The sequence below is a fragment of the Lithobates pipiens genome, unplaced genomic scaffold, assembly GCF_037356315.1.
Source record: "Lithobates pipiens isolate NorthernLeopardFrog02 unplaced genomic scaffold, aLitPip1_a1.2 Scaffold_10, whole genome shotgun sequence".
Lineage (NCBI taxonomy): Eukaryota > Metazoa > Chordata > Amphibia > Anura > Ranidae > Lithobates > Lithobates pipiens.
In genome coordinates this window covers 108,139,830-108,261,725 of record NW_027507686.1, presented here as the reverse complement: position 1 = coordinate 108,261,725, position 121,896 = coordinate 108,139,830, and the positions used below count along the sequence as shown (strand labels likewise).

Genomic DNA, 121,896 nt, shown 5'->3' with positions numbered 1-121,896 from the left:
TGGTGACGGCAGGGGAGCAATGTGTGTGCAGCAGAACAACCTCCGCACAACAGCCAACGTAGCTCCCACTACGGTGTGATCTCTGGGGTCTTTTGGTAGGGAGGACAGGGGCCACGGGGAGGTCAATAGGGGAATGGATCCATCCTCAATCTCCATCTCCACCCACTGCTTGTGTGGGCCATTACAATGCCAATCAACGACTCTCGCTAGCAGAGTCGCTCTGTAGTATTGTCTCAGATCTGGGAGACCCAGACCCCCCTTGTCCTTTGGTCTGGCAAGCAATTGCAAAAGGGCTCTGGGCGGTTTTCGCGCCCAAATAAAGTCCCAGAGCAGCACCTGCAGTTGTCTGAAAAAAATTGGGGGTAACCGGATCGGTAATGTCTGGAACATGTATAAGATCCGTGGGAGGGCCGTCATTTTGAATGCATTACAGCGTCCGAACCAGGTCAGTGTTAAAGCATGCCAGTTTCCCAAATCAGATCTCAGTCTATTCAGGAGAGGGACAAAATTAAGCGGGTACAATTGCGCCAAATCCGCTGCGATGTCAACGCCCAGGTAACGTATAGATTTTTCAGCTCAGTAGAATGGAAAAGTGGAGCGTAGCCTCTTGGCCTCACCATCCGGGACCGATATATTCAATACAGCCGACGGTGCAATTGATTTTATAGTTTGATAGGCTGCCGTATCGCCGGAGAGCCGCGAGTATATTGGGAAGCGAAATGTGTGGATTGGAGACGAAAAAAATTAGATCGTCAGTGTACGCCGCAATTTTGTGGTGTGCCGAGGGTTTGGATATGCCAGTAATATTCGGGTCATTCTGAACGTGACACATAAGTGGTTCCAGTGTCAGAATAAAAATTAGGGGAGACAGAGGGCACCCCTGCCTCGTCCCATTAGTGATGGGGAAAGAGTCCGAGCACTCTGAAAGCACCCAATCTCGTCTGATCTTGGAGGCTAAGAAGAGTCAGGCCTGGTTAGTACCTGGATGGGAGACCACCTGGGAATACCAGTTATTGTAGGCTTCTTTTTATGTTGTTGGCGTTGATTCGTATTTTTTTTTTTTCGCTTGTTTGCCAAGGTGACCATCTTGGCATTTGTCAAGAGGGTTGAGAGTGCCACTTTGGGGGGTCTGAGTGATACCTAGTGCGCTGTACTGGAAGGGCTTGACATTCCCGCATATGTGTCCCCTCCCCCTGGTTGCGCCCCTCGTCCCCCCCTCTTGCTCCCACCTACTCTTTGCCGACATTGCCTTCTGCAGCTTTCGGGGACCCTGGATGACTTATTTATTGAGCCTATTGGTACGAGACACTGCTTCCCTCCAGGGTGACTCTGGACCCCCCTGGAGGATTTACCCCTTACTGTTTGGGCGGTCCCAGCCTCCCTCTGGATGCTCTACACAGCCCCCGATGGCGATGCAGGAGAGACACTAATTGGCGGGCCCCAGGACTGCTGCTCGGGTGAAGTCTCCCGTTGGATGGAGGGATGGTGGCCCCAGCCCCTTGCCTGCCGGATTTTCCATGCACCGACCAGGGCTGCTCCTCTTTCATCTTGATGTGGTGACCATGGAGGGGAGGAGTTGAAATTTATGGGGTCCGGGTGTTTGCTGGTGGGAGTGCGCTAAAGGACTTGACATTTCCGCACTTTTGTCCCCTCTCCCCTGTTTCCCCCCTCCCTTCCCCCCCTTCCCACCCTTCCCTTATCTATTTTCCCTCCCCCTTTCCCCCCTTCCCCTCCCCCTTTCCCCCCTTCCCTGCCCCTTTTCCCCCCGGGGCGTGGATGGGAGAGAGGGGGTAAGGAGAGGACAATCTGCCAAAGGGAGAAATGCATTTGTTCGGGGACTGCATGTACTTTAGGGGTATGGGACGGGGGGTGGTGGATCTCATTCTGTGATGCCTTTTCTATTGTGACGGGCTCCCTCGTGCATGCCTACATTTAGGGCGAGTTGAGGAGACCCCTCAGTGCTGACAGTTATATGCTCTACCTCTGTTTTGGTTATACTATTGTTTTTTGGTTCTATGATGTTACTGATTGTCTTTTATTTGCATACCGGTATCAGACGTGACATTTACCACTGCCGGGACTGGGGGGACTAGGATTCGGGGGCTCCCTCTCCGACCTGTCTACCCACCAACCCAAGTAGGACAGCGCTTTAAACCCAGTGTACATCTGGTAAGCGCTTTAGCATAATTGTGCTGTTTTAGTATACCCTTCCTGTACTGTTGAGTGCGGACAACCCTGGGGTTGAGGTGCCCGGCCTCTTTATCCCTTTACCTTTCCTTCCATTTGCCCTTCCTTTCTCCCCCTTAGGTCCCGCCATGCATTACCTACCCAAAACCTACCTTGGTTCAACTTTCTTTGCTTTTCTCTGACGTCCCCCTCCCTGAGGAGCGATGGCAGACTCAGTCAAGGTCACCTCTCTAAACGTTAAGGGACTGAACTCCCCTGAAAAATGGTGGATCCTCCTGTGAGAACTGAAGACTTCCTGTACTGATGTGGCCTTTATACAAGAAACACATTTTAAAAATACTAGCCTCCCCTTTCTATGGTCGAGATCCTTCCCTAAGGTCTACCACTCTACTAACCCCTCCTCTATGACCAAGGGAGTCTCCATTCTGATCTCTAGCAGGCTCCCCTGGTTTCTCCAGGATTCTCTGGTGGACCCTGGGGGCCGATATCTTTTTCTTAGGGGCCACATTGGAGAGCGCCTTCTTACATTTGCCACTGTGTACGCTCCCAATGATCACCAAGACACGTTCCTTTAGAACTACCCTGCACAGATTATGTGACTTTCGAGAGGGCCAGTTGATATTAGGTGGGGACTTTAATGTCCCCTTTCGCCATCGGTTGACACTTCTGCCTCTTGCTCCTCGCTCCTCATTTCCTCTAGAAAGCGGATTACTAAGTGTTTACTGAATGACCAATTAGTTGATGTCTGGCGTCTGCAACACTCTGGGGAAAGGGACTACTCTTTTTGCTCTTCCCCTCACAAATCATACTTGAGGATAGACTTCTTCTTGATTCCACATGACCAACTGCACTTGGTGAGCTCTTCCTCCATCGGCCATATTACTTGGTCCGACCACGCTCCTGTAGCCCTTACCTACACCCTCTCTAGGAACCCCTCACCTAGGTCTCTATTCTGGCACCTTAATGAGAGCCTCCTCCAGATACCGGAAGTTTTAGCAGATGTGACCAGGGAATTGGACCTTTATTTCCAAGAAAACTAAACGCAGGAGTGTGAGCCGGGGATAATTTGGGAGGCTCACAAGTCAGTACTCCGCAGGGTACTTATCAGGCACGGGGCGCGCATCAAACGAACACGGAAGGAACAGCTTGCTAATCTGTTTCGTGAACTTGCCTCTGTGGAAGCGAAACATAAACATACCCCCTCACGGACCTTAGAGATTGAATTGGGGACACTCCGTACCCATATTGCTGACCTACTCCTTTATAAAGCGAAAGCGGCACTCCAGTTTTGTCGTAAACTGACGTAGGAGTCAGGGGACAAATGCGGAAAAATCTTAGCCAGGTCGGTAAAGGAGTTGAAATCTGGCTCTTATTTACCACAGTTGATAGATGAGAATGGCCAGAGGGCCTCTACCCCAACCCAAATAGCCGAAGTCTTTGAAAAATGTTACTCTGATCTCTACAACCTGCCCGATTCAGGGTCTAGACAGGACAATATAGACAGATATGTAACCGGTTCTGGTCTACCAACCCTCTCATCAGAATCACGGGAGTACTTGGAGGACCCGATCACACTGGAAGAAGTCCAGACGGCCGTGGGACCTTCGAAGGTGGGTAAGGCTCCAGGCCCTGACGGATATACCGCACAATACTTTAAGACCTTCCTCCCTATTCTCGGCCCGCGCTTGGTGAATTTATTTAATACTCTGAGCTCGAATGGGGATTTTCCTGAGGATACCCTTAGAGCCCACATCTCGTTGATACCTAAGGAGGGCAAAGACCCGGGCCTATGTGGGAGCTACAGACCCATTTCCCTCCTAAATTCGGTCCTAAAACTATTCTCTAAAATCCTCGCCACGTGATTGGCACATCACTTGCAGTCCCTTATACATATTGACCAGTTAGGTTTTATTCCCACCAGGGAAGATAGGGACAACACCATTAAGGTGCTTACCCTGATCCATAAAGCAAAGTCATCTGGGACCCCTTGTCTTTTCATGAGTACTGATGCCGAGAAGGCTTTTGATCGGGTCAAATGGACATTAATGTTCTCGGTCCTTCGCCATATAGGTCTGAGTGAACGGATGCTGGCATGGATAAGTAAGATATACTCACGCCCTTCAGCTCAAGTCAAAGCGAATGGGGTTCTCTCATCTCCCCTTGACATCGGGAATGGGACCAGACAGGGTTGCCCCCTGTCGCCCCTATTATTCGCACTGTCATTGGAAACCTTTCTCTCCACAATTCGACAAAACTCAGACATAACGGGACTCCAAATGGGTACTATTGAGTGCAAGATATCTGCCTACGCGGATGACATGCTGTTCTCGCTTCGGGAATTCCAGATATACGGGATACTTCTTGAGATCAAAGGCCATGGGGGTTGCAGTCCCCCCGCAAACGTTAATAGACTTGCAGTCCAATTTTCGATTTAAATGGACCCATACAGCCCTTAAGTACTTAGGTACTTACATTCCACCGGACATCGTGCGTACGTTTATGTTGAACTTCCCCCCACCCCTTGTCACTAAGATCCGCAGTTTGCTTCACGGGTGGCATTCTGGCCTCCATTCCTGGTTCAGGAGATGCAATCTCATTAAAATGAACATACTCCCTAAATTTACTTATCTTTTCCAAGCTCTCCCGATCCAGATTCCAGTCCTGTTTTTTAAGCAAGCTCAATCCTTGCTCACTCAATTTAACTGGGCCCACAAAAATCCCAGACTTAAGCGGTCACAGCTGACATTGTCTAAACAACAGGGAGGGTTGGTTCTCCCTGACTTGCGACGCTACTACCTGGCCTCCCATCTGGGGCGTGTATTGGACTGGAATCGAAACAAACTTTCTAAGCTCACTCCCGAATTCCGCTAAGAAGCGCCATGTGGTGCTATAAGTATTTACCCACAGAATTTATGTCACATCCCACTATAGGGGCTTAGTTGAAAGTCAGTCACCTGATCGCTACCCAAAACACACTCACGTCTTTGACTTCCCCCCTATTCCCTATACGTGGCCATCCAACCTTTGAACTGGGGACCCACTTAGAAATTCCAACCTAGACAATGCGTCTAAATTCGTCATTGATGGAAAATGGCCTTCTTTCTCAACCCTAACAGATCCGACAGGGCTTTTCCAACTGCCTTTTTGGAGAGCATCGCAACGACATAATTTTCTCCATTCCATCCCCAATCCTCAAACGTTCGCCCGCCCTCAGACGGAGTTTGAGACTCTATGCAGGAGCGAAGGCCCTTTGGCCCACATTCTCTCTCAAACAGATTACCCACACTTAACCTGTCTGTCCAACTGGGAAAAGGACCTTAATTGCTCATTTTCTCCAGCACAGAGACAACGCATTATCACTTTGGCTCTCAAAATGTCGCTGTGCACGAAGATACAGGAGACAAATTTTAAACTTCTCACCAGGTGGTATTTGACACCATCAAAGCTGCAGAAATGTTTCCCCTCTTCCTCGAACATATGCTGGAGGTGTGGAGAAGAAGAGGGCACGTTGCTGCACATTTTTTGGTCCTGCCCCAGCTTGGTGGACTTCTGGACAGAGATCCGATGCATAACACAAAAATTCACAGACTTCTCCATCCAGGAAGAGGCTGCATTCTTTCTCTTGCACCATTCACAGATTCCCATTAAGAAGTACAAAAAAATCAATTTTACGGCATGTGATAAATGCGGCGAAATCCTGCATCCCTCTCTATTGGAAAAAATGTTCCCCCCCTTTCATTACACACTGGCTTAGGAAAATAGAGGACATTAAAAAAAATGGAGGACTTGATCCTCACATCACAAGGTAAACAAGAATTTTTTAAACAAACCTGAGACATCTGGAATACCTTTATATTCTCGCTGGAAGGATGTCGCCTGCTATCGCCTTAGTGCTCTGAGCTTTCCTTGACTGGCCCCTTGGACAGTGGCTGCCATCGTGTCTCGTCCCCTCTTCTCCTTTTCTGATCTTTCAACCCTTCTCTTTTCTGCCTTCCTCCCCTATCTCTCACCCCCTCCACCCCATCTCTCTCTTTTGGAAAGAGTGGAAAATTGGGAATGACGGCCCCACACCCCCCCTCTGGATGCATTATGCCGGAGGGACCTGGGGTTTGTGTGACCCTGGATCTTGGTACAGTACTTTATCCGTGCCTCGAATCATTGTGATTGATGGAAGGCAGACTCACAGTTGCGAATATACCTGTATCAAGTATTGTTCAGCTGCTTTTTGCTCTGTATTTCTCTGTTGCATTATGTACTCGGGGGACCGTCTTCCCCTATTTGGAGAAAAAATTATATTTGAACAAAAAAAGAAGCCTACGACACCTGGTATTCCCAGGCGGTCTCCCATCCAGGCATTAACCAGGCCCAACCCTGCTTAGCCTCCAAGATCAGATGAGATGGAACAGATTCAGGGTGATGTGGCCATAGCCAATATCTTCAGGCACTCTTAACTCTCAACAAGCGGAAAAAAATAGGTCAACGGCAACAACATAAAAAGAAGCCTACGGCATCTGGAAATCCCAGGCGGTCTCCCATCCAGGTGCTAAACTGGTCCCAACGCTGCTTAGCCTCTGAGATCAGATAAGATTGGGCTCTTTCAGGGTGGTGTGGCCGTAGGAGATTTCTTCAGGCACTCTCAACCTTGACTAACGCCAATATGGTCACCTTGGGAAACAAACAAAAAAATCAAGTCAACGCCAACAACATGAGAAGAAGTCTACAGCACCTAGTATTCCCAGGTGGTCTCCCATCCAGGTATTAACAAGGCCCGACCCTGTTTAGTCTCTGAGATCAGACGAGATCTGGTGCTTTCAGGGTTATGTGGCCATAGGCAAGCTTTTCAGGCACTCTCAACCCTCTTGACAAACACCAAGATGGTCACCTTGGTAAACAAACAAAAAAAAAAAACAATTCAACGCCAACAACATAAAAAGAAGCCTTCAGCACCTAGTATTCCCAGGTGGTCTCCAATCCAGGTACTAGCAAGGCCCGACCCTGTTTAGCCTCTGAGATCAGAGGAGATCGGGCGCTTTCAGGCTTATGTGCCCATAGGCAATCTCTTTGGGCACTCTCAACCCTCTTGACAAATGCCAAGGTAGTCACCTTGGGAAACAAGCGGGAAAAAAAACAGGTCAATGTCAACAACATAAAAAGAAGACTACGGCACCTGGTATTCCAAAGCCATCTCCCATCCAGGGACTAACTAGGCCCAACTCTTCTTAGCCTCAGAGATGAGAAGAGATAGGGCTCTTTCAGGGTGATGCTGCTGTAAGCGAACTCTTTGGGCACTCTCAACCCTCTTGACAAATGCCAAGATGGTCACCTTGGGAAATAAGCGAAAAAAAAAAAAAACGAATCAATGCCAACAACATAAAAAGAAGCCTACAATAACTTGTATTCCCAGGTGGTCTCCCATCCAGGTACTAACCAGGCCTGACTCTTCTTAGCCTCCAAGATCAGACGAGATTGGGTGCTTTCAGAGTGCTCGGACTCTTTCCCCATCACTAATGGGATGAGGCAGGGGTGCCCTCTGTCTCCCCTAATTTTTATTCTGACACTGGAACCACTTATGTGTCACGTTCGGAATGACCCGAATATTACTGGTATATCCAAAATTGCGGCGTAGGCTGACAATCTAATTTTTTTCGTCTCCAATCCACACATTTCGCTTCCCAATATACTCGCGGCTCTCCGGCGATACGGCAGCCTATCAAACTATAAAATCAATTGCACCGTCGGCTGTATTGAATATATCGGTCCCGGATGGTGAGGCCAAGAGGCTACGCTCCGCTTTTCCATTCTACTGAGCTGAAAAATCTATACGTTACCTGGGCGTTGACATCGCAGCGGATTTGGCGCAATTGTACCCGCTTAATTTTGTCCCTCTCCTGAATAGACTGAAATCTGATTTGGGAAACTGGCATGCTTTAACACTGACCTGGTTCGGGCGCTGTAATGCATTCAAAATGACGGCCCTCCCGCGGATCTTATACTTGTTCCAGACATTACCGATCCGGTTACCCCCAATTTTTTTCAGACAACTGCAGGTGCTGCTCCAGGACTTTATTTGGGCGCGCAAACCGCCCAGAGCCCGTTTGCAATTGCTTGCCAGACCAAAGGACAAGGAGGGTCTGGGTCTCCCAGATCTGAGACAATACTACAGAGCAACTCTGCTAGCGAGAGTCGTTGATTGGCATTGTAATGGCCCACACAAGCAGTGGATGGAGATGGAGATTGAGGATGGATCCATTCCCCTATTGACCTCCCCGTGGCTCCTGTCCTCCCTACCAAAAGACCTCAGAGATCACCCCGTAGTGGGAGCTACGTTGGCTGTTGTGCGGAGGTTGTTCCGCTGCACACACATTGCTCCTCTGCCGTCACCAATGACTCCGGTTATAGGTAATCCAGACTTCCCACCGGATTTACCAACAAGAAACTGCGACAGTTGACAGTGGTGGGGAAACAGCGTCTGGGAGAGGTGTGGCCCTCGGGAGGGCTCCTGACCACGCAAACTGTCGCTGAGCTTTCTAACCCTCCGCTTGACTTGTTTAGTGCTTATCAACTTTGTCACTTTCTTCTGGCCATACAAAGGGCCCCCTACACTCCTAGAGACCTGACGCCCTATGAATCCATCTGTCACAAAAAGGAACCTGTGCGACACACCCTCTCCCTCCTGTACAACCTATTAAGTAGTCAGGAGGAGGAGTCGACCCACCATTTATCCACAAATGGGAGAGGGACTTTGGCATCACATTTACCCCACAACAGATAGGGAAGATCCTGACATTAGTACATAAAGCTTCCATCGCAAACCAATATCAAGAATCAGGATACAAGATAGTCTCATGCTGGTATAGAGTCCCATACCTTATGAATAAAATGAATAGATCGATCCCGGATGTTTGTTGGAGGTGCAATTCAGATACTGGGACCATGGGACACATTTTCTGGGCATGCCCGGCCTTGAGGAACTTTTGGGTGGAGGTGACTGGGACGATAAAAACTCTCAGAAATGTAGATATCGCAGACAACCCAGCAGCGTGCCTTCTACACTTGACCGAACAGCCTGTTCGAAAATACAAAAAAACCCTCACGATGCAACTCCTGAATGCCGCCCGGGCCTGCATTCCCACACTGTGGAGGCAGCCTCAGCCCCCATCCAAGGTGCTGTGGTATTCCAAAGTCAATCATATTCTCTGGATGAAAGAATTGACCGTCACCCTTCACAACACTGAAGAGGCATTTAGTGTTACATGGAGGCCCTGGAGGTATTTTACTGGTACTTGAGACTACATTCGGGAGGTGAGCAGCGCCCCTGTCCCAGAAAAAGACTGAACATCTAACGTTTACCTACGTAGGCCATGTCTGCCCTGGGTGGCATTCCCCCCCTCCCTTTTTGTCTTTATTTTTCTATTTTTCCCCGCCGCCACCCCCCCCCCCTCCTCTCTCTCCGTCTTTGCACTCTCTTCTTCCCCCGTCCTCCTTTTTGACTATGCCTTGTCTCCTTACTAGCCTTTGGGACCCAGAAGAACCCCAGGGTTCTGGACACGACCGGCTCATATTTTACTCTGGTTCACATAGGTCATGATAAACTGGCTCGCTGTGGTCCCAGTTGTTCTCCATGATTACATTTGTCCGAACGGAGCTGCATTAGTTATACTGTACTACATGTCCGAGGTGGGGTTTCTCTCTTTTCTGCATGAAACTGTAGGACTCCCCTCTGAGAACCCAGAGTTATTTGGCTGCCTATTTTTTGTTACCATGTAATTGTGACCCTGGGTCATGCTGTATGGTTGACTGTTATATTTGTGTTGTTCTACTTATACTTAATAAAAGAATAAAACAAAAAATAAAAAATAAGTCAATGCCAACAACTTAAAAAAAAAGCCTATGGCATCGAGAAATCCCAGGCGGTCTCCCATCCAGGTGCTAACCAGGTCCCAACCCTGCTTAGCCTCTGAGATCAAATGAGATTTGGCTCTTTCAGGGTGATGCAGCCATAGTAGATTTTTTCAGGCACGCTCAACCCTCTTGACAAACGCCAAGATGGTCACCTTGGGAAACAAACAAAAAAAAACAAGTCAACGCCAACAACATAAAAAGAAGCCTACCGCACCTAGTATTTCCAGGCGGTCTCCCATCCAGGTATTAACAAGGCGCGACCCTTTCTAGCCTCTGAGATCAGCGGAGATTGGGCGCTTTCAGGGTGATGTGCCCATAGGCAATCTCTTTGGGCACTCTCATCCCTCTTGAAAAATGCCAAGATAGTCACCCTGGGAAACAAGCGAAAAAAAACAGGTCAACGCCAACAACATAAAAAGAAGAATACGGCACATGGTATTCCAAGGCCGTCTCCCATTCAAGTACTAACTAGGCCCAACCCTTCTTAGCCTCTGAGATCAGAAGAGATAGGGTGCTTTCAGGGTGATGCGGCTGTAAGCGATCTCTTTAGGCACTCTCAACCCTCTTGACAAATGCCAAGATGATCACTTTGGGAAACAAGCGAAAAAAACAGGTCAACACCAACAACATAAAAATAAGCCTGCGGCATCTGGAAAACCCAGGCGGTCTCCCATCCAGGTACAAACCAGGCCCAACCCTGCTTAGCCTCTGAGACCAAACGAGATTGGGCGCTTTCAGGGTGTTGTGCTCGTAGGCAATTTCTTTGTGCACTCTCAACCCTCTTGACACATGCCAAGATGGTCACCTTGGGAAACAAGGGAAAATAAAACAGGTCAACGCCGACAACATAATGAGAAGCCTACGGCACCTGGTATTCCCAAGCTGTCTCCCATCCAGGTACTAACCAGGCCCATCGCTGCTTAGCCTCCGAGATCAGATGAGATTGGGCTCTTTCAGGGTGATTTGGCCGTAGGCACTCTCTTTGGGCACTCTGAAGCCTCTTGACAAAGGCCAAGATGGTCACCTTGGGAAACAAGCTAAAAAAACCAGGTCAAAGCCAACAACATAAAAAGAAGAATACATCATCCAGAATTCCCAGGCGATCTCCCAATCAAGACACTAACCAGACCAGATCCTTCTATGGCACCTGGTCTTCCCAGGCAGTCTCCCATCCAGGTACTAACCAGGCCTGACGCTGCTTAGCCTCTGAAATGAGATGAGATCGGGTGCTTTCAGGTTGATGTGGCCGTAAGCGTTCTCTTCAAGACACGCCCAACCCTCTTGACAAACGCCAAGATGGTCGCCTTGAGAAACAAGCAAAAAAAACAGGTCAAAGCCAACAACATAAAAAGAAGCCTATGGGCTTACAGCGGACCCCAAAAGATGGGACCCACTAGCTCTGTCATGGTTCGGACGCTGTAATGTGTTGAAGATGAACGCGATGCCACGACTTCTGTATCTACTACAAGCCTTACCTATCAAAATACCCCAGACTTTCTTTAATGCGGTTCGCTCAATCTTTATCAAGTTCCTCTGGTGCGGAAAACATATGCGTATTGGTAGGGCAATGCTATTGCGACCGAAATTGCGGGGAGGTATTGGCTTCCCGGACCCTGCTCTATATTACACAGCGACGCACATGACACCGGTGGTTGACTGGTGCCGGTGTTCTGCCATATACTGTTCGGCCATGATATAGTGTCTGCGCCGTACTGCAGACGAAGCTTCGGAAAATCTCCGAAGCTGAACGGCGCCTGTGCGGTGAGTGGAGGTGGTAGCCCCACCATCCAAGCGGACATAGGGTTGTGAATATTAGAGGGCCCCTCGCAGGCGAGCTTCGCTCACCACGCTTCGGGCTCGGCCTTGCTGCGCTCTGCTCTTTTATATTCTTACTCTATGTCCACTTGGATAGTGGGGATAGAACCTGGACTCAGTGCGCAGGCGCCGTTCATGCTCTGCAATTTTCGGAATCTGTGTTGCTGTGTACTGCGCATGCGCAGTACACAGCGGACACTATCCGATGGGGGACCATATGTGATAAGACACCGGCATGGGGAACTGAAGCTATGAGTCAAGCTATCGCAGGAGATGGCGCGGGTTCCACTTCCTGGTCTGCCTTGGGCGGGGAGGCCATTGGAGCCCTGTGTGACTACTCACCCGTTAATTGGCCCCTCGCTCGCCGAGATGGATAGTTTTTTTCACCTTTCCCACCTGACTAACTTCCCTTCTCCTATGACCCCAATCATCGGACATCCTAGATATCCTCCGGGCCTGTCTGACCAGGCCTTTACCAGGCAAGCCCCGAAAGGGCTTCTGAGAGCAGCCCTATTTCTTGGACCCACGGGCTTGATTCCCATGGGGACCATACTACTAGAGAAAGTACCTGTTGCATTGGATAGCTGGAGAGCTAGACAGCTAATCCATTTCCTCGGATCACTACCTAACCATTCGTTCTTCTCTAGACAATTCCACCCCTTCGAGGAACTTTGCCTGGATGATGGCCCAATTCGTGGTTCCCTCTCTAGGTCCTACCAAATCCTGACAGACGCACAATCCTCCACGGATCCACCCTTCCTAGCTAAATGGAAAAGGGACTTACAGACTACATTCTCCAAACCACAGAAGGACAGAATACTCTTTTTCGCCCATAAGTCGTCACCCTGCAGTAAATATCAGAAGATCTCATATAAGCTGATCACACGCTGGTATCGTACACCGGTGGTGTTGGCCAAAATATTCCCCGGTCAATCTGACCGCTGCTGTCGCTGTGGGCAACAGGCTGGCACCATTCTCCACATTTTCTGGGAATGCCCTAAATTACAAACATTCTGGCAGCCTGTCCTGAGACTCATCCACAAGTTCACAGACATTTCCTTAGCCAATGATCCCGCAGCAGTTCTTCTCAATCTAACTCCTATGTCGAGAAAGCGTTATCATAAGTCCTTACTTAAACATCTCCTCAATGCAGCTAGGGCCTGCATCCCAAGTCAGTGGAAAGAGCAATCTGCTCCAATGGTGACCCAGTGGTTCGCAAGGGTAAATGATATTGAACGAATGGAAGACCTGACTGCCACAATGAGGGATAAAATGGAGGAGCATGGGAACAGATGGTTCTACTGGACCCAGTTTAGCTTTTCGGAAGAATACCTCCGCGAGACACAGTAAGCTCATGGTGATCGTTGGAGATCGCTGTTGCAAACGTTGGACAGCTGATGAGCTAGTGAGCCGAGGGCGTCTCTTGCTCCCTGGGAGGGGACCCCATCCTATCCACTCTACCCACGACACCCCCTTACCCCTTCTTTTCCTTTTCTGCCATTTCCTTCCCCAATCTTCTCTTTCCCCTTCTCCCTCCTTTCAGTTCTACTATTTCCCTTCTTAACTCAAAAAAGGGAAAAGAAAATGGTATGTTCCGACCCCATTTGACTACTACACAATACTCTTCCCCTATCTATGGATATCTAAACTCTTCGAGGGTAGCACGGCTAGTATCAATAATATTTTAAGTGGTAGAGGATCCCAACGAGATGGAGCTTTAATCTCATCTTGATATGACCGCAAAGCTGTACACGTGCTATTCTCCTCGGACTTCTTACCATTGGCTCTGATATCCATGCAATATGATCGTTTGTTTGTAACTATTTGTATCACACATTCTGTGTAGTTGCCTTTGCATTGTGTGTCGCATACTACTAAATAAAAAAAAAAAAGAAGCCTATGGCACCTGGTAATCCCAGGCGGTCTCCCATCCAGGTAATAACCAGGCCTGACACTGTTTAGCATCCGAGATCAGACGAGATTGGGGGCTTTCAGGGTGATGGGGCCGTAGGTGTTCTCTTCGGACACTCTCAACGCTCTTCACAAACGCCAAGATGGTCACCTTGGGAAACAAGTGAAAAAAAAAACAGGTCAAGGCCAACAACATAAAAAGAAGCCTACAGCACCTAGTATTCCCAGGTGGTCTCCAATCCAGGTACTAGCAAGCCCCAACCCTGTTTAGCTTCTGAGATCAGAGGAGATCGGGTGCTTTCAGGGTTATGTGCCCATAGGCAATCTCTTTGGGCATTCTCAACCCTCTTGACAAATGCCAAGATAGTCACCTTGAGATACAAGCGAAAAAAAACAGGTCAATGTCAACAACATAAAAAGAAGAATACGGCACCTGGTATTCCAACGCCATCTCCCATCCAGGTACTAACTAGGCCCAACCCTTCTTAGCCTCAGAGAAGAGAAGAGATAGGGCTCTTTCAGGGTGATGCTGCTGTAAGTGATCTCTTTGGGCACTCTCAACCCTCTTGACAAATGCCAAGATGGTCACCATGGGAAACAAGCAAAAAAAAAAACAGGTCAAGGCCAACAACATAAAAAGAAGCCTACAGCACCTAGTATTCCCAGGTGGTCTCCAATCCAGGTACTAGCAAGGCCCAACCCTGTTTAGCTTCTGAGATCAGAGAAGATTGGGCGCTTTCAGGGTTATGTGCCCATAGGTAATCTCTTTGGGCATTCTCAACCCTCTTGACAAATGCCAAGATAGTCACCTTGAGATACAAGCGAAAAAAAACAGGTCAATGTCAACAACATAAAAAGAAGAATACGGCACCGGGTATTCCAACGCCATCTCCCATCCAGGTACTAACTAGGCCCAACCCTTCTTAGCCTCAGAGAAGAGAAGAGATAGGGCTCTTTCAGGGTGATGCTGCTGTAAGCGATCTCTTTGGGCACTCTCAACCCTCTTGACCAATGCCAAGATGGTCACCTTGGGAAACAAGCAAAAAAAAAAAACGAATCAACGCCAACAACATAAAAAGAAGCCTACGGGGCGTGACTGGAAGTCGACCCGGATGGCAGCCTAATCCTCTCGCTCTCCCTCCAGCCTCCGCTCTACTGCACCTACGGGGATAATCCAGCCCCATCCGATGGGGAAATCCAGGGCCACAAGGTCCTCCAGCTCCAGGGGACCTCCCGCTACCCCGTTGGGCACCGCCACGGACCTCCGGTCCTTCTTTTTAACGACGGAGGTCCCGACCGACAGACCTCCCAAAATGGCGCCGGCGGCCGCAACCGCGCCGTCGCGGGCTCCTTCTCCGGCCCGCAGGGCCCATCCGAGCCACCAGCACGGACCGGGGGATCGAGGGACACCGCGGCAGACATCCCCGGCCCCGGAGGCCTCCGGTGCGGTGAGTCGATCCCCGGTCCCGCCCGCCTCTGAGGCCGTCCAGGTAGGCCTGCGGCCTACCACGCCATCCACGCCACCACCAGGGCACACGACCAGGCCCCTCCTGGGATCCTCTCTATCCCCATGCTGCTCGGCACCACAGTCCCCCCCCGCCCGCCTGCAGCTCTGGACGCCAGCGGGGGGGTCCCGTGCAAGACCGGACGTATTAGGGAGGGGGGTGGACTAGGCCTGGGGCCCTCTGGAAGTAGGTCCCCCCTTCCTCCGGACACTCAGTGCTCTCTGGCTCTGCCTAGGATGCTCCGGACGCCCCCAGACACCTGTGCTGTATCCGAGGGGTCCCCCCTCTCTTTTGCTGCTGAGGACTTCCCTGCCCTCCCCCCCCCCCGAGGAGCCACTATCCTGGGCGTACCGGGGGCCCGGGGGAATGGACGGACCCCTGCTGAACCCTGTCTCGGGGTCGCCCCCTTCTAAGACTCAGAAAATGGGCCCCTCGGGGCCCCCCTCCCCCCACGCGGCCGCAGGGGACAACCAGGGGTGTCAGCATACCCTGGGGGACCCGTAGCCCTTCCTCCCCAGGATGACAGGGGATGACACCGGCCACCTCTCTTGGACGGGGGTGTGGGATTCTCCCCCTGAGCATGCTCCCTCCTCCTGCACTGCTGGACCCGTGGACCCTAGACCACTGTCGCCACGTCATCGCATGGATCGGGACGATCCGGGAGACTTAACCACGCCACCACTGCACCCTCAATGGCAGTTATACTTACAAGCGATCCCTACCAAAGAGGATTTTAAACAATTGATTGAAGATGTCAAATCCACGTGTCGGGCGGAAATACAAATGCTCCACTCTGGCCTTAAGCACCTTGCGGACCGGGTGGAGATGGCTGAGGAGGAGATACAAGAGGCCAAGATAGCGGTTCACAAGACCCAAACGCAAGGGGCTGAACACCATCTGTTCCTGAGAGATATGCAGCGTCATGTGGAGGACTTGGATAACAGGGGGCGCCGGCATAACATCAGAGTGCGAGGGGTCCCGGAGTCTGAGGGCCCGGAGGACGCTCAGATTATCTTGCAGGAATTATTTAACACTCTCCTTGGAGAACCCCCCACTAAATTTATTGAGATGGACAGAGCTCATAGGGCCCTACGCCCAAAAATGCTAACTCTGGCCCCAGGGACATTATCTGTAGAGTCAACTCGTTCCACCTTAAAGAGGATATCCTGAGACAAGCCCGTTTAGTCCGTGAGGTGACTTTCCGGAACCACCCAGTGCAACTTTTTCCGGACCTCTCCTGGATTACGCTGCAAAAACGTAGACTTCTCCAACCCTTGCTCCGTACCCTGCAAGACGCCCAGATCCCTTACCAATGGGGTTTCCCATTTAGCCTCACTGCCAAACATCAGGGCAAATCGGCCTCTCTGCGGTATCCTGAAGATCTGCCGACTTTCAGTGAAGATCTGGGCATCCGCCCCCCCGGATCCCCGATTGGGACCTTATCGCTACTCAACCCACACCTCCGACGCTGTGGCAGAAGGTTCCTTCACGCCAATGACCCAGAAACCAGGAAACGCAAAACAAGTCTAAGCGACAGGGCCCTGGCTGAAGATCCCGGCCCTTCCTTTTTTCCAAATGACTCTTTTCTTCTTTCATCGATGCCTGGTTGGCCCTCTGCGACCTATTGACGGTGGAGATGAAGTTCCGCAGCGTCCTTGACCGCTCAGCGGCTTAGTGCTCGAACGTTGTATTGCCCTGGTTCCAGTTGCACTCATTACCCCTTCCCCTTTGGTGCCTTATCAACAAATTTCTGCACTTAGGCTGATGGTTGGGAGACTCGGGAGAGTGGGTTCCTCCTTGCTCTCACGACCCTCCCCCTACCCTTTTTTTTGGGTTGTTTTTTTTTAGTGATTTTTCTCCTGTTCAAGTTCTTACACAATTTACACTCCTCTATTCATCCTTAGGGCCTGAATGAGGAGACCTGGACTCCTATGCGGCCGCCGGGCCCACGCCTCGCGCGCTGGGTCGGGTGGCCCCCTGGGAATCCGTGCAGACCAGGATGACCTTTTTACCCGGGGTCGAATATTGCCCTATGTTTGGTCCAATTATGGGCCCATGTTTTCTTTGCGATACCTTTCTTGTTGTTCTAACGTTTTTCTCCCTTCTCTCTCTTTCTATCTCCCCCTCTCTTCTCTCCTCTGTCATCATTCCGCTGTCTGCAGGGACTGGAAACATAGTAGCCGGGCCCTACGACTGGAACACGTCTGCTCCTGGCTCCTGGCGGTCCCTCTTGGACGTTGCGACCGGGTAAGATTTATTAGACACAGACCGCACTCCTACCCCCCCCCCCCCAGACTTGACTGATGGCTAAGATTCTATACATGAATGTCCATGGCCTAAATTCAAACCGGAAACGGCATCTGGCACTAAGGGAGTTTAAACAGTCGGGGGCAGATATTGTCCTGGTTCAGGAGACGCATTTTGACAGGGGGGGATCTTTTGCCTTCGCCTCCAGGAGCTTCCCGCTTGCGTATCAATCCTCGGGGTCCCATAAGAGAGCAGGGGTGGCTATCCTGATCCGACAAGGAGCACCATTTACTTATACTGATCATTACAGCGATCCCCGGGGGGGCTTCCTGATACTTAAGGGTACGTGGCAGTCACGACTGATTACCCTGTGTACGCTATACGCTCCTAATGTCCATCAGCATAGCTTCCTCTCCAGGGTTTTTGCACGTTTATTTAAAGAGGACCACGGCTATCTGGTGGTGGGGGGAGACTTTAATTTGGCTCACTCGGCCACGGCTGATCGTCAGATGGCGCCCACCCGCGTGCCCTCGCCCAGAGCCCTCCGGGAATCGAGGCTTTTTCGGCAGCTTACTCGCCGTTATGCACTGTTTGACGCCTGGCGTGCTCTCCGTCCTGGGGATCGGCTGTACACATACTACTCAGCCCCCCACCATATGCACTCTCGTATTGATTATTTCTTTACCAATAATGCTACGCTGAGAGCGACGCGTGGCGCGTCTATCCTGCCGATCTCCTGGTCGGACCATGCCCCGATCTTACTCACCCTGGACTTAGGCCCCCCGGTAACTCGGCCATATAACTGGAAGCTGAACACTTTCCTTCTGCAGCACCTTCCCTCCCAATCGGAATTAGCCTCGACCCTGCGCCACTATTTTGTTGAGAATTTGACCCCAGACGTCCCCCTCCCCACTGTGTGGGAAGCCCACAAGGCGGTAATACGTGGTAGATGCATTGCGCTTTCCTCGGCCTTGAAGCGGGATGTCGCGGCCACCAAGCTAAACACCGAGAAGGAACTTAGACAGTTAGAACAGAAACTGCAGGCCTCACCGACAGTGCCACTCCTTAGGAAAATTGACAATTTGCGCATTGGCGCTTGCAGACCTGGCGCTTCGCTGGGTTGAGAAAGCTCTGCTGAGGATCAAACAGATGTACTATGATAGGGGCAATAAGGCAAACTCCCTCTTAGCTAGGAAGCTCAAAGACAAAACTCTTCTCTCCGCCCCGCACCAGATCAAAACTAAAACTAAAGCGGTTGTTTCCCACCCCAAAGACATAGTTGATACGTTTGCAGGCTTTTATGCGGAGCTCTATAATAGTCCTGACATCCCTAGTAACCCTGTGTCGGTGGAGATTTCGCAGCGTATACAGCAGTACCTGTCCGACAGCGCCATCCCCAATATTAGTGAATCAGACTTGCTCATTTTGAACATGCCCATCACGGAGGAAGAAGTGGAACGGACAATTAAATCCCTCCCCGCACATAAATCCCCGGGTCCGGACGGTCTGCCCTACGAATACTATAAGGCATTTTCCCCCTCTCTTGAGTAGCCTCTTTAACGCTTTTCTACAGAATACACCCGTCCCCTCGGATATGCAACGCTCCTTCCTTACCTTAATCCCCAAGCCAGATAAGGACCCCAGCCTTTGCGCGAATTATAGACCCATTGCGCTGTTGAACGCAGACCTGAAAATTCTTACTAAATTGTTATCTCTGCGCCTTAACAGGGTCCTACCCTCCCTGATCCACAAGGACCAAGTGGGTTTTGTCCCCCTCCGCCAAGCAGGGGATAACACCCGGAAGGTAATAGACCTGGTCGACGTGGCGAACAGGGAGGGAGTGTCGTCCTTGCTCCTAAGTTTGGACGCAGAAAAGGCATTTGATAGATTGGGGTGGCCCTTCCTGTTCACCACGCTGACCCACATAGGGATGGAGGGACCTTTTTTGCGGGCCATACAACATCTTTACTCCAACCCATCTTTTCAAGTGAAGACCCCCTTTGCCACCTCTTCGCCCTTTTCCATCTCCAACGGTACGCGTCAGGGATGCCCGCTGTCACCCTTGCTATTCGCCCTCTGTATCGAACCCCTGGCGGCGTCCATTAGGCGGAACCAAGCTATTAGAAGGGTTCCGGTGCGAGGCCAGGAATTTAAGATTTCGCTATTTGCGGACGACGTAATTATTACCCTTACCCAACCCAGGATATCCCTGGCCAACCTGCATATGGAATTAGATCGTTACAGTGCACTATCGGGCTACAAACTTAACGCGTCGAAGTCAGAAGCCCTTCCAATTAACATCCCACTGCCGGAGGTGGACCATCTACGATCTAACTTTCCCTACCACTGGAAGTCCACTTCCCTTCGGTACCTGGGGGTATACATCACCCCAACCTATACCTCCCTCTATCAGGCAAACTATCTATCCCTTTATGGAGATATTAGGCGTCTGCTTTTACAATGGCGGAAACACCAAATTTCTCTTCTTGGTAGGATAGCCTCTGTGAAAATGGCAATCCTCCCCGAAACTCCTCTATCTTTTTCAGACCCTCCCCATTCCCATACCCTCTTCCCACCTGAAAAAATTGCAAAGGGACCTACTTCGATTCACTTGGAACTATAAAAGGCACAGAATACCTCGCTCGGTCATGACCGCCTCCCGATCGGATGGGGGGTTAGCGTTCCCGGATCTAGTCAGGTACTATCAGGCTGCCCAACTCCGCGCGGTCGCTTCTTGGTTTACCCAGAGGTCTCACAACCGCTGGTCGGAAATTGAATCCCGGTGGTTGGCCCCTATACACCCTAACAGTATGCTCTGGAGTGCAGCGGCATTGGTTCCCCAGTCCCAACTGTTGGGCCCCATGTCCCATCTGCAGAGCCTATGGCGTAGGTCCTCCAAGGCATTTGGCCTGGCCTCGGATAAATCGCTCCTGACCTCTTTTATATCCAACCCTCAAGTGCCAGATAGCCTATCCCACCAGATGCAACACCCTTGGTCCTCCCGGAACCTCTTCCATCTGAGATCTCTGGTGGACCCCAGATCTAGGAGACTACTGACTTACACTGAACTCCAATCTCGGTTTGACCTCCCCCGGCAGAGCTTCTATAGTTATTTACAAATCCGTCACTTTGCCCAGACCATTGCATCAGACCTCCGTTTCTCCCCGCCTACCTCATTTGAAATAGTTGTTTCAGCAGGTACGGCACAGAGAGGGATGATCTCAGATATTTATAAAATACTTAACGCCTTTCCTATGGGTCTTAAAGGCAAACATGCATATATGCTTAAATGGGAGGAACCTCTGGGTGAAGTGTTCACGGAGGAGCAATGGCAGGTGATTTGGTCACAGGCATCCAAGAGCTCCATGTGTACGCTCTACCAGGAGAATGCATACAAAATTTTATTCTTCTGGTACATGACCCCGGATGTCCTACACGCTATTTACCCTTCTACAACAGACCGGTGCTGGCGCTGTGTGGAGCATAAGGGCACCCTCCTGCACATATACTGGCAATGCCCCCGTATAGTCCCCTTCTGGACAGAAGTCCGTACTCTCCTGGCCAGTGTCCTGGACCAACCCCTGGACTTGAACCCCAAGCACTTTTTATTGGGAGTCCCTTTCCCCAAACTGTCCAGATCCCTACAGAAACTATCCCGACATATCCTGACCGCAGCGCGGTGTCTTGTTGCACTTCATTGGAAAAGGACGCACCCCCCTACCCCGGACGCATTATACGCTCGAATTAGAGACGTGGAGCTTATGGAGAGGATGACCGCCAGGATACAGGACCGGCTGGAAGCGCATGACGTGGTTTGGAATCCCTGGACTCTTAAGGGCGATCGACCCTGACAGGCAAGCGGAATATTTCGGATGACTACCCACCTCTATTCCCTCCTTTTCCTCCCTACCTTTCTTTCTACCCTTTTTGGTATCCCCCTCTTTTCGCCCCCCTTCTTCTTTTTCTTTTTCCCTTTTTTATCCTCTCTTATTTCTATCTTTCTTCCAAACCCCCCCAATGGAGGGTGTTTGACTGGGTTAATTTTTAATACAAGTATCTTACACTTTTAGTCGATACCTGTATCCTCGGAATGCCACTCTTCACTGGCTGTAGAGTTTTGAGGACTAGTTTATTATTGGTTGGACTTTATCCCTGACTTACATATGTTGCAGAACATACTGCCTGTGGATAGCTCTGCCTGGCCTGGTTTGTACCTACTCCAAGTGGCTATATTCTGTAGGCCGATAAGCTCTTATTGTATGTTCCCTTTTTTCTCCTTTGGCTCCGCCACTGCTGTATTGAAGTGAATGATATGTAATGTTTCATCTTATAATAATAAAAAAGTTATTTGAAAAAAAAAAAAGAAGCCTACAATAACTGGTATTCCCAGGTGGTCTCCCATCCAGGTACTAACTAGGCCCGACTTTTCTTAGCCTCCAAGATCAGACGAGATTGGGTGCTTTCAGAGTGATGTGGCCATAGGCAATCTCTTCAGGCACTCTCAACCCTCTTGACAACCACAAAGATGGTCACTTTGGGAAACAAGCGAAAAAAAAACAGGTCAACGCCAACAACATAAAAAGAAGTCTATGACACCTGGGATTCCCAGGCGGTCTCCCATCCAGGTACTAACAAGGCCCGACTCTTCTTAGCCTCCAACATCAAACGAGATCGGGTGCTTTCAGGGTGATGTGCCCGTAGGCAATCTCTTCAGGCACTTTCAACCCTCTTGACAAACGCCAAGATTGTCACCTTGGGAAACAAGCAAAAAAAATAAAAATAAGTCGGAAGCTAGAGACAATACGGCCCGAGTCCTCAATTTAATCCATGCGGCGCATGTACAGGGAAGGCCCTTGCTTATGTTGTCAATGGACGCGGAAAAGGCCTTTGACAGGGTGGCCTGGCACTTTATGCAGGCCACCCTGGAACATATAGGTCTTGGCCCCAACATGATGAGCTGGGTAATGTCGCTTTACTCCACGCCGTCAGCAGCGGTACGGGTGAACGAGTGGTGCTCGGACTCTTTCCCCATTACTAATGGGACGAGGCAGGGGTGCCCTCTGTCTTCCCTAATTTTTATTCTGACACTGGAACCACTTATGTGTCACGTTCGGAATGACCCGAATATTACTGGCATATCCAAACCTTCGGCACACCACAAAATTGCGGCGTACGCTGACAATCTAATTTTTTCCGTCTCCAATCCACACATTTTGCTTCCCAATATACTTGCGTCTCTACAGCGATACGGCAGCCTATCAAACTATAAAATTAATTGCGCCAAGTCAGCTGTATTGAATATATCGGTCCCGGATGGTGAGGCCAAGAGGCTCCGGTCCGCTTTTCCATTCTACTGGGCTGAAAAATCTATACGTTACCTGGGCGTTGACATCGCAGCGGATTTAGCGCACTTGTACCCGCTTAATTTTGTCCCTCTCCAGGATAGACTGAAATCTGATTTGGGAAACTGGCATGCTTTAACACTGACCTGGTTCGGGCGCTGTAATGCATTCAAAATGACGGCCCTCCCGCGGATCTTATACATGCTCCAGACATTACAGATCCGGTTACCCCCAATTTTTTTCAGACAACTGCAGGTGCTGCTTCGGGACTTTATTTGGGCACGCAAACCGCCCAGAGCCCGTTTGCAATTGCTTGCCAGACCAAAGGACAAGGGGGGTCTGGGTCTCCCAGATCTTAGACAATACTACAGAGTGACTCTGCTAGCGAGAGTCGTTGATTGGCATTGTAATGGCCCACACAAGCAGTGGGTGGAGATGGAGATTGAGGATGGATCCCTTGACCTCCTCGTGGCTCCTGTCCCGCCTACCAAAAGACCTCAGAGGTCACCCCGTAGTGGGAGCTACGTTGGCTGTTGTGCGGAGGTTGTTCCGCTGCACACACATTGCTCCCCTGCCATCACCAATGACTCCGGTTATAGGTAATCCAGACTTCCCACTGGGATTTACCAACAAGAAACTGCGACAGTTGACAGTGGTGGGGAAACAGCGTTTGGGAGAGGTGTGGCCCTCGGGAGGGCTCCCGACCACGCAAACTGTCGCCGAGCTTTCTGACCCTCCGCTTGACTTGTTTAGTGCTTATCAACTTCGTCACTTTCTTCTGGCCATACAAAGGGCCCCCTACACTCCTAGAGACCTGACACCCTATGAATCCATCTGTCACAAAAGGGAACCTGTGCGACACACCCTCTCCCTCCTGTACAACCTATTGAGCAGTCAGGAGGAGGAGTCGACCCCCACCATTTATCCACAAATGGGAGAGGGACTTAGGCATCACATTTACCCCACAACAGATAGGGAAGATCCTGACCTTAGTACATAAAGCTTCCATCGCAAACCAATATCAAGAATCAGGATACAAGATAGTCTCACGCTGGTATAGAGTCCCATACCTTCTGAATAAAATGGATAGATCGATCCCGGATGTTTGTTGGAGGTGAAATTCAGATACGGGGACCATGGGACACCTTTTCTGGGCATGCCCGGCCTTGAGGAACTTTTGGGTTCCCAGCAGCGTGCCTTATACACTTGACCGAAACAGCCTGTTCGAAAATACAAAAAAACCCTCACGATGCAACTCCTGAATGCCGCCCGGGCCTGCATTCCCGCACTGTGGAGGCAGCCTCAGCCCCCATCCAAGGTGCTGTGGTATTCCAAAGTCAATCATATTCTCCGGATGGAAGAATTGACCGCCACCCTTCACAACACTGAAGAGGCATTTAGTGTTAAATGGAGGCCCTGGAGGTATTTTACTGGTACTCGAGACTACATTCGGGAGGTGAGCAGTGCCTCTGTCCCAGAAAACGACTGAACATCTAACGTTTACCTACGTAGGCCATGTCTGCCCTGGGTGGCATTCCCCCCCTCCCTTTTTGTCTTTATTTTTCTTTTTTTCCCCGCCGCCATTCCCCCACCTCCTCTCTCTCCGTCTTTGCACTCTCTTCTTCCCCCGTCCTTCCTTTTGACTATGCCTTGTCTCCTTACTAGCCTTCGAGACCCAGAAGAACCCCAGGGTTCTGGACATGACCGGCTCATATTTTACTCTGGTTCACGTAGGTCATGATAAGCTGGCTCGCTGTGGTCCCAGTTGTTCTCCATGATTACATTTGTCTGAACGGAGCTGCACTACTCCGTTACTCAGTACTACTGTACTACATGTCGGAGGTGGGGTTTCTCTCTTTTCTGCATGAAACTGTAGGACTCCCCTCTGAGAACCCAGAGTTATTTGGCTGCCTATTTTTTGTTACCATGTAATTGTGACCCTGGGTCATGCTGTATGGTTGACTGTTATATTTATGTTGTTCTACTTAATAAAAGAATAATAAAAATAAAAAAAATAAGTCAATGCCAACAACTTAAAACTAAAGCCTATGGCATCGAGAAATCTCAGGCGGTCTCCCATCCAGGTACTAACCAGGTCCCAACCCTGCTTAGCCTCTGAGATCAAATGCACGCTCAACCCTCTTGACAAACGCCAAGATGGTCACCTTGGGAAATAAACAAAAAAAACAAGTCAACGCCAACAACATAAAAAGAAGCCTGCGGCATTTGGAAAACCCAGGCGGTCTCCCATCCAGGTACAAACCAGGCCCAACACTGCTTAGCCTCTGAGACCAAACGAGATTGGGCGCTTTCAGGGTGTTGTGCCCATAGGCAATTTCTTTGTGCACTCTCAACCCTCTTGACAAACGCCAAGATGGTCACCTTGGGAAACAAGGGAAAAAAAACAGGTCAAAGCCAACAACATAAAAAGAATCCTACGGCATCCGGTATTCCCAGGCGATCTCCCAATCAAGACACTAACCAGGCCAGATCCTTCTATGTCACCTGGTCTTCCCAGGCAGTCTCCCATCCAGGTACTAACCAGGCCTGACGCTGCTAAGCCTCTGAAATCAGACGAGATCGGGTGCTTTCAGGGTGATGTGGCCGTAAGCGTTCTCTTCAAGACCCGCCCAACCCTCTTGACAAACGCCAAGATGGTCACCTTCAGAAACAAGCGAAAAAAACAGTTCAAAGCCAACAACATAAAAAGAAGCCTATGGCACCTGGTGTTTCCAGGCGGTCTCCCATCCAGGTACTAACCAGGCCCGACACTGTTTAGCCTCTGAGATCAGATGAGATTGGGCGCTTTCAGGGTGATGGGGCCGTAGGTGACCTCTTTGGGCACTCTCAACCCTCTTGTTAAACGCCAAGATGGTCACCTTGGGAAACAAGCGAAAATAAACAGGTAAACGCCAACAACATAAAAAGAAGCCTACGGCACCTGGTATTCACAGATGGTCTCCCATACAGGTATTAACCAGGCCGTACACTGCTAGGCCTCCAAGATCAGATGATATTGTGCGCTTTCAGGGTGATGTGGCCATAGGTGTGGCCATAGGTGTTCTATTTAGACACTCTCAACCCTCTTGACAAATACCAAGATGGGAAACAAGTGAAAAAAAACAGGTCAACGCCAACAACATAGACCCTGGCGGTCTCCCATCTGACCCAGAACCTGCTTAGCCTCTGAGATCGGGCACTTTCAGGGTGATGTGACCTCAGGCGAACACTTTGGGACATACTCAAAACTCTTGACTGATGCTAAAATGGTCACCTTGGGAAACAAGCAAAAGAAAAACAGGTCAAAGCCAACAATATAAAAAGATTCCTACGGCACCTTTGATTAGGTACTATCCAGGCCGGACCCTGCTTATCCTCTGAGATTAGATGAGATTGGGCACTTTCAGGGGGATGTGGCCGTAGGAGATTTCTTTGGGCTCTCTCAGCCCTCTTGACAAATGCCAAGATGACCACCTTGGGAAACAAGCAGAAAAAAAAAACCATGTCAACGAAAACAACATAAAAAGCATCCTACGGCACCTGGTATTCCCAGTTGGTCTCCCATCCAGTTACTAATCAGGCCCGACAATGCTTAGCCTCCGAGATCAGACAAGATCAGGCACTTTCAAGGTGATGGGGCCATAGGCGATCTCTTCGGGCACTCTCAACCATCTTGACAAATGCCAACATGGGCATCTTGGGAAACAAGCGAAAAAAACCAAGTCATTGCCAACATTGGAGGCTAAGCAGGGTTGGGCAATCAGTTTCCTTGCCTGAAATAGGCATCTCAGAACTGCCATCTGGCTACTTCCCGGGTTTCCAACTCCTTCAACTAATCCCAGGAGACAATACTTCGCCTCCATCCTGGTGGAGGTTCCAAACACCCGATCAATGGTTCCGGTCACCTCTGTCCAGTAGCGGATCAACTTCGGGCATCTCCAAAACATGTGCATCATGTCTCCCCCTATGTTCCCGCACCGGGGGCAACTTGCGTCCGGCCGTTCGGCCAAACTGAAAAAGTTTACAAGGAGCATAATAGGTTCTATAGAATAAGAACAGATGTGACATCCTCTGTGAGGAGAGCCACAATTCACCACAGGCAGGATTCCTGTGGCCAATTATAGCTCAGGGGGGTTTAGTACACACCCCACACTATATAAGGACGCCAGCGCGGCGGCCTTGTATAGTGTGTTGCGGTGGTCAGGGAAAGAGGACGATAGGCAGGGACAGTGCCTTTACTGCTTGGGAACCTGGCACTGTTACAGTGGGTGTTATGTGCCTCCTGCACAGTACACACCTGAAGCTACCCTTTATTACTGGTGTTCAATTTCTGAAATACATGCATCTGCAGTCCAGAAGTTAGAGTGGGTGTTGTGTGCCTCCTGCACAGTATACACCTTATTGGTGGTATTCTGTTTCTGTAATACAGGAACCTAGCACTGTTACAGTGCTAGGGTGTACAGAGAAGCTGGTATATATAGAAGACTACAGCATACAGAAGAAAGGCTAGTGAATACAGAATACAGACTCGTGTATGTAGATAGGCTTGAGTATACAGAGATGCTAGAGTAAACAGTGAGGCTGGGGTACACAGAGAGGCTAATTTAAAGAGAGGCTAGTATATACAAAGATGTTAGTGTATATAGAGAGGTTAGTGTATAGAGAGAGTCGAGTGTATACAGAAAGGACAGTGCATATAGAGAAGCTAGTGTATACAGAAGACAGGCTTGGGTATACATCAAAGCTGACATTCTATACAGAAGACTGGGTAGTGTATACAGAGAGTCTAGTGGGTACAGAAGACAGGCTGGTGTATTCTAGCTAGTTTTTACAGTCTAGTGTATACAGAAGACAGGCTGTGGTATACAGAGAGTTTAGTGTATTCAGAGAGTCTAGTGTATACAGTTGGCGAGTGTATACATAAGACTGGCTAGTTTACACAGTGTTTACAGAGATGCAAGGGTGTACAGAGAAGCTGGTATATATAGAAGACTACAGCATACAGAAGAAAGGCTAGTGAATACAGAACACAGACACGTGTATGCAGATAGGCTTGAGTATACAGAGATGCTAGAGTAAACAATGAGGCTGGGGTACACAGAGAGGCTAGCTTAAAGAGAAGCTAATATATACAAAGATGTTAGTGTATATAGAGAGGTTAGTGCATATAGAGAGACTAGTGTATACAGAAGACAGGCTTGGGTATACATCCAAGCTGACAGTGTATACAGAAGACTGGGTAGTGTATACAGAGATTCTAGTGGGTACAGAAGACAGGCTGGTATATTCTAGCTAGTTTTTACAGTCTAGCATATACAGAAGACAGGCTGTGGTATACAGAGGGTTTAGTGTATTACAGAGATGCAAGCGTGTACAGAGAAGCTAGTATATATAGAAGACTACAGCATACAGAAGAAAGGCTAGTGAATACAGAATAAAGGCTGGCTTCTACGGAGAGGCTGGTGTATGCAGAACACTATCTAGGGTATATAGAGAGGCTAGATTATACAGAGAGGCTAGTGCATAGAGTGAAGCTATTGTATATAGAAGCCTGGTTAATGTATACAGAGAAGCTAGTGTGTACAGAAGAAAGGCTAGACAGGCTATAAAGAGAGACAAGTTTTTACAGAAGACAGTTTGGGGTATACAGAGATGCTAGTTTATACAGAGAGACTAATGTATACAGAAGACAGGCTAGGGCATACAGAAGACAGAGGACGGGCTAGTGTATTCAGAACATAGGCTAGTGTATATCGAAGACAGGCTATTGTCTGCAGAAGATCGGCTAATGTAAACATGCTGGTGTATATAGAGAGGCTAGTGAATTTAGAGGGTAGGCTAAGTGATAACAGAAGACAATCTGGGCTATACAGAGACATTTCATCATTTCATCTAGCTCACATCTCTAATGGAGTTTGTCTCATTGTCATTCTTATGCTAAATATAGATCACTACACGATTTTAATCATCCACATCAAGCATGCAATAAAACTATCATACATATAAATAAACCATGTACTCTTTTGCTCTATTTTGCATATTTGTAATTCTCCACATCAACTGTCACATTGAGTATGTGACAGTCCTGACACACCATCCTGACTTATTTTTCTTTATTTCTTATTAGAAATAGAGAGTACTATCTCAAAATCCGGTTACATCTATTCACTTCCATGAGTTCTACCGCTAATTGTACGGTAATGCATAATGTTCACAAAACCATCCATTTGCTACCAGACATGCTGCACATACAGTAATGTAACTATCGCTCGCTGACGATAGTTTTATTGTTAACAGTTTTATTGCTTTTCTGACATTAACCGAGTATCTCAGACATTAACTGAGTATCTCTCTGCACTATGATCTTAATAATAATAATAATAGGATTGTGTAATGCAAAGATCAACTAGTCTAATATAAGCTTTCTCATTGGTACCGGCATATCCTTTAAATTTAGACTAACGCAACTATTTCTCGGCCATTTTCAAGCTAAGCTTTCAATCTCTTACCTTTGAACAGCGATACTTCCTCCCTAATTTAAGCCATTTAAATGTCCTATTGGTCGCCTATATTATACAACTCTCTGAAAAGCCTATATGTAGAGAATAAAACTAGTCTTACATCTTAATAAAACTGTTTTATTGCTCAAGCAGTATCAGCTGTCATGAAAAAATAAACGTTTCCACTGTTTGACTCTATTTTCTGTATTACTTCTTTTTCTCCGCCTTAACTGTCACAGTTAAAACACAGTGACAAAACATTTCTTTTTACCGCAGCAAAATGTGAGAAAAGCAGTGTAAGCCGTCTTTCTGCCATATGCTTCAGAAAATTAATGTACCGCTTTTAAATCCATATCAATTCCACATAACCGTGAAACGTCTTACAATTTTAATATTTACTGATAGCAATTACTGATATTAAATGATGACTATACCAGTGGAAAAGGACCGCGTAATGGAACTGTGAAATTTATCATAATCTCAGCGTTAACTTAGCTGATAAATTTACGATTTACTCAACGATTTAAACTTAGATTTTTTTCATTCTAAGTCTATTTAATCTTAAATAATTTATACTATATTCTACTGTACTCTTAAATTATGTACTGTTGTTCTGTATTTTAGCCGTGCTCATATTTCGTTTTATGTTGCAACCATCGTATCTCATTGCTATTCCGACATTCTGCCTTAATGAGGATATTACTTTGCAACTATCCCATGATCCCTTTTGTGTTGTGTTTTGTTTCTCTTCCTCTTTCTCTTTCACTTTATCTCGACCTATATATACTGCCTCAATATTTTCCTAATTTGTTTTGCTATACTTATTATTATTATTATTATATTATAGAGATTACTAACTCTAAATCATTGTAAACCTAACCATAGTTGTAATGTCTACAGCTAATTTTACGTTAAAACAAAACCATCTTTTTAAAACCTTTACACATTAAGAGTAATGCAACCATCTCTCGCTACCTCTATGCAGTGGAAACGGAAAACAGTCAGTGTAAGCCGTCTTCGTGCACAACATAATTAATGGAACGATTTACACGTTGGAATTTGCAAGCTACGTCAATTTACTCTTAAATAATGTACCTTTGCATTTATCCCTTGACTTTGCAACTATCCCTTGATCCCTTTTGTGTATTCACTATATCTCGACCTATACATACTGCCTCAATATTTTCCTAACTTGTTTTGCTATACTTATTATTATTATTTTATAGAGATTACTATCTCTAAATCATTGTAACAAGTTATAATGTCTACAGCTAATTTTAAGCTAAAGCAAAAGTCACACAAAACCATCTTTTTAATACCTTTTACACACTGCACATTAAGAGCAATGCAACCATCTCTCGCTACCTCTATGCAATAGGATTCTCTTTCTGACTCTATTTTGTGTATTACTTCTTCTCCACATTAACTGTCACACTGATAACCATTTGTAACACTTGCAACACATTTTTTAACAGCAGCAAAATGTGAGAAAAGCAGTGGGACGGTTTACTTGATTGAGAAGTCGTTGCAGTAGCAAAGCATAGCAATACAGTTTGATTACATTAATAACACATATTGCAACTACATTCACCGGGATAACGTTTACATTTAGAGTAATGAAATGATTTCTCAGTCATTTTGGAGCTACTGCAACTAACGCTTCCGATCTCTTTTAAACTGCAATACTTAATCTGTACAATATTAAGTAATATTTAGCTGCTTAGCTCACACTTTGCTGTATGTAGCCGCGTTAACTGTATTAATGGTTACATGTAAATAACCAATGGGGAATGACATTTCATATCTATCTCACATCTCTAATGCAATTTGTCTCTTTGCCATTGTCATACTTTGCCAGTTATTATACTTTCTCATCCGATAGAAACCTAGTCGTTGCTGATATTTCATGATTACAGCAATCATCTCATCTAATTGATATTCCGACATTCTGCTTTGGTATTACTTTGCAACGCTCTATTGAACAATGTAAAGGTAAGCTAGATATTTTGTGTATTTCCACTTAAACTCGACTTTTATATACTGTCTCAATATTATCCGTTCTAATTTTGCTAAATTAGATTGTAGAGTTTGCTATGTCTAAATCCAGGTTACCTACTGACCTTTATTACGTATACTGCTAATTATAGGGTAATACAAAACCATCTTATTGCTTCTTGGCACGCTGCACATATTAAGAGTAATGCAATGCTACCGTGAACAGTTTAATTGCTCGTCTCATATTTAGCTGGTATCTCTCTGCTATAGGAAACTGAATTTGTACTACAACTCATCTAATATCAGTCCACTCAGTGCTACCGGGATAACTTTTACATTTAGAGTAATGAAATTATTTCTCAGTCACTTTGGAGCTACTGCAACTAACGCTTCCGATCTCATTTCGACTGCAATACTTAATCTCTGCTATTGCAGAATATTTAACTGCTAACGTACAGCTAATCACACTTTGCTTTACCGTGGGGATTGGGATTTCATCTCTAATTCATATTCACATTTCTAATGCAGTTTGTCTTTTTGCCATGTCATCCTCTGTTAGTTATTATGCTTTCTCATCCTTGTGCTATATTTGGGGTATATTCACTACATGATTAAAGACACGTAATGAACCTGATTGATAAAAACCTACACACGTCGTTGCTGTTATTTCGTGTATTTCCACTTAAACCCGACCTGTATATACTGTCTCAATATTAATTTTAGAGTTATTTTTCTATAATGCAACGATTTCTCAGTTTTATGAAGCTACTGCAACTAACGCTTTGGATCTCTTTCCTGATAAATTACGCTCTGCAATATTAAGCCATGTAAATTGTCCTATTGGTCTGCTAACAATGCTATGTATAATAATACAAATCTTTCAAAAGCAATATCGTCTCACTGCAATACTTACACTCTGCATAATATATATGAATAATGCGAATAATGATAATAATGCTAATAATAAAGTCGTCTAAAACTCGGCTATAAGTAGAGAATAAAACTATCTTACATCAAAATAAACCATGTACTGCCAAACCAATAACGGCCAATTACTTATCGTCTATCAGTCAATGACTTAACAAAATAAACTTAGCACTCTTTTGCTCTATTTTGTATAGTTGTAGTTCTCCACATTAACTGTCACATTGATATCACCACTGACAACACACCACTTTTTAACAGCACCAAAATATGAAAAAAGCACTTTACATGTTTCAGAAGTAGTTGCATTAGCAAAAAATAAAGTCCTGTCTTCTTTACACGCTAGCTTTTCTGTATACATTAATCTCTCTGTGTACAGTGTAAGCCTATCTGTAAAAAAAAATAGCCGGTCTTCTGCATACTCTAGCCTCTCTGTGTAACACAGTCTCTCTCTGGATTCCCTAGCCTCCATCTCTGCATACCCAGGACCTTCCTCTGTATAATCTAGCCTATCTGTATACACTAGCCTGTCTTTTGTACAAATTAGCTTCTCTGTAGCCGGTCTTCTGTATACACGAGCCTCACTGTCTACTCTTGGTTGTCTTTTGTATACACTAGCATCTCTTTATACATTAGCTCTCTGTATACCCAAGCCTCTCTGTATACACTAGTCCACCGGTATACACTAGCAAGTCTGCATACACTAGCCTCTCTTTGTAAACCAACTTCTCTCTCTGTATACCTTAGCCTCCATCTCTGCATACCCAGGACGTTCTTCTCTATAATCTAGCCAATGTGTATACACTAGCCGGTCTTCTGTAGACATTAGCCTCCCTGTATAAACTAGCTGGTCTACTGTATACACTAGTCCGTCTGTATACACTAGCAAGCCTGCATACACTAGCCTCTCTGTGTAACCCAGCCTCCATCTCTGCATACCCAGGACGTTCTTCTCTATAATCTAGCCTATTTGTATACACTAGCCTGTCTTTTGTACACATTAGCCTCTCTGTATAAACTAGCCGGCCCTCTGTATACACTAGTCCATCTGTATACACTAGCAAGTATGCGTACTCTAGCCTCTCTCTGTATACCTTAGCCTCCATCTCTGCATACCAGGACGTTCTTCTGTATTATCTAGCCTATCTGTATAATCTAGCCTATTTGTATACACTAGCCTGTCTTTTGTACACATTAGCCTCTCTGTATAAACTAGCCGGCCCTCTGTATACACTAGTCCATCTGTATACACTAGCAAGTATGCGTACTCTAGCCTCTCTCTGTATACCTTAGCCTCCATCTCTGCATACCAGGACGTTCTTCTGTATAATCTAGCCTATCTGTATAATCTAGCCTATCTGTATACACTAGCCTGTCTTTTGTACACATTTGCCTCTCTGTATAAACTAACTGGTCTTCTGTATACACTAGTCCGCCTGTATACACTAGCAAGTATGCATACTCTAGCCTCTCTCTCTGTATACCCTAGCCTCCATCTCTGCATACCCAGGACGTTATTCTGTATAATCTAGCCTATCTGTATACACTAGTGACCATCTTGGCATGTGTCAAGAGGGTTGAGAGTGCACAAAGAAATTGCCTACGAGCACAACACCCTGAAAGCGCCCAATCTCGTTTGGTCTCAGAGGCTAAGCAGGGTTGGGCCTGGTTTGTACCTGGATGGGAGACCACCTGGGTTTTCCAGATGCCGCAGGCTTATTTTTATGTTGTTGGTGGTGACCTGTTTTTTTCGCTTGTTTCCCAAAGTGATCATCTTGGCATTTGTCAAGAGGGTTGAGAGTGCCTAAAGAGATCGCTTACAGCCGCATCACCCTGAAAGCACCCTATCTCTTCTGATCTCAGAGGCTAAGAAGGGTTGGGCCTAGTTAGTACTTGAATGGGAGACGGCCTTGGAATACCAGGTGCCGTATTCTTCTTTTTATGTTGTTGGCGTTGACCTGTTTTTTTTTTGCTTTTTTCCCAGGGTGACTATCTTGGCATTTTTCAAGAGGGATGAGAGTGCCCAAAGAGATTGCCTATAGGCACATCACCCTGAAAGCGCCCAATCTCCGCTGATCTCAGAGGCTAGAAAGGGTCGCGCCTTGTTAATACCTGGATGGGAGACCGCCTGGAAATACTAGGTGCGGTAGGCTTCTTTTTATGTTGTTGGCGTTGACTTGTTTTTTTTGTTTGTTTCCCAAGGTGACCATCTTGGCGTTTGTCAAGAGGGTTGAGCGTGCCTGAAAAAATCTACTATGGCTGCATCACCCTGAAAGAGCCAAATCTCATTTGATCTCAGAGGCTAAGCAGGGTTGGGACCTGGTTAGTACCTGGATGGGAGACCGCCTGGGATTTCTCGATGCCATAGGCTTTTTTTTAAGTTGTTGGCATTGACTTATTTTTTTTTTTGTTTTATTCTTTTATTAAGTATAAGTAGAACAACATAAATATAACAGTCAACCATACAGCATGACCCAGGGTCACAATTACATGGTAACAAAAAATAGGCAGCCAAATAACTCTGGGTTCTCAGAGGGGAGTCCTAGAGTTTCATGCAGAAAAGAGAGAAAACCCACCTCGGACATGTAGTACAGTATAATAAATGCAGCTCCGTTCGGACTTTAGCCAAAATTTTTATATCTGCTTGGAGCAGCGAGATGGGGCGATAGGAATCCGGGGAGTGGGTATCCTTTCCTGGCTTGGGTATCACTATAATAATTGCCTGCTGTAGAGTATCAGGTAGGGAACCGGAGTCAAATATGTGTGTATATAATCTCAACAATTCTGGCACTAGTGTCTCAGAGTAGTGGGCATAGAAATCCAGGGGAATACCATCCAGTCCAGGGGCCTTAGCCGTTGTAAGGGATGCCACCGCTAGCCTAATCTCATCTGCCGATATCGAGGCCTCAGGAGACTCAACCTGAGCCTCAGACAGGTAGGAAAGAGAGATATCTCGGAGGTACGCCCCCGTCTCAGTTCTCGGCCTATGCACCTGCGACTCATAAAGGGCAGCATAGTAAGCACGAAACATGGTGGCCACTGTTGGTGGATCAGTCACCTCCTCACCCCCATTGTCAGTCAACGAAACCACCACCGGGGGCTTGGAGTCCCGATGCGCCAAGTAGGCCAGCAACTTTCCCGCCCTCTCTCCTTGTTCAAACACCCGTTGCTTAACAAAAAACAACTTTTGCTTAGCCTGTTCAATGTGGAGGTGATCTACTAGCCTTGTGTGGTGACGTAATACCTGGGCCTTAGCAGGTGTGGGGTCAGTAGTGAAGTCAGTGGTCATCGAGTCCAGCTCCCGTAGGGCATTAGATAGCAAAGTCTTGGAGGTACGCTTCAACCGGTTAATCCGGTGTGTTAAATTGGAGCGTACGTGCAGTTTAAAAGCCTCCCAGGTACAGTCAACCGGAGCCGTCCCCTGATTAGTAGTAAAGAAAAACCCCCATTCGTCCCCTAAGTCTTCGCTGGCCGGGTACAACATGGCGTACTTGAGGTGAGGTGCCCTAAGGCGCCTCTTGACTTCCACGAATCGGGAACAACGTTTTTGAACTTCTGCGGAGAAGTCAGGAAACACTGAGATATGTCCGTTCTGAAACGGGATGTTCCCTATTTCACGAGTAAGGCGAAGGATGGCATCCCTATCCCGGTAATTTAACAGCTTAGCAATGCACGTGCGAGGAGGTGCCCCCTCCGGCAGAGGGCGGGCAGGCATTCTGTGGGCCCTTTCAATAATAAATGAGGTAGAGAACGCTTCCCTACCGTAGGCCTTAATCAGGAGAGATTCCAAAAATGTCACCGGGTCAGCCCCCTCGGAGCCCTCCGGCAGGCCGATAAAGCACAGGTTAGATCTGCGGGCCCTATTCTCAAGGTCGTCCTGTTTCTGGGCCAGCTGCTGGAGCTGCCTTTGCACATCCTCTTGGGCATGCTGCAGAGGGAACAGGACATTTTCGGCCTGACTGATCCGGTTTTCAGTTTCCTTCACTCTGTCACGCAGTTTAGCCATGTCCTGTCAGATAAGTGAGACATCCACCCTAACCTCCTCAAGTTTAGTTGTCAGTGTGGTCTGGCAGGTAGAAATTGCCTCAAGCACCTTCGCCGTGTCTGAGGTAGCAGGTTCTGCAGCCGGAGTGGACTGTCCGCCATGTTGGCCCTCATGGTCCCGCCGGAACTGTTCAAGAGATGCCGCCGCTGCAGACTGCTTCTTCGTCGGAGACATCGTCCCAATGTATACACAAGAAGGTAGCGGGTATTACACCGGTAAAATCGTAGGTAAAACAGTTAGTGGGCACCCAGGATCACTACAGGAGATCGCGGTAGGAGCGGAGCTCAGGTCACAAGCGTCCTACTCCATTGCTGTCCAGGCCACGCCCCGTGCCATAGGCTTCTTTTTATGTTGTTGGCTTTGAACTGTTTTTTTCGCTTGTTTCTCAAGGCGACCATCTTGGCGTTTGTCAAGAGGGTTGGGCGTGTCTTGAAGAGAATGCTTACGGCCACATCACCCTGAAAGCACCCAATCTCGTCTGATTTCAGAGGCTTAGCAGCGTCAGGCCTGGTTAGTACCTGGATGGGAGACTGCCTGGGAAGACCAGGTGACATAGAAAGATCTGGCCTGGTTAGTGTCTTGATTGGGAGATCGCCTGGGAATACCGGATGCCGTAGGATTCTTTTTATGTTGTTGGCTTTGACCTGTTTTTTTTCCCTTGTTCCCCAAGGTGACCATCTTGGCATTTGTCAAGAGGGTTAGTATTATTATTATTATTATTCAGGATTTATATAGCGCCAGCAATTTACGCAGCGCTTTACAATATAAAAGGGAGACAATACAGTTACAATACAATTAAATACAAGAGGATTAAGAGGACCCTGCTCAGAAGAGCTTACAATCTAAAAGGGTGGGCAGGTGGTACAGAAGGTTATAATTGTTGGGAATGAGTTTATGGAAGTGGTAGGAGATTAGTTGGAGACATGATAGGCTTCCCTGAATAGATGAGTTTTCAGGGATCGTCTGAAGGTAGCAAGAGTAGAGGATAGCCGGACCGGTGGAGGTAGCGAGTTCCAGAGGATTGGAGAGGCTCTGGAGAAATCCTGGAGACGAGTGTGGGAGGAGGAGACAAGAGAGCTTGAGAGTAGGAGGTCTTGAGAAGAACGGAGAGGACGGTTTGGGTGATATTTGGAGACAAGATTGGTGATGTAGCTCGGGGCAGAGTTGTGAATGGCTTTGTATGTGGTGGTTAGTATTTTGAATTTAATTCGCTGGGTGATTGGGAGCCAGTGTAGGGATTGGAGGAGAGGGTTGGCAGACACTGAGCGGTTGGTAAGGTGGATAAGTCTGGCAGCAGCATTCATGATAGACTGAAGAGGAGATAGCCTATGGAGAGGCAGGCCAATGAGAAGGGAGTTGCAATAGTCAAGGCGAGAGATAACAAGGGAGTGAATGAGGATCTTGGTAGTTTTAATTGTTAAAAAGGGGCAAATTTTAGAGATGTTACGGAGGTGAAATCTACAAACTTTTGACAACGATTGGACTTGGGGCTGAAATGAAAAGTCAGAGTCTAGAGTTACACCTAGTACCCTGGCGTGAGGGGAGGGCCTGATGGTTGCATTGTTGATTTTGATGGAAAAGTCATGGAGGGGGGCATGTGCAGGGGGGATTATTAATAGCTCAGTTTTAGAGAGGTTTAGTTTAAGGAAATGGTGTGACATCCACGCTGATATGTCAGTTAACAGGTTAGTAATGCGAGAGGAGACTGAAGGAGTGAGGTGAGAAGTAGACAGATAGATTTGGGTGTCATCGGCGTATAAGTGGTATTGGAAGCCGTGGGCGGTTATCAGGTGACCAAGGGAGGAGGTATAAATAGAGAAGAGAAGGGGTCCAAGAACAGAGCCTTGGGGGACCCCCACAGAAAGGGGCAATGGAGAGGAGGATACAGAGTTGTAGGTGACACTGAAGGAGCGCTGTGATAGATAGGCAGAGAACCAGGAAAGCGCAGAATCTCGGAGGCCAAGGGAATGTAGTTGAGAGGCCAAGGGTTGAGAGTGCACAAAGAAATTGCCTACGGGCACAACACCCTGAAAGCGCCCAATCTCGTTTGGTCTCAGAGGCTAAGCAGGGTTGGGCCTGGTTTGTACCTGGATGGGAGACCGCCTGGGTTTTCCAAATGCCGCAGGCTTCTTTTTATGTTGTTGGCGTTGACTTGTTTTTTTTGTTTGTTTCCCAAGGTGACCATCTTGGCGTTTGTCAAGAGGGTTGAGCGTGCATTTGATCTCAGAGGCTAAGCATAGTTGGGAATTCTCAATTACATGGTAACAAAAAATAGGCAGCCAAATAACTCTGGGTTCTAAGAGGGGAGTCCTACAGTTTCATGCAGAAAAGAGAGAAACCCCACCTCCGACATGTAGTACAGTATAACTAGTGCAGCTCCGTGCGGACAAATGTAATCATGGAGAACAACTGGGACCACAGCGAGCCAGCTTATCATGACCTACGTGAACCAGAGTAAAATATGAGCCGGTCATGTCCAGAACCCTGGGGTTCTTCTGGGTCCCGAAGGCTAGTAAGGAGACAAGGCATAGTCAAAAGGGAGGACGGGGGAAGAAGAGAGTGCAAAGACAGAGAGAGAGGAGGTGGGGGGATGGCGGCGGGGAAAAAAAGAAAAATAAAGACAAAAAGGGAGGGGGGGAAGCCACCCAGGGCAGACATGGCCTACGTAGGTAAACGTTAGATGTTCAGTCATTTTCTGGGACAGAGGCACTGCTCACCTCCCGAATGTAGTCTCGAGTACCAGTAAAATACCTCCAGGGCCTCCATGTAACACTAAATGCCTCTTCAGTATTGTGAAGGGTGGCGGTCAATTCTTCCATCCGGAGAATATGATTGACTTTGGAATACCACAGCACCTTGGATGGGGGCTGAGGCTGCCTCCACAGTGCGGGAATGCAGGCCCGGGCGGCATTCAGGAGTTGCATCATGAGGGTTTTTTTGTATTTTCGAACAGGCTGTTCGGTCAAGTGTAGAAGGCACGCTGCTGGGAACCCAAAAGTTCCTCAAGGCCGGGCATGCCCAGAAAAGGTGTCCCATGGTCCCCGTATCCGAATTTCACCTCCAACAAACATCCGGGATCGATCTATCCATTTTATTCAGAAGGTATGGGACTCTATACCAGCGTGAGACTATCTTGTATCCTGATTCTTGATATTGGTCTGCTTTATGTACTAAGGTCAGGATCTTCCCTATCTGTTGTGGGGTAAATGTGATGCCTAAGTCCCTCTCCTATTTGTGGATAAATGGTGGGGGTCGACTCCTCTTCCTGACTACTCAATAGGTTGTACAGGAGGGAGAGGGTGTGTCGCCCAGGTTCCCTTTTGTGACAGATGGATTCATAGGGTGTCAGGTCTCTAGGAGTGTAGGGGGCCCTTTGTATGGCCAGAAGAAAGTGACGAAGTTGATAAGCACTAAACAAGTCAAGCGGAGGTTCAGAAAGCTCGGCGACAGTTTGCGTGGTCGGGAGCCCTCCTGAGGGCCACACCTCTCCCAGACGCTGTTTCCCCACCACTGTCAACTGTTGCAGTTTCTTGTTGGTAAATCCCGGTGGGAAGTCTGGATTACCTATAACCGGAGTCATTGGTGATGGCAGGGGAGCAATGTGTGTGCAGCGGAACAACCTCCGCACAACAGCCAATGTAGCTCTCACTACGGGGTGACCTCTGAGGTCTTTTGGTAGGGAGGACAGGAGCCACGGGGAGGTCAATAGGGGAATGGATCCATCCTCAATCTCCATCTCCACCCACTGCTTGTGTGGGCCATTACAATGCCAATCAACGACTCTCGCTAGCAGAGTCACTCTGTAGTATTGTATGAGATCTGGGAAACCCAGACCCCCCTTGTCCTTTGGTCTGGCAAGCAATTGCAAACGGGATCTGGGCGGTTTGCGCGCCCAAATAAAGTCCCGGAGCAGCACCTGCAGTTGTCTGAAAAAAATTGGGGGTAACCGGATCGGTAATGTCTGGAACATGTATAAGATCCGAGGGAGGGCCGTCATTTTGAATGCATTACAGCGCCCGAACCAGGTCAGTGTTAAAACATGCCAGTTTCCCAAATCAGATTTCAGTCTATCCAGGAGAGGGACAAAATTAAGCGGGTACAATTGCGCTAAATCCGCTGCGATGTCAACGCCCAGGTAACGTATGGATTTTTCAGCCCAGTAGAATGGAAAAGCGGAGCGGAGCCTCTTGGCCTCACCATCGGGGACCAATATATTCAATACAGCCGACTTGGCGCAATTGTTTTTATAGTTTGATAGGCTGCCGTGTCGCTGTAGAGACGCAAGTATATTGGGAAGCAAAATGTGTGGATTGGAGACGGAAAAAATTAGATCGTCAGCGTACGCCGCAATTTTGTGGTGTGCCGAGGGTTTGGATATGCCAGTAATATTCGGGTCATTCCGAACGTGACACATAAGTGGTTCCAGTGTCAGAATTAAAATTAGGGGAGACAGAGGGCACCCCTGCCTCGTCCCATTAGTGATGGGAAAAGAGTCCGAGCACCACTCGGTCACCCGTACCGCTGCCGACGGCGTGGAGTAAAGCGACATTACCCAGCTCATCATGTTGGGGCCAAGACCTATATGTTCCAGGGTGGCCTGCATAAAGTGCCAGGCCACCCTGTCAAAGGCCTTCTCCGCTTCCGTTGACAACATAAGCAAGGGCCTTCCCTGTACATGCGCCGCATGGATTAAATTGAGGACTCGGGCCGTATTGTCTCTAGCTTCCGACTTATTTTTATTTTTTTGCTTGTTTCCCAAGGTGACCATCTTGGCGTTTGTCAAGAGGGTTGAAAGTGCCTGAAGAGATTGCCTACGGGCACATCACCCTGAAAGCACCCGATCTCGTTTGATGTTGGAGGCTAAGAAGAGTCGGGCCTTGTTAGTACCTGGATGGGAGACTGCCTGGGAATACCAGGTGTCGTAGACTTCTTTTTATGTTGTTGGCGTTGACCTTTTTTTTTTCCCTTATTTCCCAAAGTGACCATCTTGGTGTTTGTCAAGAGGGTTGAGAGTGCCTGAAGAGATTGCCTATGGCCACATCACTCTGAAAGCACCCAATCTCGTCTGATCTTGGAGGCTAAGAAGAGTCAGGCCTGGTTAGTACCTGGATGGGAGACCACCTGGGAATACCAGTTATTGTAGGCTTCTTTTTATGTTGTTGGCGTTGATTCGTTTTTGTTTTTTTTGCTTGTTTCCCAAAGTGACCATCTTGGCATTTGTCAAGAGGGTTGAGAGTGCCCAAAGAGATCGCTTACAGCAGCATCACCCTGAAAGAGCCCTATCTCTTCTCTTCTCTGAGGCTAAGAAGGGTTGGGCCTAGTTAGTACCTGGATGGGAGATGGCGTTGGAATACCAGGTGCCGTATTCTTCTTTTTACGTTGTTGACATTGACCTGTTTTTTTTCACTTGTATCTCAAGGTGACCATCTTGGCATTTGTCAAGAGGGTTGAGAGTGCCCAAAGAGATCACCTACGGCCCCATCACCCTGAAAGCGCCCAATCTCGTCTGATCTCAGATGCTAAACAGTGTCAGGCCTGGTTAGTACCTGGATGGGAGACCGCCTGGTAATACCAGGTGCCATAGGCTTCTTTTTTTTTATTTTTTTTTTATTTAGTAGTATGCGACATACAATGCAAAGGCAACTTCACAGAATGTGTGATACAAATAGTTACAAACAAACAATCATATTGCATGGATATCAGAGCCAATGGTAAGAAGTCCGAGGAGAATAGCACGTGTACAGCTTTGCGGTCATATCAAGATGAGATTAAAGCTCAAGTAGAGTGGATAGGATGGGGTCCCCTCCCAGGGAGCAAGAGATGCCCTCGGCTCACCAGCTCATCAGCTGTCCAACGTTTGGAACAGCGATCTCCAATGATCACCATGAGCTTACTATGTCTCGCGGAGGTATTCTTCCGAAAAGCGAAACTGGGTCCAGTAGAACCATCTGTTCCCATGCTCCTCCGTTTTATCCCTCATTGTGGCAGTCAAGTATTCCATTCGTTCAATATCATTTACCCTTGCGAACCACTGGGTCACCATTGGAGCAGATTGCTCTTTCCACTGACTTGGGATGCAGGCCCTAGCTGCATTGAGGAGATGTTTAAGTAAGGACTTATGATAACGCTTTCTCGACATAGGAGTTAGATTGAGAAGAACTGCTGCAGGATCATTGGCTAAGGAAATGTCTGTGAACTTGTGGATGAGTCTCAGGACAGGCTGCCAGAATGTTTGTAATTTAGGACATTCCCCGAAAATGTGGAGAATGGTGCCAGCCTGTTGCCCACAGCGACAGCAGCGGTCAGATTGACCGGGGAATATTTTGGCCAACACCACCGGTGTATGATACCAGCGTGTGATCAGCTTATATGATATCTCCTGATATTTACTGCAGAGTGACGACTTATGGGCGAAAAAGAGTATTCTGTCCTTCTGTGGTTTGGAGAATGTAGTTTGTAAGTCCCTTTTCCATTTAGCTAGGAAGGGTGGATCCGTGGAGGATTGTGCGTCTGTCAGGATTTTGTAGGACCTAGAGAGGGAACCACGAATTGGGCCATCATCCAGGCAAAGTTCCTCGAAGGGGTGGAATTGTCTAGAGAAGAACAAATGGTTAGGTAGTGATCCGAGGAAATGGATTAGCTGTCTAGCTCTCCAGCTATCCAATGCAACAGGTACTTGCTCTAGCAGTATGGTCCCCATGGGAATCAAGCCCGTGGGTCCAAGAAATAGGGCTGCTCTCAGAAGCCCTTTCGGGCTTGCCTGGTAAAGGCCTGGTCAGACAGGCCCGGAGGGAATCTAGGATGTCCAATAATTGGGGTCATAGGAGAAGGCAAGTTAGTCAGGTGGGAAAGGTGAAAAAACTATCCATCTCGGCGAGCGAGGGGCCAATTAACGGGTGAGTAGTTACACAGGGCTCCAATGGCCTCCCCGCCCAAGGCAGACCAGCCAGTGGAACCCGCGCCATCTCCTGCGATAGCTTGACTCATAGCTTCAGTTCCCCATGCCGGTGTCTTATCACATATGGTCCCCCATCGGATAGTGTCCGCTGTGTACTGTGCATGCGCAGTACACAGCAACACAGATTCCGAAAATTGACGAGCATGAACGGCGCCTGCGCACTGAGTCCAGGTTCTATCCTCACTATCCAAGTGGACATAGAGTAAGAGTATAAAAGAGCTGAGCGCAGCGAGGCCGAGCCCGAAGCGTGGCGAGCAAAGCTCGCCTGCGAGGGGCCCTCTAATATTCACAACCCTATGTCCGCTTGGATGGTGGGGCTACCACCTCCACTCACCGCGCAGGCGCCGTTCAGCTTCAGAGATTTTCCGAAGCTTCGTCTGCTCCGTACTGCGCATGCGCAATACGGCGCAGACACTATATCATGGCCGGACAGTATATGGCAGAACACCGGCACCAGTCAACCACCGGTGTCATGTGCGTCGCTGTGTAATATAGAGCAGGGTCCGGGAAGCCAATACCTCCCCCCAATTTCGGTCGCAATAGCATTGCCCTACCAATACGCATATGTTTTCCGCGCCAGAGGAACTTGATAAAGATTGAGCGAACCGCATGAAAGAAAGTCTGGGGTATTTTGATAGGTAAGGCTTGTAGTAGATACAGAAGTCGTGGCATCGCGTTCATCTTCAACACATTACAGCGTCCGAACCATGACAGAGCTAGTGGGTCCCATCTTTTAAGGTTCGCTGTAAGCCCATAGGCTTCTTTTTATGTTGTTGGCTTTGACCTGTTTTGTTTGCTTGTTTCTCAAGGCGACCATCTTGGCGTTTGTCAAGAGGGTTGGGCGTGTCTTGAGGAGAACGCTTACGGGCCACATCAACCTGAAAGCACCCGATCTTGTCTGATTTCAGAGGCTAAGCAGCGTCAGGCCTGGTTAGTACCTGGATGGGAGACTGCCTGGGAAGACCAGGTGCCATAGAAGGATCTGGTCTGGTAAGAGTCTTGATTGGGAGATCGCCTGGGAATACTGGATGCCGTAGGCTTCTATTTATGTTGTTGGCTTTGACCTGTTTTTTTTAGCTTGTTTCCCAAGGTGACCATCTTGGCCTTTGTCAAGAGGCTTCAGAGTGCCCAAAGAGAGTGCCTACGGCCAAATCACCCTGAAAGAGCCCAATCTCATCTGATCTCGGACGCTACGCAGCGATGGGCCTGGTTAGTACCTGGATGGGAGACAGCTTGGGAATACCAGGTGCCGTAGGCTTCTCATTATGTTGTCGGCGTTGACCTGTTTTATTTTCCCTTGTTTCCCAAGGTGACCATCTTGGCGTTTAACAAGAGGGTTGAGAGTGCCCAAAGAGATCACCTACTGCCCCATCACCCTGAAAGCGCCCAATCTCATCTGATCTCAGAGGCTAAACAGTGTCGGGCCTGATTAGTACCTGGATGGGAGACCGCCTGGGAATACCAGGTGCCATAGGCTTTTTTTTATGTTGTTGGCTTTGAACTGTTTATTTCGCTTGTTTCTCAAGGCGACCATCTTGGCGTTTGTCAAGAGGGTTGGGCGGGTCTTGAAGAGAACGCTTACGGCCACATCACCCTGAAAGCACCCGATCTCGTCTGATTTCAGAGGCTTAGCAGCGTCAGGCCTGGTTAGTACCTGGATGGGAGACTGCCTGGGAAGACCAGGTGACATAGAAGGATCTGGCCTGGTTAGTGTCTTGATTGGGAGATCGCCTGGGAATACCAGATGCCGTAGGATTCTTTTTATGTTGTTGGCTTTGACCTGTTTTTTTTCCCTTGTTCCCCAAGGTGACCATCTTGGCATTTGTCAAGAGGGTTGAGAGTGCACAAAGAAATTGCCTATGGGCACAACACCCTGAAAGCGCCCAATCTCGTTTGGTCTCAGAGGCTAAGCAGGGTTGGGCCTGGTTTGTACCTGGATGGGAGACCGCCTGGGTTTTCCAAATGCCGCAGGCTTCTTTTTATGTTGTTGGCGTTGACTTGTTTTTTTGTTTGTTTCCCAAGGTGACCATCTTGGCGTTTGTCAAGAGGGTTGAGCATGCATTTGATCTCAGAGGCTAAGCAGGGTTGGTACCTGGATGGGAGACCGCCTGGCATTTCTCGATGCCATAGGCTATAGTTTTAAGTTGTTGGCATTGACTTATTTTTTTTATTTTTATTTTTCTTTTATTAAGTAGAACAACATAAATATAACAGTCAACCATACAGCATGACCCAGGGTCACAATTACATGGTAACAAAAAATAGGCAGCCAAATAACTCTGGGTTCTCAGAGGGGAGTCCTACAGTTTCATGCAGAAAAGAGAGAAACCCCACCTCCGACATGTAGTACAGTATAACTAGTGCAGCTCCGTTCCGACAAATGTAATCATGGAGAACAACTGGGACCACAGCGAGCCAGCTTATCATGACCTACGTGAACCAGAGTAAAATATGAGCCGGTCATGTCCAGAACCCTGGGGTTCTTCTGGGTCCCGAAGGCTAGTAAGGAGACAAGGCATAGTCAAAAGGGAGGACGGGGGAAGAAGAGAGTGCAAAGACGGAGAGAGAGGAGGTGGGGGGATGGCGGCGGGGAAAAAATCAAAATAAAGACAAAAAGGGAGGGGGGGAATGCCACCCAGGGCAGACATGGCCTACGTAGGTAAACGTTAGATGTTCAGTCGTTTTCTGGGACAGAGACACTGCTCACCTCCTGAATGTAGTAATGCAGGCCCGGGCGGCATTCAGGAGTTGCATCGTGAGGGTTTTTTTGTATTTTCGAACAGGCTGTTCGGTCAAGTGTAGAAGGCACGCTGCTGGAAACCCAAAAGTTCCTCAAGGCCGGGCATGCCCAGAAAAGGTGTCCCATGGTCCCCGTATCTGAATTTCACCTCCAACAAACATCCGGGATTGATCTATCCATTTTATTCAGAAGGTATGGGACTCTATACCAGCGTGAGACTATCTTGTATCCTGATTCTTGATATTGGTTTGCGATGGAAGCTTTATGTACTAAGGTCAGGATCTTCCCTATCTGTTGTGGGGTAAATGTGATGCCTAAGTCCCTCTCCCATTTGTGGATAAATGGTGGGGGTCGACTCCTCGTCCTGACTACTCAATAGGTTGTACAGGAGGGAGAGGGTGTGTCGCACAGGTTCCCTTTTGTGACAGATGGATTCATAGGGTGTCAGGTCTCTAGGAGTGTAGGGGGCCCTTTGTATGGCCAGAAGAAAGTGACGAAGTTGATAAGCACTAAACAAGTCAAGCGGAGGGTCAGAAAGTTCGCGACAGTTTGCGTGGTCGGGAGCCCTCCCGAGGGCCACACCTCTCCCAGACGCTGTTTCCTCACCACTGTCAACTGTCGCAGTTTCTTGTTGGTAAATCCCGGTGGGAAGTCTGGATTAGCTATAACCGGAGTCATTGGTGATGGCAGGGGAGCAATGTGTGTGCAGCGGAACAACCTCCGCACAACAGCCAACGTAGCTCCCACTACGGGGTGACCTCTGAGGTCTTTTGGTAGGGAGGAAAGGAGCCACGGGGAGGTCAATAGGGGAATGGATCCATCCTCAATCTCCATCTCCACCCACTGCTTGTGTGGGCCATTACAATGCCAATCAACGACTCTCGCTAGCAGAGTCACTCTGTAGTATTGTCTGAGATCTGGGAGACCCAGACCCCCCTTGTCCTTTGGTCTGGCAAGCAATTGCAAACGGGCTCTGGGCGGTTTGCGCGCCCAAATAAAGTCCCGGAGCAGCACCTACAGTTGTCTGAAAAAAATTGGGGGTAACCGGATCGGTAATGTCTGAAACATGTATAAGATCCGCGGGAGGGCCATAATTTTGAATGCATTACAGCGCCCGAACCAGGTCAGTGTTAAAGCATGCCAGTTTCCCAAATCAGATTTTAGTCTATCCAGGAGAGGGACAAAACTAAGCGGGTACAATTGCGCTAAATCCGCTGCAATGTCAACGCCCAGGTAACGTATAGATTTTTCAGCCCAGTAGAATGGAAAAGCGGAGCCGAGCCTCTTGGCCTCACCATCCGGGACCGATATATTCAATACAGCCGACTTGGCGCAATTGATTTTATAGTTTGATAGGCTGCCGTATCGCTGTAGAGACGCAAGTATATTGGAAAGCAAAATGTGTGGATTGGAGACGGAAAAAATTAGATCGTCAACGTGACCATCTTGGCATTTGTCAAGAGGGTTGAGAGTGCACAAAGAAATTGCCTACGGGCACAACACCCTGATAGCACCCAATCTCGTTTGGTCTGAGAGGCTAAGCAGGGTTGGGCCTGGTTTGTACCTGGATGGGAGACCGCCTGGGTTTTCCAAATGCCGCAGGCTTCTTTTTATGTTGTTGGCGTTGACTTGTTTTTTTGTTTGTTTCCCAAGGTGACCATCTTGGCGTTTGTCAAGAGGGTTGAGCATGCATTTGATCTCAGAGGCTAAGCAGGGTTGGGACCTGGTTAGTACCTGGATGGGAGACCGCCTGGCATTTTTCGATGCCATAGGCTATAGTTTTAAGTTGTTGGCATTGACTTATTTTTTTTATTTTTATTTTTCTTTTATTAAGTAGAACAACATAAATATAACAGTCAACCATACAGCATGACCCAGGGTCACAATTACATGGTAACAAAAAATAGGCAGCCAAATAACTCTGGGTTCTCAGAGGGGAGTCCTACAGTTTCATGCAGAAAAGAGAGAAACCCCACCTCCGACATGTAGTACAGTATAACTAGTGCAGCTCCGTTCCGACAAATGTAATCATGGAGAACTACTGGGACCACAGCGAGCCAGCTTATCATGACCTACGTGAACCAGAGTAAAATATGAGCCGGTCATGTCCAGAACCCTGGGGTTCTTCTGGGTCCCGAAGGCTAGTAAGGAGACAAGGCATAGTCAAAAGGGAGGACGGGGGAAGAAGAGAGTGCAAAGACGGAGAGAGAGGAGGTGGGGGGATGGCGGCGGGGAAAAAATCAAAATAAAGACAAAAAGGGAGGGGGGGAATGCCACCCAGGGCAGACATGGCCTACGTAGGTAAACGTTAGATGTTCAGTCGTTTTCTGGGACAGAGGCACTGCTCACCTCCTGAATGTAGTAATGCAGGCCCGGGCGGCATTCAGGAGTTGCATCGTGAGGGTTTTTTTGTATTTTCGAACAGGCTGTTCGGTCAAGTGTAGAAGGCACGCTGCTGGAAACCCAAAAGTTCCTCAAGGCCGGGCATGCCCAGAAAAGGTGTCCCATGGTCCCCGTATCTGAATTTCACCTCCAACAAACATCCGGGATTGATCTATCCATTTTATTCAGAAGGTATGGGACTCTATACCAGCGTGAGACTATCTTGTATCCTGATTCTTGATATTGGTTTGCGATGGAAGCTTTATGTACTAAGGTCAGGATCTTCCCTATCTGTTGTGGGGTAAATGTGATGCCTAAGTCCCTCTCCCATTTGTGGATAAATGGTGGGGGTCGACTCCTCGTCCTGACTACTCAATAGGTTGTACAGGAGGGAGAGGGTGTGTCGCACAGGTTCCCTTTTGTGACAGATGGATTCATAGGGTGTCAGGTCTCTAGGAGTGTAGGGGGCCCTTTGTATGGCCAGAAGAAAGTGACGAAGTTGATAAGCACTAAACAAGTCAAGCGGAGGGTCAGAAAGTTTGCGACAGTTTGCGTGGTCGGGAGCCCTCCCGAGGGCCACACCTCTCCCAGACGCTGTTTCCTCACCACTGTCAACTGTCGCAGTTTCTTGTTGGTAAATCCCGGTGGGAAGTCTGGATTAGCTATAACCGGAGTCATTGGTGATGGCAGGGGAGCAATGTGTGTGCAGCGGAACAACCTCCGCACAACAGCCAACGTTGCTCCCACTACGGGGTGACCTCTGAGGTCTTTTGGTAGGGAGGAAAGGAGCCACGGGGAGGTCAATAGGGGAATGGATCCATCCTCAATCTCCATCTTCACCCACTGCTTGTGTGGGCCATTACAATGCCAATCAACGACTCTCGCTAGCAGAGTCACTCTGTAGTATTGTCTGAGATCTGGGAGACCCAGACCCCCCTTGTCCTTTGGTCTGGCAAGCAATTGCAAACGGGCTCTGGGCGGTTTGCACGCCCAAATAAAGTCCCGGAGCAGCACCTACAGTTGTCTGAAAAAAATTGGGGGTAACCGGATCGGTAATGTCTGAAACATGTATAAGATCCGCGGGAGGGCCATCATTTTGAATGCATTACAGCGCCCGAACCAGGTCAGTGTTAAAGCATGCCAGTTTCCCAAATCAGATTTTAGTCTATCCAGGAGAGGGACAAAATTAAGCGGGTACAATTGCGCTAAATCCGCTGCAATGTCAACGCCCAGGTAACGTATAGATTTTTCAGCCCAGTAGAATGGAAAAGCGGAGCCGAGCCTCTTGGCCTCACCATCCGGGACCGATATATTCAATACAGCCGACTTAGCGCAATTGATTTTATAGTTTGATAGGCTGCCGTATCGCTGTAGAGACGCAAGTATATTGGAAAGCAAAATGTGTGGATTGGAGACGGAAAAAATTAGATCGTCAACGTGACCATCTTGGCATTTGTCAAGAGGGTTGAGAGTGCACAAAGAAATTGCCTACGGGCGCAACACCCTGAAAGCGCCCAATCTCGTTTGGTCTGAGAGGCTAAGCAGGGTTGGGCCTGGTTTGTACCTGGATGGGAGACCGCCTGGGTTTTCCAAATGCCGCAGGCTTCTTTTTATGTTGTTGGCGTTGACTTGTTTTTTTTGTTTGTTTCCCAAGGTGACCATCTTGGCGTTTGTTAAGAGGGTTGAGCGTGCATTTGATCTCAGAGGCTAAGCAGGGTTGGGACCTCTCGATGCCATAGGCTTTAGTTTTAAGTTGTTGGCATTGACTTATTTTTTTTATTTTTATTATTCTTTTATTAAGTAGAACAACATAAATATAACAGTCAACCATACAGCATGACCCAGGGTCACAATTACATGGTAACAAAAAATAGGCAGCCAAATAACTCTGGGTTCTCAGAGGGGAGTCCTACAGTTTCATTCAGAAAAGAGAGAAACCCCACCTCCGACATGTAGTACAGTATAACTAGTGCAGCTCCGTTCGGACAAATGTAATCATGGAGAACAACTGGGACCACAGCGAGCCAGCTTATCATGACCTACGTGAACCAGAGTAAAATATGAGCCGGTCATGTCCAGAACCCTGGGGTTCTTCTGGGTCCCGAAGGCTAGTAAGGAGACAAGGCATAGTCAAAAGGGAGGACGGGGGAAGAAGAGAGTGCAAAGACGGAGAGAGAGGAGGTGGGGGGATGGCGGCGGGGAAAAAAAGAAAAATAAAGACAAAAAGGGAGGGGGGGAATGCCACCCAGGGCAGACATGGCCTACGTAGGTAAACGTTAGATGTTCAGTCGTTTTCTGGGACAGAGGCACTGCTCACCTCCCGAATGTAGTCTCGAGTACCAGTAAAATACCTCCAGGGCCTCCATGTAACACTAAATGCCTCTTCAGTGTTGTGAAGGGTGGCGGTCAATTCTTCCATCCGGAGAATATGATTGACTTTGGAATACCACAGCACCTTGGATGGGGGCTGAGGCTGCCTCCACAGTGCGGGAATGCAGGCCCGGGCGGCATTCAGGAGTAGCATCGTGAGGGTTTTCTTGTATTTTCGAACAGGCTGTTCGGTCAAGTGTAGAAGGCACGCTGCTGGGAACCCAAAAGTTCCTCAAGGCCGGGCATGCCGAGAAAAGGTGTCCCATGGTCCCCGTATCTGAATTTCACCTCCAACAAACATCCGGGATCGATCTATCCATTTTATTCAGAAGGTATGGGACTCTATACCAGCGTGAGACTATCTTGTATCCTGATTCTTGATATTGGTCTGCTTTATGTACTAAGGTCAGGATCTTCCCTATCTGTTGTGGGGTAAATGTGATGCCTAAGTCCCTCTCCCATTTGTGGATAAATGGTGGGGGTCGACTCCTCCTCCTGACTACTCAATAGGTGTACAGGAGGGAGAGGGTGTGTCACCCAGGTTCCCTTTTGTGACAGATGGATTCATAGGGTGTCAGGTCTCTAGCAGTGTAGGGGGCCCTTTGTATGGCCAGAAGAAAGTGACGAAGTTGATAAGCACTAAACAAGTCAAGCGGAGGGTCAGAAAGCTTGGCGACAGTTTGCGTGGTCGGGAGCCCTCCTGAGGGCCACACCTCTCCCAGACGCTGTTTCCCCACCACTGTCAACTGTCGCAGTTTCTTGTTGGTAAATCCCGGTGGGAAATCTGGATTACCTATAACCGGAGTCATTGGTGATGGCAGGGGAGCAATGTGTGTGCAGCGGAACAACCTCCGCACAACAGCCAATGTAGCTCCCACTACGGGGTGACCTCTGAGGTCTTTTGGTAGGGAGGACAGGAGCCACGGGGAGGTCAATAGGGGAATGGATCCATCCTCAATCTCCATCTCCACCCACTGCTTGTGTGGGCCATTACAATGCCAATCAACGACTCTCGCTAGCAGAGTCACTCTGTAGTATTGTATGAGATCTGGGAGACCCAGACCCCCCTTGTCCTTTGGTCTGGCAAGCAATTGCAAACGTGCTCTGGGCGGTTTGCGCGCCCAAATAAAGTCCCGGAGCAGCACCTACAGTTGTCTGAAAAAAATTGGGGGTAACCGGATCGGTAATGTCTGGAACATGTATAAGATCCGCGGGAGGGCCGTCATTTTGAATGCATTACAGCGCCCGAACCAGGTCAGTGTTAAAGCATGCCAGTTTCCCAAATCAGATTTCATCCTATCCAGGAGAGGGACAAAATTAAGCGGGTACAATTGCGCTAAATCCGCTGCGATGTCAACGCCCAGGTAACATATAGATTTTTCAGCCCAGTAGAATGGAAAAGCGGAGCGGAGCCTCTTGGCCTCACCATCCGGGACCGATATATTCAATACAGCCGACTTGGCGCAATTGATTTTATAGTTTGATAGGCTGCCATATCGCTGTAGAGACGCAAGTATATTGGGAAGCAAAATGTGTGGATTGGAGACGGAAAAAATTAGATCGTCAGCGTACGCCGCAATTTTGTGGTGTGCCGAGGGTTTGGCTATGCCAGTAATATTCGGGTCATTCCGAACGTGACACATAAGTGGTTCCAGTGTCAGATTAAAAATTAGGGGAGACAGAGGGCACCCCTGCCTCGTCCCATTAGTGATGGGGAAAGAGTCCGCGCATCACTCGTTCACCCGTACCGCTGCCGACGGCGTGGAGTAAAGCATGGTCTAGTTATTAAAAGATGGGACCCACTAGCTCTGTCATGGTTCAGACGCTGTAACGTGTTGAAGATGAACGCGATGCCACGACTTCTGTATCTACTACAAGCCTTACCTATCAAAATACCCCAGACTTCCTTTCATGCGGTTCGCTCAATCTTTATCAAGTTCCTCTGGCGCGGAAAACATATGCGTATTGGTAGGGCAATGCTATTGCGACCGAAATTGCGGGGAGGTATTGGCTTCCCGGACCCTGCTCTATATTACACAGCGACGCACATGACACCGGTGGTTGACTGGTGCCGGTGTTCTGCCATATACTGTCCGGCCATGATATAGTGTCCGCGCCGTACTGCGCATGCGCAGTACGGAGCAGACGAAGCTTCGGAAAATCTCCGAAGCTGAACAGCGCCTGCGCGGTGAGTGGAGGTGGTAGCCCCACCATCCAAGCGGACATAGGGTTGTGAATATTAGAGGGCCCCTCGCAGGCGAGCTTCGCTCGCCACGCTTCGAACTCGGCCTCGCTGCGCTCGGCTCTTTTATATTCTTACTCTATGTCCACTTGGATAGTGGGGATAGAACCTGGACTCAGTGCGCAGGCGCAGTTCATGCTCTGCAATTTTCGGAATCTGTGTTGCTGTGTACTGCGCATGCGCAGTACACAGCGGACACTATCCGATGGGGGACCATATGTGATAAGACACCGGCATGGGGAACTGAAGCTATGGATCAAGCTATCGCAGGAGATGGCGCGGGTTCCACTGGCTGGTCTGCCTTGGGCGGGGAGGCCATTGGAGCCCTGTGTGACTACTCACCCGTTAATTGGCCCCTCGCTCGCCGAGATGGATAGTTTTTTTCACCTTTCCCACCTGACTAACTTCCCTTCTCCTATGACCCCAATCATTGGACATCCTAGATTTCCTCCGGGCCTGTCTGACCAAGCCTTTACCAGGCAAGCCCCGAAAGGGCTTCTGAGAGCAGCCCTATTTCTTGGACCCACGGACTTGATTCCCATGGGGACCATACTGCTAGAGCAAGTACCTGTTGCATTGGATAGCTGGAGAGCTAGATAGCTAATCCATTTCCTCGGATCACTACCTAACCATTCGTTCTTCTCTAGACAATTCCACCCCTTCGAGGAACTTTGTCTGAATGATGGCCCAATTCGTGGTTCCCTCTCTAGGTCCTACCAAATCCTGACAGACGCACAATCCTCCACGGATCCACCCTTCCTAGCTAAATGGAAAAGGGACTTACAAACTACATTCTCCAAACCACAGAAGGACAGAATACTCTTTTTCGCCCATAAGTCGTCACTCTGCAGTAAATATCAGAAGATCTCATATAAGCTGATCACACACTGGTATCGTACACCGGTGGTGTTGGCCAAAATATTCCCCGGTCAATCTGACCGCTGCTGTCGCTGTGGGCAACAGGCTGGCACCATTCTCCACATTTTCTGGGAATGCCCTAAATTACAAACATTCTGGCAGCCTGTCCTGAGACTCATCCACAAGTTCACAGACATTTCCTTAGCCAATGATCCCCGCAGCAGTTCTTCTCAATCTAACTCCTATGTCGAGAAAGCGTTATCATAAGTCCTTACTTAAACATCTCCTCAATGCAGCTAGGGCCTGCATCCCAAGTCAGTGGAAAGAGCAATCTGCTCCAATGGTGGCCCAGTGGTTCGCAAGGGTAAATGATATTGAACGAATGGAAGACCTGACTTCCACAATGAGGGATAAAACGGAGGAGCATGGGAACAGATGGTTCTACTGGACCCAGTTTAGCTTTTCGGAAGAATACCTCTGCGAGACACAGTAAGCTCATGGTGATCGTTGGAGATCGCTGTTCCAAACGTTGGACAGCTGATGAGCTAGTGAGCCGAGGGCGTCTCTTGCTCCCTGGGAGGGGACCCCATCCTATCCACTCTACCCACGACACCCCCTTACCCCTTCTTTTCCTTTTCTGCCATTTCCTTCCCCAATCTTCTCTTTCCCCTTCTCCCTCCTTTCAGTTCTACTATTTCCCTTCTTAACTCAAAAAAGGGAAAAGAAAATGGTATGTTCCGACCCCATTTGACTACTACACAATACTCTTCCCCTATCTATGGATATCTAAACTCTTCGAGGGTAGCACGGCTAGTATCAATAATATTTTAAGTGGTAGAGGATCCCAACGAGATGGAGCTTTAATCTCATCTTGATATGACCGCAAAGCTGTACACGTGCTATTCTCCTCTGACTTCTTACCATTGGCTCTGATATCCATGCAATATGATCGTTTGTTTGTAACTATTTGTATCACACATTCTGTGTAGTTGCCTTTGCATTGTATGTCGCATACTACTAAATAAAAAAAAAGAAGCCTATGGCACCTGGTATTCCCAGGCGGTCTCCCATCCAGGTACTAACCAGGCCTGACACTGTTTAGCATCCGAGATCAGACGAGATTGGGCGCTTTCAGGGTGATGGGGCCGTAGGTGATCTCTTCGGACACTCTCAACGCTCTTCACAAACGCCAAGATGGTCACCTTGGGAAACAAGTGAAAAAAAAACAGGTCAAGGCCAACAACATAAAAAGAAGCCTACAGCACCTAGTATGGATTGGTCTCCAATCCAGGTACTAGCAAGGCCCAACCCTGTTTAGCTTCTGAGATTAGAGGAGATCGGGTGCTTTCAGGGTTATGTGCCCATAGGCAATCTCTTTGGGCATTCTCAACCCTCTTGACAAATGCCAAGATAGTCACCTTGAGATACAAGCGAAAAAAAACAGGTCAATGTCAACAACATAAAAAGAAGAATACGGCACCTGGTATTCCAACGCCATCTCCCATCCAGGTACTAACTAGGCCCAACCCTTCTTAGCCTCAGAGAAGAGAAGAGATAGGGCTCTTTCAGGGTGATGCTGCTGTAAGCGATCTCTTTGGGCACTCTCAACCCTCTTGACAAATGCCAAGATGGTCACCTTGGGAAACAAGCAAAAAAAAAAAACGAATCAACGCCAACAACATAAAAAGAAGCCTACAATAACTGGTATTCCCAGGTGGTCTCCCATCCAGGTACTAACCAGGCCCGACTCTTCTTAGCCTCCAAGATCAGACGAGATTGGGTGCTTTCAGAGTGATGTGGCCATAGGCAATCTCTTCAGGCACTCTCAACCCTCTTGACAAACACCAAGATGGTCACTTTGGGAAACAAGCGAAAAAAAAACAGGTCAACGCCAACAACATAAAAAGAAGTCTATGACACCTGGTATTCCCAGGCGGTCTCCCATCCAGCTACTAACAAGGCTCGACTCTTCTTAGCCTCCAACATCAAACGAGATCGAGTGCTTTCAGGGTGATGTGCCCGTAGGCAATCTCTTCAGGTACTTTCAACCCTCTTCACAAACGCCAAGATGGTCACCTTGGGAAACAAGCAAAAAAAATAAAAATAAGTCGGAAGCTAGAGACAATACGGCCCGAGTCCTCAATTTAATCCATGCGGCGCATGTACAGGGAAGGCCCTTGCTTATGTTGTCAACGGACGCGGAGACGGCCTTTGACAGGGTGGCCTGGCACTTTATGCAGGCCACCCTGGAACATATAGGTCTTGGCCCCAACATGATGAGCTGGGTAATGTCGCTTTACTCCACGCCGTCGGCAGCGGTACGGGTGAACGAGTGGTGCTCAAACTCTTTCCCCATCACTAATGGGACGAGGCAGGGGTGCCCTCTGTCTCCTCTAATTTTTATTCTGACACTGGAACCACTTATGTGTCACGTTCGGAATGACCCGAATATTACTGGCATATCCAAACCCTCGGCACACCACAAAATTGCGGCGTACACTGACGATCTAATTTTTTCCGTCTCTAATCCACACATTTTGCTTCCCAATATACTTGCATCTCTACAGTGATACGGCAGCCTATCAAACTATAAAATCAATTGCGCCAAGTCGGCTGTATTGAATATATGGGTCCCGGATGGTGAGGCCAAGAGGCTCCGCTCCGCTTTTCCATTCTACTGGGCTGAAAAATCTATACGTTACCTGGGCGTTGACATCGCAGCGGATTTAGCGCAATTGTACCCGCTTAATTTTGTCCCTCTCCTGGATAGACTGAAATCTGATTTGGGAAACTGGCATGCTTTAACACTGACCTGGTTCGGGCGCTGTAATGCATTCAAAATGACGGCCCTCCCGCGGATCTTATACATGTTCCAGACATTACTGATCCGGTTACCCCTAATCTTTTTCAGACAACTGCAGGTGCTGGTCTGGGACTTTATTTGGGCGCGCAAACCGCCCAGAGCCCGTTTGCAATTGCTTGCCAGACCAAAGGACAAGGGGGTCTGGGTCTCCCAGATCTCAGACAATACTACAGAGTGACTCTGCTAGCGAGAGTCGTTGATTGGCATTGTAATGGCCCACACAAGCAGTGGGTGGAGATGGAGATTGAGGATGGATCCATTCCCCTATTGACCTCCCCGTCGCTCCTGTCCTCCCTACCAAAAGACCTCAGAGGTCACCACGTAGTGGGAGCTACGTTGGCTGTTGTGCGGAGGTTGTTCCGCTGCACACACATTGCTCCCCTGCCATCACCAATGACTCTGGTTATAGGTAATCCAGACTTCCCACCGGGATTTACCAACAAGAAACTGCGACAGTTGACAGTGGTGGGGAAACAGCGTCTGGGAGAGGTGTGGCCCTCGGGAGAGCTCCCGACCACGCAAACTGTCGCCGAGCTTTCTGACCCTCCGCTTGACTTGTTTAGTGCTTATCAACTTCGTCACTTTCTTCTGGCCATACAAAGGGCCACCTACACTCCTAGAGACCTGACACCCTATGAATCCATCTGTCACAAAAGGGAACCTGGGCGACACACCCTCACCCTCCTGTACAACCTATTGAGTAGTCAGGAGGAGGAGTCGACCCCCACCATTTATCCACAAATGGGAGAGGGACTTAGGCATCACATTTACCCCACAACAGATAGGGAAGATCCTGACCTTAGTACATAAAGCAGACCAATATCAAGAATCAGGATACAAGATAGTCTCACGCTGGTATAGAGTCCCATACCTTCTGAATAAAATGGATAGATCGATCCCGGATGTTTGTTGGAGGTGAAATTCAGATACGGGGACCATGGGACACCTTTTCTGGGCATGCCCGGCCTTGAGGAACTTTTGGGTTCCCAGCAGCGTGCCTTCTACACTTGACCGAACAGCCTGTTCGAAAATACAAAAAAACCCTCACGATGCAGCTCCTGAATGCCGCCCGGGCCTGTATTCCCTCACTGTGGAGGCAGCCTCAGCCCCCTTCCAAGGTGCTGTGGTATTCCAAAGTCAATCATATTCTCCGGATGGAAGAATTGACCGCCACCCTTCACAACACTGAAGAGGCATTTAGTGTTACATGGAGGCCCTGGAGGTATTTTACTGGTACTCGAGACTACATTCGGGAGGTGAGCATTGCCTCTGTCCCAGAAAACGACTGAACATCTAACGTTTACCTACGTAGGCCATGTCTGCCCTGGGTGGCATTCCCCCCTCCCTTTTTGTCTTTATTTTTCTTTTTTTCCCCGCCGCCATCCCCCCACCTCCTCTCTCTCCGTCTTTGCACTCTCTTCTTCCCCCGTCCTCCCTTTTGACTATGCCTTGTCTCCTTACTAGCCTTCGGGACCCAGAAGAACCCCAGGGTTCTGGACATGACCGGCTCATATTTTACTCTGGTTCACGTAGGTCATGATAAGCTGGCTCGCTGTGGTCCCAGTTGTTCTCCATGATTACATTTGTCTGAACGGAGCTGCACTAGTTATACTGTACTACATGTCCGAGGTGGGGTTTCTCTCTTTTCTGCATGAAACTGTAGGACTCCCCTCTGAGAACCCAGAGTTATTTGGCTGCCTATTTTTTGTTACCATGTAATTGTGACCCTGGGTCATGCTGTATGGTTGACTGTTATATTTATGTTGTTCTACTTAATAAAAGAATAATAAAAATAAAAAAAATAAGTCAATGCCAACAACTTAAAACTAAAGCCTATGGCATTGAGAAATCCCAGGCGGTCTTCCATCCAGGTACTAACCAGGTCCCAACCCTGCTTAGCCTCTGAGACCAAACGAGATTGGGCACTTTCAGGGTGTTGTGCCCGTAGGCAATTTCTTTGTGCACTCTCAACCCTCTTGACAAATGCCAAGATGGTCACCTTGGGGAACAAGGGAAAAAAAACAGGTCAAAGCCAACAACATAAAAAGAATCCTACGGCATCCGGTATTCCCAGGCGATCTCCCAATCAAGACACTAACCAGGCCAGATCTTTCTATGTCACCTTGTCTTCCCAGGCAGTCTCCCATCCAGGTACTAACCAGGCCTGACGCTGCTAAGCCTCTGTAATCAGACGAGATCGGGTGCTTTCAGGGTTATGTGGCCGTAAGCGTTCTCTTCAAGACACGCCCAACCCTCTTGACAAACGCCAAGATGGTCGCCTTGAGAAACAAGCGAAAAAAACAGTTCAAAGCCAATAACATAAAAAGAAGCCTATGGCACGGGGCGTGGCCTGGACAGCAATGGAGTAGGACGCTTGTGACCTGAGCTCCGCTCCTACCGCGATCTCCTGTAGTGATCCTGGGTGCCCACTAACTGTTTTACCTATGATTTTACCGGTGTAATACCCGCTACCTTCTTGTGTATACATTGGGACGATGTCTCCGACGAAGAAGCAGTCTGCAGCGGCGGCATCTCTTGAAAAGTTCCGGCGGGACCATGAGGGCCAACATGGCGGACAGTCCACTCCGACTGCAGAACCTGTTACCTCAGACACGGCGAAGGTGCTTGAGGCAATTTCTACCTGCCAGACCACACTGACAACTAAACTTGAGGAGGTTAGGGTGGATGTCTCACTTATCCGACAGGACATGGCTAAACTGCGTGACAGAGTGAAGGAAACTGAAACCCGGATCAGTCAGGCCGAAGATGTCCTGTTCCCTCTGCAGCATGCCCAAGAGGATGTGCAAAGGCAGCTCCAGCAGCTGGCCCAGAAACAGGACGACCTTGAGAATAGGGCCCGCAGATCTAACCTCTGCTTTATCGGCCTGCCGGAGGGCTCCGAGGGGGCTGACCCGGCGACATTTTTGGAATCTCTCCTGATTAAGGCCTACGGTAGGGAAGCGTTCTCTACCTCATTTATTATTGAAAGGGCCCACAGAATGCCTGCCCGCCCGCCGCCGGAGGGGGCACCTCCTCGCACGTGCATTGCTAAGCTGTTAAATTACCGGGATAGGGATGCCATCCTTCGCCTTACTCGTGAAAAAGGCAACATCCCGTTTCAGAACGGACATATCTCAGTGTTTCCTGACTTCTCCGCAGAAGTTCAAAAACGTCGTTCCCGATTCGTGGAAGTCAAGAGGCGCCTTAGGGCACCTCACCTCAAGTACGCCATGTTGTACCCGGCCAGCGAAGACTTAGGGGACGAATGGGGGTTTTTCTTTACTACTAATTAGGGGATGGCTCCGGTTGACTGTACCTGGGAGGCTTTTAAACTGCACGTACGCTCCAATTTAACACACCGGATTAACCGGTTGAAGCGTACCTCCAAGACTTTGCTATCTAATGCCCTACGGGAGCTGGACTCGGTGACCACTGACTTCACTACTGACCCCACACCTGCTAAGGCCCAGGTATTACGTCACCACACAAGGCTAGTAGATCACCTCCACATTGAACAGGCTAAGCAAAAGTTGTTTTTTGTTAAGCAACGGGTGTTTGAACAAGGAGAGAGGGCGGGAAAGTTGCTGGCCTACTTGGCGCATCGGGACTCCAAGCCCCCGGTGGTGGTTTCGTTTTCTGACAATGGGGGTGAGGAGGTGACTGATCTGCCAACAGTGGCCAGCATGTTTCGTGCTTACTATGCTGCCCTTTATGAGTCGCAGGTGCATAGGCCGAGAACTGAGACGGGGTTGTACCTCCGAGATATCTCTCTTCCCTACCTGTCTGAGGCTCAGGTTGAGTCTCTTGAGGCCCCGATATCGGCAGATGAGATTAGGCTAGCGGTGGCATCCCTTGCAATGGCTAAGGCCCCTGGACTGGATGGTATTCCCCTGGATTTCTATGCCCACTACTCTGAGACACTAGTGCCAGAATTGTTGAGATTATATACACACATATTTGACTCCGGGTCCCTACCTGATACTCTACGGCAGGCAATTATTATAGTGATACCCAAGCCAGGAAAGGATACCCACTCCCCGAATTCCTATCGCCCCATCTCGCTGCTCCAAGCAGATATAAAAATTCTGGCTAAAGTCCGAACGGAGCTGCATTAGTTATACTGCACTACATGTCCGAGGTGGGGTTTCTCTCTTTTCAGCATGAAAATCTAGGACTCCCCTCTGAGAACCCAGAGTTATTTGGCTGCCTATTTTTTGTTACCATGTAATTGTGACCCTGGGTCATGCTGTATGGTTGACTGTTATATTTATGTTGTTCTACTTATACTTAATAAAAGAATAAAAAAAAAAAATAAGTCAATGCCAACAACTTAAAAAAAAGCCTATGGCATCGAGAAATCCCAGGCGGTCTCCCATCCAGGTACTAACCAGGTCCCAACCCTGCTTAGCCTCTGAGATCAAATGAGATTTGGCTCTTTCAGGGTGATGCAGCCATAGTAGATTTTTTCAGGCACGCTCAACCCTCTTGACAAACGCCAAGATGGTCACCTTGGGAAACAAACAAAAAAAACAAGTCAACGCCAACAACATAAAAAGAAGCCTACCGCACCTAGTATTTCCAGGCGGTCTCCCATCCAGGTATTAACAAAGCGCGACCCTTTCTAGCCTCTGAGATCAGCGGAGATTGGGCGCTTTCAGGGTGATGTGCCCATAGGCAATCTCTTTGGGCACTCTCATCCCTCTTGAAAAATGCCAAGATAGTCACCCTGGGAAACAAGCGAAAAAAAAACAGGTCAACGCCAACAACATAAAAAGAAGAATACGGCACCTGGTATTCCAAGGCCGTCTCCCATTCAAGTACTAACTAGGCCCAACCCTTCTTAGCCTCTGAGATCAGAAGAGATAGGGTGCTTTCAGGGTGATGCGGCTGTAAGCAATTTCTTTAGGCACTCTCAACCCTCTTGACAAATGCCAAGATGATCACTTTGGGAAACAAGCGAAAAAAACAGGTCAACACCAACAACATAAAAATAAGCCTGCGGCATCTGGAAAACCCAGGCGGTCTCCCATCCAGGTACAAACCAGGCCCAACCCTGCTTAGCCTCTGAGACCAAACGAGATTGGGCGCTTTCAGGGTGTTGTGCTCGTAGGCAATTTCTTTGTGCACTATCAACCCTCTTAACACATGCCAAGATGGTCACTAGTGTATACAGATAGGCTAGATTATACAGAATAACGTCCTGGGTATGCAGAGATGGAGGCTAGGGTATACAGAGAGAGAGGCTAGAGTATGCATACTTGCTAGTGTTTACAGGCGGACTAGTGTATACAGAAGACCGGTTAGTTTATACAGAGAGGCAAATGTGTACAAAAGACAGGCTAGTGTATACAGATAGGCTAGATTATACAGATAGGCTAGATTATACAGAAGAACATCCTGGGTATGCAGAGATGGAGGCTAAGGTATACAGAGAGAGGGGCTAGAGTACGCATACTTGCTAGTGTATACAGATGGACTAGTGTATACAGAGGACCGGCTAGTTTATACAGAGAGGCTAATGTGTACAAAAGACAGGCTAGTGTATACAAATAGGCTAGATTATAGAGAAGAACGTCCTGGGTATGCAGAGATGGAGGCTGGGTTACACAGAGAGGCTAGTGTATGCAGGCTTGCTAGTGTATACAGACGGACTAGTGTATACAGAGAGGCTTGGGTATACAGAGAGCTAATGTATAAAGAGATGCTAGTGTATACAAAAGACAACCAAGAGAAGACAGTGAGGCTCGTGTATACAGAAGACCGGCTACAGAGAATCTAATTTGTACAAAAGACAGGCTAGTGTATACAGATAGGCTAGATTATACAGAGGAAGGTCCTGGGTATGCAGAGATGGAGGCTAGGGAATCCAGAGAGAGACTGTGTTACACAGAGAGGCTAGAGTATGCAGAAGACCGGCTATTTTTTTTTACAGATACTCTTACACTGTACACAGAGAGATTAAAGCTAGCGTGTAAAGAAGACAGGACTTTATTTTTTGCTAATGCAACTACTTCTGAAACATGTAAAGTGCTTTTTTCATATTTTGGTGCTGTTAAAAAGTGGTGTGTTGTCAGTGGTGATATCAATGTGACAGTTAATGTGGAGAACTACAACTATACAAAAAAGAGTGCTAAGTTTATTTTGTTAAGTCATTGACTGATAGAAATTAAGTAATTGGCCGTTATTGGTTTGGCAGTACATGGTTTATTTTGATGTAAGATAGTTTTATTCTCTACTTATAGCCGAGTTTTAGACGACTTTATTATTAGCATTATTATCATTATTCGCATTATTCATATATATTATGCAGAGTGTAAGTATTGCAGTGAGACGATATTGCTTTTGAAAGATTTGTATTATTATACATAGCATTGTTAGCAGACCAATAGGACAATTTACATGGCTTAATATTGCAGAGCGTAATTTATCAGGAAAGAGATCCAAAGCGTTAGTTGCAGTAGCTTCATAAAACTGAGAAATCGTTGCATTACTCTAAATTTAAAAGTTGTTCCGGTAGCACTGAAAAGACGATATTAGATGAGTGATCTACACATTTCGTTTACTATTGCAGAGAGATACCGGCTAAATGTTAATATGTTAATATGTGCTGCGTGTAAGGTAGAAATTAGATGGTTTAGTGTGAGCTGGTTTACCAGGATTTAGAGATTTATACTAATAATAAATATAGCAAAATAACTCTAAAATTAATATTGAGACAGTATATACAGGTCGGGTTTAAGTGGAAATACACGAAATAACAGCAACGACGTGTGTAGGTTTTTATCAATCAGGTTCATTACGTGTCTTTAATCATGTAGTGAATATACCCCAAATATAGCACAAGGATGAGAAAGCATAATAACTAACAGAGGATGACATGGCAAAAAGACAAACTGCATTAGAAATGTGAATATGAATTAGAGATGAAATGCCAATCCCCACGGCTACGTACAGCAAAGTGTGATTAGCTGTACGTTAGCAGCTAAATATTCTGCAATAGCAGAGATTAAGTATTGCATTCGAAATGAGATCGGAAGCGTTAGTTGCAGTAGCTCCAAAGTGACTGAGAAATAATTTCATTACTCTAAATGTAAAAGTTATCCCGGTAGCACTGAGTGGATTGATATTAGATGAGTTGTAGTACAAATTCAGTTTCCTATAGCAGAGAGATACCAGCTAAATATGAGACAAGCAATTAAACTGTTCACGGTAGCATTGCATTACTCTTAATATGTGCAGCGTGCCAAGAAGCAATAAGATGGTTTTGTATTACCCTAAAATTAGCAGTATACGTAATAAAGGTCAGTAGGTAACCTGGATTTAGACATAGCAAACTCTACAATCTAATTTAGCAAAATTAGAACGGATAATATTGAGACAGTATATATTGGTCGAGTTTAAGTGGAAATAAACAAAATATCTAGCTTACCTTTACATTGTTCAATAGAGCGTTGCAAAGTAATACCAAGGCAGAATGTCGGAATAGCAATTAGATGAGATAATTGCTGTAATCATGAAATATCAGCAACGACTAGGTTTCTATCGGATGAGAAAGTATAATAACTGGCAAAGTATGACATGGCAAAGAGACAAATTGCATTAGAGATGTGAGATGGACATGAAATGTCATTCCCCATTGGTTACTTACATGTAAACGCGGCTACATACAGCAAAGTGTGAGCTAAGCAGCTAAAGGGTATTTAAGAGTAAATTGACGTAGCTTTAAAATTCCAACGTGTAAATCGTTCCATTAATTTTGTTACGCACGAAGACGGCTTACACTGACTGTTTTCCGTTTCCACTGGTTATCGGCATAATGTATCAGTAACCATGAACATTAATAGTGATAGACAGCTTACATTAGGATGTATGCATGATGTGAATGTATTTGCATTATGTGTTATTAATGTAATCAAACTGTATTGCTATGCTTTGTTACTGTAACCACTTCTCAATCAAGTAAACCGTCCCACTGCTTTTCTCACATTTTGCTGCTGTTAAAAAATGTGTTGCAAGTGTTATGTGTTACAAATGGTTATCAGTGTGACAGTTAATGTGGAGAAGAAGTAATACACAAAATAGAGTCAGCGAGAGATGGTTGCATTTCTCTTAATGTGCAATGTGTAAAAGGTTTTAAAAAGATGGTTTTGTGTGACTTTTGCTTTAACGTAAAATTAGCTGTAGACATTATAACTTGTTACAATGATTTAGAGATAGTAATCTCTATAAAATAATAACAATAAGTATAGCAAAACAAATTAGGAAAATATTGAGGCAGTATGTATAGGTCGAGATATAGTGAATACACAAAACGGATCAAGGGATAGTTTCAAAGTCAAGGGATAAATGCAAAGGTACATTATTTAAGAGTAAATTGACGTAGCTTGCAAATTCCAACGTGTAAATCGTTCCATTAATTTTGTTGCGCACGAAGACGGCTTACACTGACTGTTCTCCGTTTCCACTGGAAAGACAATCCTATTGCATAGAGGTAGCGAGAGATGGCTGCATTACTCTTAATGTTACTCTTAAGGTTTTAAAAAAATGGTTTTGTGTGAATTTTGCTTTAACGTAAAATTAGCTGTAGACATTACAACTATGGTTAGGTTTACAATGATTTAGAGTTAGTAATCTCTATAATATAATAATAATAAGTATAGCAAAACAAATTAGGAAAATATTGAGGCAGTATATACAGGTCGAGATAAAGTGAATACACAAAAGGGATCAAGGGATAGTTGCAAAGTAATATCCTCATTAAGGCAGAATGTCGGAATAGCAATGAGATTCGATGGTTGCAACATAAAACGAAATATGAGCACGGCTAAAATACAGAACAACAGTACATAATTTAAGAGAACAGTAGAATGAAAAAAATCTAAGTTTAAATCGTTGAGTAAATCGTTGAGTAAATCGTAAATTTATCAGCTATGTTAACGCTGAGATTATGATTAATTTCACAGTTCCATTACGCGGTCCTTTTCCACTGGTATAGTCATAATTTAATATCAGTAATTGCTATCAGTAAATATTAAAATTGTAAGACGTTTCATGGTTATGTGGAATTGATATGGATTTAAAAGCGGTACATTAATTTTCTGAAGCATATGGCAGAAAGACGGCTTACACTGCTTTTCTCACAGTTTGCTGCGGTGAAAAGAAATGTTTTGTCACTGTGTTTTAACTGTGACAGTTAAGGTGGAGAAAAAGAAGTAATACAGAAAATAGAGTCAAACAGTGGAAACGTTTATTTGTCATGACAACTGATACTGGTTGAGCAATAACAGTTTTATTAAGATGTAAGACTAGTTTTATTCTCTACATATAGGCTTTTCAGAGAGTTGTATAATATAGGCGACCAATAGGACATTTAAATGGCTTAATATTGTAGGGAGGTAGTATCGCTATTCAAAGGTAAGAGATTGAAAGCTTAGCTTGAAAATGGCCGAGAAATAGTTGCGTTAGTCTAAATTTAAAGGATATGCCGGTACCAATGAGAAAGCTTATATTAGACTAGTTGATCTTTCATTACAATCCTATTATTATTATTATTATTATTATTATTAAGATCATAGTGCAGAGAGATACTCAGTTAATGTCAGAGATACTCGGTAAATGTCAAAAAAGCAATAAAACTGTTAACAATAAAACTATCGTTAGCGAGCGATAGTTACATTACTCTTAGTATGTACAGCATGTCTGGTAGCAAATGGATGGTTTTGTGAACATTATGCATTACCGTACAATTAGCGGTAGAACTCATCGAAGTGAATAGATGTAACCGGATTTTGAGCTAGTACTCTCTATTTCTAATAAGAAACAAAGACAAAAAAGTCAGGATGGTGTGTCAGGACTGTCACATACTCAATGTGACAGTTGATGTGGAGAATTATAAATATGCAAAATAGAGCAAAAGAGAACATGGTTATATGTATGATAGTTTTATTGCATGCTTGATGTGGATGATTAAAATCGTGTAGTGATCTATATTTAGCATAAGAATGAAAAGGCATAACATGGCAATGAGACAAACTCCATTAGAGATGTGAGCTAGATGAAATGATGAAATGTCTCTGTATAGCCCAGATTGTCTTCTGTTATCACTTGGCCTACCCTCTAAATTCACTAGCCTCTCTATATACACCATTAGCCGATCTTCTGCATACAATAGCCTGTCTTCGATATACACTAGCCTATGTTCTGAATACACTAGCCCGTCTTCTGTCTTCTGTATGCCCTAGCCTGTCTTCTGTATACATTAGTCTCTCTGTATAAACTAGCATCTCTGTATACCCCAAACTGTCTTCTGTAAAAACTTGTCTCTCTTTATAGCCTGTCTAGCCTTTCTTCTGTACACACTAGCTTCTCTGTATACACTAACCAGGCTTCTATATACAATAGCTTCACTCTATGCACTAGCCTCTCTGTATACCCTAGATAGTGTTCTGCATACACTAGCCTCTCCGTAGAAGCCAAACTTTTTTTCTGTATTCACTAGCCTTTCTTCTGTATGCTGTAGTCTTCTATATATACTAGCTTCTCTGTACACCCTTGCATCTCTGTAATACACTAAACCCTCTGTATACCACAGCCTGTCTTCTGTATATGCTAGACTGTAAAAACTAGCTAGAATACACCAGCCTGTCTTCTGTACCCACTAGAATCTCTGTATACACTACCCAGTCTTCTGTATACACTGTCAGCTTGGATGTGTACCCAAGCCTGTCTTCTGTATACACTAGTCTCTCTATATGCACTGTCCTAACTGTATACACTCGACTCTATCTATACACTAACCTCTCTATATACACTAACATCTTTGTATATATTAGCTTCTCTTTAAGCTAGCCTCTCTGTGTACCCCAGCCTCATTGTTTACTCTAGCATCTCTGTATACTCATGCCTATCTGCATACACGAGTCTGTATTCTGTATTCACTAGCCTTTCTTCTGTATGCTATAGTCTTCTATATATACCAGCTTCTCTGTACACCCTTGCATCTCTGTAAACACTGTGTAAACTAGCCAGTCTTATGTATACACTAGCCGACTGTATACACTAGACTCTCTGAATACACTAAACTCTCTGTATACCACAGCCTGTCTTCTGTATACACTAGACTGTAAAAACTAGCTAGAATACACTAGCTTGTCTTCTGTACCCACTAGACTCTCTGTATACACTACCCAGTCTTCTGTATAGAATGTCAGCTTTGATGTATACCCAAGCCTGTCTTCTGTATACACTAGCTTCTCTATATGCACTGTCCTTTCTGTATACACTCGACTCTCTCTATATACTAACCTCTCTATATACACTAACATCTTTGTATATACTAGCCTCTCTTTAAACTAGCCTCTCTGTGTACCCCAGCCTCACTGTTTACTCTAGCATCTCTGTATACTCCAGCCTATCTACATACACGAGTCTGTATTCTGTATTCACTAGCCTTTCTTCTGTATGCTGTAGTCTTCTATATATACCAGCTTCTCTGTACACCCTAGCACTGTAACAGTGCTAGGTTCCTGTATTACAGAAACAGAATACCAGCAATAAGGTGTATACTGTGCAGGAGGCACACAACACCCACTCTAACTTCTGCACTGCAGATGCATGTATTGCAGAAATTGAACACCAGTAATAAAGGGTAGCTTCAGGTGTGTACTGTGTACTGTGTCCTTTTTCCCTGACCATCGCAACACACTATAGAAGGCTGCCGCGCTGGCGTCCTTATATAGTGTGGGGTGTGTACTAAACCCCCCTGAGCTATAATTGGCCACAGGAATTCTGCCTGTGGTGAATTGTGGCTCTCCTCACAGAGGATTTCACATCTGTTCTTATTATATAGAACCTATTATGCTCCTCGTAAACTTTTTCAGTTTGGCCGAACGGCCGGACGCAAGTTGCCCCGGTGCGGGAACATGGGGGGAGACATGATGCACATGTTTTGGAGATGCCCGAAGTTGATCCGCTACTGGACAGAGGTGACAGGAACCATTGATCAGGTGTTTGGAACCTCCACCAGGATGGAGGCGAAGTATTGTCTCCTGGGATTAGTTGAAGGAGTTGGAAACCCGGGAAGTAGCCAGATGGCAGTTCTGAGATGCCTATTTCAGGCAAGGAAACTGATTGCCCAACCCTGCTTAGCCTCCAATGTTGGCAATGACTTGTTTTTTTTCGCTTGTTTCCCAAGATGCCCATGTTGGCGTTTGTCAAGATGGTTGAGAGTGCCTGAAGAGATCGCCTATGGCCCCATCACCTTGAAAGTGCCTGATCTTGTCTGATCTCGGAGGCTAAGCATTGTCGGGCCTGATTAGTAACTGGATGGGAGACCAACTGGGAATACCAGGTGCCGTAGGATTCTTTTTATGTTGTTGGCGTTGACATGTTTTTTTTTTTCCGCTTGTTTCCCAAGGTGATCATCTTGGCATTTGTCAAGAGGGCTGAGAGAGCACAAAGAAATCTCCTACGGCCACATCCCCCAGAAAGCGCCCGATCTCATCTGATCTCAGAGGCTAAGCAGGGTCCGGCCTGGATATTACCTAATTAAAGGTGCAGTAGGAATCTTTTTATATTGTTGGCTTTGACCTGTTTTTCTTTTGCTTGTTTCCCAAGGTGACCATTTTAGCATCAGTCAAGAGTTTTGAGTATGTCCCAAAGCGTTCGCCTGAGGTCACATCACCCTGAAAGCGCCCGATCTCTAAGCAGGTTCTGGGTCAGATGGGAGACCACCAGGGTCTATGTTGTTGGCGTTGACCTGTTTTTTTTCACTTGTTTCCCATCTTGGTATTTGTCAAGAGGGTTGAGAGTGTCTAAATAGAACACCTATGGCCACATCACCCTGAAAGCGCACAATCTCATCTGATCTCTGAGGCCTAGCAGTGTATGGCCTGGTTAATACCTGTATGGGAGACCATCTGTGAATACCTGATGTTTATTTTTGCTTGTTTCCCAAGGTGACCATCTTGGCGTTTAACAAGAGGGTTGAGAGTGCCCAAAGAGGTCACCTACGGCCCCATCACCCTGAAAGCGCCCAATCTCATCTGATCTCAGAGGCTAAACAGTGTCGGGCCTGGTTAGTACCTGGATGGGAGATCGCCTGGAAATACCAGGTGCCATAGGCTTCTTTTTATGTTGTTGGCTTTGAACTGTTTTTTTCGCTTGTTTCTCAAGGCGACCATCTTGGCGTTTGTCAAGAGGGTTGGGCGTGTCTTGAAGAGAACGCTTACGGCCACATCACCCTGAAAGCACCCGATCTCGTCTGATTTCAGAGGCTTAGCAGCGTCAGGCCTGGTTAGTACCTGGATGGGAGACTGCCTGGGAAGACCAGGTGACATAGAAGGATCTGGCCTGGTTAGTGTCTTGATTGGGAGATCGCCTGGGAATACCGGATGCCGTAGGATTCTTTTTATGTTGTTGGCTTTGACCTGTTTTTTTTCCCTTGTTTCCCAAGGTGACCATCTTGGCATTTGTCAAGAGGGTTGAGAGTGCACAAAGAAATTGCCTATGGGCACAACACCCTGAAAGCGCCCAATCTCGTTTGGTCTCAGAGGCTAAGCAGGGTTGGGCCTGGTTTGTACCTGGATGGGAGACCACCTGGGTTTTCCAAATGCCGCAGGCTTCTTTTTATGTTGTTGGCATTGACTTGTTTTTTTTGTTTGTTTCCCAAGGTGACCATCTTGCGTTTGTCAAGAGGGTTGAGCGTGCATTTGATCTCAGAGGCTAAGCAGGGTTGGGACCTGTTAAGTACCTGGATGGGAGACCGCCTGGGATTTCTCGATGCCATAGGCTTTAATTTTAAGTTGTTGGCATTGACTTATTTTTTTTTATTTTTATTATTCTTTTATTAAGTAGAACAACATAAATATAACCGTCAACCATACAGCATGACCCAGGGTCACAATTACATGGTAACAAAAAATAGGCAGCCAAATAACTCTGGGTTCTCAGAGGGGAGTCCTACAGTTTCATGCAGAAAAGAGAGAAACCCCACCTCTGACATGTAGTACAGTAGTACTGAGTAACGGACTAGTGCAGCTCCGTTCAGACAAATGTAATCATGGAGAACAACTGGGACCACAGCGAGCCAGCTTATCATGACCTACGTGAACCAGAGTAAAATATGAGCCGGTCATGTCCAGAACCCTGGGGTTCTTCTGGGTCTCGAAGGCTAGTAAGGAGACAAGGCATAGTCAAAAGGGAGGACGGGGGAAGACGAGAGTGCAAAGATGGAGAGAGAGGAGGTGGGGGGATGACGGCGGGGAAAAAAAGAAAAATAAAGACAAAAAGGGACCCAGGGCAGACATGGCCTACGTAGGTAAACGTTTGATGTTCAGTCGTTTTCTGGGACAGAGGCACTGCTCACCTCCCGAATGTAGTCTCGAGTACCAGTAAAATACCTCCAGGGCCTCCATGTAACACTAAATGCCTCTTCAGTGTTGTGAAGGGTGGCGGTCAATTCTTCCATCCGGAGAATATGATTGACTTTGGAATACCACAGCACCTTGGATGGGGGCTGAGGCTGCCTCCACAGTGCGGGAATGCAGGCCCGGGCGGCATTCAGGAGTTGCATCGTGAGGGTTTTTTTGTATTTTCGAACAGGCTGTTTCGGTCAAGTATATAAGGCACGCTGCTGGGAACCCAAAAGTTCCTCAAGGCATGCCCAGAAAAGGTGTCCCATGGTCCCCGTATCTGAATTTCACCTCCAACAAACATCCGGGATTGATCTATCCATTTTATTCAGAAGGTATGGGACTCTATACCAGCGTGAGACTATCTTGTATCCTGATTCTTGATATTGGTTTGCGATGGAAGCTTTACGTACTAAGGTCAGGATCTTCCCTATCTGTTGTGGGGTAAATGTGATGCCTAAGTCCCTCTCCCATTTGTGGATAAATGGTGGGGGTCGACTCCTCCTCCTGACTACTCAATGGGTTGTACAGGAGGGAGAGGGTGTGTCGCACAGGTTCCCTTTTGTGACAGATGGATTCATAGGGTGTCAGGTCTCTAGGAGTGTAGGGGGCCCTTTGTATGGCCAGAAGAAAGTGACGAAGTTGATAAGCACTAAACAAGTCAAGCGGAGGGTCAGAAAGCTCGGCGACAGTTTGCGTGGTCGGGAGCACTCCCGAGGGCCACACCTCTCCCAGACGCTGTTTCCCCACCACTGTCAACTGTCGCAGTCTCTTGTAGGTAAATACCGGTGGGAAGTCTGGATTACCTATAACCGGAGTCATTGGTGATGGCAGGGGAGCAATGTGTGTGCAGCGGAACAACCTCCGCACAACAGCCAACGTAGCTCCCACTACGGGGTGACCTCTGAGGTCTTTTGGTAGGGAGGACAGGAGCCACGGGGAAGTCAATAGGGGAATGGATCCATCCTCAATCTCCATCTCCACCCACTGCTTGTGTGGGCCATTACAATGCCAATCAACGACTCTCGCTAGCAGAGTCACTCTGTAGTATTGTCTGAGATCTGGGAGACCCAGATCCCCCTTGTCCTTTGGTCTGGCAAGCAATTGCAAACGGGCTCTGGGCGGTTTGCGCGCCCAAATAGAGTCCCGGAGCAGCACCTGCAGTTGTCTGAAAAAAATTGGGGGTAACCGGATCTGTAATGTCTGGAACATGTATAAGATCCGCGGGAGGGCCGTCATTTTGAATGCATTACAGCGCCCGAACCAGGTCAGTGTTAAAGCATGCCAGTTTCCCAAATCAGATTTCAGTCTATCCAGGAGAGGGACAAAATTAAGCGGGTACAATTGCGCTAAATCCGCTGCGATGTCAACGCCCAGGTAACGTATAGATTTTTCAGTCCAGTAGAATGGAAAAGCGGAAAGCGGAGCCTTTTGGCCTCACCATCCGGGACCGATATATTCAATACAGCTGACTTGGCGCAATTGATTTTATAGTTTGATAGGCTGCCGTATCGCTGTAGAGACGCAAGTATATTGGGAAGCAAAATGTGTGGCTTGGAGATGGAAAAAATTAGATCGTCAGCGTACGCCGCAATTTTGTGGTGTGCCGAGGGTTTGGATATGCCAGTAATATTCGGGTCATTCCGAACGTGACACATAAGTGGTTCCAGTGTCAGAATAAAAATGAGGGGAGACAGAGGGCACCCCTGCCTCGTCCCATTAGTAATGGGGAAAGAGTCCGAGCACCACTCGTTCAACCGTTCCCGCTGCCAACGGCGTGGAGTAAAGCGACATTACCCAGCTCATCATGTTGGGGCCAAGACCTATATGTTCCAGGGTGGCCTGCATAAAGTGCCAGGCCACCCTGTCAAAGGCCTTTTCCGCGTCCATTGACAACATAAGCAAGGGCCTTCCCTGTACATGCGCCGCATGGATTAAATTGAGGACTCTAGCTTCCGACTTATTTTTATTTTTTTTGCTTGTTTCCCAAGGTGACAATCTTGGCGTTTGTCAAGAGGGTTGAAAGTGCCTGAAGAGATTGCCTACGGGCACATCACCCTGAAAGCACCCGATCTCGTTTGATGTTGGAGGCTAAGAAGAGTCGGGCCTTGTTAGTACCTGGATGGGAGACTGCCTGGGAATACCAGTTGTCATAGACTTCTTTTTATGTTGTTGGCGTTGACCTGGTTTTTTTTTCGCTTGTTTCCCAAAGTGACCATCTTGGTGTTTGTCAAGAGGGTTGAGAGTGCCTGAAGAGATTGCCTATGGCCACATCACTCTGAAAGCACCCAATCTCATCTGATCTTGGAGGCTAAGAAGAGTCGGGCCTGGTTAGTACCTGGGTGGGAGACCACCTGGGAATACCAGTTATTGTAGGCTTCTTTTTATGTTGTTGGCGTTGATTCATTTTTTTTTTTTTTGCTTGTTTCCCAAGGTGACCATCTTGGCATTTGTCAAGAGGGTTGAGAGTGCCCAAAGAGATCGCTTACAGCAGCATGACCCTGAAAGAGCCCTATCTCTTCTCTTCTCTGAGGCTAAGAAGGGTTGGGCCTAGTGGGTACCTGGATGGGAGATGGCGTTGGAATACCAGGTGCCGTATTCTTCTTTTTATGTTGTTGACATTGACCTGTTTTTTTTCGCTTGTATCTCAAGGTGACTATCTTGGCATTTGTCAAGAGGGTTGAGAATGCCCAAAGAGATTGCCTATGGGCACATAATCCTGAATGCGCCCGATCTCCTCTGATCTCAGAAGCTAAACAGGGTTGGGCCTTGCTAGTACCTGGATTGGAGACCACCTGGGAATACTAGGTGCTGTAGGCTTCCTTTTATGTTGTTGGCCTTGACCTGTTTTTTTTTCACTTGTTTCCCAAGGTGACCATCTTGGCGTTTGTCAAGAGGGTTGAAAGTGCCTGAAGAGATTGCCTACGGGCACATCACCCTGAAAGCACCCGATCTCGTTTGATGTTGGAGGCTAAGAAGAGTCGGGCCTTGTTAGTACCTGGATGGGAGACTGCCTGGGAATACCAGGTGTCATAGACTACTTTTTATGTTGTTGGCGTTGACCTGTTTTTTTTTCGCTTGTTTCCCAATGTGACCATCTTGGTGTTTGTCAAGAGGGTTGAGAGTGCCTGAAGAGATTGCCTATGGCCACATCACTCTAAAAAGCACCCAATCTCATCTGATCTTGGAGGCTAAGAAGAGTCGGGCCTGGTTAGTACCTGGGTGGGAGACCACCTGGGAATACCAGTTATTGTAGGCTTCTTTTTATGTTGTTGGCGTTGACCTGTTTTTTTTTTCGCTTTTTTCCCAAAGTGACCATCTTTGTGGTTGTCAAGAGGGTTGAGAGTGCCTGAAGAGATTGCCTATGGCCACATCACTCTGAAAGCACCCAATCTCGTCTGATCTTGGAGGCTAAGAAAAGTCGGGCCTGGTTAGTACCTGGATGGGAGACCACCTGGGAATACCAGTTATTGTAGGCTTCTTTTTTTTTTTTCAAATAACTTTTTTATTATTATAAGATGAAACATTACATATCATTCACTTCAATACAGCAGTGGCGGAGCCAAAGGAGAAAAAAGGGAACATACAATAAGAGCTTATCGGCCTACAGAATATAGCCACTTGGAGTAGGTACAAACCAGGCCAGGCAGAGCTATCCACAGGCAGTATGTTCTGCAACATATGTAAGTCAGGGATAAAGTCCAACCAATAATAAACTAGTCCTCAAAACTCTACAGCCAGTGAAGAGTGGCATTCCGAGGATACAGGTATCGACTAAAAGTGTAAGATACTTGTACTACAAATTAACCCAGTTAAACACCCTCCCTTGGGGGGGTTTGGAAGAAAGATAGAAATAAGAGAGGAGAAAAAAGGGAAAAAGAAAAAGAAGAAGGGGGGAAGAGGGGGCGAAAAGAGGGGGATACCAAAAAGGGTAGAAAGAAAGGTAGGGAGGAAAAGGAGGGAATAGAGGTGGGTAGTCATCCGAAATATTCCGCTTGCCTGTCAGGGTCGATCGCCCTTAAGAGTCCAGGGATTCCAAACCACGTCATGCGCTTCCAGCCGGTCCTGTATCCTGGCGGTCATCCTCTCCATAAGCTCCACGTCTCTAATTCGAGCGTATAATGCGTCCGGGGTAGGGGGGTGCGTCCTTTTCCAATGAAGTGCAACAAGACACCGCGCTGCTGTCAGGATATGTCGGCATAGTTTCTGTAGGGATCTGGACAGTTTGGGGAAAGGGACTCCCAATAAAAATTGCTTGGGGTTCAAGTCCAGGGGTTGGTCCAGGACACTGGCCAGGAGAGTACAGACTTCTGTCCAGAAGGGGACTATACGGGGGCATTGCCAGTATATGTGCAGGAGGGTGCCCTTATGCTCCACTTAGCGCCAGCACCGGTCTGTTGTAGAAGGGTAAATAGCGTGTAGGACATCCGGGGTCATGTACCAGAAGAATAAAATTTTGTATGCATTCTCCTGATAGAGCGTACACATGGAGCTCTTGGATGCCTGTGACCAAATCACCCGCCATTGCTCCTCCGTGAACACTTCACCCAGAGCTTCCTCCCATTTAAGCATATATGCATGTTTGCCTTTAAGACCCATAGGAAAGGCGTTAAGTATTTTATAAATATCTGAGATCATCCCTCTCTGTGCCGTACCTGCTGAAACAACTATTTCAAATGAGGTAGGCGGGGAGAAACGGAGGTCTGATGCGATGGTCTGGGCAAAGTGACGGATTTGTAAATAACTATAGAAGCTCTGCCGGGGGAGGTCAAACCGAGATTGGAGTTCAGTGTAAGTCAGTAGTCTCCTAGATCTGGGGTCCACCAGAGATCTCAGATGGAAGAGGTTTCGGGAGGACCAAGGGTGTTGCATCTGGCGGGATAGGCTATCTGGCACTTGAGGGTTGGACATAAAAGAGGTCAGGAGCGATTTATCCGAGGTCAGGCCAAATGCCTTGGAGGACCTACGCCATAGGCTCTGCAGATGGGACATGGGGCCCAACAGTTGGGACTGGGGAACCAATGCCGCCGCACTCCAGAGCATACTGTTAGGGTGTATAGGGGCCAACCACCGGGATTCAATTTCCGACCAGCGGTTGTGAGACCTCTGGGTAAACCAAGAAGCGACCGCGCGGAGTTGGGCAGCCTGATAGTACCTGACTAGATCCGGGAACGCTAACCCCCCATCCGATCGGGAGGCGGTCATGACCGAGCGAGGTATTCTGTGCCTTTTATAGTTCCACGTGAATCGAAGTAGGTCCCTTTGCAATTTTTTCAGGTGGGAAGAGGGTATGGGAATGGGGAGGGTCTGAAAAAGATAGAGGAGTTTCGGGGAGGATTGCCATTTTCACAGAGGCTATCCTACCAAGAAGAGAAATTTGGTGTTTCCGCCATTGTAAAAGCAGACGCCTAATATCTCCATAAAGGGATGGATAGTTTGCCTGATAGAGGGAGGTATAGGTTGGGGTGATGTATACCCCCAGGTACCGAAGGGAAGTAGACTTCCAGTGGTAGGGAAAGTTAGATCGTAGATGGTCCACCTCCGGCGGTGGGATGTTAATTGGAACATCCGGGCCGGGGATGTCTGCCGTGGTGTCCCTCGATCCCCCGGTCCGTGCTGGGGGCCGGAGAAGGAGCCCGCAACGGCGTGGTTGTGGCTGCCGGCGCCATTTTGGGAGGTCTGTCGGTCGGGACCTCCGTCGTTAAAAAGAAGGACCGGAGGTCCGCGGCGGTGCCCAACGGGGTAGCGGGAGGTCCCCTGGAGCAGGAGGACCTTGTGGCCCTGGATTTCCCCATCGGATGGGGCTGGATTATCCCCGTAGGTGCAGTAGAGCGGAGGCTGGAGGGAGAGCGAGAGGATTAGGCTGCCATCCGGGTCGACTTCCAGTCACGCCCCGTAGGCTTCTTTTTATGTTGTTGGCGTTGATTCGTTTTTTTTTTTGCTTGTTTCCCAAGGTGACCATCTTGGCATTGGTCAAGAGGGTTGAGAGTGCCCAAAGAGATCGCTTACAGCAGCATCACCCTGAAAGAGCCCTATCTCTTCTCTTCTCTGAGGCTAAGAAGGGTTGGGCCTAGTTAGTACCTGGATGGGAGATGGCGTTGGAATACCAGGTGCCGTATTCTTCTTTTTATGTTGTTGACATTGACCTGTTTTTTTTCGCTTGTATCTCAAGGTGACTATCTTGGCATTTGTCAAGAGGGTTGAGAATGCCCAAAGAGATTGCCTATGGGCACATAACCCTAAAAGCGCCCAATCTCCTCTGATCTCAGAAGCTAAACAGGGTTGGGCCTTGCTAGTACCTGGATTGGAGACCACCTGGGAATACTAGGTTCTGTAGGCTTCCTTTTATGTTGTTGGCCTTGACCTGGTTTTTTTTTCACTTGTTTCCCAAGGTGACCATCTTGGCGTTTGTCAAGAGGGTTGAAAGTGCCTGAAGAGATTGCCTACGGGCACATCACCCTGAAAGCACCCGGTCTCGTTTGATGTTGGAGGCTAAGAAGAGTCGGGCCTTGTTAGTACCTGGATGGGAGACCGCCTGGGAATACCAGGTGTCGTAGACTTCTTTTTATGTTGTTAGCGTTGATTATTTTTTTTTTTTTTGCTTGTTTCCCAAGGTGACCATCTTGGCATTTGTCAAGAGGGTTGAGAGTGCCCAAAGAGATCGCTTACAGCAGCATCACCCTGAAAGAGCCCTATCTCTTCTCTTCTCTGAGGCTAAGAAGGGTTGGGGCTAGTTAGTACCTGGATGGGAGATGGCGTTGGAATACCAGGTGCCGTATTCTTCTTTTTATGTTGTTGACATTGACCTGTTTTTTTTCGCTTGTATCTCAAGGTGACTATCTTGGCATTTGTCAAGAGGGTTGAGAATGCCCAAAGAGAATGCCTATGGGCACATAACCCTGAAAGCACCCGATCTCCTCTGATCTCAGAATCTAAACAGGGTTGGGCCTTGCTAGTACCTGGATTGGAGACCACCTGGGAATACTAGGTGCTGTAGGCTTCTTTTTATGTTGCTGGCCTTGACCTGTTTTTTTTTTCAATTGTTTCCCAAGGTGACCATCTTGGCGTTTGTCAAGAGGGTTGAGAGTGCCCGAAGAGATCACCTATGGCCCCATCACCCTGAAAGCGCCCAATCTCGTCTGATCTCGGATGCTAAACAGTGTCAGGCCTGGTTAGTACCTGGATGGGAGACCGCCTGGGAATACCAGGTGCCATAGGCTTCTTTTTTTTTTTATTTAGTAGTATGCGACATACAATGCAAAGGCAACTTCACAGAATGTGTGATACAAATAGTTACAAACAAACGATCATATTGCATGGATATCAGAGCCAATGGTAAGAAGTCAGAGGAGAATAGCACGTGTACAGCTTTGCGGTCATATCAAGATGAGATTAAAGCTCCATCTCGTTGGGATCCTCTACCACTTAAAATATTATTGATACTATCCCTGCTACCCTCGAAGAGTTTAGATATCCATAGATAGGGGAAGAGTATTGTGTAGTAGTCAAATGGGGTCGGAACATACCATTTTCTTTTCCCTTTTTTGAGTTAAGAAGGGAAATAGTAGAACTGAAAGGAGGGAGAAGGGGAAAGAGAAGATTGGGGAAGGAAATGTCAGAAAAGGAAAAGAAGGGGTAAGCGGGTGTCGTGGGTAGAGTGGATAGGATGGGGTCCCCTCCCAGGGAGCAAGAGACACCCTCGGCTCACCAGCTCATCAGCTGTCCAACGTTTGGAACAGCGATCTCCAACGATCACCATGAGCTTACTATGTCTCGCGGAGGTATTCTTCCGAAAAGTGAAACTGGGTCCAGTAGAACCATCTGTTCCCATGCTCCTCCGTTTTATCCCTCATTGTTGCAGTCAGGTCTTCCATTCGTTCAATATCATTTACCCTTGCGAACCACTGGGTCACCATTGGAGCAGATTTCTCTTTCCACTGACTTGGGATGCAGGCCCTAGCTGCATTGAGGAGATGTTTAAGTAAGGACTTATGATAACGCTTTCTCGACATAGGAGTTAGATTGAGAAGAACTGCTGCGGGATCATTGGCTAAGGAAATGTCTGTGAACTTGTGGATGAGTCTCAGGACAGGCTGCCAGAATGTTTGTAATTTAGGGCATTCCCAGAAAATGTGGAGAATGGTGCCAGCCTGTTGCCCACAGCGACAGCAGCGGTCAGATTGACCGGGGAATATTTTGGCCAACACCACCGGTGTACGATACCAGCGTGTGATCAGCTTATATGAGATCTTCTGATATTTACTGCAGAGTGACGACTTATGGGCGAAAAAGAGTATTCTGTCCTTCTGTGGTTTGGAGAATGTAGTTTGTAAGTCCCTTTTCCATTTAGCTAGGAAGGGTGGATCCGTGGAGGATTGTGCGTCTGTCAGGATTTGGTAGGACCATGAGAGGGAACCACGAATTGGGCCATCATCCATGCAAAGTTCCTCGAAGGGGTGGAATTGTCTAGAGAAGAACGAATGGTTAGGTAGTGATCCGAGGAAATGGATTAGCTGTCTAGCTCTCCAGCTATCCAATGCAACAGGTACTTGCTCTAGCAGTATGGTCCCCATGGGAATCAAGCCCGTGGGTCCAAGAAATAGGGCTGCTCTCAGAAGCCCTTTCGGGGCTTGCCTGGTAAAGGCCTGGTCAGACAGGCCCGGAGGGAATCTAGGATGTCCAATAATTGGGGTCATAGGAGAAGGGAAGTTAGTCAGGTGGGAAAGGTGAAAAAAACTATCCATCTCGGCGAGCGAGGGGCCAATTAACGGGTGAGTAGTCACACAGGGCTCCAATGGCCTCCCCGCCCAAGGCAGACCAGCCAGTGGAACCCGCGCCATCTCCTGCTCTAGCTTGACCCATAGCTTCAGTTCCCCATGCCGGTGTCTTATCACATATGGTCCCCCATCGGATAGTGTCCGCTGTGTACTGCGCATGCGCAGTACAAAGCAACACAGATTCCGAAAATTGCCGAGCATGAACGGCGCCAGCGCACTGAGTCCAGGTTCTATACCCACTATCCAAGTGGACATAGAGTAAGAATATAAAAGAGCCGAGCGCAGCGAGGCCGAGCCCAAAGCGTGGCGAGCAAAGCTCGTCTGCGAGGGGCCCTCTAATATTCACAACCCTATGTCCGCTTGGATGGTGGGGCTACCACCTCCACTCACCGCGCAGGCGCCGTTCAGCTTCGGAGATTTTCCGAAGCTTCGTCTGCTCCGTACTGCGCATGCGCAGTACGGCGCGGACACTATATCATGGCCGGACAGTATATGGCAGAACACCGGCACCAGTCAACCACCGGTGTCATGTGCGTCGCTGTGTAATATAGAGCAGGGTCCGGGAAGCCAATACCTCCCCGCAATGTCGGTCGCAATAGCATTGCCCTACCAATACACATATGTTTTCCGCGCCAGAGGAACTTGATAAAGATTGAGCGAACCGCATGAAAGAAAGTCTGGGGTATTTTGATAGGTAAGGCTTGTAGTAGATACAGAAGTCGTGGCATCACGTTCATCTTCAACACATTACAGCGTCCGAACCACGACAGAGCTAGTGGGTCCCATCTTTTAGGGTTCGCTGTAAGCCCATAGGCTTCTTTTTATGTTGTTGGCTTTGACCTGTTTTTTTTGCTTGTTTCTCAAGGCGACCATCTTGGCGTTTGTCAAGAGGGTTGGGCGTGTCTTGAAGAGAACGCTTACGGCCACATCAACCTGAAAGCACCCGATATCATCTGATTTCAAAGGCTAAGCAGCGTCAGGCCTGGTTAGTACCTGGATGGGAGACTGCCTGGGAAGACCAGGTGCCATAGAAGGATCTGGTCTGGTTAGTGTCTTGATTGGGAGATCGCATGGGAATACTGGATGCCGTAGGCTTCTTTTTATGTTGTTGGCTTTGACCTGTTTTTTTTTCGCTTGTTTCCCAAGGTGACTATCTTGACATTTTTCAAGAAGGATGAGAGTGCCCAAAGAGATTGCCTATGGGAACATCACCCTGAAAGCGCCCAATCTCCGCTGATCTCAGAGGCTAGAAAGGGTCGCGCCTTGTTAATACCTGGATGGGAGACCGCCTGGAAATACTAGGTGCGGTAGGCTTCTTTTTATGTTGTTGGCGTTGACTTGTTTTTTTTGTTTGTTTCCCAAGGTGACCATCTTGGCGTTTGTCAAGAGGGTTGAGCGTGCCTGAAAAAATCTACTATGGCTGCATCACCCTGAAAGAGCCAAATCTCATTTGATCTCAGAGGCTAAGCAGGGTTGGGACCTGGTTAGGACCTGGATGGGAGACCGCCTGGGATTTCTCGATGCCATAGGCTTTTTTTTTAAGTTGTTGGCATTGACTTTTTTTTTTTTTTTTGTTTTATTCTTTTATTAAGTATAAGTAGAACAACATAAATATAACAGTCAACCATACAGCATGACCCAGGGTCACAATTACATGGTAACAAAAAATAGGCAGCCAAATAACTCTGGGTTCTCAGAGGGGAGTCCTACAGTTTCATGCAGAAAAGAGAGAAACCCCACCTCGGACATGTAGTACAGTATAACTAATGCAGCTCCGTTTGGACAAATGTAATCATGGAGAACAACTGGGACCACAGCGAGCCAGCTTATCATGACCTATGTGAACCAGAGTAAAATATGAGCCGGTCGTGTCCAGAACCCTGGGGTTCTTCTGGGTCCCAAAGGCTAGTAAGGAGACAAGGCATAGTCAAAAGGGAGGACGGGGGAAGAAGAGAGTGCAAAGACAGATTGAGAGGAGGGGGGGGGTGGCGGCGGGGAAAAATAGAAAAATAAAGACAAAAAGGGAGGGGGGGGGGGAATGCCACCCAGGGCAGACATGGCCTACGTAGGTAAACGTTAGATGTTCAGTCTTTTTCTGGGACAGGGGCGCTGCTCACCTCCCGAATGTAGTCTCAAGTATCAGTAAAATACCTCCAGGGCCTCCATGTTACACTAAATGCCTCTTCAGTGTTGTGAAGGGTGGCGGTCAATTCTTCCATCCGGAGAATATGATTGACTTTAGAATACCACAGCACCTTGGATGGGGGCTGAGGCTGCCTCCACAGTGTGGGAATGCATTCCCGGGCGGTGTTCAGGAGTTGCATCGTGAGGGTTTCTTTGTATTTTCGAACAGGCTGTTCGGTCAAGTGTAGAAGGCACGCTGCTGGGTTGTCTGCGATATCTACATTTTTGAGAGTTTTTATCGTCCCGGTCACCTCCACCCAAAAGTTCCTCAAGGCCGGGCATGCCCAGAAAATGTGTGACATTGTCCCCGTATCTGAATTGCACCTCCAACAAACATCCGGGATCGATCTATTCATTTTATTCAGAAGGTATGGAACTCTATACCAGCGTGAGACTATCTTGTATCCTGATTCTTGATATTGGTTTGCGATGGAAGCTTTATGTACTAATGTCAGGATCTTCCCTATCTGTTGTGGGGTAAATGTGATGCCAAAGTCCCTCTCCCATTTGTGGATAAATGGTGGGGTCGACTCCTCCTCCTGACTACTTAATAGGTTGTACAGGAGGGAGAGGGTGTGTCGCACAGGTTCCTTTTTGTGACAGATGGATTCATAGGGCGTCAGGTCTCTAGGAGTGTAGGGGGCCCTTTGTATGGCCAGAAGAAAGTGACGAAGTTGATAAGCACTAAACAAGTCAAGCGGAGGGTCAGAAAGTTTGGCGACAGTTTGCGTGGTCGGGAGCCCTCCCGAGGGCCACACCTCTCCCAGACGCTGTTTCCCCACCACTGTCAACTGTCGCAGTTTCTTGTTGGTAAATCCCGGTGGGAAGTCTGGATTACCTATAACCGGAGTCATTGGTGACGGCAGGGGAGCAATGTGTGTGCAGCGGAATAACCTCCGCAGAACAGCCAACGTAGCTCCCACTACGGGGTGATCTCTGAGGTCTTTTGGTAGGGAGGACAGGAGCCACGGGGAGGTCAATAGGGGAATGGATCCATCCTCAATCTCCATCTACACCCACTGCTTGTGTGGGCCATTACAATGCCAATCAACGACTCTCGCTAGCAGAGTCGCTCTGTAGTATTGTCTCAGATCTGGGAGACCCAGACCCCCCTTGTCCTTTGGTCTGGCAAGCAATTGCAAACGGGCTCTGGGCGGTTTGCGCGCCCAAATAAAGTCCCGGAGCAGCACCTGCAGTTGTCTGAAAAAAATTGGGGGTAACCGGATCGGTAATGTCTGGAACAAGTATAAGATCCGCGGGAGGGCCGTCATTTTGAATGCATTACAGCGCCCGAACCAGGTCAGTGTTAAAGCATGCCAGTTTCCCAAATCAGATTTCAGTCTATTCAGGAGAGGGACAAAATTAAGCGGGTACAATTGCGCCAAATCCGCTGCGATGTCAACGCCCAGGTAACGTATAGATTTTTCAGCTCAGTAGAATGGAAAAGCGGAGCGTAGCCTCTTGGCCTCCCCATCCGGGACCGATATATTCAATGCAGCCGACGGTGCAATTGATTTTATAGTTTGATAGGCTGCCGTATCGCTGGAGAGCCACGAGTATATTGGGAAGCGAAATGTGTGGATTGGAGACGAAAAAAATTAGATCGTCAGTGTACGCCGCAATTTTGTGGTGTGCCGAGGGTTTGGATATGCCAATAATATTCGGGTCATTCCGAACGTGACACATAAGTGGTTCCAGTGTCAGAATAAAAATTAGGGGAGACAGAGGGCACCCCTGCCTTGTCCCATTAGTGATGGGGAAAGAGTCCGAGCACTCTGAAAGCACCCAATCTCGTCTGATCTTGGAGGCTAAGAAGAGTCAAGCCTGGTTAGTACCTGGATGGGAGACCACCTGGGAATACAAGTTATTGTAGGCTTCTTTTTATGTTGTTGGCGTTGATTCGTTTTTTTTTTTTTTTCGCTTGTTTCCCAAGGTGACCATCTTGGCATTTGTCAAGAGGGTTGAGAGTGCCACTTTGGGGGGTCTGAGTGATACCTAGTGCGCTGTACTGGAAGGGCTTGACATTCCCGCATATGTGTCCCCTCCCCCTGGTTGCGCCCCTCGTCCCCCCCTCTGGCTCCCACCTACTCTTTGCCGACATTGCCTTCTGCAGCTTTCGGGGACCCTGGATGACTTATTTATTGAGCCTATTGGTACGAGACACTGCTTCCCTCCAGGGTGACTCTGGACCCCCCTGGAGGATTTACCCCTTACTGTTTGGGCGGTCCCAGCCTCCCTCTGGATGCTCTACACAGCCCCCGATGGCGATGCAGGAGAGACACTAATTGGCGGGCCCCAGGACTGCTGCTCGGGTGAAGTCTCCCGTTGGATGGAGGGATGGTGGCCCCAGCCCCTTGCCTGCCGGATTTTCCATGCACCGACCAGGGCTGCTCCTCTTTCATCTTTTTTTTTTTTCGACTTTTTTATTGAGTTACAGGTACAATTAACACAGTACGTCGAACATCGACGTCAATACATAACATATACAATGGTTTCAATGTTTAGCACTGTTACACGTATACTTCAGTAAGTAATGTAATTCAAAAATGTATATAAAGAAATAAAAAGGAAGAAAGGGAAAAAAAAGAAAAACAAGGTAAGTAGTATGTCCCAAGAGAGCGTAACCAGAATTCCCACCGGTGTAGCACCCCGTAGGGGATCATTAGTGCCACACCGATGGGAGACCCACCCTAGAGGTCATTAGATTTAAGTGTCATTTCATTGGAGAGATATTAGAAAGGGGGGTAATCCAAGGATCAAGTAAAGGATAGTATCTAGTATTGCTCGGTCAAGAATTCAGGACTAGGTCTAAAAGTTTACATCATGGAGTACTAGTCACAGCTGAGTTCCACTTTACCCAAGGTTGCCAATTAGCAGCGGTTTTAGAAGATCGACCACTGCCCATTGTCAACCCGGACTCGTAGCTATAATGTAGAGTCACTATATCTGACACTTGCGCTAAAGTGAGAGGAGTGTCCATTCTCCAGTGTCTGGTGATATTGAGCCTGGCAGCAAGAAGGATATGTGTGGTGACACTGCACATCTCATGTTGTGAGGAAGATGATCAATGGTCAAATTGAGTATAGCCAATGCAGGGGACAGGGGTACAGTGCAATTAGTAATTGATATAAATGAGCTTGAAAACATCCTCCCAATATTGTTTTAGATGAGGGCAAGCCCATAGGATGTGGAATAAGTTTCCGGTTTCTGATTTGCACCGCCAGCAGATATTGGTGGATTGGGGATCGAAAGACGCTAATCTAGTTGGGGTAAGGTAATACCTTAATGACATTTTTTGCATGAGTTCCCACAATGCTGCACACTTTGTATACTTATAGGTAGCATTTATTGCCAGTTGCCACTGGTCATCCGTATACGAGTGTGCTAATTCTGTCTCCCATTTATGATGGGGAGCCAATTTAAGGAAGGTGAGTTTGTGTTGTAGTAGATTGTAAAAGTGAGTTATGCCTTTAATATTTGAAGTCGTATTATTGAGAAACTTCCAAGTCTTAGGGGGAATTGTATACAGTGGGGAAGGTGTATTAGATAAACAATGACCGATGCGGAAGTAAGTAAAGTATTCTGAGCTGGGAAGATTATATTCAGATTGTAGTCGGGAGAAGGGTTTGAGATGGTGGTTGTGATATAAGTGTTGGAGGGTATGAATACCTTTGACTGACCAGAGTGAGGTCGGTAAGTCAGGTGTTAAATGATTAAGTGTTTCTAAAGGAATACTAAAGTTGGGGGAAGGAGTTTCGGGAAGTCTGTTAACAAGTCTACGCCATGCCAGGGCAGACGCTTTCATAGTCGGGCATAAGTAGGTCGGAATGTTAGTACCTAGAGGTATACTAAGCAGCCAGTGTTTTAAATCAGTGTTAGTGATCATTTGTCGTTCTATCTGGGCCCAAGGAGTGAGTGGTTGTGGGCAAAGCCAATGAGGAAGTTGGGCTAATATGGCTGCTGAGTGGTAGTCTTTAAAGTCTATGGAGCCTATTCCGCCCACTGTTTTGTGTTTGATGAGATGAGAGTGCGCACACCGGGGTTTCTTCCCCTTCCAGAGATATTTATTGTATATTGTTTGTAAGGAACGGAAGAAAGTAGCAGGGAGAGGGATGGGAAGTGTGCGGAAGAAATAGAGGACTTGGGGGAGGCAGATCATTTTGAAGGCGGCGAGTTTACCAGTCCATGAAAGTTCATGAGTTGCTAATTTCTGTGATGTTTGTTGTATGTTGTGTAAGAGTGTAGGGAAATTGACCGAGTAAAGATGTTTTAGGGATCTTGGTAATTGGATGCCAAGATATGGGATGTGAGAAGATGCCCATTGAAATGGATATTGTATTTGCAGGAGATTTTTCGTGGTGGCGTCAATATTAATATCAAGTATGATGGATTTGGATTCGTTTACTTTGTAAAGTGAGACCGAACTGAACCATTTAAGTATTCTATGAACCTCAGCCAGGGAGGAAGTTGGGTTTGTAAGACTCAGGATGACATCATCCGCGAACAAGCAAATTTTATGGGAGATTGGGCCAATTGTTATTCCAGTGATAGTAGAGAGAGACCTTATATGTTCAGCCAGGGGTTCCATAACTAAGTTGAAAATAAGGGGTGATAGGGGGCAGCCCTGGCGGGTACCATTGGTGATGGAAAATGTGCGGGATAGCATTCCTTCCGTGAAGACTTGTGCTTCCGGATTAGTATATAGTGCCATGATGGCGTTTAATATATGACCTGTAAAACCAAATTTTTTCAAAACTGAGGTGAGGTAGGGCCAGTGAACTCTATCGAACGCCTTCTCTGCATCCAAAGAGAGAAGCAGAGAAGGCGTTCCTGTTGATTGTGCTTGGTGGATTAAATTGAGCATTCTTCTGGTGGCATCGGGGGCTTGCCTCCCTTTGGTGAAACCTGCCTGATCCTGGTGAATGAGGTGGGGCATGATGTTAATTAGTCTACGGGCAATAGTTTTGGAGTATATTTTCAGATCCTGATTTAGTAGTGAAATTGGGCGGAAGTTTTGGGGGACATTCGGTTCTTATCCCTGGCTTAGGTATAGTTATCACAAATGCTTTTAGGTATTCTTTATTAAAAGTAGAAGAGGAGGCAACGTTGTTAAAAAGCTCAGTCAAATGGGGGGCTAGAATTGGAGCAAATTGTTTAAAGTATTCTCCAGTGAGTCCATCTCCTCTTTCATCTTGATGTGGTGACCATGGAGGGGAGGAGTTGAAATTTATGGGGTCCGGGTGTTTGCTGGTGGGAGTGCGCTAAAGGACTTGACATTTCCGCACTTTTGTCCCCTCTCCCCTGTTTCCCCCCTCCCTCCCCCCCTTCCCACCCTTCCCTTCCCTCCTTTTCCTCCCCCTTTCCCCCCTTCCCTGCCCCTTTCCCCCCCGGGGCGTGGATGGGAGAGAGGGGGTAAGGAGAGGACAATCTGCCACAGGGAGAAATGCATTTGTTCGGGGACCGCATGTACTTTAGGGGTATGGGACGGGGGGTGGTGGATCTCATTCTGTGATGCCTTTTCTGTTGTGACGGGCTCCCTCGTGCATGCCTACGTTTAGGGCGAGCCGAGGAGACCCCTCAGTGCTGACAGTTATATGCTCTACCTCTGTTTTGGTTATACTATTGTTTTTTGGTTCTATGATGTTACTGATTGTCTTTTATTTGCATACCGGTATCAGACGTGACATTTACCACTGCCGGGACTGGGGGGACTAGGATTCGGGGGCTCCCTCTCTGACCTGTCTACCCACCAACCCAAGTAGGACAGCGCTTTAAACCCAGTGTACATCTGGTAAGCGCTATAGCATAATTGTGCTGTTTTAGTATACCCTTCCTGTACTGTTGAGTGCGGACAACCCTTAATTTCCCTCTCCCCCTGGGGTTGAGGTGCCCGGCCTCTTTTTCCCTTTACCTTTCCTTCCATTTGCCCTTCCTTTCTCCCCCTTAGTTCCCGCCATGCATTACCTACCCAAAACCTACCTTGGTTCAACTTTCTTTGCTTTTCTCTGACGTCCCCCTCCCCGAGGAGCGATGGCAGACTCAGTCAAGGTCACCTCTCTAAACGTTAAGGGACTGAACTCCCCTGAAAAACGGTGGATCCTCCTGTGAGAACTGAAGACTTCCTGTACTGATGTGGCCTTTATACAAGAAACACATTTTAAAAATACTAGCCTCCCCTTTCTATGGTCGAGATTCTTCCCTAAGGTCTACCATTCTACTAACCCCTCCTCTAAGACCAAGGGAGTCTCCATTCTGATCTCTAGCAGGCTCCCCTGGGTTCTCCAGGATTCTCTGGTGGACCCTGGGGGCCGATATCTTTTTCTTAGGGGCCACATTGGAGAGCGCCTTTTTACATTTGCCACTGTGTACGCTCCCAATGATCACCAAGACACGTTCCTCAGAACTACCCTGCACAGATTATGTGACTTTCGGGAGGGCCAGTTGATATTAGGTGGGGATTTTAATGTCCCCTTTCGCCATCGGTTGACACTTCTGCCTCTTGCTCCTCGCTCCTCATTTCCTCTAGAAATCGGATTACTAAGTGTTTACTGAATGACCAATTAGTTGATGTCTGGCGTCTGCAACACTCTGGGGAAAGGGACTACTCTTTTTGCTCTTCCCCTCACAAATCATACTTGAGGATAGACTTCTTCTTGATTCCACATGACCAACTGCACTTGGTGAGCTCTTCCTCCATCGGCCATATTACTTGGTCCGACCACGCTCCTGTAGCCCTTACCTACACCCTCTCTAGGAACCCCTCACCTAGGTCTCTATTCTGGCACCTTAATGAGAGCCTCCTCCAGATACCGGAAGTTTTAGCAGATGTGACCAGGGAATTGGACCTTTATTTCCAAGAAAACTAAACGCAGGACTGTGACCCGGGGATAATTTGGGAGGCTCACAAGTCAGTACTCCGCAGGGTACTTATCAGGCACGGGGCGCGCATCAAACGAACACGGAAGGAACAGCTTGCTAATCTGTTTCGTGAACTTGCCTCTGTGGAAGCGAAACATAAACATACCCCCTCACGGACCTTAGAGATTGAATTGGGGACACTCCGTACCCATATTGCTGACCTACTCCATTATAAAGCGAAAGCGGCACTCCAGTTTTGTTGTAAACTGACGTAGGAGTCAGGGGACAAATGCGGAAAAATCTTGGCCAGGTCGGTAAAGGAGTTGAAATCTGGCTCTTACATACCACAGTTGATAGATGAGAATGGCCAGAGGGCCTCTACCCCAACCCAAATAGCCGAAGTCTTTGAAAAATGTTACTCTGATCTCTACAACCTGCCCGATTCAGGGTCTGGACAGGACAATATAGACAGATATGTAACCGGTTCTGGTCTACCAACCCTCTCATCGGAATCACGGGAGTACTTGGAGGACCCGATCACACTGGAAGAAGTCCAGACGGCCGTGGGACCTCCGAAGGTGGGTAAGGCTCCGGGCCCTGACGGATATACCGCACAATACTTTAAGACCTTCCTCCCTATTCTCGGCCCGCGCTTGGTGAATTTATTTAATACTCTGAGCTCGAATGGGGATTTTCCTGAGGATACCCTTAGAGCCCACATCTCGTTGATACCTAAGGAGGGCAAAGACCCGGGCCTATGTGGGAGCTACAGACCCATTTCCCTCCTAAATTCGGTCCTAAAACTATTCTCTAAAATCCTCGCCACGTGATTGGCACATCACTTGCAGTCCCTTATACATATTGACCAGTTAGGTTTTATTCCCACCAGGGAAGATAGGGACAACACCATTAAGGTGCTTACCCTGATCCATAAAGCAAAGTCATCTGGGACCCCTTGTCTTTTCATGAGTACTGATGCCGAGAAGGCTTTTGATCGGGTCAAATGGACATTAATGTTCTCGGTCCTTCGCCATATAGGTCTGAGTGAACGGATGCTGGCATGGATAAGTAAGATATACTCACGCCCTTCAGCTCAAGTCAAAGCGAATGGGGTTCTCTCATCTCCCCTTGACATCGGGAATGGGACCAGACAGGGTGGCCCCCGGTCGCCCCTATTATTCGCACTGTCATTGGAACCCTTTCTCTCCACAATTCGACAAAACTCAGACATAACGGGACTCCAAATGGGTACTATTGAGTGCAAGATATCTGCCTACGCGGATGACATGCTGTTCTCGCTGACGAATCCCAGAGTTTCCTTGCCAAATCTCCTTCGGGAATTCCAGATATACGGGATACTTCTTGAAATCAAAGGCCATGGGGTTTGCAGTCCCCCCGCAAACGTTAATAGACTTGCAGTCCAATTTTCGATTTAAATGGACCCATACAGCCCTTAAGTACTTAGGTACTTACATTCCACCGGACATCGCGCGTACGTTTATGTTGAACTTCCCCCCACCCCTTGTCACTAAGATCCGCAGTTTGCTTCACGGGTGGCATTCTGGCCTCCATTCCTGGTTCAGGAGATGCAATCTCATTAAAATGAACATACTCCCTAAATTTACTTATCTTTTCAAAGCTCTCCCGATCCAGATTGCAGTCCTGTTTTTTAAGCAAGCTCAATCCTTGCTCACTCAATTTAACTGGGCCCACAAAAATCCCAGACTTAAGCGGTCACAGCTGACATTGTCTAAACAACAGGGAGGGTTGGTTCTCCCTGACTTGCGATGCTACTACCTGGCCTCCCATCTGGGGCATGTATTGGACTGGAATCGAAACAAACTTTCTAAGCTCACTCCCGAATTCCGCTAAGAAGCGCCATGTGGTGCTATAAGTATTTACCCACAGAATTTATGTCACATCCCACTATAGGGGCTTATTTGAAAGTCAGTCACCTGATCGCTACCCAAAACACACTCACGTCTTTTACTTCCCCCCTATTCCCTATACGTGGCCATCCAACCTTTGAACTGGGGACCCACTTAGAAATTCCAACCTTGACAATGCGTCTAAATTCGTCATTGATGGAAAATGGCCTTCTTTCTCAACCCTAACAGATCCGACAGGGCTTTTCCAACTGCCTTTTTGGAGAGCATCGCAACGACATAATTTTCTCCATTCCATCCCCAATCCTCAAACGTTCGCCCGCCCTCAGACGGAGTTTGAGACTCTATGCAGGAGCGAAGGCCCTTTGGCCCACATTCTCTCTCAAACAGATTACCCACACTTAACCTGTCTGTCCAACTGGGAAAAGGACCTTAATTGCTCATTTTCCCCAGCACAGAGACAACGCATTATCACTTTGGCTCTCAAAATGTCGCTGTGCACGAAGATACAGGAGACAAATTTTAAACTTCTCACCAGGTGGTATTTGACACTATCAAAGCTGCAGAAATGTTTCCCCTCTTCCTCGAACATATGCTGGAGGTGTGGATGTAATATATGAAATATGAAATATGAAATAATTACGATATTTCAAAGTCTTATGTTGAAATCAATCAATTCTTGTGAGACGAATTTCCTTAATTAGATCTGAGTCAGCGTAATTCAAAAATGTGTATTTATTTGTACACATTTAAATACAAAAGGATGCTTACAAAAATAGTACAATGATTCTTATAGAAGATATAAGGTTATTTCAAACCTAAAATGGCAGCCCTTTGTATGCTGGCAGCCTGTGTGCAAGACATGTGTCCTTCTGTGTGTAAAATTCAAGAGAGAGCCCTCCTCCCAACTTTACCATTATATTAACAGCTCTAATTTCGCGCCACAAAAGACAACTCCTCCTCTACAGAGGTGGGAGGGCTAAGGATAACACAGCTCCACATTCTAATGACAGGATGTGAGGAAGAAGGAATATTTTAGACTTAAAGTCTGGAAAAACATTGTCTCGACTTACATATGCCTTCTCGCTTACACATAAAATGACTTTCTAAAAACATATATAATGAACTAGATAAGTTTACATAAACAATATCACTTTACATAGCCCTTGAAAATATATATAAAATATACAATATTCATCAAAATCCTGACAGGTTTTAAATATTTACTTCTTCAATTATCGCAAGTCATAACATAGAAATTAATTGACTCAAAGATTCCTTTCACACATTATGAAAAATATTATATTCTGAATAAAGTATAATAAGCCAATTAAAATTTAGATATTAAGAATATAACATTCCCCTCTGAAATATGAATACCAATCATATTTTTCAGATTAAAAATTCATCCATCATCATTCATGTCACATTCAAACAAACTTTGATTCAATAACTCCAAATGTTTTGTCATGCAAAACTGAATTCATACCTTCAAAACCTAATTTTCCTCTTTAATTTACTTTGTAACAAATCATCTCCTTTCTTAATATCACTTCTAATTCGATTATATAATTTTTTCATTCTAAACATTAAACATAACTGGAATATAAGGAATAACATGATAATAATAAAAATAATTACAATAGGATGTGATAAAATATTTCCTGCTGCTGAAGTTATCGAAGTTTTTCCCCACATGGATACACTATTACTAAATCTTTTCCACCAATTACTTCCTGAAAATTCTGACCATTGATGTGATATTTCTTGCAAATTACCTTGTTCATGTTTAAACAATACTTCTGCATTCTGCAATTCCTTAGCCAAAGCTATTAATAAACCTTGATCCTTTTGAATTATATTTGCCCATTTTTCCCATGGAAATTCATCTATTTGGGAAATATTATACTGTGTAGGTAGAGCGCTAATATTTTTCATAAACATATTTGTTAAATTTGTTCTCAACCCATCAATACTTATTGCAACAATATCTCCTTCTATACAATACAACCCTTGATTTAGGTTTTCTGTATTTGTACAAGAAGAGAAAAAAGTTTTAACCCTTTCTGTATCTGACATAATTTGAAAACAAACCTTCTTTTTATCTACACGAGTAACTAATTCAGAATTAATTTTATTTTCAATTCTTGCTGAACATAATGTGTGATTATGATAACAAGAATGAAATATGCTTTTATCTTGATTAGGTAAACATATAATTTTAGACTGGAATTGTAAACATGATGACAAATCTAATTGTTCTAATTCAGAATTTTCATTGTTAAATACAAAATCTGTATACTGTAATTTATAGTATAATAATTGTGTATTACTGACAGGTAATCCCAAAACAGTGATTGGAACCAAAATTTGTTCTTTTCCGGCTATTGGAATCATAGAAGAACTATAACATATGTCCTGCTTGCATCCTATCCATTTATTTACCCATAAATCTGTATGATTTATCGCATATAAATATTCTTTGGGCAAATACTGTAAAATGCCAAGAGGAGTTATTCCACTCTGAAATGCTTGCGCAATTATTTTAAAATTAGTGGAATATTCCGTTTGAATCTCTAAGCATGCTCTGGCTATATGAGAATGTTGTTCACTTCTCATCAGATCAAGAGTAATATTTTGAAGATGTAAAATAGATGGACCCATTATATTAGCAGTTTTAATTACCATATTTTCTAAAATCTGATTTAAATGTCTTTGTATTTTAATACCATTACTTCCCACTAAACCAGCGGTTTCTAGATCAGACTTTAAAGTACTAATATCCATACTATTTGTTATACTCCCGATTGTGCCAATCCCTCCTAAAATACCTTCAACAATACCACGCTTATTCCTGTTATAATTTCTATTATTAATTCCAAACCATCTCTCAATACCCAATTCCATATTAACCAGATGTCCTTGACATTGTGGAAACCTTGTAGAAATTTTCCATTCTGAAACATTAAAGTTCCACAAAACAATGACAAACTTTCCCTCTCTCAAAAGAGTTCTGGATTGGAAATGGTTAATCTGAAAAGGACTTGCAGAGAAACTTTTCTTATTGACACATGGAGTTTTCCTTGGAGACATAACAATAACACTTGCCTTTGCACATTTCACCGGATAATTTTCTATTGATATGCAACATTCATATATACCAGTATCATTCAAAGATACTCTCATTTGTTGATAAACAAATGTATCATTGATCCAATTCACACTACCAAAAATTCCTTTATGAATTATGATAGTAGAACTATAAAGAAAACTACCCAAAAACTCATCATTCCTTTTCCAAGTCAACAATGAATTTTGAGGTAAAGATATTTTTGTATCACATATCAAATGCAAATTATCTTTATCTTCCATAATTTTCAAAGATTGTGGGAAAATATTAATTTCTGGAACAATCTTATCAACTATAAGGATATCGATTTTGACCCTTATTTCAGTAAATTTTCTTGTTACTTTAAAATCCCATGTTCTTACAACGTCTCCTTTTTCATCTCCAATGATGTTTAAATATTTTGGATTTAATATCTTTACAAAACTTTGAAAAAGATAATAAAATTGATCAAAGGAATAAAGTATTTTCCCAGATCTTGTCATAATATTAGTAACATCTCCAGACCAAATTGTTGACTCATTACCCTTTAAAAATATAGACCAGGAACTCCTCAACAATATATTACATTCAAAAGTTCCGATTTTGTTATTTAGTCTATAAGATCCCTGCATTTTAACAAAATTTGTTTTGGATTCTATTTTAACTTTGATGTCAATATTATTGCTGTGAATGAAATACAATTGCAAACAACAATCATACCCTTGACTAATACAAATATATCCATACAAATCTTCTGCTGTATTTATATCAACATATCTAAAATCATGGTTTTTATCATGAGCATTAATATCAATATCATTTTTGTCCTTTGTAATGATCTCAGCATTATTATCTTTTTGTTCATCTGTAAAGAGATCTGTGTCTACATCTCTCTTATTTCTAAATAACATATGATCTTTGTTGTGTACTTCTTCATTCCTGTTAGTCTTTATATAACTTGAGCAGTTCTTGATATATCTTATCACAAATAGAATTGTCACTAGGGAAAAGATGCATCCTGTAGTGATGATACACTTTCTCTCTTTAAAACTTTTCATTTGTTGTGCTGACATCTTTTTCTTTTGGAATACGCATTTTCTTCAGGTTCGATTTTTATTTTTAATTCCTGAAAAAATAAAGGCAGCATCATTATCTTGGAATATAAAATTTGTTATACCCACATTTTTCTTTCTGCATACTTGTATCACTGAACTGAGAAAGTATTTGTACCCCTTGAACATCCCAAAATGTCCATAGACTTTCCCAATTACTTTTCCATGTTTCAACTCCTGAAACTCTGTGATGTGTCACCATCTCTGGGTGTGGCCTCACATGTAACAATTCTTTAATCATCTTTTATCTTTTCTGTGTTAGACTTGTGTCAACAATATCTAATTTTATCTTAAATAAACCTTTCTGTTCCTGGTCTACTTAATAGACCACTTATCTTATACAAAAGATAATTTTGGTTTAACAACAAAATAACACAATGTTACAAAAAACAATATCAATTGTAAAATATCAAAAAATAGATTATTCTTAAGATTAAATCCGATATGTGCGTGGATTTAATAACAATCCTTCATGATATATATGTGTCTTGTGTGTGCTGGAGAAAAAATCTCCCTGGAATGTATGCCCTCCAGTAATTGACTGTCTCCTCTCTTGTTACAAAATTCTACTCCTAAACACCAACTCCCACCTTTTTTCTTTTTAAGACTAGCTTAAAAGTTCAGCTGGGCTATATTGTTCCACAGAATGAGTATTTTCCCTCCCACCTTTCTAAAACAATGGGTGTCTCATTCTAAATTCCTAAGGGTTGCTATGAATAACCCTTTGTAAAAAATCATTTTAAACATACACAAACCTTTTTACCTTATCAATATATATACAAATTATTTCTTAATCTCTTAATCAAGAAACATTGTAATATAAAAACTTATATTTTTAACTAACAAAGACACTTTTTATCATGAATTAACTTTCTTTTTCAAACTTAGAAATATGAGGAGGAACCATTTTGTATACCTTCTTACTCCACGAGGCAACACAAACTCCATTTTATTTTCTCAACTGAAAATTTTTAGAGAAACCATTTTGTATCTCTTCTTCAACCAATTATGACTCCACGAGGCGATACAAACGCCATTTTACTTTTTCTTTTAAACTCAAAAGGAGAATACTTTGTAGCATCAGAAATTGTGCTTCTTACATCCATTAAAAATAACTGGAACAACATCAACCCAAATATTTCCTTTGTCCAACAACCTTTATCAATCCTAGATTTAATTATCTGATACATCCTCACAATAATACCTACAAACTGTGAATGTTATCATACATGAAATCTCTGTTTTTATTCCCTGATATTACACATCCTCTGTCACAACTGAAGTTTGCTGATATATCCCAAACTAGAAAAACATGATTATTCAACCTCTAAACAATAGTTAAAGCATCATCATTAGTGAATCCCACCTGAAGGTGTTGTGATTTATATAAAAACACGAAAATCCTTTTTTGTCATGACACAAACTTATGGTCTAATGACCCAAATAATAACTCTGTGGCACCCTATGAGGATAAAAAAGATTGTGACCTTTTTTCCCTCTGAAATTAAAGGAATCTGTGTGTCCATTTTTTCACAACATTAATAGATACCATTCCAGGTTGAATTACTAACTCTCCATGCAAAAGCTGCTTCCTTTGCCAATGAATTCTGCTGTTCTGTTACCTACAGATAACTCACTATCTTTTTATGTGATGGAATTTTTACAATAACATATGCAAAAGAATTACTCTCTGCAAGGTCAAAAACTACTTCTAATGTCTCTTTCTGCACAAGAGTCTTATTGGATGAATCCACAAAACCTCTACATAGATAACATACAACATATGAACTATCACTCTAAATCATTAGTGAACCTTACTTCTCTTCCTTGTCAATACTCAATGCGGTTTAACTCAACAAATACAAGCTCATCACTTTTCTCTGTCTCTCCTTGTTGTCTATTCATTCAATTGCTAATTGAGTACCATGCTGAAAGGTCTTCAGTTACTGAATACACAACTATTCTTAAAACCATTTTTTTCAAGTCCTTTCAATGTTCAGCCAGAACAAAACAAAAATAAAAACTTAATACTCATGACAATGAAACATTGATAAAAAATAATAATCCAATAGATTATCCTTGAAAAATATTAAAATTATATCAAAATCCTCAATAATATTCCAAACGTCAAAACCAAATCTTTTTAAACTCATATCAATCCTTATTCATAGCCATTAAACGTCAACCAGAAAATTCTTACCATATCTGCAGTTAATTTAAGGACTGCTGACTGTTTTCAGAGTGTTATATGCTACATAATTAAACCTTTCCTGTCTTAATGAACTATTTTCAGTTTGTAATCTTTGTCTTTGGGTCTTAGAAGAAAAATGAATTTGCTTATTATGACCTCTATACCTCAGATTACTGTGCCAACGTACAGAATAAACCTCTTGACGCCTGGGCAAAATTTTCGGATAATACAACCTCTTTTGTGTATTATTATTATTCAACTTTTTATAGACTTTCCTCTGAGCATATGGCGATGAAAATCTACATTTCTGCTTACTATCAGTATTATTTAAGTCAACTGACTTCCCACTCTCATTGTCTGAGGAAATATTAACATTTGACTCTTTACAGGATATGACGTTCACATCTGCCTTAGTCATATGTTCATCATCCTCCATCCTTGAGCACTGAACATGTGCAGAAATCTCAGCTTGTAATAACTGGGTCTTAAACAAATTTAAAACATTTCCATGCACACAGCTTTCCAAAAAACCTATTTGATTTTCATTTTCTTTCAGAGATTGCAATAATGCATCAATTCTATGTTCCAATTCAATTTTTTCAGTCAATAATTGTTCAGTATATTTCTTCTCCTGTTTTGCTGCAATTTCTATTTCATTCTCTAAATTTTCAATATATGTACAAAAAGTCTCACAATTTGAACAACTAGATTCAAAAAGTACATTTTCAGTTACACTTTGACTTTGTTTTCCTGGCATATCAAATACCATATCATTATAACTTTTAACAAGTTTCATTATATTACGTACTTTTTTCTTTGTTTTAACTAATGAGAATCTATCCTTCTCAATGTCAGCATTTGCCTGAAAGCATTGATCATACATTAATTTCCATAAAACAGCATCAGAGACCTGTTTCGATAAACCTTTAAATTCTAATGTACTTTCATCAGCTAAAACAGCTACAAATTCCATAATTACGTTTCAACTCACCAAATAAAAAACCCGTCAGTTTTTTCCTGGAAATTCTCCGGTCTTTCACAATCAATCGATCGATTTTTCTTCTAGGTTCTTTTTCAATCTTTGCGAAGTTTAATCTCTGTTCATCAATTCATTCCCCTCTGATCAAAGGATGAAGTTTGGAAAAAAAAAACTTCCGACTTATGATTGAACTGGCTGGAATTCGCCAATTGTAATATATGAAATATGAAATATGAAATAATTACGATATTTCAAAGTCTTATGTTGAAATCAATCAATTCTTGTGAGACGAATTTCCTTAATTAGATCTGAGTCAGCGTAATTCAAAAATGTGTATTTATTTGTACACATTTAAATACAAAAGGATGCTTACAAAAATAGTACAATGATTCTTATAGAAGATATAAGGTTATTTCAAACCTAAAATGGCAGCCCTTTGTATGCTGGCAGCCTGTGTGCAAGACATGTGTCCTTCTGTGTGTAAAATTCAAGAGAGAGCCCTCCTCCCAACTTTACCATTATATTAACAGCTCTAATTTCGCGCCACAAAAGACAACTCCTCCTCTACAGAGGTGGGAGGGCTAAGGATAACACAGCTCCACATTCTAATGACAGGATGTGAGGAAGAAGGAATATTTTAGACTTAAAGTCTGGAAAAACATTGTCTCGACTTACATATGCCTTCTCGCTTACACATAAAATGACTTTCTAAAAACATATATAATGAACTAGATAAGTTTACATAAACAATATCACTTTACATAGCCCTTGAAAATATATATAAAATATACAATATTCATCAAAATCCTGACAGGTTTTAAATATTTACTTCTTCAATTATCGCAAGTCATAACATAGAAATTAATTGACTCAAAGATTCCTTTCACACATTATGAAAAATATTATATTCTGAATAAAGTATAATAAGCCAATTAAAATTTAGATATTAAGAATATAACAGTGGAGAAGAAGAGGGCACGTTGCTGCACATTTTTTGGTCCTGCCCCAGCTTGGTGGACTTCTGGACAGAGATCCGATGCATAACACAAAAATTCACAGACTTTTCCATCCAGGAAGAGGCTGCATTCTTTCTCTTGCACCATTCACAGATTCCCATTAAGAAGTACAAAAATTTTTTTTTGCGGCATGTGATAAATGCGGCGAAATCCTGCATCCCTCTCTATTGGAAAAAATGTTCCCCCCCCTTTCATTACTCACTGGCTTAGGAAAATAGAGGACATTAAAAAAAATGGAGGACTTGATCCTCACATCACAAGGTAAACAATAATTTTTTAAACAAACCTGAGACATCTGGAATACCTTTATATTCTCGCTGGAAGGATGTCGCCTGCTATCGCCTTAGTGCTCTGAGCTTTCCTTGACTGGCCCCTTGGACAGTGGCTGCCATCGTGTCTCGTCCCCTCTTCTCCTTTTCTGATCTTTCAACCCTTCTCTTTTCTGCCTTCCTCCCCTATCTCTCACCCCCTCCACCCCCTCTCTCTTTTGGAAAGAGTGGAAAATTGGGAATGACGGCCCCACACCCCCCTCTGGATGGATTATGCCGGAGGGACCTGGGGTTTGTGTGACCCTGGATCTTGGTACAGTACTTTATCAGTGCCTCGAATCATTGTGATTGATGGAAGGCAGACTCACAGTTGCGAATATACCTGTATCAAGTATTGTTCAGCTGCTTTTTGCTCTGTATTTCTCTGTTGCATTATGTACTCTGGGGACCGTCTTCCCCTATTTGGAGAAAAAATTATATTTGAAAAAAAAAAGAAGCCTACGACACCTGGTATTCCCAGGCGGTCTCCCATCCAGGCATTAACCAGGCCCAACCCTGCTTAGCCTCCAAGATCAGACGAGATGGAACAGATTCAGGGTGATGTGGCCGTAGCCAATATCTTCAGGCACTCTCAACTCTCTTGACAAACAGCAAGATGGTCACCTTGGAAACAAGCGGAAAAAACTAGGTCAACGGCAACAACATAAAAAGAAGCCTATGGTATCTGGCTGCTCCGGGACTTTATTTGGGCGCGCAAACCGCCCAGAGCCCGTTTGCAATTGCTTGCCAGACCAAAGGACAAGGGGGGTCTGGGTCTCCCAGAACTGAGACAATACTACAGAGCGACTCTGCTAGCAAGAGTCGTTGATTGGCATTGTAATGGCCCACACAAGCAGTGGGTGGAGATGGAGATTGAGGATGGATCCATTCCCCTATTGACCTCCCCGTGGCTCCTGTCCTCCCTACCAAAAGACATCAGAGATCACCCCGTAGTGGGAGCTACGTTGGCTGTTGTGCGGAGGTTGTTCCGCTGCACACACATTGCTCCCCTGCCGTCACCAATGACTCCGGTTATAGGTAATCCAGACTTCCCACCGGGATTTACCAACAAGAAACTGCGACAGTTGACAGTGGTGGGGAAACAGCGTCTGGGAGAGGTGTGGCCCTCGGGAGGGCTCCCGACCACGCAAACTGTCGCCGAGCTTTCTGACCCTCCGCTTGACTTGTTTAGTGCTTATCAACTTCGTCACTTTCTTCTGGCCATACAAAGGGCCCCCTACACTCCTAGAGACCTGACACCCTATGAATCCATCTGTCACAAAAGGGAACCTGTGCGACACACCCTCTCCCTCCTGTACAACCTATTGAGTAGTCAGGAGGAGGAGTCGACCCCCACCATTTATCCACAAATGGGAGAGGGATTTAGGTATCATATTTACCCCACAACAGATAGGGAAGATCCTGACCTTAGTACATAAAGCTTCCATCGCAAACCAATATCAAGAATCAGGATACAAGATAGTCTCACGCTGGTATAGAGTCCCATACCTTCTGAATAAAATGGATAGATCGATCCCGGATGTTTGTTGGAGGTGAAATTCAGATACGGGGACCATGGGACACCTTTTCTGGGCATGCCCGGCCTTGAGGAACTTTTGGGTTCCCAGCAGCATGCCTTCTACACTTGACCCAACAGCCTGTTCGAAAATACAAAAAAACCCTCACAATGCAACTCCTGAATGCCGCCTGGGCCTGCATTCCCGCACTGTGGAGGCAGCCTCAGCCCCCATCCAAGGTGCTGTGGTATTCCAAAGTCAATCATATTCTCCGGATGGAAGAATTGACCGCCACCCTTCACAACACTGAAGAGGCATTTAGTGTTACATGGAGGCCCTGGAGGTATTTTACTGGTACTCGAGACTACATTCGGGAGGTAAGCAGTGCCTCTGTCCCAGAAAACGACTGAACATCTAACGTTTACCTACGTAGGCCATGTCTGCCCTGGGTGACATTCCCCCCTCCCTTTTTGTCTTTATTTTTCTTTTTTTCCCTGCCGCCATCCCCCCACCTCCTCTCTCTCCGTCTTTGCACTCTCTTCTTCCCCCGTCCTCCCTTTTGACTATGCCTTGTCTCCTTACTAGCCTTCGGGACCCAGAAGAACCCCAGGGTTCTGGACATGACCGGCTCATATTTTACTCTGCTTCACGTAGGTCATGATAAGCTGGCTCGCTGTGGTCCCAGTTGTTCTCCATGATTACATTTGTCTGAACGGAGCTGCACTACTCCGTTACTCAGTACTACTGTACTACATGTCGGAGGTGGGGTTTCTCTCTTTTCTGCATGAAACTGTAGGACTCCCCTCTGAGAACCCAGAGTTATTTGGCTGCCTATTTTCTGTTACCATGTAATTGTGACTCTGGGTCATGCTGTATGGTTGATTGTTATATTTATGTTCTACTTAATAAAAGAATAATAAAAATAAAAAAAAATAAGTCAATGCCAACAACTTAAAACTAAAGCCTGGGGGCGTGGCCTGAACATGGAAGGATAGAGACGTGCACCGCCTGAGCTCCTGGCCGTCTCTCGCCTCAACGGATAATTTCTACAGCTAAACCGCACTATGCCCACCTCAAAGAAAAAGACCGCACACAAACACGGCAAATCTACCCGACCGCCAACTCCGGCAGCGCATTCGAGTGATATTGAGAGGCTTTTTCACCTTTCTCAGCACCGCTCCTCGGACCCCAATATGGCGCCGGAGCGCGCCCACGTGGATGTTGACCGGGCGACCTGCTCCTTGCCGGACTTGGATTCAGAGGCTTCTCAGGCTTCCTTCCTTGCCCCACACATGGGAACACCTCGAGCGCCTCATAGTGCTCTGGACGCTATGGAGACCCCCCGACCGGCGCCACCGGTAGATACGGACCTCCGCCTGCTGTTGCAGGCTCTCCCTACGAGAGCCGACATCACCGCCTTGATTGATAAGGTGGAAGAAACGCTCGTCAGGGGTGAAGTGAAGGACTTGGCAACTAGAGTTACTGGTGGGGAGCATTCCCTCTCGGCCCTGGAGCGGCGGGTGGAGGCAATGGAGGCTTCACAGACAGCACACGTGGACATGCTCCTCACTCAGCAATTACGACTGGAAGAAATGGAAGACCGCAGCCGCAGGAACAACCTGCGGTTGCGGGGGCTACCTGAGGCGACGGGATCTGAGGATCTAGCGGACACTGTCGCTGCAATTTTCCACAGCATTCCTGGAGTAGACTAACCATCCCGCTTGGAGTTTGATAGAGTGCACCGTGCTCTGGGGCCCAGGTCCACAGATCTAACCAGGCCGCGGGATGTCGTATGCCGACTGCACCACTATGGCCTCAAGGAGGAGGTCTTGCGGAAGTCCTGGGAGGCCCCTACTTTGGAGTTCGATGGCGCTGAGGTGAGGATACTCCCAGGCATTTCCCGTGCCACCCTTCAGCGACGTGCCTTACTGAAGCCCCTGCTGGATCTTGCACGGCGCTGTGGAGCTACATATCGTTGGGGCTACCCGTTGTCAGTTACATTCCGTAAGGACCAACGGGTCTTTACTCTCCGGGCTATAGACTCCTTACCTGCTTTGTTTGGGTTCCTGGATGCGGAGCCTATCGCAGTCCCGAACTGGCTGGCGTCTCTGCCCCGCTCGCAGGGACCAGACCTGAATCGTAGCAGAAGAGGTGACTGGCCGCCCAGACAGCAGCGACAAGGCCGCAGACCCAGGGCGCACTCCGGGGAGGACTCCCGCGAGCTCTGAGGTAACTTTTCTTTTATGATCCTTTGCCCGTTGCCCTCCCCCCCCACCCTGCTCACCGATTCCAGTGTGATAGTCGCCGCCGCCGCTGATTATTTCTGAAGTGTGGACACCCTGGACTGCGGTTGCGGCTTAGGCGGTTGGTGCCCCCCCCACCCCGGCTGCCTCCCTACTACTGCCCTGTCTGTCACCCCTCACCCGAGTGCCGTTTGTGGAGCCCCTCCATTACATACCTCACAGGGGGACTGCACCCCTTACAGTGGCTCATCTCTGGATATCAGATTGCAAATCACACCGCAGCTCGCTATCTCAGGTTGCAGGTCCCTCTTTGGGGGGCACTGCCTACTGTAGACTCTAGATTAGTGATGGAACATATTACCTACTGAACTCTACCTTTGTGACAGTGCTCCTTGCCGTGCGGAATGGCTTTTTACTGTGATGTCTGCAGGTTCCTCCGTTACATGTAGCAGGGGAGTTTCAGCCCGGCGGGAGGACACTACCGGAATGTTTTTTCAGCCGGACCGCCAGTGTACCCGTTCCTAATGGACAGTATTTCTGCACAACCGGAATTTTTAGTTCGGGGGCTCAGTCGTTGGCTGGCCCTTACACTTACTGAAGGATTGTAGGACCTAGCTGCAGTGCTCTCTATGGGGAGGGAAGTGGGATGTTTTTTCATCTTTTCATTCCCTTGCTCTCTGTCCTACATGACTGGGTCTCTATATACTGTGTAAATGACATGGGCTATGGTAAAAGCACATCACTTGAATTTTTTAATGAGGGACCTACATTATTTTCACATTGTGTGGGGGGAGACGTTCCTACACGAGTGTCCCGGTGGGCGGCACTTGTTGTTTGGGGGGGTGGGGGGGCGGGGGGACTCGGGGGGGGGGTGATGGTTGTACGTGCCCAGGGGGGCCTCTGGTTGCCCTGCCCGGATACGTTATGACCTGTTACCCATCTTATCAGGGTTGTTGCTCATTAATATGGCTCTCTACATGATTTGTCTGATTTACTTAAACTGTTAACTTGTGGTTTGGTTATTTATTTTCTATATTTATGTGGAATGGTTTTGAGGGGTTGCACATGGTGCATCTATGACCTATAAGAGGCGGGGGGCGGGCCTGTGGAGCTGGTTATCTGGTTTCCTGTCAGTCTCGTCCCCACCAATAGGCCGGCATATTGCCCTGGGGTCACGGTTAGTTCCCCCTGGGACATTATATGCTTTCACTTGATTTATAGGGAGACGAGGGCAATAGGCCCACTCCCGTGCTACAGTTTTCTGTGTTTTTCTTTTCCCCCTTCTCCGCTCTATTTCTTCCCTCTTCTATTCCCTCTTTCTCCTCAATAACTTCTGTCTCCGGATTTTCTTGTCTTTTCTCTCTTGTCTCTCTCTCTGCTTTTTCTCGCTGCACCCCGCTTTCTAGATTCTCTCCCCCTCCCTCCCTTTCTCGTCCCGTCCCCCCCCCTTCTCCCCGCTCTGACCCTTTCTGCACCCTCCCTTCCTCCCCTCTTACCGACCCCATCTACCCTCCCCGGTGTACCCTCCCCCTCTCTCTCTTCCCCATCCCCCCCTTCTCTCCGGTTCAGAGGTTCTCCCGATTGTTCTATGGCGGTGCCACGTGTGAACGTCTTGTCACTTAACGCGAAGGGCCTTAATACGCCTGAAAAGCGCCGCATGCTTCTAGCTGATTTGAAAAGATTACATGCTGATATTGCCTTTATACAAGAGACCCATTTTAAGCCGACTGCACTGCCATACCTACACAATCGACACTTCCAATGGACGTATCACTCCACTAACCCGCTAGCTAAATCCAAAGGGGTCTCCATACTCCTCTCTAGTAGACTTCCGTGGTGTTGCCAGGGATCCCTGTTAGATCCTTCAGGCAGATATGTGTTCCTTAAGGGGCTTATTGGTCAAGTGCAGGTGACTTTGGCGGCCGTGTACGCTCCTAACGAACTCCAAGCCACTTTTCTAGAGAGGACCATGGAAAAACTGCAGGAATTTAAGGTTGGGCAATTACTGCTCGGAGGGGATTTTAATGCCCCGCTGATCCCCTCTGTAGACACGTCGTCCGGCCGGACATCCATGCCGATTGCTCAGCTTAAACGCATTGCGAGGACATTGCATGACTCACAACTTATAGATGTCTGGAGGTTACAACATTCGGGAGAAAAAGATTACACGTTTTACTCCCCCATGCACAAACTTTATACACGAATCGACTACTTTCTAATTCCCCACTCCCAATTGCACGCGGTTGAATGCTCTTCCATAGGCGACAGGACTTGGTCAGATCATGCGCCGATCTCCCTTACATACAGGCTGACTGACGCTTCCTCCCTGACGAATAGATTTTGACGACTAAACAAAAGTCTCCTACAGACCCCGGAAGTCCTAGATGATGTCACCAACATGTTGCGATGTTATTTACAGGAAAATGACCTCCCAGACTGTCCCTCAGGTGTTCTATGGGAGGCCCACAAAACGGTAGTGCGGGGGGTCCTGATACGACACGGTGCACAGATAAAACGGGAACGCGCCGAGCGGCTGAACCAGCTTCTGGAACGGCTGCGCGTCGTGGAGGCCAGACACAAACATGCTCCCTCACAACCCTCTGAAAATGACCTACTGATGATTAGAAAGCAGATTACGGACCTGCTACATTATAGAGCTAAAGCTGCCATTCAATCTTGCCGCAGGATGACTTACGAGTCAGGTGACAAATGCGGGAAGCTTCTGGCAAGACTGGTCAGGGAACGTAGGCTTCTGACGTATGTTCCACATGTAGTGGCGCCAGGAGGACGGAAGGTCCACTTACCCATGCACATAACCCGTGAGTTTAGAAACTTTTATTCGGACCTGTACAACCTACAGACGGGCCCCACGTCCCCAACCGCCCTGACTGACTACTTGGAAAAATCTCAAATGCCCTCTTTATCCCCAACAGGGAGGGAGGAACTGGAATCCCCCATCACTTTGACAGAAATTCATAAAGCTATAGGGACAATGAAGCCAGGGAAGGCCCCGGGACCGGACGGATATACGCTGCAATACTACAAACGCCTGTTAGATCTGCTAGGGCAGCCCATGCTTGCTCTATTCAACGCAATAGGGGAAGGCGGGGAGTTCACTAGAGATTCCTTAGCCGCTCACATCTCGGTGATTCATAAAGAGGGGAAGGACCCGGCATGCTGCGGTAGTTTCCGGCCGATCTCTCTCCTAAATTTGGATCTCAAAATTTACACCAAGATCTTGGCTACTAGGCTAGCAGGCCATCTCCAGCGACTGATTCATTTGGATCAGGTTGGATTTATTCCTTCCCGTGAGGCCAGAGATGGTACCACGAAGGTGCTGAATCTGATTCATGTGGTGAGAAAAGCGGGATTACCATGCGTACTGTTAAACACGGATGCTGAAAAGGCTTTTGACCGTGTAAATTGGCCATTTATGTTTGCGGTACTTCGGCATGTGGGGCTGGGAGACACAATGATTGCACGTATATCTGGGGTGTACTCCAAGCCGACTGCCCAAGTTAAGGTTAATGGGGCGTTGTCAACTCCTTTACCAATAACTAATAGGACACGTCAGGGTTGTCCACTGTCTCCTCTCCTGTTCGCATTGACTCTAGAGCCTTTTTTGGCCACGGTAAGGCTGAACCCGGATATACAGGGAGTAGCTGTGGGGGGTGTGCAACACAAATTATCGGCATACGCCGACGATATGCTTTTCACATTAACTAACCCAGGCATTTCCTTACCCAACCTGCTCAAAGAGTTCGAGGTATACGGGAAGTTGTCTAACCTGAAGATCAACTTTACCAAATCGGAAGCCATGGGGATATTGCTCCCGCCACGGTTGCTCACTGCTCTGCAGTCCAGCTTTCAATTCAAGTGGACAATGACCGCCCTGACCTACCTAGGCACTGCTATTCCTCCAGACCTTGCAGACCTATATACATGCAATTTCCCCCCTTTATTGACTAAGACGCGGCTGCTCTTGGACTCATGGCACAAAGGGACACATTCCTGGTTCGGTAGATGTAATCTACTAAAAATGTGCATCTTGCCAAAATTTCTGTATTTATTTCAGACTCTGCCGATCAAAATCCCCCTGTTTATTTTAAACAGGTACAGGCATTGTTTACCCGCTTTGTCTGGGCACAGAAGCAGCCTCGGATACCATGTTCCCAACTGTCCCTTCCAAAACGATACGGAGGTGTGGCGTTACCAGACGTCAAGCAGTATTATAGTGCCTCCCACCTGAGTAGGGTGATTGATTGGGTTCGCAACCTTCCCACCAAATTGTGGGCCCAGATAGAACAACACCAGTGCCCAGTCCCGTTGAAGTCTGCCCTATGGTGCAGGGCCGCGTTGCCGAAGGAAGTGAAAGCCCACCCGCTTATAGGCAACACCCGATACCAGAGTGAGAAGGCGGCATTCCAACACTCCCTGACGACCGTGTCGTCCCCGCAGACACCGATTCTCGGTAACCCTAGATTCCCGCCGGGTCTACCGACTACGCAGTTTTGACGATTACGTGACTCCGACCTTACTAGGGCATCTCAGCCGTATCCCTCGGCTCATTCTAGACCGCTGACTGTGTTTGAGGAGCACTTCTCTGACACGGAACCTATCTCCCAACTTCTCTCTAAAATGTATGTTTTACTGAATACACTGCCGCCGACGCACCGGATCTCTAGTCTTGCGAAATGGGAGGAGGACCTGGGCTGCACCTTCACGCCTGCGCAGATTACACAGGTTCTACGGTTCACCCTGAAATCTTCAATATGCACCAAAACACAGGAGTTGAATTATAAAATCCTCACAAGATGGTACATGACTCCTAGCCGCCTCCACCTTATCTTCCCGGACACGTCTGCACATTGCTGGCGTTGCGGGGAAGATGGAGGTACGCTCATACATGTTTTTTGGTCCTGCCCCAAGCTTATGGACTTTTGGACTGCAGTCCGAAATATTGCCCAAAAATTTACGGAGTGGCAAATCCCGAATGACCCGGCCTTCTTCCTCTTCCTCTTACATATATCGGACCTGCCCCCTAGGAGATATGCACGGTCAATCTTGCGCCATCTCACCAACGCGGCCAAATCTTGTAACCCTCTGCTCTGGAAGCAACAAACTCCCCCTTCCGTGGCCATGTGGCTACGGAGGGTGGAAGAAATTAACAAAATGGAAGATCTGACAATGACTGCCCAGGATAGGCAGGAAATTTATCGAAAGACCTGGTCCCTCTGGAATGTGTTTGTGTACTCGACAGAAGGCAGAGCCCTTCTCGGGCACTAGGGGGAGTTAGGTGGGCTGACAGGCGTTCGTGCGGGGTACTCTGAATCTCCTCCGCTCCCCTTCCCTAATCTCTTCCTTACCCCTCCTTCCCTTATCCTCCTTTTCCCTCAATCCTCCCCCTCTCTTTTCACTATTTCTCTCTTCTATCCCATCCCCCCTTTCTGCATTTTTCATACTCCCCCACCAGGCCCAACCCTGCTTAGCCTCTGAGACCAAACGAGATTGGGCGCTTTCAGGGCGTTGTGCCCATAGGCAATATCTTTGTGCACTCTCAACCCTCTTGACAAATGCCAAGATGGTCACCTTGGGAAACAAGGGAAAAAAAACAGGTCAAAGCCAACAACATAAAAAGAATCCTACGGCATCCGGTATTCCCAGGCGATCTCCCAATCAAGACACTAACCAGGCCAGATCCTTCTATGTCACCTGGTCTTCCCAGGCAGTCTCCCATCCAGGTACTAACCAGGCCTGACGCTGCTAAGCCTCTGAAATCAGACGAGATCGGGTGCTTTCAGGGTGATGTGGCCGTAAGCGTTCTCTTCAAGACACGCCCAACCCTCTTGACAAATGCCAAGATGGTCGCCTGGAGAAACAAGCGAAAAAAACAGTTCAAAGCCAACAACATAAAAAGAAGCCTATGGCACCTGGTATTTCCAGGCGGTCTCCCATCCAGGTACTAACCAGGCCCGACACTGTTTAGCCTCTGAGATCAGATGAGATTGGGCGCTTTCAGGGTGATGGGGCCGTAGGTGATCTCTTTGGGCACTCTCAACCCTCTTGTTAAACGCCAAGATGGTCACCTTGGGAAACAAGCGAAAATAAACAGGTAAACGCCAACAACATAAAAAGAAGCCTACGGCATCTGGTATTCACAGATGGTCTCCCATACAGGTATTAACCAGGCCGTACACTGCTAGGCCTCCGAGATCAGATGAGATTGTGCGCTTTCAGGGTGATGTGTCCATAGGTGTTCTATTTAGACACTCTCAACCCTCTTGACAAATACCAAAATGATTATCTTGGGAAACAAGTGAAAACAAAACAGGTCAACGCCAACAACATAGACCCTGGCGGTCTCCCATCTGACCCAGAACCTGCTTAGCCTCTGAGATCGGGGGCTTTCAGGGTGATGTGACCTCAGGCGAACGCTTTGGGACATACTCAAAACTCTTGACTGATGCTAAAATGGTCACCTTGGGAAACAAGCGAAAGAAAAACAGGTCAAAGCCAACAATATAAAAAGATTCCTACGGCACCTTTAATTAGGTACTATCCAGGCCGGACCCTGCTTAGCCTCTGAGATCAGATGAGATTGGGCGCTTTCAGGGGGATGTGGCCGTAGGAGATTTCTTTGGGCTCTCTCAGCCCTCTTGACAAATGCCAAGATGATCACCTTGGGAAACAAGTGGAAAAAAAAAACCATGTCAACGCCAACAACATAAAAAGAATCCTACGGCACCTGGTATTCCCAGTTGGTCTCCCATCCAGTTACTAATCAGGCCCGACAATGCTTAGCCTCCGAGATCAGACAAGATCAGGCACTTTCAAGGTGATGGGGCCATAGGCGATCTCTTCAGGCACTCTCAACCATCTTGACAAACGCCAACATGGGCATCTTGGGAAACAAGCGAAAAAAACCAAGTCATTGCCAACATTGGAGGCTAAGCAGGGTTGGGCAATCAGTTTCCTTGCCTGAAATAGGCATCTCAGAACTGCCATCTGGCTACTTCCCGGGTTTCCAACTCCTTCAACTAATCCCAGGAGACAATACTTCGCCTCCATCCTGGTGGAGGTTCCAAACACCCGATCAATGGTTCCTGTCACCTCTGTCCAGTAGCGGATCAACTTCGGGCATCTCCAAAACATGTGCATCATGTCTCCCCCCATGTTCCCGCACCGGGGGCAACTTGCGTCCGGCCGTTCGGCCAAACTGAAAAAGTTTACGAGGAGCATAATAGGTTCTATATAATAAGAACAGATGTGACATCCTCTGTGAGGAGAGCCACAATTCACCACAGGCAGGATTCCTGTGGCCAATTATAGCTCAGGGGGGTTTAGTACACACCCCACACTATATAAGGACGCCAGCGCGGCGGCCTTGTATAGGGTGTTGCGGTGGTCAGGGAAAGAAGATGATAGGCAGGGACAGTGTCTTTACTGCTTGGGAACCTGGCACTGTTACAGTGGGTGATATGTGCCTCCTGCACAGTACACACCTGAAGCTACCCTTTATTACTGGTGTTCAATTTCTGCAATACATGCATCTGCAGTGCAGAAGTTAGAGTGGGTGTTGTGTGCCTCCTGCACAGTATACACCTTATTGCTGGTGTTCTGTTTCTGTAATACAGGAACCTAGCACTGTTACAGTGCTAGGGTGTACAGAGAAGCTGGTATATATAGAAGACTACAGCATACAGAAGAAAGGCTAGTGAATACAGAATACAGACTCGTGTATGTAGATAGGCTTGAGTATACAGAGATGCTAGAGTAAATAGTGAGGCTGGGGTACACAGAGAGGCTAGTTTAAAGAGAGGCTAGTATATACAAAGATGTTAGTGTATATAGAGAGGTTAGTGTATAGAGAGAGTCGAGTGTATACAGAAAGGACAGTGCATATAGAGAGACTAGTGTCTACAGAAGACAGGCTTGGGTATACATCCAAGCTGACAGTGTATACAGAAGACTGGGTAGTGTATACAGAGATTCTAGTGGGTACAGAAGACAGGCTGGTGTATTCTAGCTAGTTTTTACAGTCTAGCATATACAGAAGACAGGCTGTGGTATACAGAGGGTTTAGTGTATTACAGAGATGCAAGGGTGTACAGAGAAGCTAGTATATATAGAAGACTACAGCATACAGAAGAAAGGCTAGTGAATACAGAATAAAGGCTGGCTTCTACGGAGAGGCTAGTGTATGCAGAACACTATCTAGGGTATATAGAGAGGCTAGATTATACAGAGAGGCTAGTGCATAGAGTGAAGCTATTGTATATAGAAGCCTGGTTAGTGTATACAGAGAAGCTAGTGTGTACAGAAGAAAGTCTAGACAGGCTATAAAGAGAGACAAGTTTTTACAGAAGACAGTTTGGGGTATACAGAGATGCTAGTTTATACAGAGAGACTAATGTATACAGAAGACAGGCTAAGGCATACAGAAGACAGAAGACGGGCTAGTGTATTCAGAACATAGGCTAGTGTATATCGAAGACAGGCTGTTGTATGCAGAAGATCGGTGTATCGGTGTATATAGAGAGAGGCTAGTGAATTTAGAGGGTAGGCTAAGTGATAACAGAAGACAATCTGGGCTATACAGAGACATTTCATCATTTCATCTAGCTCACATCTCTAATGGAGTTTGTCTCATTGCCATGAGACAATTGCCTTTTCATTCTTATGCTAAATATAGATCACTACACGATTTTAATCATCCACATCAAGCATGCAATAAAACTATCATACATATAAATAAACCATGTACTCTTGCTCTATTTTGCATATTTGTAATTCTCCACATCAACTGTCACATTGAGTATGTGACAGTCCTGACACACCATCCTGACTTATTTTTCTTTATTTCTTATTAGAAACAGAGAGTACTATCTCAAAATCCGGTTACATCTATTCACTTCGATGAGTTCTACCGCTAATTGTACGGTAATGCAAAATGTTCACAAAACCATCCATTTGCTACGAGACATGCTGCACATACTAAGAGTAATGTAACTATCGCTCGCTAGCGATATAAACAGTTTTATTGCTTTTTTGACATTAACCGAGTATCTCTGACATTAACTGAGTATCTCTCTGCACTATGATCTTAATAATAAAACATTTCTTTTTACCGCAGCAAAATGTGAGGAAAGCAGTGTAAGCCGTCTTTCTGCCATATGCTTCAGAAAATTAATGTACCGCTTTTAAATCCATATCAATTCCACATAACCGTGAACCGTCTTACAATTTTAATATTTACTGTTTGTAATTACTGATATTAAATTATGACTATACCAGTGAAAAAGGACCGCGTAATGGAACTGTGAAATTAATCATAATCTCAGCGTTAATTTAGCTGATAAATTTACGATTTACTCAACGATTTACTCAACGATTTAAACTTAGATTTTTTTCATTCTAAGTCTATTTAATCTTAAATAATTTATACTATATTCTACTGTCCTCTTAAATTATGTACTGTTGTTTTGTATTTTAGCCGTTCTCATATTTCGTTTTATGTTGCAACCATCGAATCTCATTGCTATTCCGACATTCTGCCTTAATGAGGATATTACTTTGCAACTATCCCTTGATCCCTTTTGTGTATTCACTTTATCTCGACCTATATATACTGCCTCAATATTTTCCTAATTTGTTTTGCTATACTTATTATTATTATATTATAGAGATTACTAACTCTAAATCATTGTAAACCTAACCATAGTTATAATGTCTACAGCAAATTTTACGTTAAAGCAAAATTCACAAAAAAACATCTTTTTAAAACCTTAAGAGTAACATTAAGAGTAATGCAGCCATCTCTCGCTACCTCTATGCAATAGGATTCTCTTTCCAGTGGAAACGGAAAACAGTCAGTGTAAGCCGTCTTCGTGCGCAACAAAATTAATGGAACGATTTACACTCTGGAATTTGCAAGCTACGTCAATTTACTCTTAAATAATGTACCTTTGACTTTGCAACTATCCCTTGATCCCTTTTGTGTAGTCAATATATCTCGACCTATACATACTGCCTCAAAATGTTCCTATTTTGTTTTGCTATACGTATTATTATTATTTTATAGAGATTACTATCTCTAAATAATTGTAACAAGTTATAATGTCTACAGCTAATTTTACGTTAAAGCAAAAGTAACACAAAACCATCTTTTTAAAACCTTTTACACACTGCACATTAAGAGTAATGCAACCATCTCTCGCTACCTCTATGCAATAGGATTCTCTTTCTGACTCTATTTTGTGTATTACTTCTTCTCCACATTAACTGTCACACTTATAACCATTTGTAACACATAACACTTGCAACACATTTTTTAACAGCAGCAAAATGTGAGAAAAGCAGTGGGACGGTTTACTTGATTGAGAAGTGGTTGCAGTAGCAAAGCTTAGCAATACAGTTTGATTACATTAATAACACATAATGCAACTACATTCACATCATGCATACATCCTAATGTAAGCTGTCTATCACTATTAATGTTCATGGTTACTGATACATTATGCCGATAACCAGTGGAAACGGAAAACAGTCAGTGTAAGCCGTCTTCGTGCGTAACAAAACTAATAGAACGATTTACACGTTGGAATTTTCAAGCTACGTCAATTTACTCTTAAATACCCTTTAGCTGCTTAGCTCACACTTTGCTGTATGTAGCCGCGTTTACATGTAAGTAACCAATGGGGATTGACATTTCATGTCCATCTCACATCTCTAATGCATTTCCGATCTCTTTTAAACTGCAATACTTAATCTGTGCAATATTAAGTAATATTTAGCTGCTTAGCTCACACTTTGCTGTATGTAGCCGCGTTAACTGTATTAATGGTTGCATGTCTATCTCACATCTCTAATGCAATTTGTCTCTTTGCCATGTCATACTTTGCCAGTTATTATACTTTCTCATCCGATAGAAACCTAGTCGTTGCTGATATTTCATGATTACAGCAATCATCTCGTCTAATTGATATTCCGACATTCTGCTTTGGTATTACTTTGCAACGCTCTATTGAACAATGTAAAGGTAAGCTAGATATTTTGTGTATTTCCACTTAAACTCGACTTTTATATACTGTCTCAATATTATCCTTTCTAATTTTGCTAAATTAGATTGTAGAGTTTGCTATGTCTAAATCCAGGTTACCTACTGACCTTTATTACGTATACTGCTAATTTTAGGGTAATACAAAACCATCTTATTGCTTCTTGGCACGCTGCACATATTAAGAGTAATGCAATGCTAACGTGAACAGTTTAATTGCTCGTCTCATATTTAGCTGGTATCTCTCTGCTATAGGAAACTGAATTTGTACTACAACGATCACTCATCTAATATCTCAGTCCACTCAGTGCTACCGGAATAACATTTTACATTTAGAGTAATGAAATGATTTCTCAGTCATTTTGGAGCTACTGCAACTAACGCTTCCGATCTCATTTCGAATATTTAGCTGCTAATCACACTTTGCTGTACGTAGCCGTGGGGATTGGAATTTCATCTCTAATTCACATTTCTAATGCAGTTTGTCTTTTTGCCATGTCATCCTCTGTTAGTTATTATGCTTTCTCATCCTTGTGCTATATTTGGGGTATATTCACTACATGATTAAAGACACGTAATGAACCTGATTGATAAAAACCTACACACGTCGTTGCTGTTATTTCGTGTATTTCCACTTAAACCCGACCTGTATATACTGTCTCAATATTAATTTTAGAGTTATTTTGCTATATTTATTATTAGTATAAACAGATTACTATCTCTAAATCCCGGTAAACCAGCTCACACTAAACCATCTAATTTCTACCTTTAGCCGGTATCTCTCTGCAATAGTAAACGAAATGTGTAGATCACTCATGTAATATCGTCTTTTCAGTGCTACCGGAACAACTTTTAAATTCAGAGTAATGCAACGATTTCTCAGTTTTATGAAGCTACTGCAACTAACGCTTTGGATCTCTTTCCTGATAAATTACGCTCTGCAATATTAAGCCATGTAAATTGTCCTATTGGTCTGCTAACAATGCGATGTATAATAATACAAATCTTTCAAAAGCAATATAGTTTCACTGCAATACTTACACTCTGCATAATATATATGAATAATGCGAATAATGATAATAATGCTAATAATAAAGTCGTCTAAAACTCGGCTATAAGTAGAGAATAAAACTATCTTACATCAAAATAAACCATGTACCGCCAAACCAATAACGGCCAATTACTTAACGTCTATCAGTCAATGACTTAACAAAATAAACTTAGCACTCTTTTGCTCTATTTTCTATAGTTGTAGTTCTCCACATTAACTGTCACATTGATATCACCACTGACAACACACCACTTTTTAACATCACCAAAATATGAAAAAAGCACTTTACATGTTTCAGAAGTAGTTGCATTAGCAAAAAATAAAGTCCTGTCTTCTTTACACGCTAGCTTTTCTGTATACATTAATTTCTCTGTGTACAGTGTAAGCCTATCTGTAAAAAAAAAATAGCCTATCTTCTGCATACTCTAGCCTCTCTGTGTAACACAGTCTCTCTCTGGATTCCCTAGCCTCCATCTCTGCCTACCCAGGACCTTCCTCTGTATAATCTAGCCTATCTGTATACACTAGCCTGTCTTTTGTACAAATTAGCTTCTCTGTAGCCGGTCTTCTGTATACACGAGCCTCACTGTCTACTCTTGGTTGTCTTTTGTATACACTAGCATCTCTTTATACATTAGCTCTCTGTATACCCAAGCATCTCTGTATACACTAGTCCACCGGTATACACTAGCAAGTCTGCATACACTAGCCTCTCTTTGTAACCCAATTTCTCTCTCTGTATACCTTTGCCTCCATCTCTGCATACCCAGGACGTTCTTCTCTATAATCTAGCCAATGTGTATACACTAGCCGGTCTTCTGTAGACATTAGCCTCCCTGTATAAACTAGCTTGTCTACTGTATACACTAGTCCGTCTGTATACACTAGCAAGCCTGCATACACTAGCCTCTCTGTGTAACCCAGCCTCCATCTCTGCATACCCAGGACGTTCTTCTCTATAATCTAGCCTATTTGTATACACTAGCCTGTCTTTTGTACACATAAGCCTCTCTGTATAAACTAGCCGGTCCTCTGTACACACTAGTCCATCTGCATACACTAGCAAGTATGCGTACTCTAGCCTCCCTCTCTGTATACCTTAGCCTCCATCTCTGCATACCCAGGACGTTCTTCTGTATAATCTAGCCTATCTGTATAATCTAGCCTATCTGTATACACTAGCCTGTCTTTTGTACACATTTGCCTCTCTGTATAAACTAACCGGTCTTCTGTATACACTAGTCCGCCTGTATACACTAGCAAGTATGCATACCCTAGCCTCCATCTCTGCATACCCAGGACGTTCTTCTGTATAATCTATCCTATCTGTATACACTAGTGACCATCTTGGCATGTGTCAAGAGGGTTGAGAGTGCACAAAGAAATTGCCTACGAGCACAACACCCTGAAAGCACCCAATCTCGTTTGGTCTCAGAGGCTAAGCAGGGTTGGGCCTGGTTTGTACCTGGATGGAAGACCGCCTGGGTTTTCCAGATGCCGCAGGCTTATTTTTATGTTGTTGGTGTTGACCTGTTTTTTTCGCTTGTTTCCCAAGGTGATCGTCTTGGCATTTGTCAAGAGGGTTGAGAGTGCCTAAAGAGATCACTTACAGCCGCATCACCCTGAAAGCACCCTATCTCTTCTGATCTCAGAGGCTAAGAAGGGTTGGGCCTAGTTAGTACTTGAATGGGAGACGGCCTTGGAATACCAGGTGCCGTATTCTTCTTTTTATGTTGTAGGCGTTGACCTGTTTTTTTTCGCTTGTTTCCCAGGGTGACTATCTTGGCATTTTTCAAGAGGGATGAGAGTGCCCAAAGAGATTGCCTATGGGCACATCACCCTGAAAGCGCCCAATCTCCGCTGATCTCAGAGGCTAGAAAGGGTCGCGCCTTGTTAATACCTGGATGGGAGACCGCCTGGAAATACTAGGTGTGGTAGGCTTCTTTTTATGTTGTTGGCGTCGACTTGTTTTTTTTGTTTGTTTCCCAAGGTGACCATCTTGGCGTTTGTCAAGAGGGTTGAGCGTGCCTGAAAAAATCTACTATGGCTGCATCACCCTGAAAGAGCCAAATCTCATTTGATCTCAAAGGCTAAGCAGGGTTGGGACCTGGTTAGTACCTGGATGGGAGACCGCCTGGGATTTCTCGATGCCATAGGCTTTTTTTTTAAGTTGTTGGCATTGACTTATTTTTTTTTTTGTTTTATTCTTTTATTAAGTATAAGTAGAACAACATAAATATAACAGTCAACCATATAGCATGACCCAGGGTCACAATTACATGGTAACAAAAAATAGGCAGCCAAATAACTCTGAGTTCTCAGAGGGGAGTCCTAGAGTTTCATGCAGAAAAGAGAGAAACCCCACCTCGGACATGTAGTACAGTATAACTAATGCAGCTCCGTTTGGACTTTAGCCAAAATTTTTATATCTGCTTGAAGCAGCGAGATGGGGCGATAGGAATCCGGGGAGTGGGGATCCTTTCCTGGCTTGGGTATCACTATAATAACTGCCTGCCGTAGAGTATCAGGTAGGGACCCGGAGTCAAATATGTGTGTATATAATCTCAACAATTCTGGCACTAGTGTCTCAGAGTAGTGGGCATAGAAATCCAGGGGAATACCATCCAGTCCAGGGGCCTTAGCCGTTGCAAGGGATGCCACCGCTAGCCTAATCTCATCTGCCGATATCGGGGCCTCAAGAGACTCAACCTGAGCCTCAGACAGGTAGGGAAGAGAGATATCTCGGAGGTACGCCCCCGTCTCAGTTCTCGGCCTATGCACCTGCGACTCATAAAGAGCAGCATAGTAAGCACGAAACATGGTGGCCACTGTTGGCGGATCAGTCACCTCCTCACCCCCATTGTCAGTCAACGAAACCTCCACCGGGGGCTTGGAGTCCCGATGCGCCAATTAGGCCAGCAACTTTCCCGCCCTCTCTCCTTGTTCAAACACCCGTTGCTTAACAAAAAACAACTTTTGCTTAGCCTGTTCAATGTGGAGGTGATCTACTAGCCTTGTGTGGTGACGTAATACCTGGGCCTTAGCAGGTGTGGGGTCAGTAGTGAAGTCAGTGGTCACCGAGTCCAGCTCCCGTAGGGCATTAGATAGCAACGTCTTGGAGGTACGCTTCAACCGGTTAATCCGGTGTGTTAAATTGGAGCGTACGTGCAGTTTAAATGCCTCCCAGGTACAGTCAACCGGAGCCGTCCCCTGATTAGTAGTAAAGAAAAACCCCCATTCGTCCCCTAAGTCTTCGCTGGCCGGGTACAACATGGCGTACGGGTAAGGCGCCTCTTGACTTCCACGAATCGGGAACGACGTTTTTGAACTTCTGCGGAGAAGTCAGGAAACACTGAGATATGTCCGTTCTGAAACAGGATGTTGTCTTTTTCACGAGTAAGGCGAAGGATGGCATCCCTATCCCGGTAATTTAACAGCTTAGCAATGCACGTGCGAGGAGGTGCCCCCTCCGGCGGCGGGCGGGCAGGCATTTTGTGGGCCCTTTCAATATTAAATGAGGTAGAGAACGCTTCCCTACCGTAGGCCTTAATCAGGAGAGATTCCAAAAATGTCGCCGGGTCAGCCCCCCCTCGGAGCCCTCCGGCAGGCCGATAAAGCGGAGGTTCGATCTGCGGGTCCTATTCTCAAGGTCGTCCTGTTTCTGGGCCAGCTGCTGGAGCTGCCTTTGCACATCCTCTTGGGCATGCTGCAGAGGGAACAGGACATCTTCGGCCTGACTGATCCGGGTTTCAGTTTCCTTCACTCTGTCACGCAGTTTAGCCATGTCCTGTCCGATAAGTGAGACATCCACCCTAACCTCCTCAAGTTTAGTTGTCAGTGTGGTCTGGCAGGTAGAAATTGCCTCAAGCACCTTCGCCGTGTCTGAGGTAGCAGGTTCTGCAGCCGGAGTGGACTGTCCACCATGTTGGCCCTCATAGTCCCGCCGGAACTTTTCTAGAGATGCCGCCGCTGCAGACTGCTTCTTCGTCTGAGACATCGTCCCTGTGTATACACAAGAAGGTAGCGGGTATTACACCGGTAAAATCGTAGGTAAAACAGTTAGAGGGCACCCAGGATCACTACAGGAGATCGCGGTAGGAGCGGAGCTCAGGTCACAAGCGTCCTACTCCATTGCTGTCCAGGCCACGCCCCGTGCCATAGGCTTCTTTTTATGTTGTTGGCTTTGAACTGTTTTTTTCGCTTGTTTCTCAAGGCGACCATCTTGGCGTTTGTCAAGAGGGTTTGGCGTGTCTTGAAGAGAACGCTTACGGCCACATCACCCTGAAAGCACCTGATCTCATCTGATTTCAGAGGCTTAGCAGCGTCAGGCCTGGTTAGTACCTGGATGGGAGACTGCCTGGGAAGACCAGGTGACATAGAAGGATCTGGCCTGGTTAGTGTCTTGATTGGGAGATCGCCTTGGAATACCGGATGCCGTAGGATTCTTTTTATGTTGTTGGCTTTGACCTGTTTTTTTTCCCTTGTTTCCCAAGGTGATCATCTTGGCATTTGTCAAGAGGGTTGAGAGTGCACAAAGAAATTGCCTACGGGCACAACACCCTGAAAGCGCCCAATCTCGTTTGGTCTCAGAGGCTAAGCAGGGTTGGGCCTGGTTTGTACCTGGATGGGAGACCGCCTGGGTTTTCCAGATGCCGCAGGCTTATTTTTATGTTGTTGGTGTTGACCTGTTTTTTTCGCTTGTTTCCCAAAGTGATCATCTTGGCATTTGTCAAGAGGGTTGAGAGTGCCTAAAGAGATCGCTTACAGCCGCATCACCCTGAAAGCACCCTTTCTCTTCTGATCTCAGAGGCTAAGAAGGGTTGGGCCTAGTTAGTACTTGAATGGGAGACGGCCTTGGAATACCAGGTGCCGTATTCTTCTTTTTATGTTGTTGGCGTTGACCTGTTTTTTTTCGCTTGTTTCCCAGGGTGACTATCTTGGCATTTTTCAAGAGGGATGAGAGTGCCCAAAGAGATTGCCTATGGGCACATCACCCTGAAAGCGCCCAATCTCCGCTGATCTCAGAGGCTAGAAAGGGTCGCGCCTTGTTAATACCTGGATGGGAGACCGCCTGGAAATACTAGGTGCGGTAGGCTTCTTTTTATGTTGTTGGCGTTGACTTGTTTTTTTTGTTTGTTTCCCAAGGTGACCATCTTGGCGTTTGTCAAGAGGGTTGAGCGTTCCTGAAAAAATCTACTATGGCTGCATCACCCTAAAAGAGCCAAATCTCATTTGATCTCAGAGGCTAAGCAGGGTTGGGACCTGGTTAGGACCTGGATGGGAGACCGCCTGGGATTTCTCGATGCCATAGGCTTTTTTTTTAAGTTGTTGGCATTGACTTATTTTTTTTTTTTGTTTTATTCTTTTATTAAGTATAAGTAGAACAACATAAATATAACAGTCAACCATACAGCATGACCCAGGGTCACAATTACATGGTAACAAAAAATAGGCAGCCAAATAACTCTGGGTTCTCAGAGGGGAGTCCTACAGTTTCATGCAGAAAAGAGAGAAACCCCACCTCGGACATGTAGTACAGTATAACTAATGCAGCTCCGTTCGGACAAATGTAATCATGGAGAACAACTGGGACCACAGCGAGCCAGCTTATCATGACCTATGTGAACCAGAGTAAAATATGAGCCGGTCGTGTCCAGAACCCTGGGGTTCTTCTGGGTCCCAAAGGCTAGTAAGGAGACAAGGCATAGTCAAAAGGGAGGGGGGAAGAAGAGAGTGCAAAGACGGATTGAGAGGAGGGGGGGGGGGGTGGCGGCGGGGAAAAATAGAAAAATAAAGACAAAAAGGGAGGGGGGGGGGAATGCCACCCAGGGCAGACATGGCCTACGTAGGTAAACGTTAGATGTTCAGTCTTTTTCTGGGACAGGGGCGCTGCTCATCTCCCGAATGTAGTCTCAAGTATCTGTAAAATACCTCCAGGGCCTCCATGTTACACTAAATGCCTCTTCAGTGTTGTGAAGGGTGGCGGTCAATTCTTCCATCCGAAGAATATGATTGACTTTGGAATACCACAGCACCTTGGATGGGGGCTGAGGCTCCCTCCACAGTGTGGGAATGCAGGCCCGGACGGTGTTCAGGAGTTGCATCGTGAGGGTGTTTTTGTATTTTCGAACAGGCTGTTCGGTCAAGTGTAGAAGGCACGCTGCTGGGTTGTCTGCGATATCTACATTTCTGAGAGTTTTTATCGTCCCGGTCACCTCCACCCAAAAGTTCCTCAAGGCCGGGCATGCCCAGAAAATGTGTCCCATGGTCCCCGTATCTGAATTGCACCTCCAACAAACATCCGGGATCGATCTATTCATTTTATTCAGAAGGTATGGAACTCTATACCAGCGTGAGACTATCTTGTATCCTGATTCTTGATATTGGTTTGCGATGGAAGCTTTATGTACTA

At 46.3% G+C, this 121,896-nt stretch overlaps 1 long non-coding RNA gene and 27 pseudogenes across 1 annotated transcript; 15 read left to right on the top strand and 13 right to left on the bottom strand.

The window, feature by feature from the left end:
- Nucleotides 1–6,498: 6,498 nt before the first annotated feature.
- LOC143948730 (5S ribosomal RNA) lies at nt 6,499–6,617 on the bottom strand (annotated as a pseudogene).
- Nucleotides 6,618–6,901: 284 nt separating this feature from the next.
- Nucleotides 6,902–7,020, bottom strand: LOC143944677 (5S ribosomal RNA; annotated as a pseudogene).
- Nucleotides 7,021–10,945: 3,925 nt separating this feature from the next.
- On the bottom strand, nt 10,946–11,064 carry LOC143954408 (5S ribosomal RNA; annotated as a pseudogene).
- Nucleotides 11,065–14,018: 2,954 nt separating this feature from the next.
- Nucleotides 14,019–14,137, bottom strand: LOC143949547 (5S ribosomal RNA; annotated as a pseudogene).
- A 7,795-nt stretch (nt 14,138–21,932) lies between these two features.
- Nucleotides 21,933–22,051, bottom strand: LOC143942575 (5S ribosomal RNA; annotated as a pseudogene).
- Nucleotides 22,052–25,620: 3,569 nt separating this feature from the next.
- On the bottom strand, nt 25,621–25,739 carry LOC143945051 (5S ribosomal RNA; annotated as a pseudogene).
- Nucleotides 25,740–26,437: 698 nt separating this feature from the next.
- On the bottom strand, nt 26,438–26,556 carry LOC143948663 (5S ribosomal RNA; annotated as a pseudogene).
- A 14,626-nt stretch (nt 26,557–41,182) lies between these two features.
- Nucleotides 41,183–41,301, top strand: LOC143952300 (5S ribosomal RNA; annotated as a pseudogene).
- Nucleotides 41,302–41,400: 99 nt separating this feature from the next.
- Nucleotides 41,401–41,519, top strand: LOC143955523 (5S ribosomal RNA; annotated as a pseudogene).
- A 322-nt stretch (nt 41,520–41,841) lies between these two features.
- On the top strand, nt 41,842–41,960 carry LOC143953427 (5S ribosomal RNA; annotated as a pseudogene).
- Nucleotides 41,961–44,470: 2,510 nt separating this feature from the next.
- On the top strand, nt 44,471–44,589 carry LOC143957665 (5S ribosomal RNA; annotated as a pseudogene).
- Nucleotides 44,590–44,689: 100 nt separating this feature from the next.
- On the top strand, nt 44,690–44,808 carry LOC143946829 (5S ribosomal RNA; annotated as a pseudogene).
- A 10,149-nt stretch (nt 44,809–54,957) lies between these two features.
- On the bottom strand, nt 54,958–55,076 carry LOC143957632 (5S ribosomal RNA; annotated as a pseudogene).
- A 536-nt stretch (nt 55,077–55,612) lies between these two features.
- LOC143945503 (5S ribosomal RNA) lies at nt 55,613–55,731 on the bottom strand (annotated as a pseudogene).
- A 13,297-nt stretch (nt 55,732–69,028) lies between these two features.
- LOC143948652 (5S ribosomal RNA) lies at nt 69,029–69,147 on the top strand (annotated as a pseudogene).
- A 644-nt stretch (nt 69,148–69,791) lies between these two features.
- Nucleotides 69,792–69,910, top strand: LOC143947580 (5S ribosomal RNA; annotated as a pseudogene).
- Nucleotides 69,911–73,457: 3,547 nt separating this feature from the next.
- Nucleotides 73,458–73,576, top strand: LOC143956938 (5S ribosomal RNA; annotated as a pseudogene).
- Nucleotides 73,577–73,898: 322 nt separating this feature from the next.
- Nucleotides 73,899–74,017, top strand: LOC143947094 (5S ribosomal RNA; annotated as a pseudogene).
- Nucleotides 74,018–74,336: 319 nt separating this feature from the next.
- Nucleotides 74,337–74,456, top strand: LOC143955048 (5S ribosomal RNA; annotated as a pseudogene).
- A 101-nt stretch (nt 74,457–74,557) lies between these two features.
- On the top strand, nt 74,558–74,676 carry LOC143954761 (5S ribosomal RNA; annotated as a pseudogene).
- Nucleotides 74,677–77,418: 2,742 nt separating this feature from the next.
- On the top strand, nt 77,419–77,537 carry LOC143953494 (5S ribosomal RNA; annotated as a pseudogene).
- A 101-nt stretch (nt 77,538–77,638) lies between these two features.
- On the top strand, nt 77,639–77,757 carry LOC143951991 (5S ribosomal RNA; annotated as a pseudogene).
- Nucleotides 77,758–78,078: 321 nt separating this feature from the next.
- Nucleotides 78,079–78,197, top strand: LOC143947325 (5S ribosomal RNA; annotated as a pseudogene).
- Nucleotides 78,198–78,298: 101 nt separating this feature from the next.
- Nucleotides 78,299–78,417, top strand: LOC143955738 (5S ribosomal RNA; annotated as a pseudogene).
- A 13,202-nt stretch (nt 78,418–91,619) lies between these two features.
- Nucleotides 91,620–99,247, bottom strand: LOC143934038 (uncharacterized). The gene is made up of 2 exons (XR_013263196.1): nt 98,306–99,247; nt 91,620–95,137 (listed from the first exon to the last, which is right to left on the bottom strand). It is a non-coding gene; the product is annotated as an uncharacterized LOC143934038 (long non-coding RNA).
- An 826-nt stretch (nt 99,248–100,073) lies between these two features.
- On the bottom strand, nt 100,074–100,192 carry LOC143948034 (5S ribosomal RNA; annotated as a pseudogene).
- Nucleotides 100,193–109,295: 9,103 nt separating this feature from the next.
- Nucleotides 109,296–109,414, bottom strand: LOC143944193 (5S ribosomal RNA; annotated as a pseudogene).
- A 696-nt stretch (nt 109,415–110,110) lies between these two features.
- LOC143948641 (5S ribosomal RNA) lies at nt 110,111–110,229 on the bottom strand (annotated as a pseudogene).
- Between the last annotated feature and the right edge of the window lie 11,667 nt (nt 110,230–121,896).